General features: G+C 40.8%; 3 protein-coding genes across 6 annotated transcripts; all 3 read right to left on the reverse strand.

Annotated features, from left to right (window-relative positions):
- Positions 1 to 3,765: 3,765 nt before the first annotated feature.
- samd12 (sterile alpha motif domain containing 12) lies at positions 3,766 to 108,575 on the reverse strand. 4 transcript variants are annotated; one of them, XM_034124371.1, is made up of 5 exons: positions 107,720 to 108,391; positions 85,255 to 85,463; positions 76,431 to 76,560; positions 63,221 to 63,361; positions 3,766 to 3,830 (listed from the first exon to the last, which is right to left on the reverse strand). In XM_034124371.1, the coding sequence occupies exons 1-5, from the start codon at positions 107,778 to 107,780 to the stop codon at positions 3,799 to 3,801; spliced, it is 573 nt and encodes a 190-aa protein (XP_033980262.1). In that variant the 5' UTR covers positions 107,781 to 108,391; the 3' UTR covers positions 3,766 to 3,798. The 4 variants fall into 4 exon arrangements, with proteins under 4 accessions (XP_033980262.1, XP_033980261.1, XP_033980260.1 ...); XM_034124370.1 differs by lacking the exons at positions 3,766 to 3,830; positions 107,720 to 108,391 and adding exons at positions 58,843 to 61,755; positions 108,470 to 108,575; XM_034124369.1 differs by lacking the exons at positions 3,766 to 3,830; positions 107,720 to 108,391 and adding exons at positions 58,843 to 61,755; positions 108,406 to 108,480.
- A 1,489-nt stretch (positions 108,576 to 110,064) lies between these two features.
- On the reverse strand, positions 110,065 to 112,557 carry LOC117477653 (zymogen granule membrane protein 16-like). The gene is made up of 5 exons (XM_034124374.1): positions 112,487 to 112,557; positions 112,343 to 112,380; positions 112,214 to 112,266; positions 112,003 to 112,123; positions 110,065 to 111,393 (listed from the first exon to the last, which is right to left on the reverse strand). The coding sequence occupies exons 3-5, from the start codon at positions 112,263 to 112,265 to the stop codon at positions 111,072 to 111,074; spliced, it is 495 nt and encodes a 164-aa protein (XP_033980265.1). The 5' UTR covers position 112,266; positions 112,343 to 112,380; positions 112,487 to 112,557; the 3' UTR covers positions 110,065 to 111,071.
- A 1,637-nt stretch (positions 112,558 to 114,194) lies between these two features.
- LOC117477651 (actin-binding Rho-activating protein-like) lies at positions 114,195 to 117,715 on the reverse strand. Its single transcript, XM_034124372.1, is given in 4 exon segments — positions 114,195 to 114,672; positions 116,183 to 116,313; positions 117,129 to 117,340; positions 117,343 to 117,715. Coding segments are annotated over 4 exon segments (1,194 nt in total).
- Positions 117,716 to 138,163: the final 20,448 nt, after the last annotated feature.

Here is a 138,163-nt window from a genome sequence, read left to right on the forward strand (position 1 = left end):
TGTGAAGATAAATACTAAATATCTTTCGCTGTAGTCAGTAGATTAGCTTAGTTTATAGACTGGATACAACTATACCTGGCTTTGTCTAAAACAGGGGTTTTCAAAGTGTGGGAAGGTGAGCCTCCCCTCAGAGAACATAAGAACAGCCGCGCCCCCCCACCCAGTTATTATTGCTATTATTATTATCATCATTGTTGTTGTTGTTGTTGCTGCTATAATGCAGGGGTATTCAATTGCATTTCAAAGAGGTCCAGTAAGAGAACATTTCATTAAATGCTCTGTTTTCGCTTTCTACCTTTCTCTTTTTGGAGCACGCCATTTGAAATTACTCCGACTGTGGGTGTTTCTCAATCTCGAGTACGCTTGCTTGGTAGCACATGTCTTCCGAGCATCTTGCTTCAGAAGCGAGTCAAGAATACTTCCTGGCATTCGGAAAACAAAGAGTGGAACAGGCTAGCAAGTGTGCAGGTGTGCGTCATATGAGTTACATTTTCCGCCACAGATTTGGGGAAATTGGTCCGTGCGCAAAGCATTGTGGGGATTTTAAGACCGCGGAGTCTACACATGTGCAGCCTCGAAATTTCTCCGAACGAAGTATGCTGGACATTGGAACAGTACTTCGGCGGCACTCGATGACGTAGTATGCTTGAAATAGTGGCTCTGGAGCAGCTTTACTCGAGATTGAGAAACACCCCTGTTTCTCTCTTCTTGTCTCGTCTCTGTGTGTGTGTTTGAATCTATCGTGCTGACTCACTGATTGCACCGATTTGATTGGCTGAGTAGCGTCACCTCCTTTAAACATTAAACAACAACTTTTTAAAACCTTTTTATCTTTATGTTTTAAACGTTTTTTTTTACATTTTCAACATGGTGGATAAATCCTTATATGCTCCCGGCAACACACTGAACGTCAACTTTGCCTCCTTATTACGCTCACCCCTACTTTAGTGGGAACAATGAGTCTGCGTCTTTGATGCGCACAGGCGGATGATGAGGGTTTAAAAAGTTGTATTTTCCTTTTTGCTTGGATTTCGTCAGAGATATTAGAACAAAAGGGCATGATGTTTTGTTAACTGTTCCACATTTTTCCAGTTTTGATGCTAAATTAAGCTAAGCTAATCCAAAGATGTTGGCTTTGGATTCATATACTAAAATGCCAAAGTCTTCTTTTAACACCAATAAAAGGTAATATATAATTTTTTACAATTTCATCGGCAATTACAAATCATCATATTAATGAAAATAACATTAGAGTCAGGGGCTCCTGCTAAAGGTCATTAGCATACATTAAGCCAGGTCATAAACTAACCAACCTTTTACGACTGCAAACCATTTCTTCCAGGTCACAAATTGACAGCTTCCAATCTGAAATCGACGGTTGGAGATATACCAATTTAACAGAATCTTCAGCCCCCCCCCCCCACTCCTTTCTCTTGTGGCCTTGACAGACATGGACATGGCATCTCCAGCCGACCATGAAATAGCCACTTGTGTTTTAGCCTGAACAACTCCATTCCTATGCCACCACACACACACACACACACACACACACACACACACACACACACACACACACACACACACACACACACACACACACACACACACACACACACACACACACACACACACACACACACACACACACACACACACACACACACACACACACACACACACACACACACACACACACACACACACACACACACACACACACACACACACACCCACACACACACACACACACACACAACACACACACACACACCACACACAACACCACACACACACACACCTGGAGGCTCTTGTAATCCTGGAGGACCAAATGTATGTCCGAAGAACTGATCAATACCATTCAATCTGCTCACGGGTCCTTGCTGCATTAGGCTACAGCTGCTATCCACACAATGAATAGCTGGACACAGAGGGACCAGTGTACAAATGGAATACCATTAAAACCCAATGGCTCTTGGGGGCTGTTGCTGACCCCCTTTTTTCCTCCTGGCTCCAACCGCAGCAGCTATTTTTGCTACACTGATTGACAGCTCCCATCCAGGAAGAGAAAATATATTGTAACCATGACAACAACTCATGCTACACCAGCGTGGATGTGAGCTTTTGATGATTATCACATTTCAGCATCAAATATTGAGAGGTCGTTATAACGGCTTCAGGATTATATGTATTTACAGTCATATAAAATAAATTGATGATGGTCCGGGTAACAGCTGTTTTGTATGGCGACAGACACATGTGCTTTTAAGTGCAGTTAAAATACCAATAATATCAACAGTGAGTGGCCATTATTCACATTGACAGCAGAGATTGAGTTTTTCAACAGAGATAAATAGAATACATTGTATTTTTCTAATAGACTGACAGACAACATTTTTATGATGAGCTTTTGCGCACAGCACGTCTCCTTTCTAGACTATTTTCAATACATCTCATCTAAAAATAGTTTCAAGCTGTGAGATGGAAAGCAGACAAAGCAATAAAAGAGTCAGCAAACAGAGGGGAGGATATGAAAAAGCTTCTTCTTTTGTTATCTGTGATGTGTCTTTCTTCTCTTTCTCTCTTCATTAGCAGTACAGAATTTCAAGTCGAAACATCTCGAAGCCCTTCTGCTGTGCCTGTTCCTTTTCTCCTTTTAGCCACTCCCTTTCTCCCGGTTTACCTACTAACACAGTGCTTTTAGGGACACCAAGGGAATTTCCTTCAGTTCATCCCGTTTTTTGCTTCATCTCCTTCAGATTGCTTTTCACAACGATGGCGTTCATTTCTGAGGAGCCAACTTAACCGTACCTAATGTGATGCCAGGTTCAGTGTTTATTCCCCAACTGTTGTTTGTTTTCACAGTGAAGTTTCTCTCAGGGATAATGTCTACCCTAAGTGATCCACAATATATATAGAGGGAAAAAAGTGGGCAGCGATACGGATACTTCACCAGGACATCTTTTACAGAACCTATGCACAGAATGAGAGCACACAAACACACAATGGTTGTGTTAATTGGTCATCCGTTTACAATTGTGGGTCGGCAAGAGATGAAGAGGAAGAATTAGGGACGGAGAGGAGTATTGTTGTGTATAGTCATTATGTTGCAACTACTGAAAGTTCTCAGTAAGGCAGAGGCTCAGCACAAGCACAAATAGTACTCATGGGAGAAAATACACACTTAGGTACAATGAAGGACCTAAGATAACACGAACAGTAGATAGACTAAGTTTGCATGTAGGAGTGGATTAGAAACTTTACTTTTTACTGTAAGGGTAGGGTAGGTTTCCCTTAAAGCCAATAAGCACACACATGAAAATGTCTATTAATCACGTATAATGCAGAGATTATCTCGTGTAACAACGCTTTAAGGAAAGCCAGCCAAGGCAAATGTTAAATCTTGGGTCTGAATTGGTGTTGGAAGGGCTTGGCTGAGTGGAAGGGAGTGATTCTGAGAGGAGTGTGGGAGTAATAGCGTGAGAGGGCTCATGAAGGTCTTTCTGGAAAGGTCAGAAATGAATGGAGACGGGACGCCTGCAATGGAAACTATTGGTCCGATTCCAGGAAGCTGTAAGGAGTATTTGGACTGCGAGTCAGAGCTTGTGGGAGCTTCTCAGGAGTGGCTTGGAAGAAGATTTTTTTCCCCAGATCGGATAAAGATGAAGACCAAAGGTGATAGAGAGCTGAGATTGTTCCTGGAAGAAGTCTGGCGATCACATATTGGGAAGATGTTCTGGGGCCAAGGCGGTGGATGTCCTCGTTCTCTTTTTTTTGACTGGGTAGTCCTCCTCCGTCAGTTTATGGTGAAGATGGAGTGCACTCCAGAGAAGCTGCAGAAGAAGAATACAGAACATTAATGAGAGAAAATAACAGAAAGGATAGTTGGGGGGTTTGAAACGGAGAAACAATGCTCCTGACAGACAGAGAAAGAGGTTGAGAAAAATCAGAAATGGCAAGAAAGAGAAAAATAAGATCGAAACAGGAGCGCAAAAAGAGAAACAATGAAAACCATCACAGAGAGAGCAGGGAGGAAGGGGGGGGAGCAAAACCCCAACCGAGCCGAGTGACGTAGATGAGAGAGGAAATTAAGAAGTTGAGATCAAACAGGAAAAGAAAGAGAAAGGGCCGAGATAACAAGCATGGGCACAGTGAGGCATAAAAATGGATCAGGGGGATGGAATTAGAAAAATAGAAGAGAGAGGGGAGATAAGAGAGACAGGATAAAAGGGAGAAGGAGGGAGGGAGAGGGGTGAGGACGAATAAAAAGAGAGGGGACATAATTATAAAATGTCAGGGAAAAAAAATCAATGCAGGAAGCATCATTGTGCTTGCAAGCGCCGTACAGAGGGACAACGCTGTGTCCATTAAACACACACACACACACACACACACACACACACACACACACACACACACACACACACACACACACACACACACACACACACACACACACACACACACACACACACACACACACACACACACACACACACACACACACACACACACACACACACACACACACACACACACACAGAGAATGAGTCAGGCAGATGAAGCGGAGAGAGACAAGTGACATTTAGAGCTCAGTCGGAGCATGTGATGACAAGGCACAAAGATACATGCCAACCCCGACCATGTGTGTGTGTTGGTGTGTGTGTGGATTCAGTGTTTGATGGCAGAAAACTGATTTTATATATTATTCCTTCAAGACTACACAAGGTGAGAATTAATTTGGAAGTTTTGAAACTTGATTCAGTAAAAGTCCAGAATTTTGAACAGTAGAGCAGAAGAACTATCAGCTGAAATGTACGTATGGTGTCAAAGTAAATATTTCTGAACAAAAATGGCACCTGTGAAGGAAAGGGACAAACTATTTCAGGTCAATGGAGTTTAAAGTTTGGTAAGGATCGTTGTCACCCCTAAAAAAAAGTATAAAAATTGTGATATCTTGAGTTTTTTCCATCCAACCTGACCTGATGATGTTGTGGGGCAAATGCTGAATTATTATTATAAAAAAATAGATAGATAATATAAATAACCATAAAACAGGAATACTTGAAATACCTCAATGTGCATATGGACGATACTTAAACACTGCTTGGCTATTACACACACAAACAATCGGTCATGTAAATTCAACCATGTAATGTTAATCATCAGTATTGACTAACACCGAAATGCAATAAGCTACTTCTGTTCAAGAGCGTGTAAACACCATGTTAGAGCGCGCACGCACGCACGCACGCACGCACGCACGCACACACACACACACACACACACACACACACACACACACACACACACACACACACACACACACACACACACACACACACACACACACACACACACACACACACACACACACACACACACACACACACACACACACACACACACACACACACACACACACACACACACACACACACACACACACACACACACACACACACACACACACACACACACACACACACACACACACACACACACACACACACACACACACACACACACACACACACACACACACACACACACACACACACACACACACACACAGTTAACAGTATTAGTGCCAGGGCTTATCAGTGCAGAGGGACCACACACACCACAAAAGGCTGAAATTCATTACAGACGTAGGTGGGCCTTGACAAGCTGTCAGCGTGTTCGAAAGATTCCTCAAATCCCCCTCCCCTGTCTCCGGAGTACGCTGAGAATACTCAGAGCCCTGCTTTCTGCTTCCTCACACACACACGTTATGCACACACACACACACACACACACGTGCACACAGGAATGTCTCCAGGTCTACATCTTCATTTCAAGGACAGTTTGCATTGTCATTGCACCATCATAGAAACACAGGAAACTGTTCTGAGTCTTAATGTCATGGGTAGTTTACATTCGCCTCTCTGCATCACACACATTATTCAGAGGCACTGCTGAACAGAGAGTGGGGCTAGAGGTGCAGTTCAATGACATACTTTGTGTTTCAAATTTCACTATGCTTCAATTTGCTGCCACACACACAAACTCTGTGTCCCTTACACACACGCAAACACATAAAGACACATCATTACCATGCTCCGCACCTCAATACAAAGGATAGTTTACAGTTATGGGTGTGGTTTGGATAATCAAAGAGATTATTGTTGCCATAAAACAATGCAAAACAATAAAAGTGTTAGTGCTTCCACAACATTTATGCAAACATATTTTCCAAGCTGTAGAACAAATATGAATATGATTATCCTTCAGCTAGCACTGTTTCATTTTTCAAAGACGGAAAAAGGGCAAATTTGCTCTAGAAAACTCTTTTCTTTAACATAATTACTATAATCTGCCAAACCTAAATTAAACAGGCCAGAGTTTGAATGCCTCCCTGACATGAGTGTGGTATCTGTGTGTGTGTGTTCCAGTGTCTGACAGAGAATTACAATTTCAGCATGTTTCTGTGGTGTGTAATTGCATGTGTGTGTTTGAATGAAAGGCACAGAACACTTGTTTTTTCCCCAGTTATTAAACCACACACACACACACACACACACACACACACACACACACACACACACACACACACACACACACACACACACACACACACACACACACACACACACACACACACACACACACACACACACACACACACACACACACACACACACACACACACACACACACACACACACACACACACACACACACACACACACACACACACACACACACACACACACACACACACACACACACACACACACACACACACACACACACACACACACTTCTTGTTTAATCTGAGCACACCTTGGCGTGCAGATGCCTCTTCCACCTTCTGATCTCTGCTGTGTGTGCCACATGTCTTTTAGTAAAAACACGGAGGAAGACGTGTATATGCCCAGATTCTGTCCATGCAGCTTTAAAGGTGTTCAACAGGGTGCATGTACCTGCTGAGGATCCCGGACAAAGTAACTGCTGACAACCTTTACATGTGTTTTAAACGGATAATGTCTGCCATATATATTTGACTTCTAGTCAACAAATGCCAAACCAACATGCTGCTAAGACCTGCTTGTACAGCCAAAGCCGTACTGTGAGAACATATGATTGGTTTTGGTATTAGTATGGGATTTGATGACAATAAGAAATAACGCTTTCATTGGAAACCTTCCTGTATTGGAAAAAAAGAACACAGGACACAATAAAAACCCTGGCCTTTCGAAAATTGGACGATGAAGACGGTCAACACAGACTTATCTTAAAAAGTTATCAACCTAGAATGTGGCTTGACAATATTTACTCTTGTTTGCGAGGCAGAAAGTCCTAATTTGTATATGTGGTGATTCGTCTGTTAGCCCTAGCTGCCAGAAACAGAGTTCACACACAGAAAAACAGACACGCCTCATGACCACTAATCACCACCAACAAGTCAGAAATGTACAAAATAGATTATCAGAAAAAAAACATTACTCAGTCAGCCAACAGCTCCAAGACCTTTTGGTTTGTCGTTTTTTAATAATGAAGAATAAGTATTGTTCCAGGTTATAGCCTGAGTGAGGAAAAGTGTTTTACGCAGTTTAAGAAAGATCGAAGAGGTGAAAGATGCAAAAAAGAAAAAGATTGTTGAATTCATGAATGGTAAATCTTAGGGGAAGATTGTGGTTATGGGAAAAGACCCTATTCTTAAGGTTTTCTTGTACTGAATATTGGCATTGGACATACTTTGTGAGATGTGGAATCACTCAACATGCACAGAGGGTTATTGGGATGGATGTACAGATGCAAAGTCAACCTATTTCAAAAGTATTAAGCATGAGCCTCAACATTTGACAGAGCAATAAAGGCAAAAATGAAAATATAACCCATAAAATGACACCAGGGACCTGGGATACACAATCTTACTGGCAATGATCACCTTGTTTCATGAAGGTTAACTTCACCAAGCTAATCGCCTCATGGAAGAACGCTTGTTATCGATTCATAGATTGATTTATGTATAGTCGACTGTCCGTCTGGTTCAAAAGCGTCCAGCAGAGGTTGTTGAAACTGAGGGGTCATTGAGTACAGATACATCACAAATTAATCTAAATGAAAGGTCGATGACTTATGATGGGACACTGATGCAAAAAGCACACATTATATATGTTGAGTTCTGAGTCTCTGTGGTGTTCAGATAAGGTTCAGAGTGCCTCGTCTCCCAGCGTGTGTTCAAAATAGGTCATCTTATTCTGCGGATCCGAGCGAGCGCGCCTGCTTCTTCTCCTGCCCTGATTTCTACAACATAAACAACTGACGGGAAGTTTTCCCCCCTCTCGCTCTCTCCATCTCTTTAAAGCCTGCGCCTCTCATCAACGTAACCCAGTGAGGTTAAGTAAATAAGTTTATTTTATGCATAGCAAGAGCCTGAGGAATGGGGCTTCTGAAAGTGCTTGAATTTTGCTATTCCAGTTGTGTGTCAAGTTGGGTTTGTTTGCGACTGTGCCTTTTCCAGTGGCACCTGCCAACACATACCCTGACACACACACATACACACTCACACACACACTCAGATCTTGCCTCCATGCCTTAGCTTCGTTTAGTTGCTCAGCAGGGGACCCTCAAACCGAGCTCGGTAACATTTCTTTACTGAGCTGCTCTATCATGCAGGACATTTCTCCAGGCACTGAGCTGTCACGGCCTTCAGGGCTTTGAGATGGCGATGCAAAGGAGAAAAAAGCGGAACAGTAAAAACAAGGCACTCATTTATTGCGGCGCATATATGCTGATGTCAGCATGTTTCTACAGTGTGTTCTTGTTTGCAAGTCTACGTGGGTGAAAGCTCAGTTTGCACAAGTGGACATTTCAGGAGAGAAGCCTTCAGATGGTTCATGGTCTTAAATTACAATGCTGACATTACTGATGCAATTTGCTCAAGGATTTAGCAATATTTGTGGTGGTTAATGGTTTCAAAACATGGCAAGAGTATTTTGTCATGATAAATCATGAGGAAAAGCTACGGAATTTTATATTTCAGCTCTTACTTGCTGTTAACTGAAAAAAGCAACACTGAACAGCTTACTACCTATTGTAGAAATAGTGATGGACATTAGAAAATAAAGGAATTGGTCAAACTTTTAGCAAATATACATATTTGCTTTCTTTTAGAGAGGTTGAATCTGCACCATGGTTTTTGTTTTGTGTTAAAGGTCACCTATTATGCAAAATCCACTTTTTCATGTCTCTTCTACATAAACATGTGTCCCCTCTGTGGAAAGAGATTCTGAAAGTTTCAGGAAAAAAGATTGGCTAACTTTTTGTCCTGATCCATTTATATAAAAACCTGTCTGAAAATGAGCTGATCAGATTTTGGCCACTTTATGATGTCATAACGATTTTTTGGCTTGTGTAACCATTAGCCAATAACCAACCAAGGTAACCCCCCCCTTATCACCTGAATCTCCTCCTAGAGCACCATTGGGTTCTTTTTAACCAAATATCTCTCAGAGGGGCGTGGGGAGGGGCTCCTTATTTTCATCTAAAGTAACAGACAGAGAATTAGCACTTTTGAAACAGCGCTGAAACAGAGGGGTTTATGGGATGCTACAATGATCTGTTTGGTATTTGGAGCCAAACACTTCAGAGACATGTTTTGTATATATCTGAGACCTATAATATATTGATGAAAAACAGTATAATAGGGGACCTTTAATAATGACCTGGTAGGTGGTAATTGTGACCTTTTTACGCCTCTATTTAATGTTTTTGCTCAGCTAAGCTAACAGGATCAATGATTTCATATTAACTGCTAAGATTTGAGAGTGGTTCATCTTGTTTATTTTTAGGCAAGAAAGCGGAATAATGAATTTTCCGAAATTCTGTAATTTATACTTGTAAGAGATTGGTGGGCATTGTTTGTGTATTCTATGCTAGCTTTGGGTGATGATGGTAAAAGACAAAGTCTGAGAATTTAATCTTATTTTAGTCCAAAAAAACGATGAAACTGTTCAGTAAAGACAGCTGACATGAAGATATTTAGTCAATTTTACTCATCAGATTCAATGTCAATCAAGATTAGCCAAAATATCACCTCCTTTCCTTGCTACCAAGCCCTGTTGTTTGTATTGTTCTTTAGTAAGTTACTCTAAGTCCTATTTTTTAAACATTTAATTGTCTAATTTTTTCATCAACAATATTGCATGATGTACATACTGTAGAAACCTTGCTCAATGATGTCTGTAGCGTCTCGTCATCCTCTTGCTGACAAACTGTTTCAGTCATAGGTTTTGCTAACAACATTATTTTAAATGATTTAGATGCAACCCTAGGTATTTCAATATAGCATTTAAATATATCATGTTATATATCCATATTGCCAACTCCTAGGCTACACTTTTTTAAATTCTCAACTGTATAACATTACATTGCATTTAGTTGACGCTTTTATCCAAAGCGACTTACAATAAGTGCATTCAACCAAAAAGATACAAACTTGAAGAAAACAGAATCATATAAGTACATCAGGTTTCATAGAGCCAAAACATTTCAAGTGTTACTCAACTGGCTTTAGATAAGCCAGTCCTTTATTAGTATATAAGTGCTTTGTTAGAAATTGTATTGCTCGAAGTGGAGTCGAAAGAGATGAGTTTTCAGTCTGCGCCGGAAGATGTGTAAGCTTTCTGCTGTCCTGATGTCAATGGGGAGCTCATTCCACCATTTTGGAGCCAGGATAGCAAACCGACGTGTTTTTGCTGATGGCTGTGATAACACATCGAGGAAAAGAGTGAGAGAGGGTGGAGTGACACAGAGCCAAGAGACACAGTAAAAGAAGACAAGGTAAAGACATGTGGACACGCTGAGTGAAAACACTCTGAACTGCCCCAGCTCTGTACTGCTGACACTGATAAATACCTGAGGAGTGGTACACAGTCGAGAGCCTGGCTACTTCCTCATTAACCTTGTGAAACCACAGCCACTTCAGGTGATAAACGACATCTCATTATGTGCTATTAAACACAAAAGGTTCTCCCATAAGAAACCGTGACTTCTTAGAGAAACGTTCCCTCTGCCTGACAACATTCTCCCTTAGGGACCTAGAAAAAATCTTCTATGAAAGATTTGTTTGCAAGTTACAGAATGACCCACTGTAGCCTAATATCCTCTGACTGCTGCTTCTTTGCGTGTCACTTACATGTTTACCCTGCCTGTCTGGTTCAAAGTCTGTTATTGTTTATTACAATAGAACTCAGTGGAGTCCCAGTAGAAGGCTCAGTGATAAGCAAAATACTCTGACACAGAAAGGAGGCTTTTACCATATGAAAGGCAGGGGAGAAAAGAAGGAGAAAAACGAAGAGAGGAAACGGATAAAGCGAGAAAAGATAAAGGTGCTGGGATTGGAGGATGTGTATATGAGAGGAGAGGGAGAGAGGGAGAGAGGGGAGAGAGACAGGGGTGGGCGGGAGGGGGAGATAAAGGCAGAGCTGTATTCCCTGATGTGGCGTCTGTGTGTTGGCTCTTCACAGCTCCTGCTCCAAGGATTACTGCATTTACACTTCAGCTTAAAAATAGCCCCCGTGATAATTTATTTAGCTGGAGCACGCCATCCGGCATTGTGTTCCCAGAGAATTGTTATTTTTCCCTGTCTATGAGATTCTTCCACTCCCTCACTTTCTCTCCCTCAATTTCAGACCATATTCTCTTTATATCTTTTTCTCTTAATCTTTCTCTCCCTAAGAAACTCGCCTCCTCTATAATAATCACAAACATACAAGTGGCTATTTTTACATGCACAAACCTGACTGCTGGGTATATTCCTGTCATAATCATATGACTGCCAAGTTGGTTACCTGACCCTGAATACACCATAACAAAAATATTTTGTTGTGAAACAGGTGATAATTTCTTGGATTTGCGCAGACGTCTGGTCTTAAAGGTGGGGTAGGTAATTTTGGAGAAACCGGCTCGAGATCGCTAGAATTTGAAAATACACAACCGGAAAAAATCTGCCACTTCCTTACAGAGCCCCTCCTCCAACACACACGAACGCGCACATGACCAATGAGGGCACGAGATAAGTTTGTGCACAGATGGAAGGCTGACAGGCAGGTAGGCCATCCAGTTATTTTAGCCGGGCCGGCTAAAATGATTGGTCGTGCTTTTTACAGTACTACGGCTTCCACAGATGACATTTTTTTATGGATTTATTGTCAAAGCATTTAATATATTCATTGCTATCGGGATGTTAAGAGCATTCCATGGAATATAACAAAAAGTGTTTCTGAAATAAATTACATACCCCACCTTTAACTTAGCATCATATAAAAAAATGAAAATAGTAATCTTGTTATTAGAATAAACCAGATTTTCCAATCTAGGGCCAAATATATTGAACTCGGTGTATGTTCACAGCGTAGACCAAAAAAACAAAGATGTGGTCCACTCTTTTTGTTAATATTTATAAGCCTGTTTGTATGTTTAGTTATTTTAAAATGTGAAACTGGGCACAATGCATAAGGCTGATCTCCACTCCCACAGTTAACCACATTTCATGAAGCAATCTTCAAGCCTTTCATTTAAATATAGTATGATAAAGGGCACTTGAACAAACAATCGCTATTTCAAACATTTATCAACATTTAATACTGGGTTTGAGTTGATTTCTTTACTTGGACTCATCACTTATTCTCCAACACATCCATCAGAATAAATATATTCAAGGATATAAAGAGCATAACAGAAAATACTTCTGTCTGTTTATTATACATGACTGGTTATTGTAGCTCATACCCTACATTTATCACCGTGTTATCATCAGTAGCATCTCATCATCGTTGATCTCTAGAATAGCACAAAGCAGAATTCCCAACGAAGGATAAGTTGAAAATAACCATGGCCGGGAAATAAAGAATGTTCTTTCATTGGCATCTTATATGCTGCTGTGTAGTGTGCAATAACAAGATTATATTAATTATATTAGCTAATTACCAAAACAAATGATGTCTCCATTACATTATATAAGACTCAGCTCGCTATGGTATACTTAAAGTGTGACCACTCTCTTTATAAATACCCGTTTGTATGTGTGGGGTAGTGATGTACATTTGGCTCATGGTTACCTAGCATCACAGTATATTTTTATCCTTCTTATTCCAAAGTGTGTTATCAAAGTTAGATGTGTGGTTCCTTGAACATTATCCATGCAATGTAACCATCGCTAACAGACAGATTGAAATGAGCATTCACCACAAAATTCCTGATTCTACTTCACATTCCTAAGCCAATGATGAACCGCTCAAGTGAAGAAAGCAAGTCTTTTACCACAGTGTTATCCAATTTGCCCTTGGGATATGCTCGTGGAGTGTTCATTGAGCGTACTTGAAGAAGACGAGCCCCCTCAAGACGCTCAGCTGATACGGCGGCCTATCAAGAGTGGGACAGGGCATGTTCAAAGTCAACAGCACTTAAACATAAGATACGAGAGGCCTTCAAAGAGCGGAGACAAAAAGGCTTGGTTGCTATTTTGGAACGGAGAGCTTCAGTAGCTGAGGTTAAAGGGGATCATCAGTCTTCGTGGCACAGCGAATCTCATTTTCCGCTGAAATATGATGACTCGACAGCAGCGAGGACTGCAGTGATGTCGCAGGGAAGTGGGGCTCGCAAAAAGGAAGGGGTCTCAATGCATTCCACTCAGCGGTTTCCCTTTTCCAACCCTGAGAGCTGTTGGTGAATAATGAAGACCTCACATGGCTCCATTGGCCCGGAAACACTGACAACTCTTGTTTCCCTTTGTTAGTGTAAAAAGTCGAAGGACATTTATCATTTGTTAGCACTTGAAATTCTTAGATTTTTTTAAACAATTGTGCCCTTGATTCTGAAAAGAGAAGAACAATGGCAGGTTACTAATTTCTAGCAAGCAACATATTAAATATCTGATTATTTCAAGCCGTATAGCTAATCAAGCTAGCCAATCAAGCTAACATTAGATTCTTGGGTTGCTTGAAAACACAGTCGGAGATTAATTGTGTTAGCTGACTTGAATGAGATGAATGATATCATAAAATTGTGTTTTGATTATGCACTTGATGGCTTTGTTGATGGTCTGAATAAGTAACACAAATGTGCTAAGACGGTCAGACATTTTTTGCCAAGTTGGAGTAGGTTAATAGGACTTTAAATAACACTGAAGAACAGGTGTAGGCTATAGGTGGTACGTTTGTTAGCCTGATATGCAAAATGTTGCAGCTTTAGCAGTTAAACACGCATTTAATCCGTTCTTTACACCTTGTTTCTCTTAACAATGTTCTTAATGTTTGGAAAAAACATGACCCTTCATGAACCAACATGTGGACAATTGAAAAGCTTGCAGGCTAATTGGCGTCAGAAAGGCCAGCCGAACAAGTTGTACTAGAAATAGATGAGTAATGTATTATACTGCACTAATTATATTTTTAAAGTGAGAAGAACATGAGAGCTGGGAATGGGGTGGGCATTCCCTTCTTATGTGGGAAAGCTTTGAAATAGACAAAGGGCATGATGCAAAGGTTGCCTGATTTTGAGTGACTCATTCTAAGCCAATTATACTCGTACAGTATGAGAAACAAATGTATCTGGGTTGTTTTAAAGCATGACATATCCCTTACTGCACATTTTGCATGCATATTGTGTTTTAACCATCTTTTATTTAATGTGATCACAAACCTTTACATGGAAAAGAGCCGTCACTTTTACAAAACAATAAAATGAATTGCAAACTGATGAAATAGCAAACCCTAGACATTTTCTTTGTGTTTTCCTCAATTTCCATTTAATCTAAGTCATGCATCTGTTCTGTCCCCGAAGGGCACCATTTGCACTGAGGGCAACATATTCAGTGACAAATTAAAGAAGCAGCTCTCAGAATTGAGAGGCACTTTTGCAAAGGTGCAGTCTTGAAAATATACGTTCTCTCTGTGCAGGGGATGTATTAAAGTAGGAACGAGGCCCTCACATTTCTCTTTGGGGAGACACTGTGTACATTCAGCAAATAAACCTGGGTGGAACGCCTTCCTTTCAGCGACATAAACAATCACCATGAAGAGAACATTTCATTTTCCTCTCTACTGAAAACTTTTGGAAAACACTTTAATTCCCTTTGAGTGGCTCTGGGATTTCAAGTTTAAACTAATTTGCTTGTCTGGTAATTAAATAAGAAATCAATTCTGCAAACAATTAGTTCCGCCGGTGCATGCAAGCTATTAGTACTTGTTCAAGGGTTTGTGAGTGTTGTTTTGTGTGTGTACATTCTCCTTTGTATGCACACGGGTTCAGGCACATTTCTTACTGTGTTTGTTACGTGGGTGTTGTGAGAAGGATTGCTTTTCTTTGAGAATGTTTGCACATTTGTTTTGTATGCGAAGCAGAAAGTGTAGAAACACCCCAACACCTCCTGGTTTTAGTTTGGATTGATTACAAGGCATGTCTTACATAAAGTAAGAATAACACAGAAACATGAGTTGACAATTACATAAATGAGCAGAATTGAGAGTCTGAGGTCCCAAAGACATACATAAAAGCAGTTAAAAAACATTTAGTTTAGACATTCCACATACTTGTACAAACATAATTCTTATAAAACAAGAAAGCTAAGGACCTGCATCTGCAGTGTCATCAAACATGCAGTCTTGATTTGCTTCGTAAGTTGAATATTGTGAAAAATGTGAATTTTGCAGAGAGAAAATTCAATTTATCTTTCTTGGGATGAATAAACATTTGATAACTTAAATCAGATGAAACTTATTTGGTATCTCATGTATGGAAATGTCTTACCTTGGATAAACTCACTGTCTGTAATGTGCAATGCTTTCTGAGAATGATTATGTGCGAGGTACATTTTGCCGTAGCCACTCTCACTCAAACTGCCTTATCTGACTCTGCTTTGGCTTTTCAATAGATTTCCCACAATGCATTTAAACAACCCCCAGACAACAGGAGTGAACTTGTTGCATTCAATTTGTGTGGGAGGAGAGTGCAATACAGATAATGATAGCAACAGCATAGTAACTAAAAAAAGAGGAGCATTATTATTACTCACACAACAGACAGGGTGTTTCGTGGCCGCAGTGCCACAAGATATGTTCTTTATTGACGGTAGTATCTGTTCACCCTGTATGACTGTTGAATGTCAGCACCAAATGCTACAAAAGTGCTTTTGCTCTCAACACTGCAACAATCTATATTTGTTATATAAATGATGAGAAAAGACTGTGTAAAGTAAAAGAGGGCATTTGTAATGACAAAAATCTCATCATATAATCTGAGTCTGATGCGGTTTCCTTCAGCTGGAAGAAACGTCTTCGCATCTTTCAACTTATTGTGTAGTTTTACGGCCCAAGACTTCACTGTTTTGGTTCACTCAGATTCTCATTAGTGCCTTTACAAAGAAAAAGATAGAAAAAACGTCCTCTCTTCACTATCTGCCCAGCACCGAACACCAGACAGGCACAATCAGTGACGAGCAGGTGAACATAGCGAAGCTTTTAACAGCTCATAAGACATATTTGTCTCTCACAAATTGGAAACCAAAAACGGGCTAAAAATAAGAATGAAAATCTGATTTGCATTGGAAAGGTTACTCCAAATTAACATTTAATAGATGTATAAAAAGCCAGACAAATTTGTCATTCAATGAACAATATCATATTATGTCAATGTCGTGCGCCCCAAGGCATATACAGAATTAGATTAAATATATGAATTTGAAGTCAAATGCCAAAAGGCCTACTGACTGGAGTGTGTGAGGCCTCCAAATCAGGTAGGAAAACCATGGGAAACAATGGCAAAACACAGCCTTTAGCTAACTTTTCATCTTTTAATATTATAATTCTGCAATATCTGCCAGAATCTGAAACTTGATACCCTCACTGGAGGTAAGAGTTAGTTTTCATATATGGGTAAGGCCTGGTACAGTCTCCATATGCTGACTCTGAAAATCTTCCTTTCATCCCTCACACCCTCTTCTCTTCAAAGTAAACCACTTGAAGTGATCCTGTATTCTGTGCACACCGCCGGCCCCTGCTGACTCTGTAGCATTAAACGTGTATTTACCAGCTGGGGGTGTGAATACATGACGAGGCTCCTGAATTCCCAGCAGGGCCATACCTGCCACCGCTACACCACATCGCCCTTGAGCTAGACACCTTAACCTTAGCACAGCACACAGTCAAGAATGCATTGCATCAACCCGGCTGTGCGTAAATGGCTATATTGTTAGTGTGGGGGGTGTGTAGGTCCCAGTGGATACAGAGGGGGGCATCTGCAGGCAATGCAGGAGTCATATAATGAATATTAATCAACATATGTGCTGTAGATCTAGGCAAAAGACTCTAGAGAGTGAAGTCAAGTATTACCTTGGGGGGATCTACCATATACATTCATTAGCCATCAACCCCGCCATATCTGCTGATGAAACAAGGCCCCGTGTCCCAGCATGCCCTCCAGTCAGAGCACAGCGGTTCGAGCTTTATGTGTGTGCACGTGTGTTCAATTCATACGCACATTACACCGCTTGCGATAACAGTGTTGCTACAGTGCGACAGGATAGCGATGCTCTCTCTGTGTGTGTCTTTGCCGAGGAACACTCATCTGTAGATAACACGCCCTACCTGTAGGTTTATAATACTACTGGGTCAACAGACATTGGATCTCAGAGGGTGGTTAATGTGGAGCAGAGATTGTGTCTGGCTCTCTGCTGGCAAGCATCAGCATTGTTTGCCACATGCACTAGGCACACTCTAGCTGAAGATGTGCAGAAACATATCCATTTGGAGATTGTGTTCAGACACATGACACACTTCAGATGTGATCTGTTTGGATTGCCACTTGATGAGCTTCAATATTAAGAGGGCCAGCTCTTTTTTTAATCAAAGAGCAGTTGTTTCTGTACTAGCCTGGTTTCAAACCTGTGAATTCTGCCTACATACATAGGCTTGTTTGATGCTAACAGATTATGGATGATGTTTTTAAAGCAATTTGGTTAGGAGGTATTTTGCAATTTATAATTACTCTTATTTTAGTGTTTTATACATAATTTTTCTCCAAAATTGTGAAAATAATGTAAATCACAATTTCGATACGCCCTATTTGGCTTCTTCAACAGTCTGACATTCGAAAATATTCACATTAAACACATGATTGAAACAATTAATCAATTATCAAAGATAGTACATTTCTGTTAATCAACTGAATAATGGTCTCATTATTTCAATGTTAAGATTCCATTAGAGCTCAGCTCACCATCTTTTGCATGAGATAAGATAGAGTTTAGAGAAGTATATCAGTGGAACTAATTACTGGAAAGTCAGTACATGGAAAGAATTGCACATGTTCAAATGTCCTGGATGAACCCATAACCTAAAAAAGCATTGGACCTATTAAATGTAGACAGACTACCTTTAAAATTGGGTTAGTGGGAGGCTGCAGAAGTTGTCGTCTACAGACTAAAGCGGGACTGTAGTAGACAGATGACTGTAGTGAGTACAGTCAGTGTTACATAAGTACACTACACACAGACTGGACTAAAGTGCTCCAGCACAGTTCTTGCTGCTTTTGCATTGAAGAGCAAGGCGTTAGATAGTTGTGATATTCATCTGTTTTCCATGCGACAATAGGCTCTTTTGTCTAAATAGATAACTGCAGTCATTTTGTACGGTGCAGTCTACTGGTGTAGGAGTATAACGGGCCACAGTTGTCAAGGAACTCGAAGGCAATGTGAGGCCTTTTTATTTATTCAAACCAAGACCGGTCTGTTTGGGAAGTGAAAGTGAAGAGAGGGAACATTTGCACAAATGATGACTAATCGTCAAACACCCCCCAAATAAACGTGTCACCTGTTTTCACCGCCTACTTGACACTGAGTAATCACACAGTGAGAGACATCTGCCATGTTACTGGATGGCAGCATTGCCTCCTACACCAACCCCAGCCAATTGGGGAGGGGAAAACTGGCTGCCACAGGAAGTACTCAGGGATTAGTACTGACCCCCTTTATCGCTGCAGGAAGCATCAGATGTTGCAGAAGGCTTTTTGGGCAAACAATTGAACAGTATTTCCAGAGATATCAATCATCCCTTCTTCTCTATTCCACAGTATTACGGGGCATGATAAGGAACTGTTAGTGTTTCTTGTCTTTATTTTGAATGTTATTGTAGAAAAATGTCAAGTATAAGCCCTCGCGGCCATACAGAAACACCTGCTGGGCACATATCATTTACTAACTGTTTGCCAAGAAGAAAAAGGAGGAAAAAGAGAGAGGACTTTGGAAGGAAAAACAACATCAGGACCAAGAAGAAGAAGTGCAAAACACTGATACAGATGGAAACAAGGGAGGCAGGAAGGACTGAGACACATGGGGAGGGATGTGAAAGAAAGTATGGATGGATAAAGAAGCGCTGTATATCATTTCAAAATGAGTTAAGCTAATGTGTGATCCAGATGGTTAGTGTAAAATTAAGCAACAAACGGATCACAAAAAAGGAATCAAAGAAAAGTGTTACAGCATCTATTTAGTGGAAATGTCTCCTCAACAATCTAGTACTCTATGTAGGTTAAAATAAACACTGCATAATTTACAAGTGCTATTTGACCCAGGTTTGCAGGAGAGGAAGCTCTATCAATTAGATCAGATGAAACTCAGGTAGGCTGGATATGAGCCAGTTCTCTAATGAAGGGCTATTATATATCCTTCTGTTAACAACCCTGGCTTCTCCGAGTGGAAGGGGCGAATCTAGGGAAAGCTGACTGAAGTACTGACAGAAATGCAAATCAGTTTTTTTCCTCAAGCACCCACTGTATGATAATCACTCCCTCTACTAGAAATGAGGTGCTATCAGAAAACGTGAGGATGCCTAATTGCTAACCTCAGGGGGAAGATAACCAAATGACAGGGGCCAGGAGCAGAAGAGTGTAAGAAGACAGGAAATAAGCAGATTACAGAAGAAATGGTTATTCTATTTTACTCCTTTGCAATTCCTAAGCATTAACTGGATTTCTTTTGGCACATTGGGGTAACGGAATACGTTTTGAACACAATGTTGAAATAAATCACCTAGAAAGAGTCGCATTTTGTCATGTAGCTAGCCACTTGATACACATTTATCAAATTCTCACTCTTCATTAAGCTTTTCTTTGATCTCCACCAACTCCTGAGAAAGATAAATGGCTCTTAAGATGTTCAGTTTGTCGCTACGTTCACTAACTTTGCATATCGGAGCTTGGTGATTATTGGAAAAAAGGTTAACTATAGTAGTGGAACTGAAGCAAAACCATAAAGTGGCTGGTTGTAAGAAGAAAACAATGAAAAGAAAGTAGATTCTGTAGATTTGTCACAGCGGATTACTAATTCGACCCATTGCTAATACAACTATAATGACAAGTGAAACTTTCATCTGTATTCATTTCACTTTTTGCCATTATGTTGCTATGATAAACAAAACAAATACCGACTTGCAATTGCAGATCTCTGCCAACCAAATCAAGTTGCAGTTTACAACAATGTCTGTCCAAAATCTCAATCATTTATCCTATTAGATATTTGTAGGACATTTTCATAATAGGCATATTGAGTTATGGCCAACAGCCGGTTTAATCAGGTCACAGTGACTAAGTTGACGTTGTGGCCAAATAGAAGACATTTCCTCCATAGATGATAAGACGGACAGATGTACGTGCCAAGGAAAGATAATGAGAACAAAGAACATTGCATTAACTAAAATGATTTCAAAGACAAAATAAGACAAGTTTAAGATATTGCCTCAGTATATTCCGCTAAGGTGTAGAGGGGAAGTGAGTAAACAGACTAAATTACCTTTGAGAATTTTAATCTGTGTGTTGAGGAATTATGATTTAATTAAAAATCTCAAACAAGCAAATCTAATTTGAATGTTATAAGGTGCTTTAGTGCTGCTGTGGTTTACAATTGCACTTTGTATTTTGCATTGGCAATTAGTGAAAACAGAAAAGTTGTTCATTTAGGCAAGGACCCTATATGTATATGCAATCATGCACCTATCCATGGCACAGTGTGTGTGTGAGTATGTGTGTGTGTGTGTGTGTGTGTGTGTGTGTGTGTGTGTGTGTGTGTGAGTATGTGTGTGTGACTGCGAGCCATGAGGCAGTATATGAAAGGCAGCAAGCTAACAACATATGCTTGAATGACTCTTTAAATGAATCATCTGTCTCAGGAAGAGACACAAGGCACAAAATCCACTCGGCCTGCTCTAGGCACAGACAGACGTAAAGACGATTGTGTGCTAAACCCACCGCCGTTAACAAAAAGGATTTCATTCTTCATTACCGGTGGAGGGGAAAATGAGTTTGTCTTCATGGATCAGCAGCCGCAAAGGCAAGCAGGTAGTGCGCCAACTACCTTCGAACCTCACTTTGACAACCAAATACAGCAGAACGGCTACAGAAATCAAACCGAATCAAAGGCCAATCTCACAGAGCACAAGGCCATGGCTGGCGAGCTAACTGTGAATCAGCTCGTTAGTCAGTTAGGGGGAGTTGATGGACAAATAAGGATTACAGCCATCGCCTCTTTATTCTCTTGTTCCGTTTAAGACTGCACTCATGTGATTGATGGCTGAATGCAGGCCTTCATTCGTAGGAGGTGAAAAGATGGGAGTTACAATGCCTGACAAAACGAGAACAAAAGAAGAAGAGATTCAAATAGAAGACGGGAGGAGATGTGTCAATCCATTGTTAGGCCTAGCAAGACATACAGAACATTGACGCTTGGTCGAATACATCAGTATGTATGTGGTGTTGGTGAAGAGTTCAAGAGTATGTCTTGTAGTCAATGTGTTGACTCCAATCTTAAATGTCACCATCCAACAGAATATGGAACAAAACTTATTACACGGCGAGCAATCAATGCTAAATTATATACAATTATTTTTCGGGGACGATACCTTCAAATATCGTTTTTTTAGGCAATTTCGTCACTAGGGGAATTTCAATAACGCCCAACCCTTATCTCTATGTATATGCATAGTCTGCATTTGCAGAAGAATAGAATGGACTAGATAAGGACTAGTTTACATTTGCAAGAGCCTCCCCTAAAGTTTTGTGTACTTTCTATCTCATTAAGGGCTTTTCCCTGCTACAGATGAACATTTGTTATCTCGGTAGTAGATAAAGGTATTATGACTCTAAATGAAGACATTCATTTGTCAAAAGGAGACAAGGTTTGGCTTATAACTCCCCATTTAGCGTTATCAATTGGCATCTCACCTCTCAGGCCTTCATTTTCTCCTAAAATCCTATCGAATTCTGTTTTATTTGTTCTTAGTCTATATATATTCAGTTTGCACTGTTGGATGAGCCTGTGACTTAAGTTTGTCATTGCCCTATCTACACTGTAGCTAATGTGCACAAGACAATAAAGCCTTGAATCTTGTACTGTCTTCCCTCTTTCCCCAACACCTGTTCCTCCTAATTCCCCCAGTTGTTGATTTTCACTAACACTCCGACTATGTCTTCATCATACCTTTCATTTACTTCCCCCCCTCTCCTCCCCCCCCGTTTCCTTTTTTTCCACCTCAAGCTTCCCCCTTCCCTCCCCGGGGTCTCCATTGTGGTTAAGACGAGTAGCTGGCAGGTAATTACTGTCACAGCCATAAGATCTTAATCAAGGTGTAGATGTGATAGAGTCACAAGTCTCTGTGACCGTTTAAGGATAATTTACGGCACACTTCTCACTACACCGCAGCAGAATGAACTGTAAACACTTGTAAGGGGTATGTACAAATGTGTGTGTGTAGAAAAAACATACACACACACACAATCTTGCCACTCTGCTCAAACCTGCAATTACACAAGGAGCCACTTCAGGCAATTTGGAAGCAACGGAGATAAACTAAGGTGCTTACATCATCAATACCGTGCCACACTTGCGGGAAAAAAGACGAAAGGAAATTAGTGTCGTTTGTCACATGTCAAGATTAAGAAGCGCTGACGTGAGTAAACTCCGTCTTTTATGTGATACCCATGGAGTCCTTCTTTGGGTGTATTTATGGCACGTTATCATGTGTAACCAGTGAAGTGGGGGAATACTCAGAGGATGTATGGCGAGCAAAAGAAACCATGGGATTGGGTTTGTTTCACATCACAGCTCAGCAAAGAGAGAATAGAGAGAAAAGCATTTTAGCAACTTCTTCTCTGTGCAGCAGCGTGGAAAACGAGACCAGACAAACTGCGGATTAGTGTACGTTCAGCTGTACTTCACCTGAGAGGCTCTACAAACAACACTGCCACAGACATCACGGATGTGCTATAAAATGTTTTCTGCTTAGCTGCAACGTATGAAGCCATTAAACTGCAGCTGATTGAACAAAGCTTTGAATTCTGTCTTGCTTTCCATCCCTCTCAGCACTGGAAACTCACATTGTTCCTATGTACCGGACTGTCACCCTCCCTGTTTGATATGCACGTGAAGTGATTCATGTGCATTGTGCAACCTACTTTCTTCAAGTTCATTCTTGACCTGGGAAACATCATTTAACAGAACGATTTCACCTGAATGCCTGTTATGGAGCCTTTTGATTATATCACATGAGCTTCATCAGCAGGTGGGTTACAGAATTGTAATCCTTTTTTTCCAAAGCACTTGGAAAGCCAACATGAGTGAGAGTCCTTGAAGTGCTCGGAAAACTAATGGGAAATTGAACATCAATAAATCCAAGATAAATGAGCAACTTCACATCATGTAACCTGATGGAAAGCTCTAAAAATGCTACTAGAAGGCCCTAGAGGTAAGTGTTTTCTGAAATACTTCCTTATTATGGTCTCTTTTCTGTTCATTAGTCTTCATCCATGCCTTATAAAAATATGCGGTGACTGTTTGTTGGCAAATCAACAAGGCCTGTAATTTGGCCTGCAATAGCTGATTATTTAAAGCGGGTTGGAAACAAGCAGCGAAATCAACATTGATGTTATCACAATTTGATTTGAGCAAACAGTTGCAATCACAAGTCCATTCTCTGCACATAGTTTCCTCTACATATTCATTATAGCCCCTTAAATATTATTGAAGATATGCGCCCTTGTACTGTCATTCTTGTATGATGCAAGTCATTTAGCATGCTCTTTTGCTAGTCAGTACAAACAAGGACACAGAAATATGTAAACTATATAAACCCTAAGCTGATGATCACTTTCCCTTTAAAGAAAAACGCTCTATAACGGCGGTTTATTAAGACTTGCAGGGCTGTAAACATTAACATTTAGTTTATGACCTCAGGAGGGAAATAGACTCAGTGCTGCTGCCATGTAAGAGTCATACAGGCTCTCAGCTTAAGTACATTTATCCCCCAGGAGGCAGTGAGCTGATGTTGCACGACAGTGACATTCTGCACACTCTGAGGAATAAGCCAGTCAAAATGAGATGCCACTATGATTAATAACCATACAAATATATGCACACATTGGACTTGAGGTGACAATATGGATGCCGTGAGTCGAACAATGACAACGTTTAGTCATTTCTGTTCCGAAGGTGCGGCCATGCGCATCGCGGGGTAGCCATTTTCCATGAAATGTCATTTTCAGCGTACAGTCTATAGGTATTGCTAGAGTACCAATACATATGCAGACCAAAACAAAACTGCAATCAGAGCAGATTCAGAAATGTGTGCTTGCAAATGTGTGTGTGTGTGCATCTATTTGCAGGCCATTGAGTGTGTCTATGTGTGTGTGTGTGCCTGCCTCCTTCACTATTTTCCATCAGGCTGTGTGCTGTCAGGCGGTATGTTGTATAATGTGGAACTATTCGATCAGTCACTGGGAATAGAGTGTGTGTCTGCAGAATGGCAGACGGCCACCACTCGTCTCCCAGGAGCCAGTTCACTTTAATTGAAGCTCCACTGAAACACAAGCCCGGGCAGTACAGTAGCTCACACAACACTGTTATCTCCAGCATCTCTGTCTCCCATAGAAAAGGAATTAGAGCGACAGCCACTGGCCTGAAGAGCTGCAATGTGACAAACACACACACACACACAAGACATAGACGTACACACATGTTCCTAACAAATAAACACAGACACAAAACGGCACGTACACTCGCTAGCACACACACACAAAACTGATAGAGTGGCTGTGGCTCTCCATCAACCAAGAAATCTCATATTGGTCTGTTTTATATTGACCTGAGCTACAACGAAGAGGAGAACAAGACAGAAAGGGCGTGAGAGAAAGAGACAATTGAAAATGGGAGAATCAATGGAAGGAGAGTGAGAGATGAGAATGGGAGAGAGGGGGTCACTTTTTGGGGAGAAACAAGGCGAGGCACGTTGAGGAAGAGACATGAAGAGAAAAAGGAGAAGAGGGCGGGTTTGTGGACATAAAATTAATAGTTACCCTCTCTGTAGTTTTCACTCTACCTCCGTGTTCTAACCCGGGTTAAGGCAGAAGGTTAAGAGCTAATCATTGTTTAAGGCAGCCATGAAAGCTTGATCATTTCATACACAGCGTAAATGACTGAATAAATAAAGCAGACTCTCAGGAAGAAGGTAGGGAGGCCTTCTATATCTGGGCCAAACATGGGATGTTTAGGTGATCGTGTTTTATTCTGATGGATCATTTGATCTGTTTTAGATAATACGATGCCAAATTGTTCTTGTTGACCCAAACAGCAGTAGGTGGTCATATGCCAAGAAGAAGAAGGCTATATCTCAGCCTTTCTAGCCCTCAGGTGCATAAACTACAGGTCAACTTATTTTTTAAATACACAGGTAATTATCGGATATTGCTATTGGCTGGAGAAAAATCCACATTGTGGAGCCTATAAATTCTCACTTAATGGTCCTGAAAAGAAACCGATCTCCAATCCTCTTACAATGAGTCGTTTGCTCTTCACATGCTTACAGTCACTGTGCAGCAACATATCAGGAGCTCTAATGTGGCAGAGTCAACAGGATATTATTATTGAGACATTGAGTAAATTGAAAGTGGAGAGGAACATTAATCAGCAACAATTTCGATCACTGGCAAGCCATTTTTTATTTACAAGATGCCAACAAGGCTCTTCTTACAGTTTCTCAAATGTGCTGGTATGCTCCTCTCTTTTACATAATTCTCAATTGAATATGTTTTTTTTTTGGGTGTTTGCCAAACAAAACAAGCGATGAGAAGGCAACACGGGGATTCTGGGAATAGTGATGAGCTTTTTAAACACTTTTTTTGAGATTGAAACTACACTAAAGGATTAATTATTTAAACCATAAGCAATACTCCAAAAAAAAAACTTTCCACTGATGACAACAGTATCTTAAAAACATTTCAGAAGGTCAGTGTAGGCAGGTTTTGGCTGTTAGTAGACCAGCTCCAGCTGATTTGCAATGCCTTTTGATCTCACTACCAAATGCAATACAAAGAAGCATGGACTCATTCATTATGAATTAGCCTCCAAACCCTCTGGCATTTCCCTGGTTCCACACCGTGATCTGCGTTTATGCAAGCCAAGGTCACATGATACCAAGCTGTAGTAACATTTCGATGGCTTGCTTCATCGCCTCCCCACCAATTTAAAAATTCACATAGTTCCGCTAATATATTCACACCATTAAGGAATACATAATGAGCAGCAGGACACGGTTTAGCATTCAGTAAACACCTGCTTGGCCCCCAAATCATATTTCATATTTCTCGTTGTCAGCAACTCTTCGCGAGAATGGTGTGGGAGTTGCGGCGTAGAGTGAGGTGGGGGGCACAAGGGGGCTATTTATATTCTGCTAATCCTCCAGTACACTGCTGCAGAGGGTAATGGGGGTTAACAGGACTTTCACTTAAACACACCCTGAGCTCCCCGCTCTCAGGGAGTTTCTCAGAGGCCAGAGGAAGGTGCGCCCCGAGATACAAACCTGTACATCGATCGGCTCACCAGAGAAAGCTTTCACTCTCTGATGGGGTTATGAAGGTGCAGATGGGTGGGTTGGGGTAAGGGGGGGGGGGGGGGGGGGGCGGATTGGGAGGAGTGAAGCTCAGGGTGAGTGAAGTTGCAGTGTTGGCAAAAGTGCATATGTTGAGCTGTATAAGTGAGTGCATGACTAAAGGAAATAGAGGATACAAAACCACTTCCCTAGACACACTCTGTGGCACAATTGCAGTGGGGGGAAATACGAGTTATATTACCTCAGAGCTCAAGTACCAGAAAATGATACCCCAGGTCTAAACTTAAGTGTGACTTTCTTCTCAAGAAAATCAACAGCATCAGGCGTTTCAGGAAATGCCCCCAAACTACATATGTTTACACTCAAGTGAAAAGCCCTCTAGCACAGGGATACTTGCTTTGCCCTCAAGGCTACTTTTGCAAAATGACAGGATGCCAAGGACCAGTTAATAAACATATAAAAGGACATTCGGGGCATTTGGGGGGTGAATTAGGAAATGGTCAAGGGCCACCTTGCACTGTAGTAGTGATACTCAACTTTAATGAGATACAGACAAGTGCCACTGCTCCAGCAGCTTTAAACCTTGTCCGTTTGTAACCATTGCTTTTTCACATCAGAACATTGGTCTCATTTGATTGAAGTAATTCTAGCCTAATTAAAACTACCAAGAAGTAAAAATAATAAAGTAAAGTAGCTGCATTCAGCTCCACCTCCACTAGATACAACCTTCAACTGCTGCTGACATGGATCATTAATAATAATCCAATAATTAATATACATATCTGCATAAAAGACAAAAACGTTGCACTTTCAGGAATAAAGTAGATTAAGTTAACAATAATTTTGGAATGCCTAAATGCAACACACTTTATTGTTAGTATTTCTACATTGTGATATTTGACCTCAGCAAAGGATCTGACCCTTCTCCCACACCCGCTCACTGTGCTCCTAAGGGGGGGAGGTCTACCCTCCTTTTCATGTGTTTACACAGTGAGCGATTCATCAATTAGTCATCCACCTTCCATTTTACAATCCATTTCCGATAGTGTCTATCCTGCCCATAGCTGCAAGCAGGGACCTACTGTTGAACTTTCCCAGCATGCACTGGTCACCAGGCTAAAAAACAATCACACTCTCACACCTACAAGCATGTTAAGATTTGTTTCCAATTGACTGATTATTCACAGCACCACATGCATGTATTTCCATTGCATTCCAAAAAGTGGGGCACTGTTTTCTGTGATATACAGTGATTTGTACACTGAATAAACATTACTTTGCCAGAGACTAAAACCCAAGATATATTCAAATGAAGTGCTGCTTCTGCATTTGGTTTACTAAATGATTGATTCTGAATGTATAGTACGCCCTCGCCCTAAATCATATATTAGTCTTACATTTGCAAATTCCATTTACTGATCATGCAGTAGCCTACCTTTACATTAAGAATTCATCGAGTGGGAAAAGATTTGACCCGAGGCTTTCAGTGGAGCCACAAGGGCCATAAAGAGAATATTATCTAAGAGAGAACATGAAGTACCAGCACTGTCACTAATGCCATCGCCCTAAAATCCTAGATCATTTTTACAGACACTGCATTCACATTTTCAGCGGAGGGGAAATTCTTATCGACTCGTTAAGAGTTACTACACTGTAAAATATCCATGTTAAAGAGCTGCTTGGCTAAAATGTAATTGCACTGGTAAAAGAAAGACAGGAAAGCAATTAAAAATCTCAAGTAAGTATTGTTATTCTTTGAATATCACATTAAATTATTTTTGTTTCCTGATTTTAATTACAGATATTTGTTGCACATTAGTACATATTTTAGAGCTTTTAATGGTTGCTAGATAATCTGTTGACACTTTTATAGATGATATTGTATTTTGATTACAATCTAAAAACAATACTGCTGCATTAGTCATTTTATTAACCTATATACAAAAAAAATTAAGAAGAAGATTAGGGAGAACGGCCTTTAAATCCATGGTGTCTAGCGCATGTGGGAGGGGGGCCCACTGAGCGTGATTAGGCCATCTCCATTCAAAGGAAGAACAAATATTTAGGGCTCCATGTCGGAACATTCACTCTGCTGAAGTGTGCTGGAGCCAAACAGAGAATCCCTGACTGTTAGACGCTATTCTCTTGGAGGCCACACTCAGCTCCCTGTGGAGTGAAAAGAGCATTTTCTGACAAACCATGAACCAATAGGCTGCATCTAAACATCTTTCGCTAGTACATTTATTTCCAGACTGCGCACATTTCTGTCCTTTATTTGCCATTTAATATTTAACCCAGCTGAATATCTGCTATCAACAAGAATGGTATGTATGAATGAACTGGCAGCTTTCAATTATTATATTAACTCTCTTTTTCTGATGGTGATGTTTGGTTTGTTATGCCTTTTTCTTATTTCACTGACACTTGTTTTTCAAGGAAAATACAGCAACCACTTTGAAAACCTAAGAGATATGAATAAAAAAGAAAATACTTCAGCAAATGAGTGTTCACTAATAAGCCTTTGACCCAATATCCCAGAGGCTGATTTATTAACCATAGCTTAGCAACCGTAACTAGGGATGGGATTATTAAGCTTTCTATATGTGCTAAAACATTTAAAGGGTTTGTGGATTTTTGGCTTTCCTAAAACGAAAAACAAGTGTAAAGAAAGAATAAACAATATTTGTATTTCCTCGGTAGGCCAGAATCATTAGCATGTTTGGCTAACTAGCTTGCAGTAACCTAGAGTATTTTTAAATGCCAAAGTTCACATTCACCTATCAACATACTAAGTTTGTTGTTAGTAGTTTATGTCACGATCTGTCTGTGTTGTGTTTTGTCTTGTCTTTTTCTGTCTCTGGTTCCTGTTTTGTTTTGAAATGTTTTCCTCCTTGTGTCTTCTCTCTTCCTTCTTCCTGTGTTTGCCTTCCTGTCGTTAGTTTCCCTGGTGTGTCTGATTGTTTGATTGTGTTCACCTGTTGCCCTTGTGTTTCTGCCTCCCTTACCCCAGCTGTGTCTCGTCTTGTGATTACCCCTCTCTGTATTTAGTCTTGTCTTCCCCTGTGTGCCTTGTCGGTTCATTGTTGGTTTTTCCTGTCTTCCTCCATGTCAGTCATGTTTGTTTCTCCTGTCTCCCACCATGTTGGTCACGGTCAGTTTTCTGTAGAACCTATGTGTTTCATGCCATGCTATTGTTAAGCTTTGAGAATAAAGCTTGTTTTTGTTTCGAGACCGTTTACCTTTTCTGATAGTCTGCATTTGGGTCCTACCCTTCCACGCATTCCTTACAGTTTACATTTAAAATAAACTAGCACATTCACAGTTTAGTATTTACCCACTGTGTGAAAGTCCTTATGCTAATATTAGCTGCTCTGTACCCTAATGGATTACACTCCATTTAGGATTAAGTTTGCCAAACACAAGTGCTAGTCCTTATTGATTTTAAAGTTATCAAACCAGTCAGCAGCTCAAGCCCGCTTACTACCGCTGACATATGTGCTTAAAACAGGTGTCATTTCACTTTTACACAGAAAGCAAACGAGGTGAATTTGCAACTCAACAAAAAAGATCAACCAATCACGTGTGGCGGAACAAGTTTGGTTTCCCTCATATGTATGAGGATTATAAAGCAACAACACAGGATTCCTAGTCCAACACAAACATCAAACTGTAATACTCCTATCAACCTTGACAAAGGCATACTACATTAATGATAAAAGCCTGTAACATAATAAAACAAGCCAGCGAGAATTTCAATTTTTTTAATGTATTTGTCCCCCCTTGATGTGTAAAGGCCTTAAACTTGTGATAAAAAAGATTTACTCTCTTCTGATGTCTGCCGGTGCTCGATTGCTTTGACCGTGGAATGATAAAATAAATAGACTACTCATCCTCTCCTCTAAGAGAAATATGAGAGAAAAGTAAAGCTTTCAAATAGTAAAGGTTTCTTTTAAAGCCTCTACAAAGTTATATATATATACATCTGTATTTATATGGTTATTTTAAAAGGATGAACAAAATGTCTTATCAACAGAAGGTTATTATACTGTATGATAAAACTGGTCTACATGTTAAGTCCAATATTCTATCGTTCTTCTTCCTCTCTGAAAATGAAAAAAACCCAGTATTTCCCTTATGCCCACTGCAAACTAAAGAAACAGGAACGAGCGTCCCAGATGAATGGCATGATATTTCAAAAACACTGAACTCCCTATATGGAGCATTTTATTCTTACTTTCCACCACCAAGAATGCTGACACTACCTTAAATTCAGCAGGTATTCTCCGCGGTGCTTCATGAGCCTGATCTATCTCCTCACTTCCTTCCTCTATCTGTATTCTTGAGAAACTTGCTATTTCCCCAAAGAGTTTGTGAAATCCGCGCCAGATACTTTATCTGCACAATAAAAACTTGATGATAATCTCGCAACAAAGATACCATACTTCATTACTAGGTCTCATTCTTTTTTGTAAGTTATATTTTTTGAAAATGTAACTTCCTCCGTGCTGATATGACTAATCCAGTCCACAGTACTTAACGAAGGCCTTTTAAAGGTGAACTTTGGCTGCATGGATTAGGTTTGACTTTAGTGCCTAATTTTGCTTTGTTTGTTTCAACAAAACAAGACATTTGATTTAGAGTAACAACAAATAGACCTTTTTCTAACAAAAACAATATGGATGGTAGTTATTGCCACATCAATTATAAGAATTGATGTGGCAATAACTGTGTGCATATTACTGTAATGCTCTAACTTTCTGAATATTAGAAAAGTTACTCCAAACAGTATAGGAGTGAAGTTAGTAACTGCCTATTTTACTATAATATTTCTCAGAAAAGATCTCACAATACTCTCAAAATGTGTCTAGTTTTAAATGATGTGAACAACATTTTTTTTAACTCAAGCTGCATATCTTAAAAAAAAAGATTAAAGATTTTCCTTGCATGGCTAAATTGCCCAATTTATATGTGTTTACAGTTTTTCTCTGGCTTAATGTGTGAATAAAAAAACATTCTGCTTTTAGGGAATCGGACTTCAAGGGTCGACCCGACCCACCTCTGAATGTTTCTTATTGCAAAGTCAAGACAGCAGTTTGTCAGTGCCATTTCTTTTTCTCTCCTCATCCACAAAAACTGTTATTTTCTCCTCTCAGACTCCACCTCCATAAGGTTGCCTATGAGCTTTATAAGAAGTACTGTAAAGGTAAAGGTGACTTTTTCAAAGACACACCCTCCACCTGAGACAAGAGCATTTGTGCTTGAGACACATTTTATGTTGTCTCTTCTGCACTCTGGAGACTCAACAGATTCTATCTGTGTTTGCCCGCTCCCTGGCTCCATGGCCTCTCTTTTCAATAAGTCAGTGTTAATGCCATTTTTGGTCTTTTTTTATAAAATCAGGCTCTAGCCGGGTACACGCATCCAGAGAAATAGCAAGGGATCTGCGCTCAATATCTTTGTCAGATAGTATTGTAATTGTGTGGGGCTAAAGTTGCAGGAGCAGAGCGCCTTGGTTTGGATATTGCCTGCTTAGATTTCCCTCGAGCCTGATGCAGTGTAAGTAGTCTCTCTAGGACACACACACACACACACACACACACACACACACACACACACACACACACACCACACACACACACACACCACACACACACACACACACAACCACACACACACACACACACACAACACACACACAACACACACACACACACACACACACAACACACCACACACACACACACACACACACACACACACACACACACACACACACACAACACCACAACACACACACACAACACACACACACACACACACATAACCACACACACAACACACACACACACACCCACACACAACACAACACACACACACCTGTCTATCCCCTCCTTGCTCCTCGCCTGTCTCTCTGTCTTTTTTAGGCTGTCTCACCTTCTGCATCAGAAAAAGAACAGTCCTGCCTCGCTCTCTCACACCTTCGATGGAGAATTTTGAATGGAAGAAAATAAAAAAGGCAGAAACAGGAAACACATTTATAATGCGTTCCCTAACACATAATGCCCTCCAGTTCATCCAAAAAATCAAACTACATTGTTGGCCAGTGTTTTCCAAAAACAGATATGACTATAACAAAAATAAATCTCATGAGGATTTTTCTAAACTATAACTTTTAAACTAGCTGATAGGACTTCTGTACTCTTGTGACTATACATTTATATGTAGAAAGTGCCACTACAGAGATGTTACAGTCATTCCCTATAGCTGCAATACATGTGCAGAGACGCAGAGAGTGCATATGCAAAAGATGTTGCACATGTTTTGAATGTAGGCCAAAAGAGACCAGCGCTTAAACGCCGAGTTTTGGACAGATAAGAACAATTGTGTTTTTTGAGCAATAAAGCATGAAAAACATGTTTAAATAAGAGCCCAAACCAGGGCCGGACTGGGACAATAAGTCAGGCCGGGAATTATACACCCAGCCAGGCCACTACCAGTTTTTTTGTGTGCCATTTTTCTGGATTTATTTGTCAATATTTACAGTGTTGCTGCCCATAGTGATAGCCCTATAGTTTCAATCTACTACCCCAAAATAAACATATGGACAGGGGTCACTATTTAAAAAAATGTGAAAATCTATTTAGGAATCTATTCATGTGAACATATTTTAAGTGGGGGTGGACCTCAAATCCTCTAGGGGGGTCCGGGGGCATGCTCCCCAGGTAAGATTTGTTTTAAATGTTGGAGTTAAATGCATCAATCTGGTGCATTTTGAGGGGAAAATAAAGAGACTAGATCTATGGAAACACCTATATGAAACAGAACTGTATACATTTAAATAATCATAAGAACATGGCCATAACCAATAACATACCATATCCAATATGAAAAACATTGAAACTTGTTTATGTATTTGTTTTTGGTTCATTTATAGTTGTGAGTGTGTCTGGGCTCCTGAATCAGCCTCACCTGTCTCCCTCCTCTCCCTCCTCTCCCTCCTCTCCCCCCTGCTCCCCCCTGCTCCTCTCGCTCCTCTCCCTCCTGCTCCTCTCGCTCCTCTCCCTCCTCTCCCCCCTGCTCCTCTTTGAGGCAGAAGCAAAGACTAGTTTTAGCTCTCAACAAGTTTTAAAAGTATATTACCTATTACCTTTTTTCACCTAGTTAACATTTTGTATTATTCATGCATATTTTACTAATCTCACTCCCCCCTCAAATGGAAATATGTGTTTACATAAATGGTGACCAAACCGTTTGAGACCCACAGAGATAACTAATGGCGCATTTCCACTACAGCGCGGAGCGCGGTTTAAGCGTGCCGTGCTGTGCCCGGCCCGTTTTTGGTTGCGTTTCCACTCGGCGTAGTTCTGGCTAGCGGGTACTTTTTCACAGTTTTTCTGGCTCTCCAAAATCGAGGTTCTTTCCGGGCCGCGTCTATCGTTTTTCCAACCCAGTTTAGATTTAACCACGCCCACTTTCGCATAACGCAAGCATCGACGCGGCGTTACGTAACTGCATCAACGCGTACTGCCTCACGCGGCAAGCCCGCAAAATCTGAATCTGACAAGCGAACCGGCGAAATCTGAATCCGACAAGCAAACCGTCCTTTTAAACGCCGCATCATACAGCATTATTAAAAGTACAATACAATAGTGTTTCTTTGTCAATATGACTGACGACCACACTTATGCAGCGCTGAGGTAATGTTAATTCATCATTTAATATGAATTCCTGATGGATATAAGAGGGATACATTAGCAAACATCTGTATATATAGCCTATGTATAATGTTTCGTTTTTTTGTTTGTCATGTAACATATTAACATTTTGACCTTCTGTTTAGGATGTAAAGGTATATATTTAATATTTAATTTAAAGGTAGACATTTATAATATGTTATAAATGTCTATTTTGTTATACAATACAACATTTGTATATATAACATTTGACATTAACATATTAACGTTTTGAGACCATATCAAAATTAAATGTAAAGGAATATAAAAATATATTCCTTTACATAAAAGTGCTTTCCAGAGGTGTAAGAAGTGATAATATCTTTTACTTGAGTAAAAGTATAAGTAACAGAGTGTAGAAATACTCAAGTATAAGTACTAAAGTATTAGCATCAGAATAGTACCTGAATAACTATAAGCAGTTTTTTTTGCTTTCATTTCAGACCTCGTGTTTTAGTGTGCTCGGGAGGCACACAGAACTGAGTACCCGCAGTTGAAGGTCTCTGATAAGACCTATCTCTCAATACTATGATGAACATCAAATTACATTGTATGTGTTAGCTCATATCAATGCCTCACCTACACATCATCATCTAAACTATACCACTTAATAACAGACGTATTGTCCAGATAAAAGACAATGCATTACAAAGAATATATAACATGCAAACACATGAAGTACATTTAAAGAGAATATAAACATTTTACCTACAAAGGCATAACTATACCAATGTTTTAGGATTTTGAGGGTTGGATTTTATTTTTTTCAGGCTTTTTAAGCCTGCAAGTAAATGTGTATTCTACTCTATTTCTAAGTAAAGTCAGTACATTTTAAACCTCATGGTCCTCTTTAGTTCTTCAGATCATGGCAAAACTCTTACTGGTATTTGACATCTTGTTCCAAACCATAACAAGTAGATTTCCCAAAGTATCCCCATTAGGGTTTATTTTCCCTAATATTGTCATAGTCATTCTTTAGTAAAGTGATTGTGTTGGTATGGTAGTTGTAGTGTTGCAGTATCATTTTTGTAGAACATTATATATCTAGCATACAGGTATTATATTCTGAGCTGACACAGTATTATGTGTGTGGATTTTAATTAATAGTTGTCTGTTTCCTACTTGTAGGGTTGGCTACCAGGTGCATTCAGGTACCACGTGTGCCAGTATGAAGAGGTGGTTTCACTGGGGGACCACACTGGTTTGGAGGCCACTTTGGGGCTGGATGTCCACACTGTGGAACAGGTCAAGGAGTGGGTACAAAAGCTGAAGGGGTCATCAGGGGTGACATGGAGGGTGGATGTTACCCGACCCAGGTTGGGGAAGTAAGTGTTGTCTTGTTGATATTTCTTGAAGTTACCTTTTAATGATCCTTTTTAGTTTGGCCTGTACTATAATACATCTGCTTTATTTTGTTCAGGCAAGTTATAAGTGTCAGCATAGGGTGAACCCGAAAGCAGCCAAAAGCAGCAAGAACACCTGCTGTCAAGCAAAAATGCACACGACACTCAAGAGTACTCGTGGGGAAATGAATTGAGTTTACTGATCCACATACTTATTATTTCATGTTTTTTCTTTTTTTACATAATATTGATATTGATTTATGTTATAGGACCGAAGACCCACACATGCCTGACCTACCATTTAAGGTTATGCTAATAAACAGGCACAACCACAACCTTTTTGTTGCGGACACCATCCGCCACCGAGATGTTGGGGAAAAGGCAATCAATATACTCACAGGGCTCTTTGAAATTGGCCACACTCCAACATCTGCAGTGGCGGTCCTAAAACACGACCTCCAAATGGAGTATGGGCAGGGATATGTGTACGTGTGTACTCAAGACGGCGTTTATTTTCTGGGCGCCCTGTGAAACAGCACAGTTTAAGTTTGGCAGTGGTGTTGAACACCAGCCATTCAAAAAAACATTAATGTATTTATTTGATCCCTCTGTTTAGAGGCAGGACACTATTTGGTGCCCCTCTACACCTTCTGACTCCTCTTCACCCCCATCCCTCTGTTTAGAGGCAGGACACTATTTGGTGCCCATCTACACCTTCTGACTCCTCTTCACCCCCATCCCTCTGTTTAGAGGCAGGACACTATTTGGTGCCCCTCTACACCTTCGGACTCCTCTTCACCCCCATCCCTCTGTTTAGAGGCAGGACACTATTTGGTGCCCATCTACACCTTCTGACTCCTCTTCACCCCCATCCCTCTGTTTAGAGGCAGGACACTATTTGGTGCCCCTCTACACCTTCTGACTCCTCTTCACCCCCATCCCTCTGTTTAGAGGCAGGACACTATTTGGTGCCCATCTACACCCTCTGACTCCTCTTCACCCCCATCCCTCTGTTTAGAGGCAGGACACTATTTGGTGCCCCTCTACACCTTCTGACTCCTCTTCACCCCCATCCCTCTGTTTAGAGGCAGGACACTATTTGGTGCCCCTCTACACCTTCTGACTCCTCTTCACCCCCATCCCTCTGTTTAGAGGCAGGACACTGGTATTCGGTGCCCCTCTACACCCTTTATGTATCGGTTTGTATATGTGTATGCCTTTCTTTCTCATTTGTTTTTCACCTTATGTCTTTATCATGTCTTATCCCATTTATGGCTTGTACCTTGTCGTGGTAAGTGGGCTTTTTACCAAATCAGACCTCAAGGTGTATCTCAAATGCTGAAATATAACCTCCCTGTTAATACAAATCCATTACCCTACATCACAGTATTAAATGACAAAAGGTCCACTGCCCTCTGCACTCATGAAATCTTTCCAGAGACTGGTGTTGATCCAACCTAAATAACATCACATGACCCCTGCTTGACCTCCTGCAGTTGATGCAAATGCATGATCAAGTGGATCATGCAGTCAACTTGTATCCTGGGACTTCAGCTCAGCATTCAGCAGTCCCCTGCTCCTACCTCACCCCTCCCACTGTCCCAGCCTTCACCTGGTGAGACATATACACCAATTAAAAGGCATGATTATTACACAGTCAACCCTTATTCAGAGTGCCTAATAAATGTATTTTTTTTTACAGTGCAGATGTTGGCTTTTTTGGGACCATCCTAAGGCACATGTGTGTAAGTAACAATTAATGCTGTTTAATCTGCAACAACTGTCAGGTGGTGTTATTGATTATCTTTGCAAAAGAGCCCCCACCAATATTGATTTTGACCAATATCTCTTAATTGAAATATGGGAGCAAAAACAAAAGGGTAGAATTGATCATACCATATTATGTTATTATTATTGCAACTGTTTTAATTATATTGTGTTGTTTTGTTTGTGTGTGTGTGTTTATTTATACACACACACACACATACATACATATATATATATATATATACATATATACATATATATACACATATATACATATATATATATATATATATACATATATACATATATACATATATATATATATACACATATATATACATATATACATATATACATATATATATATATATATATATATATACATATATATATACATATACATATATATATATATATATATACACATATATATATACATATATATATATACATATACATATATATATATATATATATACACATATATATATATATATATAGTGTGTGTATAAATGAATTAATACATGTGTGTATAAATGAATAAATAAATCTGTATGTAAAAATGAATAAATAAATGTGTGAGTACATATAAGTGTGTGTTTATGTATATATATATGTTTATAAATGAATAAATGTGTGTATATATATATGGTATATATATATATATACACACACATACACACATATACTGTATATAAAAACAGTATATGTGTGTATATAAATGAATTAATAAAAGTGTATATATATATATAAAATAGTATCATTAAATAATGCTGTCAGATAAATGTAGTACACAGTAGGTTATATTCAATATTCTGCACTTACACCAGCTGATAAGATATTTAAAACATCTTTTGTTATTTAAAACGTCTTTTGTTTGTCCTGAAAACGAAATTTGAGGATACACACAGGCTATTTATAGATGATAAAACACCAGTAATACAATCTCAGGACTCTTCGATATGGCTTTGATTATAAGATCGTTAACTTTCAGTCAACAAATCCTTTGGAAAGACAAAAACCAACTATTCAATATTCTGCTTTACGGCGACTGCTATAACTGCCGAAGATGACGTCTATGACGCTATCGCGTAGAGCTACGTCGAATGCGGAAGTGGGCGTGGTTAAATCTAAACTGGGTTGGAAAAACGATAGACGCTTCCGGGCCAACAACCGGGCTGAGTATGCTAAACTAGTGAGAGAATCGCTGGCAACTACAACAAAATGAACATATTTTTACCATGAATTAATTGTAATACACGTTTCAAAATGATGCCGAAGTAACAACATACTGATACCGGTTAGTAAAAACCATGAATTAATGCTTTGACAAGTCTGCAGACAAAAAACCTTTTAAAATGCGTGTTTTCTAAATGGAGATCGGCTAAGCTAACAGTGTATATGCTTCGACCGTCCACACTCACAACAACGGCCTATATAGACATAAATAAACCAGCGACTGTATTCGCCATGACACAGGCAGTCTGTGGTTTGTACTTGTTTAACTTTTGTCTAGTTTCTGAACAGATGAGGAGCTCTGAGTGCTAACAGCTAACGGCTGATGTTGGTTTTGTGTTTTGCACTGAAGATGACGTCACGGCTCCGCCTACACTGCGTTACTATAGTTACTACCCCAGTTCCTAAACTGTAATGGAAACGCAGCATAAAGTGAGCCTGGCCTACCAAGGCCTAACTATACCGTACTAAGCCGTACGAGGCCCTGCAGTGGAAATGCGCCAAGTTAACTATCTAAACACTCAGAGTCCTTTACCTCACCTGAGCTGTAGTTATCAGTCTTTCAGTCTGACAGGAGAGGACTCTCCTCCACCTTGTTGTTGAAACAGCTCCTTATATCCGTTAGCGCAGCTAGCTAGCACCAGATGCTAACAACAACAATACACGTAACCGGTGCGCGCGCTCTCTCTCTCTCTCGCTCGCTCGCGCCACACATACACACACCCTCCGGAGCTTGAATGACACACATAGACCAATCGAGGGCTTTAGTGTATGATCTAGGGCTGTGCAATTAATCGTATTTTAATCGCAATTACGATTTTGGCCTGCCACAATTACGAAAACAACATAATCGAAAAAAACGATTATTTTGCTTTGCTAGGTTGTGACAGTGCACTGCAACATATTTGATCAAATGTATTTGTATTTATCATATTTATATATGTTTAGTAGCTTGTTGAAGTGCGCTCCAAAATATTTGTTGATCTTGTTTATTGGTATTTATTATTTTGATATTATTTATTTAAATGTAGATATAAATGCATCTATTTTATTTATTTTTGTATTGGTTTTTCAGTTGAATTATACGTTCAGGGAAATCAACAGTTAAAGATACTGTTCAAATTATTATTTGTATTTAAAAGTTCAATATATGGATGTTTTCAAAGTCATGAATAATCGTATTTAATAATCGTGATATCAATTATTGACCAAAATAATCGTGATTATGATTTTTGCCATAATCGCACAGCCCTAGTATGATCTGTATGAAAGTGGCCATGTCGGCAGGCCACATCATGTAGACAGCCAGTCACCCTGACTGTGAGGCAGAGTCAGACCCACATTTGCACTTTTGCGCAGCGTTGCGTTCACAATACATACATAAAAAAAAAAATCCTCAGGCCAGCAGGCCACTTAACAGGCCAGGCCCAAACTACATAGGCTATATGAACCTGAAAATTAGTATATCAGGTCTCCTTTAAGGTTACTTTAAGTTATTGGTTAAGGTAAAGGAAAGACCATGGTCAGTTAAAAAAAAAATCTAACACTATTTCAGCATACCATAGTTAAATGACAACATTGATACTATCATTGTGGTACTATGAATATAAAACTACACACAGCAGATGGTTAGCTTAGCTTAGCAAAGAATGGAAAACGGGGGAAACCACTGGCCTAGCTCTGTATAAAGCGGCAAATAAAATAAACATACCAACACTTCTTAAGCTCGACATAGCACAAACATCAACAGTGATTAAAAGAGAGACATAATTTAGAGGTGCTGGCAGCTAGAAATTGCAAAAGTTCCAGCCAATTATTTAACGTTTAGCATTAAATTAAACAAGTGTATTTCCTAAAAGATGAAAGTCATTGTTGAAACAAACTGTTATGAGAGGATGTGAGCCGCGGTGTCTGCCATCAAAGTCAGACACTGAATGCCGAAACCATTCCACTGAATTCCTCCATCAGAGGACTTGCGGTGCTTTAACAATGTCACACCATGTTTGCCTTTGAGAGGATGCTCATTATTCCCACAGCTATAAGAGGTTGCTTGTCAGAGAAATGTAAACATCTGAACAAATCACCCATGCTAAGGACAGTCTCGATTACACACACCAGACAAATAGCCTCCTTATTAAAAGGCCTGGAAGGACATGTAAGATTGAAGCGGTGAAGGAGACATTACAACATTAAAACTGAAGATAAAAGAAAGCAGTGGCAGATATCACCAACAAATATGGTTATAAGGAGAAAAGGTAGAGGAGTGTGAAGGTTGTGAAGGAGACGGTGTTAATCTGGTCCAGGGATGATAATGTCAGCACTGTAACCACTTAATCAATCCCTTCTCACACCTTCTTATCTCACTTTCTTTGTCTGCTCATGGTTCTCTCCTCTTCCTGCCGCTCTCCTCTCCGTCTGTCCTCCTGTCTGTTCATTTACACTTGGCTGGAAACCGAACGCATCGGCCTTAATTCAGCCGCTACAGCCCGGGCGAGCTGGCTGGAGACGCAGAGCCATTTAAGGAAATAGGATTAAGGGGGAAAAAGTTCAAAAGTACAGGAGAGGAATAAGACAGCGAGTGACAGAGGGGGAGAGCACAGAAGAAGGGATTATGAAAAAGAGATGGAATGTGTGGGAAGGTGAAAAATGTTGAGCGTAGATGGGAGAGTTGGACAGATTGGCTTTAAGTGCCTTTCTTTGTATACGGTCCAGGCTGTAAATATGAAGGTGATGAATAAGTCAGCGTTGTTGGCTGATAGTCAGAATTAAACCATGCAGCTGCATACTTCCATTCCGACAGAAGCCGGATATTTGAAAAGGTCACTTGTTGATGGACCTCTGGTTTCAACTGACAAAGGACTAATTTACAAAGGGCTGCCAGTAAGGAAAATCCAGCTAATGCATCTTTGGGGCATGTATAAAAGGCTGTGTATGATGGTAGGAGTTTGAGGGAGAGTGTGTATGTATACTGTAAATGACGACCCCCTGTCATAAAATGGTCCATTGTGATGAACTTTGAAGCATCTGTCTGACATTTGCCCAGCGCTCCCATGTGATGGTAAACAAGGATGGATAGCATCCATAGCTGAACATAATAACAGCTGATGACTATCATCCTTCTTGGTGATGTGTGAAAGATGTGTTTCCCCTTTGTGTGATTTGTCAAACCGTTGTGCTCCTTTTCCGGTGAAGGGCACTGAAAAGAGTTGCGTCTAACTCATTAACAATGAGAAAACAACTCAAAGATAAATACAAATCTGTAAACTGTCGGCAGCTGACACTTTTGTATCATTTTAAGTGAGGGGATATCATTAAATGCTGAGAGCCTCATTTAAGCTATTCATTCAAGTATAGAAAGAATCAAGATGACAGTTAAAAAGCAATCAAACAATAATTTTGTTATAAAAAACAGCCACTATCTTTGTTGATTATCAGTTACACTTAGCCTTCTGTCTGTCAGTGATCATTAAAAGTCTTGAAATTGATTATTGCAACTGACATGATGGTTTCTTCTTCTACTTTTCGCCATTGCTTTCACTTAAAGTGATGTAAATTAGTCCAGACTTTTCCCACTGCCTCCCTCCTTTCATCTGTCACTTCCTTCCCTCCTCTTTCATCAACTATTCGTTTTTTTAGTCATATATAAGTTTAAGGGAACATTTTTTTTTAACAAGGTCTTTTTAAGTTTAGTTGTTGCTATATGCCCGACTGATTTTGGATTTCTGAAGAATTGGTTTATTTTTCTAGTCAACTAAAAGCAAACTTGGTTAGCCAGCATGTTCAGTAAACTAGGAACGCCACGGTGAGGAAAGATTCCCAAAAGTGAACAGATTGTTGGTTATGTTAACTATTAGCACTAGTTTTCAATCTGAAATACCTCAAACTAAATCCTTTTAACAATGTATTATCGGACAATTCACTTAGAGTAAAATCTGACTTCTCCAACTCTGCCGCTGCAATGTCCTAAATGTAACTAGTATTACTGAACTACAAAGTTACATTTCGATAGAAATAAATAAATAAAAAGCCAAACCATGTTGGGGAAGTTCAGCAAGTGATCGATATTCACGAACAACCTGTAAGATCACTAACACCAACTACCACAACAACCCTAAAGTACTCGGAGACAAACATTTTAAATGATTTATATGAAATGCACGTTTTTCTGAAAGGCTTTAGGGCACCAGTGCTGCTTCCTTTTACATATTGTATGAGATGTATTGCCTAAAGCGTGTCATCCTTAAACATCAACATATCCTTTTCGTATGCAGCTCATTCATCAGTTAGGGTGTCTACAGCAGGTCAATGATAATATTCCATGCAGCTAAGTCATTAGATAAGCAATTGCGCTGACATTTTAATTTTGAATAACAATAAACCTGCATGTAATTTTCACCTTTTAATAACCCAGCAAATTATGACTGAGAGAATCATAACCAGCCCCTCAGTCCAAAACCTTAATTACACAAGCTTTCCTTTTCCATCATCTAGAAACTCCCAGAGGACACACACACACACAGGAGGCAAAATAAAGCCTATGACTAGACAAGCCTTCGAGTTTGAAGTGTCTAAGAATAGCAGCAGTGATGTATAATATGGCTGACTGTAGGTTTACCAGACATGAATGTCATTAAAATTAAAAATATTCACATACATACATTTACAGCCAACTGTCAGGAACATACAAGTCACAAGGAATTCTCAGAAGAGGAAACATCACCATCGCAGAGGAAAACCACGGGCAATTTTGAAACGTCTGCATTAAACAATGTATGAGTCCCACGCATTATATCTGAACTTTCACATGCAAGTTAGTTTTATTTATCATAGACAAAAAAACCAACACAAATCCTTTGAGAATACCCTGGGCAGTGTGCGGTTTTTGTGTTTTCTACAGATTGTGAGAAAGGATGTTCTATGTTGAAAATAGAAAAGCAATAAGCAGTTTAATAGCCATTTGCCTCAGGAGGAGGAGACTAAAACTGAGCTTAAAGGAGCGTCAATAATGTTCATCGCCAGGTAGTCAGAATCTGTATGAGTGCTGAGGTTTCTCCATGGTAACACTTTATTATAAGCACAAGTTAAATGGTATATTGATAGTTATTTAAAATGAACAAACAATGAAGGTATAATACATGTTTGAAAAGTCCCAATAATGCAACAAAGGATGTTACTCTAACAGTTTATTGTTGCACACATTTTAACATTTGATTAACTATATCATTTTTTCAATAATGACCAAAGAATGACCACAACCATTATTTGGATGGCTGGTAAATATGTGCAAATCATGATAATAGTTTGTTGAAGGATTCATAAATAGATTTTTAAAGCATTTATAAACTTAGATAGACGTCTTAACTTAAACTACATTTATCTACAGTATACTGTATAGCATCCATTCAGGCAAAGTGGCAATACAAGGTGCTTAACCTGTTAAGCCCCAAAGCCCCCGTCGGCGGGTCTTTTTTTTTTCACAAAAAAAAAAAAAAAAAAAAGTTTATTTTTTATTTTTTTATTTTTTATTAATTTTTTTTATTTTTATTTTTTTTGTTTGGATGGAATGAATACCTATGGTGATAATTTAATGTAATACATCATTTTTATAGTCTGGTACCTTAAAAACGTCAAATGGCACTGATGGAACCAGATGTACCCAAATGTGCCGAAAGCTTATTCCGCCTGGAACTCTTTTTTGCTAAACCTCTCTAAAAAGGTCAAATGTAACTTATTTTGCCTCAATCTTGATACAGGGTACTTATTATATGTTATAGTTTGGATTCCTAAAGCTTTTAGTCTACCATCCCATCATTCAAGGGTGGTTTTCACTATAAGTAATGTTTTTTCTTTAGGCGGAGGTAAGAATTTACCTTTTTTTACTATGTTCCATCTGAATTTACTCTGACTGAGAAAAATCTATATTGATTCTGACACTTCTACATCCAACTCACAGATGTAACCTTGCTTTGATAAAAGAAATTATTCATATAACCCTTTTAGAAGTGAAGTTGTAGTCATTTGTTTTGGGCATGTCATTTTCGAGCCTGAAACCTGAAAAACAGGCTCGGGGAATACAATACAATTACAACAATAAGCATGGCACGGCAAAAGACAGTCTGTGAAACACAAGTATATAGAGTGGATTAAATTTAAGAGAAGGTGAAAAGATATGTCTTAAGATTTCATTTGAAGGTATCCTCAATAAAAACAAGAAATGATGACATGGTTATCACTCAGAATAACACATGTGAGTCATTCATGTTACCTGTAATAGTATAGTTTGTAAACAATTGAGTAGAACGAGCCTTTGTGGTTAATTCTGGTTGAGAAGAACACAAAATGGGTATTGGAAGCAGAATATAGCCTTCATTTATTTAGTCAAACATACTTAAGGGGCCTATGAACAGAGTCTTAATTTAGACAAAATGTAGATTGTTATTCCCCCTCTGAGAGGCTTGCATTCTGAAAGAAAACAGGCCAGTGATCCAAGATTAACATTGTTATTCTGGGAAAGTGAATGCACGGCCCTGTGGGTCCACAGTCCAAATGAGTATGCACGGATCCACAGTGTGCTCTGCAGAACAAACACTGACTCACTAACACCTACTTGTCAGTTACCTCCGTTCTGACTCGTTCATGTGTGACAGGAAAGCAAGGTACTGTTGCTTCAGAACAACCTTTAACTCCAGAAGTGTTAGTGAGCGGGATGTGGGCGTAAAAACAGAGAATATGCAGCAGGAGGTTTGTGGAGAACATTTAGCAAACAGTGCATCTCATATCGCAATCAATATTAAACCTGCACAGGTCAAGCTGTTCGGAGATATTTATACAGCCCGACCAGCAGAGAAGCACAGTGCTGATAATTCCCATGAAACATGTCTATGGCATCTATTGTGGGAATCAGGAAGATAGTGTTTGATGTGGTAACAGTTACAAATCCATGATATCCTTCTAGATGTTCTTTACTGTGATTATACTTTGTTGAAGCTTTTTTATTGCCCTCCCAGGTATTCCTGCTGTAGTCAAACACAACATCCAGAATGTCCCATAAAAGACCACATAGCCGCTCTATCCTCAAAGGAGCGGTCCATGTTCTCCACTGGGAACTGGTTAAGTAGCAATCTGTGCTGTGTCTGTCAGAGTCAGACAGACAGGGTTAGAGTTAAAGGCACTCAAAAGTGAACTACTTCCAAACCACTGTGGTAATGGGCAAATAAAGCTTTAAAGCAAAAACAGGAGTTTCTGCAAATGTTTTCGGGCTCCAGGGTGGAAATCATGGCGCTCACCTAATATTTCAACTGATGATTTAATGTGTGCATAATGAAAACTAATATATCCCTCATAAATATCTTCTGGGTAGATTTGGTGTCATGTGCCCCAAGAGTGCACTGTATCATGATATTGCCGTGCCAGGGTAGTAAATGGCTGGCATAGCAGAGCATGGCCGGCCTGCTTTATTCTACTTCTTATGGCTTCTCTGCGCCCATTTTATAGTGGCAACACTTAAAACACTGACATGCCATAATTCTACACTTTCTGCAGCCCAAAGCTGTAACAGTGATAGTTTAGAAAAGGTGCAGGTGGAGATGGAATTGAGAAAAGTGCAAGGAGGGGAGGTAAAATGTGTAAAGAATGAGGAAGGGTACAAAAAGGGTGTGTGTACATACACGTGTGTCATACATTTGTTTTACATCCAAATGCCTTTGTTATGAGTCATTGCCAAAGGCGGAACAAATGACTGTAAATGGAACTATTAGTGAAACATGGAGGGTGAAAGAAGGAATTCAAATTAAAGCGTTGCTCGCTAGCCACTTACTCTCTCTCCATCTGCATAATTGCGGTTAGGACACCGAGCACGTGTGTGTGTGTGTGTGTGTGTGTGTGTGTGTGTGTGTGTGTGTGTGTGTGTGTGTGTGTGTGTGTGTGTGTGTGTGTGTGTGTGTGTTCATGAATCTGGGAGTGTGTGTGTGTCTGTCCAAAAGAATATCAGAGGTTACAGAGGTTGCCTTTGATTTGCCAAGGTTATAAACACCAACCCACCATAAACCATAATCAGCACACACACACACCGAGCTGTTGTAATTACAAAGTGCTTGTGTACATGACAGATGAGCAAAGGAGGGTATGTCTACACAGGCGAGTCCATAGCGTTTAGTGCCTTGTTCCTCCACACACACCGGCAGAGCCACAGAACTAAAAGCAGTGACTGTATGGAAGTTAGAAATAATATATGTAATACAACTGTCGCAGGTGCCTGTATCTTTACATGGGGGGCTCGTTAAAGAGTCACTGAATGCATGTGTTTGTGGGGATTTTAATCAAAGTTACTTTATTTTTCAGGTACTTAAATTGACCTCTGATCTTTCCATACCCTCTAACTTGTAGCCAATACACTAGACTGAGACACATTGCTTTGATGATACTCCCACAAAGCGTACATATTCTGTAAGAAAGGCAGCTATAGACTTAGAGATTAAGGCATCTTTTCTATGGGTAGTGAAGAACAATGACAATACATCTGTGTTAAACTGTGAGGCGGTGTTGCACATTGAAAAGGGGTAAAATAAACCTTTTCTGAAAATATATACTGCAGACCAAAACATATAGAGAATGCAGGGCCTGCACACTTGCATGTATACATATTTAGGAGAACTCCCCCCCCAGACACATGATTTAGTCAAAGCTGCAGCTTTAGCTTATGCAGTGAGAGCCAATAACTCAAGACAGGATTATACTGTATATCAATACTACTCTACATTGGTAGGAGCATATATTTTTCCCTGCATCCGCTGCACTGACAACTTTATGGTCCACTGGTTTGACATCTAAAGTCAATCATTCCAATGAGAAATGTTTTTGATTGACAGCTGATGGATTAGTGCATCTAGTGGCCGTTGGCTCTGCTGACTGAGGGATGAAAGATGTTTTTGGTTGGTCAAAACGTTGCTTTTTGGACAGAGCGTCAAAATCATTTATCTAGGGGAAGTGTAAAACAAGCAAATTTGAGTTTTTGCACCCATTGTATCTATTTGCAAATTCAAGATCTTTAGTTAGCAATGGTAGAATATAACAAATAGTCAGATCTCGTATTTAAGTAAATGTAGTTATACGTTCATTAAAGAAGAAGAATTATGCTGAAGATATTTCATCTACAAAACCCACTCAGTGATGGTCCTTGAGCTACAGTAAGAAGGCAGTCAATGTAGCATTATGACTTCCCTCCCAGCCGACTACAGTCCTCTAGAGTGTATGTTTCCATCAGTGCATCTCATCAAGCTTAACTCTGATTTACTGTAATATGTCCGCATTTTCATTTTCAGCATGTACTATATGTCAGGCTTTAATGTCACATCAGAGTTATGCAGCGTGGCGCTGCATGTGAAGCTGTGTTAAAACCAATTTCCATATGAGGGATTACACACCTAACACTACATCACTGCTAGGTACCTGCTGCTATTTAGCACACTTGTCTGCAAAAGTCCACAGGATAGGTACATTAGTCGTAGAGTAAACTTCCTTATTTAATGTTTCCTAATATACAGGAATGCTGCCGCAGGTATGAACTGAGTGAAACAATAAATCAGGGAGTCAGCCAGCAGTGGGAAACACTGGACGACCCTCATTAGCTGCAGCAGTTGTAGCGGCTGGCAGCCGGCTGCTACATCGGGCCAGGGCATCCTGGGGTCAGTCTGGAGGATAATCAAAAGCTGTAATTATATCAGGAATGTCCCTCAAGCGCAGCGACTGGCAGGGGCAAAAGATCGCTGACCAGTATCTGACTCAAAACATGGAAAACTTCCAGAAGGAGACAATGAGAAACAGAAGAAGGAAAGAAATGGAATAAAGCCAAAGGGACATTTTAAAGAAAGCACAGATCCTCATGCTGCTGCCGGAGAGAAGCACGGCTCTTGTAATAATGCAACAGCAATGTGGGAGGATTAGAAGGACAATCGTGGAGAGACAATTAAATACATGAGACATTGACATGTACATAGATAACACAGGCACAAACTAGCTGTGAAAAGAAAATCCAGAGAGAGGAGAGACAAGGAGCTGAGCATTCAAAGCTGGTGAAAGAGGGCTTGGGTAAGGGGGCGGAGGAAGATCAATCATGTGGAATAGCAAAAAGACCTTTCAACAAACTGGCTTTCATCTACTGACAATGCAACAAACTGGTCCTGATGTGAAACCTCTTCCTGAGGAGCAGGGGCCCCTGCCTCTAATAACTCCCCTCTGTGAACAAGCTAAATCTTTAATGGAGGGCAAGTTCAGCCCAAAACTCCTCAGCTGTAGCTTGTACATAGCACGCATGGGTAAGAGGTATGGGAAAGTTAAGTGAAAAGGTAACTGTTTTTAAGAGAGCTGAGCGGGAGAACACCGATTGTGTGCCAGTGTGTGTACAGCATGTACTTAAAATCTATACACGTAAAGTGCATAAATAAAGGTGCAGACACTCACAACAACCATAAACAGAGATAAAATGTGCAAGGAATTATATCATTAGCTATTTACAAAAAAAGCCTCATTTATATTTCATCCCCCTGGCAACCCTTGCCTCTAAATATTTATTAAGTAATTAAAATAAAAGTAAAAAAGCCTCTGAAGCTTGAGGTCCTGTGGTACTGTGGATAAAAAGCTCAGCTCAGTTACAATTAATTCTGTTAAAACCTGAAGCTTAAACCAATGCCATCTTAAATACATTTTGGGAGTGAAGTTCTCTAAAAAAATAAGCTATTAAGGGGGCAGATTAATGCTTTACTTGCTGCTGATGCTGCTACTAGAGGGCACCTAACCCTCATACATAACCAACAATCCTAACTTGTTAAGTCAAAAACAGATGTGCTCACAAGTCTTTATTTATAGATGCCAAACACCTGCCAGTCAGATCCCCTTTGAAAGATAAAACAATGACTACTTTTTTCTTTTTCTGAGTAAGGTCAAACACTAGAATACGTTGTGCATGTAGATGTAGTCAGTGTATATCAAAGAACAAACAAGACTAGCTGACTCTGTTCGGGTGTGATTAGACACAGCAGTGCTTTAAGCTAGCTAAGTTAGCATGCTAACGGTTAGCCATTAATTATTTTTAACTTAATAAAGCATGTTAGCATATTTACAGTTGCTAATTAGCACTAACAAAACATATAGCCGAGTCTGATAGAATTCTTTTTTGGTCATAAATCAAAGTATTGGAAGAATAGAAAGTGGGACCTGATGAGGGCAGTAAATGAAAAGTAGGCTCACAAAAACAATTACAACAATTCTGTGGACCAAATGTTTGCTCAAAAGTGAATGGCAATCTATTGAAGAGCTGTTTAGACATTACAATTATATTACATATATTACAGAACTTAAGTATTGAACAGAACAGACCACTCCGTGCTTAACTGAGAGGCTAATTTCCCACCATGGTCAACACAATACTGAGCATGAGTCATTCAGGACATGGTGTTATTTCTCTGTGTTATTTAATAACTTCCATTGTGACCCAACACAGTGCTGTGCAATGTGCAGGAACGAGTACATGTGCTGAGGGTGTGCTTTTTGATAACAAGCACTGCTTTCGAGAACTTTCACCACTAGTTGAAAACAAACAATGAAAAGTCGCCCACTTGGCTCTGAGACATTCACTTTTAATTACAGACGGTTGAGAAAAAAAAAAGAATAGAAAATGCGACAAGGGGGAAATAGATAAGCTGACATTTTGGCAGGCAATCACGCATAAAAAGACTAATGGCACCAATTATGAGTGATGTGGGCTAGGTTAATCAGTATTTCTCATACAAGGCTCACTTTTGAGTTACATTTTTTCTTGTGTTTTACAGTAAATCACTGTCACGTATGCCTTTTTAGTGATTGTGAGAAGAGTGGGCTATTAGGGTGTCCAATCACATTAATTAGAGTAGAAGTTCACCATGGGTGCAACAGCAATTGGCAATTTTGCTCATACTTCGTCCCCTATAGAAACTACAGTAATTAGGGAAAGAGTATAGCTATTGTCCCTACGACCCAAATAAAAAAAGTACTGTACACTATGTACATTCTTAAAGCAAACACCAAGTGAAGTTTAACATGAATATGTATGAAGACACAAGAGGAAAGCTGAAGTTGCACTTGAGATATAAGTTTGTTAATTGCTTGCATTTTCTTTTCCCATTGTAATATACACAATAAAGTGTCATTAATCTATTTTTTACAGTAATCAGTTGATTAATGACGATGTTCTTTTTAGACAATGTCCAATTTCAAACCCCAGCTTTTTAAATACTTTGTGTCGCATTTGTGGTCAAACCAATTTGAACCCAAAGTCATTAACAGCTCCCCATCAGTCATGTCTGCCCCCAAAGTGAGAGATGTTACAATAATAATGGATGATCAGGTGTGGTGCCGCACTGTTGCTAAGTACACCGCCATAAATCCTCCATACACATACCATGATCCCGGACTAGTGTAATATACATCATTTCCTTTTATGTACCTTCTCGTTGCACCCCATTTCTCTCAAAATGTCCTTGGTATCTCTCTCTTTTCACTCAACACACCTCTTACTCTCTCCTTCAACTTCATCTTTATGCTCCTTTGAAGCTATGCTTTCTGAGGGGATTTAGTGATTCAGTGAATACATATTATTTAGGTTTCAGTCACTCTGGCTCCTTGCTTAGCTTCATATGTCATCTTGATATTCACATAAACATACGTCAATAACTCGCAGGGGAATGACTTTAGTTAAGCACCATAATATTGAACTTTAACTAGAGCGTCTACATTGTGAATAAACCTGTAGAAACATTTTACAGTGTAAATATTATATTTCTGATGTAAAGAAGTGCTCCCTTTCAAGCTTTAGTGACAGCCAGAACTGTATAAAGGAATACTTTAAAGAAGACATATTATGCATATTTGTATTTTGTACCTCTAATGTGACATTGTTTAATCTTTTCTCCCTCTGTCCCAGTCCAGTCTACTCAGATTGGTTACCTGGCTGGCTCTGTTGTGATTGGTCAACTGCTTAGAGATGTCCCTCCCCTATGTACAATGTGTTGGAGCACTAGCCAATAGAAGCGCAACTGTTACATACTGATGCTGTTAAGTTCCAGTAGTACACTAAGTATTCCAATGGAGGCGTTTCAGGCAAGAGTGTGGGAGAGAAACTCCCTCTGGGGGGAACTTTGGGATTTTAGCCTTTGCAGACCATCTACATGCACAAAACAAATATATACTATATACAAACAATACAGAAAAGGAAAATCTCTCCAAAAGCATAATAGGGTCTCTTGAAGATCAGAATATTAATGAAGAACACTGTATGCATTTACACTAAAGACAGACTAACACAGTACTATATGTGTCAGGGACTATGAGACTATATGTTAAGCAGCTAGTTCTCTGAACAGAACACCTCAAAATCAAGTGTTTTCTGTATAGGATGCAGTCAATTTTACATGTTAATATATAGGTTGGCAAAAGACAGTAAACAGGATGCTAATGCATCTTGCTGGTGCCACTGCTTTATGATACAATTTCATTAGCTTGTTATTTTTGTGCAACACATAAATACAGACTAATTAATACATTTAACCTCTGCGGTTCTGCTTCTCAGCAGCATCATTTAAGTGCACTAAGACCATAAATGTGCAACTAAAAGTCCTTCCATAGGAACATATGAATAGTAAAAGAAATGTATAACACTCTAACCTGGTTTGCCATCTCAAATGTTCATAAATAAAAATATAATTGTAATGAAAGTAATTGTGTTCTTTGCACAGTAGGCTAGAAACATTTAACAGCAGAATTATCCTATTAATGTGTTATCTCAGGTTAAGTACCAGGTAGGGATGGGACATGATTTGGGATTTTGTGATTAAATAAAGGAGCATCATTTATTGATGAAAAATCATGATTGGAAACTGGAGTGCTATTAAAAAAAGTGTGGAAGAAGTGTGTGTGAGTTTGTGCTTGTGCAGTATGTCTTTGAATAATGGTCGAATAATTCCCAGTAAATATCGAATAGTATTTCTGCTTGAAATGCCCATCCCTAGTACCAGGAACAGTTGTACTGTATGTGATATAAACACATAATTGCATTTGCTCTAATGCATGAACTAATAAACCTACTTCCACGTTACCTCAAAAACTGCATAATGGTCGCCTTGGCAACGAACAGTGGGCAAAACAACTCCTTGAGTGCCATTTTTCTGTTCTCCATTACACGTACGTAGAGTAGGTCTGGAGCCAGTGCTCAGGCATGTTTATGGGGTAATGGCCAGTCTCAGAGTACAGTAAGTGTCCTCTGGCTATTGATCCAGGTTGGTAAGAACATGAGCGAGTGCTGGGAAGCTGAAGGCGTGCGCTCAGGAGTCTGCACTGTCCACGCCGCCCTGGCTCCTGGATGTCCGGAGGTGGTCAGAGAGGCTGGAGACGGCAGCAGACTGGGTGGAACCAGCCGTGCTGCAGGGCGACCGATACGATGACTTTTTAATGGCTCCTCATATCACTATAAACTAATGAATGTGGCTCTGCCCAGTGAAACCCTACCCGCCGCTTCTGGTTAAAAAGGAATACATGAGCGTTGGGGTTTGATGCATCGGCAGGGTGAATTTTGTTATATAGAGGTCAGGTTGTGATTTCACACAAACATAGCTTACAGTTCAGCTGTGCAAAATGCATGAACTTCATTAAGTTAACATGACTGACGGGATGCCCTGCAGAGACTTGCCCTTTTGTGGCACGAGATCCCGTCTATACAAATGATGCATTGACTGCTAAGCTTTCTTCAAATTCCCCTTTATAATTCTGTATTATAATGCAGAAGCTACAGTAATGCCTGGATATGGGGCCAGCCAAGGACCCTCCAGAGACTCTGGCAAAAGAGCAAAACCTCTCATGTGATGTCAGTGGACCTGTCAAAGCAATCTGTTTCCCTCCGCCAGGGGTCAAAGGCCAGGAGACGGCGCTTTCCCAAGCAACATATCCAATACGACTGGAGTGCCGGTGCTGTGCCTCCAGCTATTCCACCTGTGCACCTTCTATTCCTCTGTCTCTCTGTTTATCTTTCTTCATTATCTCCCTTTATTCCTTCTCTATTCTCTCACGTCTTCCACTCCCTCACATCTTTTGTTGAATTCAGCTTCATTAAGAGATGTGCACATGCTGTTCTGACGGCTGCATCCTGCTCTTCTGTCCTTGAGAGCTAGAGTTGGAGATAAGAGTGGGTTTGTTGTATATTCGTGCATCTCTTTTGCTTGTCCCTGGGTACAACTAGATGAAATGTGCTTCGCCTAACCTTGACGTTGCTCAACTCTCTCTCTCTCTCTGCTTTATTTCACTTTAGAAAAAAAATGAAATGGCGGACTGGCAGTCCAGTGTGAAACGCTTGGAGTGAGAGTCTGTAATTGGAGGCCCTGAGCAGGGAGTCTTCACTGGATGTCAAGGAGAATTATAGCTTGAGAATATAAGAGAAGGGGGGGGACTCTATTCAAGATGCTGCATTAGTTATGCTCATTTTCTTTGTCTTTTCCTTCCTCTCTCCCTCCCTTCTTATTTGAAAGTATAACTGGACTCCATTTACTGATTGAATGAATGCCATGTAAACTATGGGGTGTCTGCTCTACCTTCGTTACCACGGCCAGTTTCAATTCAAGCCTTAATGAAAAGAACCTTTGCTTTCACAACAGGGGACGCAATTACTCTTTGTATTTCATAACATTATTACATTCTGAGGTGTGTAGTGATGTTGTGGATGTCTGCATTTAGGCTTTGAGACCCACAGCATTAATGAGCAAGGTCTGGGCACACCGAGTCGTCGGAGCAGTGAAGCTGTTCTAAATGACATTTCCTTTGTGAGTACGAGCCCAACATTAGCTCCTAATGTAGCGAGTCACCCACAGCATTGGCTTTGCATTCATTTTTAAAGAAGTGTAACACTGTGAGAGAGACTTTATTACATTTTATATTACAGTGCAACTTATATCTATATGGATAAGGGCAAAAATACATAATTCCCTTTTTACAGACACAGGTATTCACTTGGTTTTTACCTTAATCACATCTTCCAGGCACTGGGCCATAGATGGGAGTCTCTGAGGAAGGAATATCGCTGACAGGAAATTATGAAAAAGAATTAATTTGACCTTCGCTTGCAGCAAGAAAAAGAGAGGGAGGGAGAGAAAGAGGGGAGATAGAGGGGAGGGTGGATAGATGGAGTCAAGTAAGGTTTAAGGAGGAAGTGCCTCCACAGAGGAGAGGATCCTTAGGAGAGAGCTTGGATAATAGGCTCTCAGCTTCCAACACACAGGACATGTGACTGAGAGCCCAAAGGAAGGACAGTAGTAACCCCTCAGCTGCTTAAGACTTCAGAGCAAATGGTTTCAATAAAGACTTCAGAGTAAAAATTATCTATTTGCCCATAATGTCCTGGTACGATACACTTTTGCTCATAAAAACTGTTCAGTCAGACTTCAAGAGTAAGATACAGTATGTATTATAAAGGTTTTAAAAAGGTATAAAATATAATATATTTTATTGCATTCTTCTCTTACATTATTCCAAATGTTTCCAACTATTTTCAAACATTGAGAAAAACAGGTTTATTCATCAATTTGCCTGTAATTGTGACCAATTTGCGTTTAGGTAATGTGCCATAAACTGTTAATACATGACTTTTTATCCACTTTAAACCAACTTTTTTCAAATACAGTTGTTAGTTCTGGGTTATTTTTAAAGTACATTTAACCAGATGAAGGGTTTTAGTCATTGGATGATTTTTTTCGGAGAAACAAGCTGAGCCAATGTTTACCTCGTTTGACCTTATTTATTTTTTGTATCCTGGGTCTGTTTGTTTTGGAAGGCAAGACATCCCTGCGGATAATTAGGCTCCTGGTAATACAAAACTGAAACTTTTAACTTATCAGGGAAACAAGCTGAGCAAACATTAACCTTATAATGTAGTTACTTTATCATGTGTGCACTTGACAAAAAAACTGCTCTTTTGAATGTTTAAGTGTTTTCTTTGTTTTTACTGCAGGTACCTTTGTCTAATATACTTTACAGTGTTTCGGTATACCTTGTCATCACTTTGGTGTGTCTGAAGTGCAATGGACTTGAAAACCTTATAAGAAATCTTAAAAGAAAATAGTGTATTTAATTGGACTTATCACGTATAGTTTGGGAGTAAAAAGCTAAAGCAGACATGCCTTGAACATGTTCACCCAGCTCCTTTCTATTGAGGCAGGCTAACAATGACCTCTGTTCAGGCCTGTTGGCATTACAATGTTATCGATTTGGTGTCTTGTTATCAACCAATCAGAAGTCTGTAAAATTAAAGGGGACCTATCATGCAAGATGCACTTTTTGATGTCTTTTATACATAAATATGTGTCCCCGGTGTATCAGGGAACTCACGCAGTGTCAGAAAATAAAACCCTCTCTCTTTTCCTCCGTACCCAAATCTCTAAAAACGGGGGTACAACGGAGCTGATCCAGATTTGCGTCCGATATGACGTAATATCGGCAATGCAGACTATCAGAAACGTTGCTATCAGAAACAATGCCCGACTGTTTTTGGACGTAATATGGTCGGTGTTTACATTAGCATCGCTAACACTCAGAGCTAACCTGTACTGGAGAGAGTATGTGCGTGAAGAAGCAGGAAATAAAAAGGAACTCACCTTGTGGTATAACCGGCAAGAGAGAAAGCCTTTGAGCTCCATACTGTTTCAGAAATAATCCTTGATAATCCATGATATGTCGTTTCATCACGGCAGTATCTGCCGGTAGAATCTCCCGCAAAAACTCTGCCCCTCTTTTTTTTTTATCATTTTTTTTATTTTATTCATTTTTTTAAAGCTTTATACCCAAAATCAGCACTTTTGAAACAGGAAGTGAAATAGAGGGATATGAGGCATGGCTAGAATGGGTGATCTGTTTGGTATTTTGAGCAAAACACTTCATAGACAAGTTTTATATATATTTTTATATAGCTGAGACCTATGCTATTGCCTAAAAATAGCATGATAGGTGACCTTTAAGTGTTAATCTAGTATACTAGTGGGAAACGTACAGCCCCAATGTTTGCCTTTTTTCGGAGTTTAGCTCCGTCAAGTTTCTCTGGATCATCAGGCAGTAAACTTAACATGTTGAACTAGTTATAAACTTAGAAAAGGACATCCTGTTCTGAGAAGCTCTCCGACTGAAGAGATTTCCTTTATAAAGCCATAAAGCGGAGAGAGATAATTCATTAAGGTGCCTGGAGCAAAGGAACCGGGGTCTACTAAAGCACAACAGGAAAGCTTCCTTCATTTACTGCCTCGGGGACGCAGTCCCCTACTAAAAGTGGTTTTGAACTTTTTCACCCTAAGACTTGAATAAGTAATGTAGACTATTGTGTCTGAGAATTATGCTTAAACAACGACTGCAGCGCTATTGTAATCTTGAGGCAGATTTTAAATCACAAATAACGCCGACACTATGTAGAAAAAACTACCTAGACGCTCACAGAAGGGTTCTTTATTATTCATTAGATCTTTAATGTTTGGTTTTACAATTGATCCGATTGATTGGCAGCAGCACTGCCATCATTTACATGAAAGGTACCTGTTTAACAACTCAGAAATACTAGAACAAGTCAAACCTGGATTGGAGCAAACAAACAAACTTCACACAAACTAAGAAAAAAAAACTGTAGAGCATCCATGTCTAATTTATTTCATAGTTTCCTTGGATTCTCCTTTAAATGAAACTTTGTTAGAGTAAATGAAGCATAAACAGAGAGCCTGTGTCTACATTCACAGATTAGCGCGATGTACTCAGAAAACCTCTTTCATAGAGCTCTGTCAGCTGTGTAATTCAAGTTTCTTTAAGAGTGATGATTTCACAAGCCAGTAATAGCATATTTACTGGCATCGGACTGTTAGTGAAAAAACTCTCAAATGGTTATAAGCATGAAATTGAATACAGAAGAAGAGTGAAATGAGATTTTTTTTTATATGAGGAGTGGAGAATTGCGGCGGCTTAACGGCTTCCAATCTTTGTATACAAGTTAATTCAGGGAGATTCAGTGCAGTCACAACAGGCCTGTACACACAACTACTGTATGTGAATGGAGAAATGCCATTATCAGGAAAACAACATAATTAATCATAACATTCTCATTCCCCCTTTCTTGTAGTTTCAAAGCCTACATTTGAAGCTGTCAGAGGGGTTAATATAAAACCATAACTTATTTGCCAGAAAAGAGCAAGATATGTTTGCTTAACACCCTGCCCTCTCCATTTTTGTTTCTATGGATATTAAATACAAATATTAACTGTGCGACTAACATGTTTGTCTCTGACTCAGACATTTACGAGTGAAAATACTGACTTCCACCTGTATCGCACTCGAATGCTCAGTTTTCCTTTATGTGTTGATGTTTTATTAAATGTCCTTCCTTTTCATATTTTACATAAGAAAAGACCATTTCTAAAATACTTTTTCTGATTTGATCTGTTCCTTTCATTTCCTCCCTTTTGTATGAGGGGCCGTACAGGCCGTAATTCATACTGGTCCTCTCACGCACATACATTCTCCTTTTACATACATACATTTTCACTCTCACACGTATATATTTACACTCATATTCAAACATTCTGCTCTCATATTATCATATTTCAATGCATGCACACATTCATACATTGTCACTCACATATTTATACATTTTTCACTCACACATTTTGCTCTCATATTCATATATTTTAATGCTCATATTTATACATTTTGCTCTCATGCACATTCATTCAATGTTTACATTTAATATTATAAATAATATATGCATGTCTGAAGACAATATATGTATGCAAGAGAAGAATGCATGTATGTGTGAGAGAAAGTATAGTGGAAACGGAAGGAGTATGGTTGAAACGGAAGGCAGGTCATTATCGCGAAGTCAGTTAGATTTGTAAAAGCAACACAAATGTCTTTGATTATCATTTCTTAAATAATGTCATTTCATTTAGAAAAACTGTTTTCAGCTGATGACATTGATGCCGTTTCTGTGTGTGTAAGTGTGTATGTGTGTGTGTCTTATCTTTAGGCATACTTTCAATATATTTTCAATAAATAATTGGCTTTCAACCACTTTAATTCGAAAAAACAAAAACAATGACTTCTATCAGACTACTTTGTCACAAAACTCCTTACAAAATGTTGAATGTTATTTTATAATAAAGTTATTAAGAATATGTGGAGCATTTTTCCTTTCAAGAGTATACAAGTTGTTATGCTAATGAGAAAAAGCGAGCAAAGTTTTCCGATGTGTTTGCTTTGTTCATTTATGAAGCTTGTTCACTATTTGCCATTATTATGTCAAGATACTAGGCGCAAACAATGTTAACAGCAATACTGATGTCACGTGCAATTAGTGTCCAAAGCTGTACTTGATTTATATAATCACGTATATTGTCGAACTAAGTGGGTCAGCGTGCTTCAGATTGCTTTTTAGATTGTCGAACGACGTCTGAAACCATCTCCACCCAGCCTTTTTGAAACTGACGAGCATGTTTGCAGTGATTGGGCAAAGATGAGAAGGTAAGCAATATTTCAACTTCTTTATCACGCTCTTTTTTTGTCACTCTCCCTACAGCTAGAGTACTCATGTCATCATTAAGAAGAGGTTTAAGGGAACGGTGGATCTAAGCACCCTGACTCCAAAGGGCCCCCATCAGGTGGACACTCAGAGGCCGCTGTTGTTTGGGTATCACTTTCTATTTGGAGCCCCTCTGTCCACCTCTGTTGACTGTAAGCAATAAGCGATGAGCATCCACTCTCAGCTGTCCCCGTGGCACAGGGAGACAGAGAGAGAGAAAGAGACAGGGGAAATCTAATTATTTCCCTCCCATGGCCCAGCAAGCCTTAAAGGTTAATCACTGTCCGTCTAGCTAATTCTGTCTGGGTACACTGCAGTAATTACAACACCTCGCTCCCTCTCCTGCTCTCACATTTCTCTCCATTGTGCACCTTTCTCGCTCCAGCGCTCTGTTCTGCACCTCTCTCTTTATACATCTATAGACGCTTCCCTCGCTCTTTCTGTCTGCTCCATCATGTTTGTCTTCCTATATAGATGGTGCCCCTCTGATCGCTCTCATATAGACATATTTCCTGTCAATGCCTGGGGACTTTACTTTGCCAGATAATGTGTACCTGCTCTCTTGATAAACTTAGTATAATTCCACTACTTCCATCAACACTCCCTATACAGTACCATCACCACTTGCAATGTTTTAGGAGAAATGCTTCTTTAATTCTCGTCGGTTAAACTTAAGCCATTTTTTTGTCCTTATTTAGACACTTAACGGAACACCTCCTGCCAAGAAAAAAAGATTTCCTAACGACATGTTTCACATTCAAGCCTGGGGGCTCATCCATGGCAAAAAGGCATGGGAGCCTTTTAATGTGAAACATGTACAGGAAGTGTTAAACTATGGCAAGTGAACAAAGGTAACTCAAGGTGGAATAATCAATACAAACTGTTATTGAATTCTGGCTTTTATATGAGTGCTTGCAGTATATTTATAGACTATTTAATACATAAATATTTCGTAAATACAGAAATACATTTGTGTTCCATCAGGCGTCAGAGGGAGGGTAGAGTAATATACTGTAAGGGTTTCCTTTTCTCACCTCGTCTCTTTCTCACTTTCCATTCTCTCCATCTTCTCACCGCCTCTATCTCCTTTACTCCCTCATCATACCTTTTTGTCACTTACTGTCTCTCTCTTCCCCAACTCTTCTCACTTTACCTCCTCTTCCTTTCTTTCTCTTCATCATCTCATCGCCGCTACTCCTACCTTCCACTTCACTTCTTTCTCTTTCTGGCTCAGCTTCCTGCCGGTTACAGCTGTATTTCCCTCTAGCAAGAGTTGAGAAAGTGCGCCTTGGGCCTGGAAATACTCCACCATTTCTTCTCCTTCCAATTTCTCGCTACCTGCCAAAAGCAACTCTGGAAGCAACAGCTCAGGATACTTGAAATACCTCTGGTTTAATTGCTCTTCCTTTTCTCACTGCTCCACATGTGTTACTTTCAGTTAAACAATGGTGATGATAAAAAAAACAACAAAAAAAAACAACCCAATATCAAATAAAAGTTGTTTATATCTGAGTGAATGTGTTCAATTCCAAGACCATTTCCTCCCTTATAATGAATTATTACTTCCTGTGAGGATTCTTAGGCGTTTATACATAATTAATCACATGCAAAACAGCATGTACATCCAATTTCCTGAACTCAAAACATATACATCCCTCTTCATCCACATCCTTTTGTTTACATTTCCATATTCCCTTCATCAACCACTTTTCTTTCCCCGAGGCACAAGTAGCCTCCACTAACAGGCTGCTTCCTTCTGAGGCCAGCCGCCTAAAGCTGCTGAGGCAAGGTGAGCCGTCGCTTCCCATATCATCAATACAGAGGTGAGGAGAGGAGAAAAAGAGCGGCAAAGAAACCACGAGAAGGCTGAGAGTAGCCCTCAGCAAAGTGTCATCACTCAGCTAAACTCTCAATTGCACTCTCTTTCTCTTTCTATTTCCCACTTGCTATAGGGGACCAAAACAGCAGCGGGGGATAGGAGCTGCTTTATTACACTCCAAATGTTTTCCAAGAATTTCGCAGAGTGACAAAGATCCCTACAATTTGTTTCTCAGCCCCTGCGGCAGAGCCCTGCTTGAGAGTCTGTGGGCAGACGGGCTGCTGCTGGAAGAGGTGATGGAGGAGGGCGGCTGCTGGAAGTGCTGAGGAAGAGAATACGAGAGCTGAGAATCACGGGGTGAGACGGAGAGAGCGAGGAGAGGATGCGGCCGCTGTTGTTAGGAAACAAGCTACAGAGGATGCATTGAGCAAAGTGAGAAGTGTTGACAGTAAAGATATAAGGCCAAAGGGGAAAACCGCAGATGTGCCATATATAGGAACATATGATGGTGGTCCCTTGTGTAACAGAAAACAAACGTGTTATAATGAAATGCAAATTCTGTCAATTAAATACAGAAAAGTTAATAGAGGGGAGCTGGATAGTGCCGGAGCCAATTACATGTGTCTTTGTTTAAAGGTCAAATTCAATACACGCTACATTTAAATCACTTTGATGAGTATATTTTTATCTTGTGTGAATAGACAACATGTTCAAATTATGATTATAATGGTTTGTTGGAAAGTTATTATCTTTATTCCAGTACTGCAGCGCTAAAGCTTCACACAACAGCATTCTCTTCTGAACAACAGCTACTGTAGGTGATAGGCAAATGTAATCACTACTTTGTTGGGTTTAAAAGAATTAAAAAACCCTCCACAGTCTACTTTTAAAGCAGCAGTCACATTTAACTACACAAAAGGATAGTTGATGAACTCCTGTAGCCGGCAAGCTAAGTGGGTTGACTTGCCTCGCAGCCCAAAAGCTCCTGTAGCTTATTTGAACTGTTCTGTTTAATTTCCCCTGGTAATGTTTACAATTGTAAAACATTTAATTGAATAAAACAGCCGGAAAATAAAGCCCTCTGAGCTAACAAGTAAGATTAGCTCCTTTGCCAACGGGACTCCTCTCTCATAGCCATCTGTAAACCACTGTTCTTTTGTGGAGATGTTTTTTATCCAGAATTAAATAAGCCAAAATAGCTTTTTGTTTGTTCCCCTTTGGCAATCAGAGACCAACATGTAAGTGTTCATCAAAGTTGAACTCTACAGAAACCATTCGTGCAGACAAATGTTTTGAGATTCCATTGAAATGAATTGACTTCACTGCAAGATTTCAGCGTTTTAAATCACAGCAGGATAGCTGCGGATACCATTGAGACGTTTGCATATATAATGACCGTTCTGTGATCACTTTACATAAAGATACCCAAAGAAGGCAAATCTGTCCATGACTCTTGGAGTTGCATAATCATTTCTGATTCACCACTTCCTGTGAGCTTTAAAACATGCAGTGATTGCCATGACTACAGATGGCATGCACATAAATGCTTCACAGTAAATGGTTTGAATATTTATCAGAATGTGAGATGTCTGTGTCCTTGTGAATAATATTTACCCGCGAGAGAACCAGATACAGTACGTGCTCTTATAACCCTGTGTTGTTTTGAAGCTGGTGTAATCAAATGATTATGCAAAATTAGACAAATATTATGATGGTGAAATGTATACATTGTTTTTTATGTATTTAATGATGGACTGAGATTCACAGGGGGGGAACGGGTGCTGTACCTTGTGTGAGGAGTTGAAGGGTCCGGACTTCCTCGCGGACGCGGAGCTGCAGGACCTGCTGCAGGATGTGCTGCCTCTGGGCTTCCTGCATGATGCCCATTCTTTCCAGCTTTCTGTCTGTCAATCTCATCAGAGCTCGCCCTGAGCAGGAAGAAAAAAAGTCTGAAGGTTAAGAGACAGAAGGAGTGGGATTAAATATGCACAGCTAGAGACACTCTAAAAGGGTAAGGATAAAGCATTTATAGCAGAGTAGGAACAGAGAGCACACAAACAAACTCGAGAAATTACAGCAGCACTAACTTTGCAGTGTAAGTTGATAGCTTACCTTTTCAAGGCTGCAACATGTTTTTGACATAAAAGCTAAGGGTTTATAAAAAACCTTTGCCCATTATGTGTATGTGAATTAGTGTTACGCACAGCATAACTCAATGTGAAGCACAGTCTCCCGAACCGCAACACGGGTTCCCATAAATATCTGTAATGTATGTCCCTTGAGCAATAATCCCTTACAGCTCCTTCCTTACACACAGCCTTGTATAAAATCCATAATTTAAATCATCCAATCAGTGTCGATGAGGGGGATTTTGGTCGAGTATGGCGTAATTATTAACGCTTGTTACGAGTGCCTTTGTAGCATGTGGGATGGTAAGCAGATAGGAAGATATTCAGGCTAATTACTAGGCGTTAGGTTGGACTCCGGGAGCTCCCTTAACTCTTTTGTCCTGATGACACCCTTGGCAAGAAACTGGCTCTGATTGGGTTCAAGCCTAGGGCAAAGATCCGTCCTGATTGGCTCGTTGAGTCAGCAAGCACTACTATTTAGACATACTTATGGCTATTTTACTAATATGTATTTAGACTGTAAGTGTAAACATTATCTCGTTGCACTATCATCGCTACTACCTCTGCTTTTACCACTCTTATTTATTTATTGTGTCTATTTTTTACTGCAGTGAGAGTTGCCAAAGAAATGTCGTTGTACTTTGTATGATGACAATAAAGATATATTATATTCTATTCTATCACAGTGTTCTCTAACATTTTCTCTCTTGTTTTTTTGTTTTCTCAACAACACTACCATGTTGCTATCATAGCACAAAAGGGAGCAGTTTGGAAAGCTAAGTACCCTGTGAGTGTTGGTGGTATAATCTTGACTGTGTTGGGCCAATTTTCCCGATTTAACAAAAGCAACTCCTTGCTAGGTGTACGGCGTGATGGGTGCTAAAATGTGAAGCACAGTTGAGATGCTTCAACGCAAAATGCCGCTCGATGTACCCATTACATTCAAACTGGGGAGCAAAGTAGAGTCATAAAAGTTTAGTAGAGAAAATACCATATTTAAATGGCAAGATGGGAAGAATGAGATTAGTGAGTTGGAAAGAAATAGAGGACTGATGAATCGAATGTGGGGCGGAGGGTGGAAAAGTTGGGGGGAAAAGGAAGACGTACAAATTGACTGAAGAATACCGTGGTATGCATGCTGTTATGAGTCTATAAATATTGACCAACCATCACTTGGCACCTCATTCTGTAACCAAAGATAGATCGGCATGGCAACAGAGGTTCACTTTTGCTCTGCTTCAGTAATGTCTATCTTAAATAACGGGAGTATAGGAGATACAACACAGCTCTCAAAGGGTTCAAACAGCATATTTTCTTAGCAATGTATCATGGCATACTTTCTGTAGAGACGTTTGAGCAGAATCAATCTTCTTCATCTTATATTTGGCAAGAAGCCAACTAAGAGTGTACACCAAAATGTTGAACTTTTCGTTTATCAACTTTTAGCTGGAATATGTATCATTTGCAGCTGTGGACTTTAGAAACGTGTCACCAGTTTAGAAATCTACTTTTTATTTTTTATTAAAGGGACCCAGGCTTCCAGGACACCAAAACAGAAAATCAGAATGAATGAAACCTGTCAGTTAGAATTGGTCATTAATGTTTTATTCAATAAAAAAGTTTTCCTGTAGATTACCTTAGGCCTTATCCCCTAACAGCTTTTAACAAGAAGTGTATTAATGTGGGCAGGTGGATGACTCGAATAAAAGGAGCTGGTCGGTGACAGCGAACAAACTGCCAGTTCTGGGCGGTGGATGCCAAGGTGCCGTATCAGCGGTGTGGAACAGCTTCTGTAAGGAGTCCAAGCTTTCACTGCCTCGCCCTGCAGTTCTGAGTCATTGGCTTGGACAATCCCACCAAGCCTCAGCCGGGGATCCTTCAAACCACAATTAATACACTGAGCAGTGTAGCATGGCCATGAGGAGAGGACGGAGGAGGAAATTGGTCAAGAGGAAATAAATGAGGAAAGAGAGGGAGAGATACTCGAAGAAAAGTTGAACGAAATTATAGAAAAATATTGAATCAGCTGTAAAAGGCATCTCGAATGACAAAAAGACCATGACAAGGCTGTGTGGTCGTACAACAATATTATGTCAGCTTACTGCATGGGTAATTCCACGAGTTTACAGCACTATGACGGCATGGTGGCCTCATTTCATGTGGCAGGTAGACACAAAAAAGACAATGGCAAAAGAAGACATGTCAGAAAATCCTTAACTCTTGACCCTAAACATGTATTTTACACGCTCACTCTGTCCACCCCTCCTTTTACAGCAGAGAAGTTAAAGTAGGCCTCTTGATCTGTGCACATTTTTGTTTTGTATTCCATCCACTTACTCTGTGGTCCTGTCACTACAACTCCTTGTATGTCAGAGTATTGATTGGATTCAGATTTCTCTCATCTCCATGACAGCTGACAGAATCTCTTCTCTTGTCTTCTCGGCAAAGCTCCGCTTTCACAAAATGTCCTTTGAAATGCTAGGCTTATTGAATTTCGGCACACGTTGGATATTTTACCAGTAGAAAGACCACATTACAAGTAGTACAGAACCACACCATTTAATTATAACCAGACATTCTAAAAACAGAATTGATGGCAAGGATTTTTGATTTCAAATGGCACTTGACACTCAAGAATTATTACCAAATCTAGGCTAAACATTTTGATATTTCTTCAAAATAGTTGTATTCCAAATATTTCATTGTGTGCTCCTCAGAGCAAGGGGAAGCCATGAATAACTCCGCTGAGACCCACAGTCTAGTGCAATTAACTTAGTGAAACTTCAGCTGAACTGCAGGCTGTTTACTCAGAGAGAGCAGAGAGGACAAGCCAAGCATGTGAAGCCCTCAGTTTTTTCCAATATTGGCAATACTTTTGGGCATTTTCCAATTTTAGCTAAATAAATCATCAAAGAAGTTCAACTGCACAAAATACATTTTCGAGTTCTCTTTACTTCTAGTCATGAATGTGCCGTTCAAATGAGTTGCAAAATTGGACCAGAATGGTATTATTCATAAAAAACAAAAACAACATTTCTCTGTTTGACAAGACTCAGTTGAAAGTGTGTCCACCATGTTTACTGGGTCAGCTCAATCATTTGCTATGATCCTGATTTACTTTTTGGTATTTCATTGCTGCCATCAGGTGGAGCTTTTGATCAAAGTATACTCTGAAGTGCTTTTAATCAGGTAATGGAGTGTCATAGAGGGAAAACTCTGCCCTTATGATTCTGTATTTTGGTGGCTTTCTGGTTAGCTGCAGGGATTCTTGAGTGGCAGAATGAGCCATTTTTTTCTACAGTAGAAGAAGCCTGTACCGCAATGTCAGGGTGTGTTAAAAAAAAAACGGGTTTCAATCTTCTCCTGAATTGAAAATGTGGATATAAATAGGTGGGTTGGGAAAATACTGTCCTACAAACTAACCCACATTCCAGTCTAGCTATGTTATGAAAATACAGCAATAAAATACTGTACCTCGACACCCTTCATCCTTTTTGTCATGCCTCCCAAGCTACCCCCTTCCTCACTGTCACTTTCCTATTCAGGTAGCATCTTGACTACCATGCTTTTCTGCTCGCCCTGGAATGAGGTAAATAATGTCTTCCACTCTTTCTATAAGATGGTTTGTAGATCAAAGAAGAAGAGCTGGTGCTTTCCCTGAATTCTAAAAACGGTCTCTCCTCCACCAAATTCATTGATTCACATCCAAGCATTTGTATTTTATGGAGTGCTATACTTAAAAAAACATGCATTTTACACATTGTTCTGAATGGATTTTCATACCCAAGTCAAATATGAGTCACACATGTATACACACATACTTTACAGAATCACACACAAACACATTGTCCCGGGGATTTAGATTAATGAGTGGTGGGTGAGCAGCAGTGTTGGGCTGAAGCAGATTAATCTACAGCTATAGCCTGGCACCGGCTGTGATGAATGGGAGCTTAAAGTGCATCTGTACAAACACACACACACACACACAACGCATAAATTGTAAAGAATCATCAGATATAAAAGCATGTGCCAAGAGGTAAAAATGTGCCCACTATAGTCACATATACAAAAACAGTTCTTTTTTGCACAAGAAGCTAAAATGGCACGCTAATTATGGCTGTGTGTGGGGCGGCCACGGGTAAAGACAGGAGCACAAAGGAAGCAAATTGACCCTCTTCTCCCTCCGACTACAGAAATCACACCCTTCAGCCCTGACAAGTTTTGGCAGCGTTGCTTGAAGCCGGTTATATGGTTAGCGAATGTATTCTAGGACTACTTCTCCTAAGGTAAATCTTCCACATTGGTCACAATTCTCAAATCTTGCCTGCAGATGCGTTCCCATATGCGTGTCCTCTAGGGACAAATGTCACCGAGCTGCATCTGGCAAACCTGCAAACTCTGAACATGCACTGGGCTTTTGTCAAGCACAGAACACCATGTGATTGCCTGCTAGTAGTACGTTTACCCCTTGCTGCCATATGTGATCGCATCTCCCTCGTGAATAAAAGTAGGATAACACAGATTTAGATTCAACAAGCCGTTGATGACAAAACATAGACTGAGGCAGCACCGGGCACACACTTCACTTGGTTTTCACTGTGATATGGAGCGGCTTGCAGTCCATAAAGTAAATGGTGACTGATTGTCTCAGTGACATAGTTGCTTGTAGCCCTGCAGCTAAAAGGGTGCTGCCGCTGAGCACCTGTGATCCGATGCTAATGCTATTTCTGACTGTAGCAGAGGATGATCCTAGAGAGAGCAGGGTTCAGTAGAAGTAATGAAACAAGTCCAGCCAGAGAGAGAGACACACACAAACGCACACCCACACACCGATAATAAGGAGCCTCAGTCCTGCACTTGTCACAGCAGCAGTACCCTCATGCTGGTTTCCCCAGTACTGATCTATTTCAGTGTGCCGATCATTATGCTGCACCTCTGTTGGTTAGCCACAGCTAACAACCTGTAGACAGCTCTCTGGAATTTCAGCGCTGTGGAGTCGGTATGGATTACTGAAATCACTGTTAGGTTTACTGTGGAGCTAACTAGCTGGTGTGAGTTTCCGTGGTCATTATGGAAGGACTGCTGGCTGTGATTTCAGAGACATAACATCCTGTCATAGGTGAAGGGAATTACAAAGACTTAATGTGAACCTTTTTAGACTTTCTGACGATCTGGGTTGTGAAAGGATAATCCTGCCGTGCTTGTGAGACTTCAATTGTGTTCACTGACAGCCGACACATCACACAGAAGGCCTGGACCTCACTACTGAAAATAAGTGTGGCTGGGAAAGATTCAATATCCTCTTTGTCATCTTCTCAGCTTTCAGCAGTATTATTAGGAGAGCGATGATCATATGGTCATTCATTACCACATGGCGTTGTATTCCTCCGCCAACCAGTCAACTTGCTGTTAAAAATGCCATCACTTCATTATTTTATGTTATTAGAAATATGTGTGTAATAGTAATTTTTCTTGAGTGGCTTTACGACCGTAACGTAGAAATGATTTCATCCTTGAGTCCATGTGAGCTTTAGTGACTGCACAGTAAAAACATTTCTGGTCTTTTATACCTTATTTTTATTCTATTTTAATTGACTTCATTTGATTTTATTCTGTTTCAAAGCAGTTACTTTGAGGTTTGAAAGGTGCTATACAGTTGCCTTGCCTTGTGTATTTCCATGCAAGTTTGAATGAATAGGTTTTTGATTGTACTGTACATAGTAACAGTGTTGAGGAAGCTACTTACTTCCTACCAAGTAGTTTACACTGTAAGAATTACAGCGAAACTACTAAGTTTTGTTTGTAAACAAACCAAAAAGTAATGCACCAAATCAAATTCACAATTTATGTGATATGAAATTACAAAATATACAAATATATACAAAAAATGACCAACTTGAGCATGGAAAGCTTGCAAAGGACAGCAGTGTTTAAACTTCATGCTAAAGATTTCCTGGCTTTGAGTCCCTATTATGTGTAAAGCTCCAAAAAACAGGAATTTTGTTGAAAATATGTTGTTTCCAAGCTCAAGCCGACATTATTTAAGTGACATAAAAAAAACATATATTTCTGTGAACATTAAATGAATCATGAAATCATTTAATATTTCCTATAAACTAGAAACACATACAGCTCAAACTCTTGATGTAATTGTGACTGAATAATGTTCATGCTGGGGTTGCACAATGATTTGAAATGTTGGCAATATTGACTGATGCAATATCCTAATCTCAATGATCGTAATATTTGATAAATGCAACATTTGTGAAAATGTCACTCTAAAGGAAGTTATGTGTTGCTGCAAGTAGTCCCGGACTTACGGTTCTCTAAAGACTCAATCAAGGTAATGCCTAAAATAAAATCTCCCCACGATCAATTTAATACATTTTTCAAAGGTAATGTGAATAATGTTTCAAAGATGGTAATACTCTCTAATATCTCATATCATATCGCAATTGCGAGTCTGCGACATTGGTTAAAGTAATCACAATTAGTAGTTTGTTCCTAATCATGCAGCCCTGGGGCCTCATTTATAAAGCCTTGTGTAGGGTTCACGTGGGAAGGTTGCTTACGTAGGACAAAGCAAATAAATACGCACAGACATTTTCCGATTTATAAAACACTGCGCACGCACGTCCTACGCCGGTTTCCCTTTATAAATCAAAATCAACTCGAAATGCGGCGCAGCTTTTGCGGGCTTCACGTAACGCCCATATTTGCCTATAAATAGTCAAAGTAATGCCCCGTATTAATATTCATTTTGACTGACTGCATGAAGAAGATCGCAGGAAATGACGACAGAACAGCTAAAAAAGACATTTCACACCGTGTCAGATTTTGTTTTTTTTGGGGAGGTGGAGACAAATCACAATTTGTTTGGTGGATGCAGTTTGAACCAGAGTAGCAGCATGAAGGTCGGATCGTCACCAAAATAAATAAATAAGTGGTCCGAAAAAAGTTAATGACAAAATACACATAACCTTCCTCAGGCAGTGTGTCAGTGTGTTTGTGCCGGGGACAGGGGACAGGGGACAGGGGACAGGGGACAGGGGACAGGGGACCCCCCCCCCCATGATGAGAAACTGTAAGAAAGTATCGGGGGATCCCTGCGGAATGGAGTCAATACATTTTAATTTTTTTATTTGGTGGTTTGTGTTCCAGCTGTCAATCAGCTGTGCGCAGCATCTCCACTGCAGCCTGTGCCAGCCTATATCCACCAGTTAAATGAAATAAAACACATGTGTTATATCAGCTGCCAAATCTACCAAATATATGGTGTTCTTAGTTTCCATACCTCCTGTGTTTTATGAGCGACTTATCAAGTCTTAGCAAACGGCATAAAACATGATAGTATAAACCATGCTCGTATCTATACAACCTATAGAAAAGCAAAACGGCCTCAGTTTAGACGTGATTCTGTCCTTCTGCTTACCGCATCATTTATGAGAAGAATACATGTCATAACATTAAGACAACATATTCGAGGTGGTTTTAAATAACATATCCGTATTTATTTATTTCTCCAAGTTATGTTTTTGTGTGCACTGAGGAGTCTCAAACAGGCGTTCGTTTAATCATTTTAAGATTAGCTTTAATCAATTTTTGCAAATTAATTCTTCATATGATACACAAGGTAACATTTATTTATGGTATTATTTCCACATATTTCTCTCCATTCTTCCTTCTGCCAACGGTGTCGCAGTTTCTCGTCTCTCCCGTTTTTGTGCGTACCGCGTACGGATGGGTCAGAGTTTGCGTGGAGGACCGCACATTTTCCCGTCAAGTTTGTTTGTTATAAATCGAAAACATTGCTTAGAATCTGGCGTACGCCATCTTTTGAGCGTACGCACCGTTTATAAATGAGGCCCCTGGTCTTGAAGAAAGCAATACTCAATGTTCTAAAGCTTCCTGTGGAGCAAAAAGCAGCCTCATTTACAGTCTAAAACACAACATGAACACCACACACACATTCAGGCTTCATGTGGCACTGCCTGGTATTAGCTTTTGTAAGCTGGAGAGCAAACTGAGAGCGGTACTCCGTGAGAAGATTACTCTGATTGGGACTGTAATCACATGGCCTCAGAGTCCTTGTGTCTTTCTCCAAATCTCTCATTTTCTTGCTATGATCATTACTAAAGGCTCACTAGGGGCGTGAGCTGAAATGAATTGAATGTCATGAGTCTTTTTTCCCCCCTTTGTGCCAGGTCAAGGCTTTTCTCCTTTCTGTATGCTATTGCAAATATGGACTGAAGTTGGAAAACATTGAATAATGTATAATAGAGGAATACAGTTTTATGGTCTGTGTTTGTTCATCATCAACAGCATCAGTAGTGAAACTAAGAGTGTGTGTATAATGAGCCAAACCACACTATTTATGTAACTGCTCCACTGCACGTCATTCAGTCTCGGAAGATTCATTTCCAAACCCTCCATATGGAAAAGCAAGGACGACATTTACAAAACATGCAATTTGGCAGAGCAGTAATTAATTTTATATTACATATTACATATAATCACCTTGCCAATGGCATCATTAACCGCGATTCCTTCTGTCTGCGGATCAAATTGTCCCCCAAACAGCTCATCAGCCGCGAGCTGTTCAAATTTCCCTTTTGGAAATTACACAAAACAATGGGCACCAGAGGAGTCGTTTTGTGGCTCTTGAGTTGATTTCGTTATTATTATGCCGCAGCCATGTTAAGTCCCTTTCACTCGTTTATGCCAGTTCTCTCTATTAGACAGCAGCACTTTTATTACAGCAGTCTGTGGCGCCTTCAGGATCCATTGTCTCATCCCTCAAGTGCTGTTAAGGCCTGTTTCAGAGCGTCTTTGTCCTTCTTTAAAAACAGTGTTTATCACTTTTCATGCTTTTCTTCAGCTCATCAAATATACATTTTGTACCCAGCGTGAGACCTTTTACTGGACGGGAGATCACGGCCAGAGTAAGGCAGGCAACTGGGTTTTTTTTCAAAGTGGAGGGATGATGGATAAACCAGAAGGGGGTCGAACACAGACCTTCAGAAGAACTGAAGTGGTATAGTGTGAGCTGCTGAACACAGGCCGCCCTTCATTAAACCACTAATATTACAGGCTATTAATTATTCAGAGTAAGGTCTTATGACAGCATACATCAAGGGCTATCAGGAGGCTGGTTATTAACTGACCTGGGTGTTCCTGTGTGAGGAAAAACAGTCAAACAGATGCATGGTCGGAGAAGTATTCCCAATTCACACTGCACTCAATTCTCAATTTTTATCAAGGCTAAAGAATTTTCCTAAATGTTGTTTTGTTTCTCTTTTGGCCTGGGTGTTTAGCTCCTATGTTGGAAGGGGTGGGAGCCTTTCATATGTGTCCAAGAACCATAATCAATCCAGAGCTATTTCAAGTTGCCTTTAGCAGCAATTCATTCTTACAATTTCACATTAGAGTACTTGAAGTTTGTAATTGGGCAATCACTGACACTGACTAATGGATAAACAATGCACTTATTATAAATGTACAGTTTCTTAATGTAAGCCCCAACACATTTTTACTCATTTACAAATGTAACCCCCGCCCCTGCAGCCAGCCTTTACAGCTGCATATCATTCTTAGTATGCATTTAGAGGCACTCTGACTTTCCACAATGTGATGTAATGGACTCCTTGGACAGAAAATATAACTTAACAGTAACTCACCCCTTTTTCCCCCTCTGCCATCCCCTTACTTTCATTACCTATGTCATCACACCTTTTGCACTGATTACATCTAAGGTATCGGAAATTGTGTGTTTAACAAATGTTTCATGCCAGGCAACTCTCCCAGCAAAAGAGCTTTGTCCTTCTAATTACAAGGGATTAGGGACTAATATCTCATTATGCCTTAATATGCTTTAATGCATTTTTAATGACAGCTGGGTGTTAAAGTCAAATTCGCCGCCGTCTCCGATGGGGGCGGGAGGTGAAGATTGAGGGAGGGAAAGGGTTTCTTGGCAGCTATAGGCTGCAGGGAGGATGGGAAACATTGATTTCTTTGGCTGAGGTTACAGGAGCCTAGCAGGGAGGCAGCTGCTGCATACTGAAGGCATTCTGCGTTACAAATGGTGCACCGGCACTGATACGCAGTAAAATGCATTTCCCTCGCCGCTGTTTTATGTAAAAGGAGGGGTGGACACAAATGTCTGTTTGAATTATGATCTGGAATTGAGACTGTATATTGATTTTGTAGTTTATGAAGGGGATGACTATGTTGCCAAGACAAGTGAGATTTGAGTACCGCTGGCAGCTGTAAAGAGCATTGAGTATTCTGTTGGATGGATTGGACATAAAATACAGCCAAAATCTACTATCTGGGTCGGCAAATAATAAATCCGGCCTACAGTATGCATGTTCTGTAGATACACACATTTTCAGTTTTCAAGGGTTACAGCTATTGCACGAGAAGCCCACTGAAGCAATAGATATCCACAGATACACGACTGCATGCCCTTATAAATGTATTCATACTCACTGTTTGTTTGTCTACGCATGATTGTTTTCCACAACAGTATTCCACTCGTCATTTGTTTCCCCCCTTGTTTATTCTAATAGAGTGTAGGAGCAGAAAAAGAAATATCTGCATAATATTGCAAAGATTGATTGGGATGCAAATTGCCTTGTGAGCCCAATTGGTGTGGCTTGGCCTGTTTTAATTGGGTTCCGTTAATTAATGCTCGACGTGAAGACAAACTGAATTACTTGCAGGTTTTGCGCATGTCATTATCTCTTAATTGTGCCAGTAGGAAAGCATGTGTGTGTGAGTACTGTATGTGCATGAATATGTTGTTAACTCTCTCCTCTCTTATATTATCTTGTCAAAATCATTACAAACACAGATCATTAAGTTAATACACCATTCGAATGTTTTAATCACTGAAAGAGTAATATGAGCAAATATAATTTATTTACAGATTATAACTGAAAGCATTGGGCTTGTCAGGAACACTGAGGCATTTAATCTTAAAGTTAGATTAATATGCCATAATTAGATATGGACCCCTTGAGAAATGTTCTACTAACTGAAGGACTGGATGACTTGACACAATTTCTCTTTTATGCAACAAACACTGCAAGGATGTGATCAGTAGTCTTTTCAGTGGCAGACTCTTTAAGTCCTTTTCATGTACATATGTGCATTTATCTATTCTGAATTATTACTCTGAATAATTAATATTGCATAAGACCCAAATTATTAAATATTAAAAAACTTAAAGTACTAAGTCATGACAGCAATTGTTCATGAATAGAGAAAGAGAGAAAAGTTTTCCAAAATGATCCCACTTGAAGATAGATTGAAAATGTAGCAGCGGTTCACTAAGTGTGCAATGAACTGTGGGTTATCTCCTGGACCTGATGAGATATATCTGCAAGTTCAACTGAAAAGCAGTAAGATCCATATTTTCAGACCATTTAACAGGGGATGCTAAATCTCAAAACCCTCCATGCAACCGTATAAAAGTCCAAATGCATCACCAAGGAAAATGAGAGCAGAAGTCATTACGCTGCTCATCGTGACCGCCGAGCGATTCATCCTGCCAGCCAGCCAGTGAGTCGAGGAGGTCCTCCAAACCGACAAATAAACATATTAATGTGATCGGTCGTGCTCCGAGTGCGAGGCAATTAACGTTCGTCTGTTACCATGCAGACCGGAGTGTCGTTAGCGCCGGGGTGACCTTGAGGAGCCTCGTTAGGGAAATGATTGACGTGGCAAACGGTTGTCGGGGGTGACGCCGACAGTGAGCGGGCGGGGACGGACAGACTGGAGGCCGGGTGGCACGGCTGCAGGCGGCAGACAGTGGGAGCCGAGCGCACCTGGATGTTATGGATGAAATCTGGCTTCATCAAGATGACAAATGAAAAGTTAAGATCTAAGGCAGAGATGAGTCTCCACGGCAACTTAAAGGGGACCTATCATGCAAAATGCACTTTTTGAAGTCTTTTATACATAAATATGTGTCCCCGGTGTGTCAGGGAACTCATAAATTGTCAGAAAACAAAACCCTCTCTCTTTTTCCTCCGTAACCAAATCTTTAAAAACGGGGGTACAACGGAGCTGATCCAGATTTGCGTCCGATATGACGTAATATCGGATATGTGGACCTACGGCCCTATCAGAAACGTTGCCATCAGAAACAATGCCCGACTGTTTTGGACGTCATATGGTCTTTGTTTACATTAGCATCGCTAACACTCAGAGCTAACCTGTACTGGAGAGAGTATGTGTCAAAAAGCAGGAAATAAAAAAAGGAACTCACCTTGTGGTAAACCAGCAAGAGAAAAAGCATTTGAGCTCCATATTGTTTCAGTAATAATCCTTGATGTGGTTTTGAACATGATGGCGTTTAATCATGGGAGCATTTAGCTGAATCTCCGGTAGAATTCTGAGCAGGCATTAAGTCCCCCTCCTCTTTTTTTTCACGCTAAGGACCCCGAACCTGCAGTTCTCTAACAGGCCTGAAATAGAGGAATATTAGGGACGTCTAAAATGCATGATCTGTTTGGTATTTTGAGCAAAACACATCATAGACATGTTTTTTATATAATAATATATGCCCATAATATATATGCCTAAAAATAGCATAATAGGAGACCTTTAAATGCTTCAGTTTTGCACTAAAAGGAGCTAATAACTGCATATGACAAAATAGAGGTTCAACCTTCATCATAAATGGTTGTTGATTTGTTTGTCATATATTTTCCAACAATATAAGTATAATCATTTAACACTAATCACCTAGCAACAGCTAGAACAAACCCTGCATTGATGGCTACAGTTAAACTGCAGAATAAATTATTTTTGGACGACCTCCATAAGAGACGCCGTACAGGTCAGTGAAAGTGTGAAACAGTACCTGTGATATCGTGCTGTTTGAAGGAGTCGCTGTAGATCTGGTGCTGATTGGGACAGTGTTTCTTCAGCCATTTGCACACATCCTGCTGGGTCCACAGGGCCACCGGCTTAGACAGCTTCACATATCCTGGCTGAGAAACACACAAAAATAACATTTAGAAACCTTCCACCATCTGTTATACTGCTTATATTTTGGTTTTGAATCAGCTTTGTGCAGCAGTCGTACAGTATGAGTGCCCTTTATCTTTTAGCTAGCTGTCTCTCCGTTGTTATATTTTAGATATCCTTATGTATGAACATGTATTATTAAAGCCTGGGGGTAATTGTTGGTGGAATACCACTTCCACATATTGGTCAGACGATGAGATGTCAGGACTGCAGTGCACTGCATTGTCTAATAAAATACTGCTCACCCTCGTTGTTTCACTCATGGGTCGTAGTGCAGTCATGTGACACCTTCCACCTGACTGATTTCGTCGGCTGCTGTGTGACATTTTCCAGAAAGGATCAATAAAGTATTCATCTTTTAAAGTAAAAAGAAGATGCATATGTCAATCTCAAGCTGAGCAGAAACTCTGTTATTAATCTGGTATGTTGTGTTAAGCCACACCACACCATGTATTCACCTTGTCCTTTAAAAACCTGTTAGACCCCAAGCCTGTTTTTCAGGTTTCAGGCTCGAAAATGACATGCCCAGAACAAATGACTATAACTTCACTTCTAAAAGGGTTAAATTAATCATCTTTTTTCTCAAAGCAAGGTTACATCTGTGAAATGGATGTAGAAGTGTCAGAATCAATATAGATGTTTCTGTGTCAGAGTGAATTCAGATGGAACATAGTAAAAAAGTGTAAATTCTTACCTCCGCCTAACAAAAAACCATTACTTATAGTGAAAACCACCCTTGAATGATGGGTTAGTAGCCTAAAAGCTTTAGGAATCAAAATTATAACATATAATAAGTACCCTGTATCAAGATTGAGGCAAAACAAGTGAAAATTGACCTTTTTAGAGATATTTAGGGAAAAAAATTCCAGGCGGAATAAGCTTTGGGCACATTTGGGCACATCTGGTTCCATCAGTGCCATTTCACCTTTTTCAGGTACCAGACTGTAAAAATCATTTTATAACATTGACTCATCACTATAGTTATTCATTCCATAAAAAAAAAGAAAAAAAAAAGAAAAGAAATTATTGTAAAATTTAACCTGCTAATTATTGTCATGGATTTGACAACTGATGTTGTTTATTTGCTATGTTCTGGTTGCTAGCTCAGTGAGTTCTGGCCGTGCAGTGATGAGACCTATGCCAATGGAATCTGTGGAATCTCAGCTTTCAGATGATGTGTTGTTTGTGCAGAAAGTATAATTATAAATGATAATTTTTGTGAGTTATGAGCAGAAATAGCATTAGTCCGTATTTGCTAAGGGCTCATTGAAAGGCTTCTTGTGGGAATTATTATTATTATTTTTTTATTTTTTTTCGTATAGTCAGTTAGCTGAGTTTCTTCCCGTCAGCTGGGTGTGGAACATTAATAGTTTCATAAATGACACTTCAGAGATCACACTGGTGCTAGCAGATGTAGCATTTTCGGACCCTTCGGCGGGTCCTTGGGGTTTAACAGGTTAAAAATGTTGACAACAAGAGTAAGGCAGTGTTACTTCACATAACGAGAAAAAAGGAACTTTTGATGTCTGGGAAGATTTTGTATTTATTTATTTAATTCTCCATTAAGCAGTCATCCAAATTTAAATAAGATCTGTTTTATTTGTATGTCTATTCTGCTAGATTATTGGTGTTTACAGTGTCTGCCACAGAGATTGGGATGCTTTAATTTTAAGTATAGGTTTTGGTATACATAAAAAAGAAATTCCCCAAATTGCATTGTACCCGGCCTATCAAGCATGTTGAATAATGTTTCCTTCTCTGAAACAGTATGAATATTTTGAAAGATACATTATGTATAGCAGCTTTTAATGATATAGTGCTACCTTTAACAGCACATAGCCACTACACATATGCATTTTTTCGTTAAAATTGTGGAAATTAACTAAGCAAAAACACCATACAAATAAGACAATACAATAGCTTTGCCTAAAACAGAGGAGGCCACATCCAGTAGACTGCTAGCTTAACAAATAATGTGTGATTTGTTTTCTTGATATATCCAACACGATTTCCTAGAAACTGAGGTGACTCTTTAAATAGTTTTGAACAGCAGTCCAATAAAAAAAAAAGGTCAGGTTAAAGTTGAACAAATCAGAGAAAGGCACCAAGTGCTCAAATTCAAGTAGCTAGAATGTAGAGCGGGAATAAAACACCACCAACTTTCTGCCATTATGAATCACTACCATTTCAAGTTGACATAAAGGTTTTAAATCAACATTGGAGCTGTCAATCCAGGCTTGATAAATGCTTTGGGAGAGTTCAAAATCGAAACCATCCAAGCTAATTCAAGTATTGCTCTACAGTCTACAGCACCCCTATTAGCACACACGCCAGTAATGTCGTTGTAACCACTTTGTGCAAAATGAAGGTTTAATCTGCAAAAAAATTGGTCACTTTATATATTGTATTAAACATTTATGTAATATAATGTTCACATACGCACATTAGGGCTGGGGGGTATGAATTATATACAATTTGTTTTAATCAAATAAATCAATATAAATATAGTAGTATTGTAGTGTTCACTATTTGTGGTTTTGATGAATAATCATTAGTATATTGGGCAAATGTGGGTAAAGATTAATAATTCAAAAGTACTTCACTCTCCTGTTACAATACAATATCAAAAATCTAAGGAGATATCTAGTCTCATATCATGGTATCGATATACTATCAATATATTGCCCAGCCCTAATTGACATGCACATATCTATATTGCACTGTACTCTGGTTGTGAGATAGTTTAAATACTTCAACAGCGGGCAGAGCAGTAACCTGCCAAATGGACCGCTCTTGAAAGTGCTGGCTGTGCTTTTGATTCTGATTGAGGGGCTCCTGAAATTACAAACGGAGAGAGGTGATTACAATTTCACATACACTCCCCTCTACTCCAGCATGCTCTCTGGCTGCCATGTGGTGTGGCATAGCAATGGAAAGCCTTCTCTTCTCCACCCAGAAGAGAGCAGAATAACAGGTACTGGCAGCATTTCCTCTCCTTCAAGCTCTCCCCCCACCCATCCCTCATCTCTTCCACTGTATTCAATCTCGCCCAGTCCCTGTCAGATCTATCACATTGTCTTTATCACTTCCTCTGCTCACATACTGCATCTCACATCTCCCATCTCCCATCTCCCCCATCTCCCCCATCTCCGTCTATCTCACCCGTTTCTTATTATATGATACTACCTCAGCCTCTCCTCCTCTGTGACTTTCCACAGCTCCTTCCCACTCACTCTATATCTAGCACCCCAGAGAGAAAGAGAAATTGGGGGAGATGTACATGCTGGTTTTGGCATGCGCTCTACATCCCCTGCAGGTAGGCGAAGTGACAGACAGTCAAGGCGAGCAGGTAGGTGAAGCCGCAGTTCTTAATGTGTGGATAGATGAATCTGCGGGGAGGGGAGGGAATGGTGTTGCAGGTAGAAGCCACATTAACCATTAAACACATCTCAACTTAATGCTAATTGAGCCTAACTAAGAGCCTGGGGCGACAGGAGGAGGCCTGGATGGAGAGAAAGTACAAGAGGAGTGTGTGTGTTTAAAGCATGCGAGGAAAAGGGGAGTTTGGGAGAGTTGAAGTAGCAGGAGAGAAAGCAGAGGATGCTGGGAGTGTTGAGGGTGGCTTGACTAAGAAATGAAGCAAAGGGGAAAAGGAAGGAGAGCAGAAAGAAAAAAAAACTCCAGAATGGACTGGACAGAATTTGACACAGGAGACTCTCTCATTTTCCATGAACACATTTGTGAGTCAATGGCCATCTGTGTTTTACATTCTGCACTGATTTAGCCCATAGCTGTGTTCCCGGGGCCGGGTACAATAGGTAAGCCGGAGCCTTCCTGCCTGCCAGGCAGCAAACAGAGCCAAAGGGCGGAGAGAAAACAGCAGAGAGGAGAAAACAGGAATCATGCTCAAAGAGCAGTGTTCAAGAGACGGGAGGGCCAATTAGAGATTTGAGTGACAGCACAGGGGTGAGAGGAGAAGCCTGCTTTATTTCTAAGTGGGATACGCCTGGGAACGGGCACACACATATATAAATATATATCCACATGTGCAGCCCAGTCGACCATCTGGAAAATAAAAAGTAATGTACACACACCAACCATCCGATTGCCAACTTTCAGTGTATTCAGCGAGTTGCTGTCTTTGACTTTTAATTGATAACTGAAAGCCCAGTACAGCTCCCAGTATTCTTCACGTTACCTTAGCAACAGAGCAAGGACAACCTCAGAAATTAAAAGGCGATGAATAAAGCCTTTGGGGGGGGAAACCGTGCGGCCCAAACATGAACCAAGAATGTGGAATGAATATCCAGACATTAGGGACCACAGTGGAAAACCATTACTTACATAATGAAGCATGTAATCGTGCTAAACTGATAAGCATTTAAAGATCCAATATGAATGTACTCGGCTAAATTAATCAAGAGGCAATCACATGGCCTTCTTTGTGGAGACACTGTTGGAATACAAAAGGAGCTGGGGATTATGAGCGCTGAAAGGCACTCTAGCGACAAACACTGTGCGATAGAGGGAATTTGGCAGTTGTGTTGAATACAGCGGTATTTGTTTCTTAGGAGAGCTTCACCGCCCCCACCCCCCCACATCCCTTCATTCCGGCTCCAATATTGTTGGGCTGATTGCAGGGTCAAATGGCTTTACACTCAATTAAAAATGTTAACTACAGTACAGCAGAAATGTCCCCCATAATGACATTGTTCTGTCAACAATTAACTGTGTTTTGTATTACACTCGCCACAGAGACCTTATAATGTCACGTAGATTTCAGTTTTTTTTTTTTTTACTTGCACAAAAACAACAACTGAACCTCAGCCCTGGTTATTTCCCCAGACAAAAGAAGCGGGCAGTGTTTATTTATTGAGCAAATGCGTACAAGGGCAAAACAAATATTCAATCGCTCTTTGACAGTGCAGGAGCTGTTACTGTTGTTCAGAACCATTACAGCTGTCTGGCAGCGTTCATTAGGAGGAATATTGTTTGTTGGATGAAACGGGGCTTTGTACAAAACAATGCAATCCAGATTCATTGTCTAATCATGTTTTGAAAAACAAAACCCGAGATGTCAGACTTTAAAAGAATATCAGAAAAAGGCGACAAGCTCAGTTTCTACTTACATGATGTAATATAATCTTCAGATCCAGGGGAAAGGTCTTTTATGAGGCAATTATTAGTCAACTTGATGTTGTTAACATTACATATGAATATAAGGGAAATAAGCATAATGCCTCTGCACAGGCTGGCCCCAAAGTGCCTGTTTATAAATCCCATTTTAAAGTCTATATTCTCTATAGTTTTACTCACTATGAGGTGCATACATTACATTACATTTCATTTAGCTGACGCTTTTATCCAAAGCGACTTACAATTACCAATTACAGGGACATTCTCCCTGGAGTAACTAAGGACTAAGTGCCTTACTCAAGGGCACACTAGTGGTGGTGTTCCTGGCGTGATTTGAACTCACAACCTTCCGATCTTCAGCCCACCTCACTATCCATTAGACCACCACTATCCCTATATTACATCATTTTATGTTTCTTTGGTATGTTATGATTGTACGACATATCTGCTTATTAATACATTTGGATGGATTTGATGATGTCTATTATTTAAATCAAAATGCAGCAGCCCTTGTGTATAGGTTGTGTGTTAACTTCATCAGGAACTGGGGATAATTCCACGCAATTTCAACTTTTATACAGCTAGACTTTGGAGCAGTCATAAACCCAATACCCCCAATAAAAAATTGGACTAAAGCAACATTTTGATGTTCTTAGATAATCAGCTAATAACAAGTTTTCTTTGATAGAAGCTGTAAAAGGGAGAGTGTTCCCAGAGCAGTAAATTGCTGTAAAAACAGCATCAAAACATAGTCATAATCCAGTTATGGATAGAGCAATAAAGTTAAACGTGTTAAGGACTACAATGACAAACACATCAAACATTACATTACTGTGCTTTATGTATATTTAATGTTTATATCCTGCTTAGAAATATGGAGGTTATCCTCTTGCATAAACCTTCCTCTCACTTGTCAGTCCATGAATTCATTGCACATCAAATCTGCACGCTTTTCTGTTTATTTGAAGCATTTTTTAAAACACCAGCAATAAACAGCAAAGGTTGCATTAGACTGGGGTCCTTCCCCTGCCTGCATATTGAACTTGCTCACTTAACATCTGCAGGATCCACTGTCACATGCTACCCTCTAGTGTCCGAACTGAACACTGCAACAACTTCGTTTTTAAAGTGTGACTGGACAGAAGAGCGCTGAGGACGAGGAGGAGGGCTGATGCCATTAGTGCCATGTTGACTGAGTGAATGGCTGTGTGAGACACGGAGCCCAGTGTCATCAGCCCTATCTTAACCGCACAGCTAATTAACAGCTCTGGCATGCTCTCTCTCTCACTTTCCCTTTCCTTTCTCCCTGCCTCGCTCCATTTCTCTCAGCCAGGGCTGGCAGGAGATGAAAATTCCCTGTATTAATTAATGTGTTACATACAGGAATAGGGATGAAAATGAGATACATCTCTGTGTATGTGTCCAGAGAGCTGATGATGGCTGTAGGAGAATAACACGCTATGCTGGGTAAATTAATAATCCCCCTCGTAAGGAGCCTCAACTTCACCCAGGCACATCAAAGAAAGTGCACAAGACCCCTTCACAGTCCTGACCTTGGGATTTGCCAGGGTCCATAAAGCATTTCAGAGTGTGTTAACACCAAACAAGATATATTCACCTTGGGTTTGATATTGATTAGTACTGAGATGAGATGATTTGCTATGGATGTTACAGCCATCCAGCGAGTCTAAAAGGCTGATTTATGCCTCGTGTTGAAGCTATGGCTGAGCCTTGGCTCCATTACAAACCCAGCCGGGCACAGATAATCAAATGTTGTTTTAGAAATGATCACTGCAGATGTGATTTACCTGAAATGACCTAAAGTATGATTTTCTTCGTACATACTCAGGTCTGGGTTTATTATATATACATATTTGTTCAGTGCTAAATATACCATAATAGGTTCTTACTGTATGCTCTTCATGAACCCATACTAAAAAAGTAATCAATCTATCAGTAAACTGTGAAAATAGTTTCAAGGAATCATATAAATCACAGGTGGTGTGTGTTAGTATTTTAGTTTACACAGAGCCCACATATTCCTTTAAAACTTGGAAATATGTGAGATAAGTAAAGCTGTAGACACTCTCACAGTTACACATGGACTTTAGTTGTTAACTATAAAGTTCTAAAAAGCTGCAAACCTCCTATATAACTTAAGTATTTATAAATAATATGTGGCCCCTGGCTGTTAAAAATATATTGCCATTCTACTGTATGTACCAATAGTCTTTATGCACTTGATCTATTGGATTTCCCCCAAAGAGAAACACTTATTCTTAAGTGGAATCAAGAGACACCAAAATGAGAAAAAGAGCTTAGTCAGGTAAATTATAACAATGCAGTACCTCCTCCAGGTTTATAATGCAACTCAGCTATAATAGGAACGATGCCATGATATAAAATGACATGATACCTGCAAAGACTACGAAGCATGGATAAATGTTACAGCTCCTCGGAAACTCTGAGATAATTTACAGTCAAAGCACAATACAAAGCGTGTGTGTGTGTGTGTGTGCACCAATTGAACCGAGGCCTTGCTGTCTGTCTGGTATTTCCAAAAGTCCATGCGGGGATTACACAGAGGACTATGTCTGACTGCTTTGATTGACAGCTGATTATCACAGATTCCACACAGAGAAAAGAGAACACAAATATGCGTGTGTGTGTGTGTGTTTGTGTGTGTGTGCATGCATGCATGCGGAAGCAGCGATTCCTCACATATCCTCCTACAGTCCTAACCACACGGCCTATTTCTGGAGAGGAAGTAAGACATTTATTCTGCATTGCTGATGATGGATGCTCTGATCTATTATCAGAAACACAGAGGAAGAGTCTTTCCTGTTTTATTCTCTGTTAAAATATGTGTTTGTACTGAAGGGGTAGATGTGTGGAACATGGGGGAATATTATTAAGAGGGTGGTTGATTTGTTTTGTGTAGCAAGCAGGATGTTTGACTGTTATTTGATCACACATACAATCAATTTGGTACCAAGGAAAGGAAATTAACAGCACTGCGCAAGCAGAACCCTCAAAATATCGAAATATTTTGTGAATTTTCTGATATGGAAAGTGTCAACAGCCATACAGTATAGACGGCTATTTCCAGGGTACGAGGTAAACGCTAAGCTGTGTTTTGAACTAAATGCCAACATCAGCACTACTGGAACATACAATGACAATGCTAACTGCATCATATTTCAAGTCTGTCTGTTCACAGATCACAGTTCGGTTGGGTTCTGGCCTTACAACGTTTAGGTGCCAAAAGTGCTGTGTTATGGGAGAAAAAGGGTTGTTAACAAAATAAAGGAAGAACGGAAAAGAAGTTAACTTTTTATTGCATGAATGATTTGTTTTGCATCTGGTGGGACTAACTACTTTATACTGCTGGGTTGCTCAATCCCTAATAACATCCCTCTTAATGTTCTACAAACATACAGTGAAACCAAAATAGAGACTATAGTAAAATTAGGTATACACCAGGGATTTCCACGGAAGCTATCTTTCGTAACGCCACTTACCCGTGACAGCTCAGACTCGGAGACGGAGCGCTGTGGCGGCGCGCGGCGCTGGTACATGAGGGGGCTGACGTCCTGGTAGCTCGGGCTGTCGTCGTCAAGCAGCAGAGACCCTGCGTCCACAGACTCCTCCTCCTCCTCCGGCTGTGACGTCATGTCCTCCGGGCACATCTGGTGGTCAATGCCATTCTGGCTCAGGTTGCAGTGAACAGCTGTGTGGGCAAGAGGGGGAAAAAAGGAATGAGCTACGACTAAGGTTATATTTACTGTCATGGATTACAGTTGTATTTCATTGTGGACCTGCTTAATATAAATACGTTTTAGTACTTTTGGCGACCACTTCATCACTATATGACCTGCTTAATAGTATCCAAAATACACTGCAATAGGATGTATTATTTAAGGTGACTTCCAGCTGCTATATTACATAATGTCCAAACTCTACTGATTATATTACCATCTGAGAGGATGTTAAATCACAACAGGTCCTCCCACATTGAGTGCTGTACTGTTAAAAGTCCACTAGATGGTGGCAGATAGTGATACATGAAGTAGAGTTTCAATCTATAAATACAGTCTATGGTTTCAATGCACGATTATATACTTAGACCATACAGACAAAGAGACTGTAAAATAGTATACCGTCTTTGCAGCTAATACACAAGAATACAATGTACTTGACCATCAAATCACACCAACAAAATAAAGATAAGTCCTGTTCTAATAGATACTCATTTAAAGTGTGAAGCCTTCTGCCAAATTCAAATATTGAAACTTTAGGCAAATGTTTTTGTTTTCAAAATTCTTCTGGTAACATAAAGCGTTGACTTAATGAGACAAAACAACTATTAGTTTATGAAATACACTCAGGAGTTGTACTGCTTTAGTCTTACTTTGGTGTTTCCAGTAGCTACTGGTTGTTCATGTTAGCTATTGCTCGCAGACCTAAGATAGTAGTATCTATGTCAGTTTGCTGTTTTTTTTACTTTCCTCTGCTCTGCTACTGTAAAGCCACATTTATCATTCATCCTCATCCTTTCTTTCCTTTGAGGCTGCTCTTCAGCACAAGCTATGTGGTCTTGCTTTTAACAAAGAGAAAGCTAAGCTGTTTTCCAAAAGTGTGCTTTTATTGATATTTATGGAGCTGTCTCACTACTCTAGAATTCCAGATGTGAGGAGTCACTCTATTCCTGTTGTGCAGTTTGTCAATAACATGGCACCTTCAAAAATCAAGTGAATTTAGTTTGCATACCGTTTTAAACATTAGGTTTATTCCAAACCCAGAATTATGGAATTGGGATGGATTTTACAGAACAATGGCTTTACAAAGCATCAACAATTAAATGCACTATGTTTGTAGATATTTTGTGGATGTTAAACTTAACCATTGACAACCCAAGAGACAGAACTGTTTCAGTCATTGAAACAAATGATTGATAATTAAGCATGTACAATAGACAGTGAAATTGATCACTGCTGTGTTTTGCTGGAATAAAAACACAATTGCAGATAAAAAGCTGGGCCTTGGTGAGAGATCAACCATTTTACAGCTCTAAATAAATATTAGCCTAGCTTTTTTCTGACATATTTTCAGTCAAGTTCAGATCTCTGGCAGATGAATTGAACATAGATACATCCTCTAAAACCACCAAATCAGTTCTCAAGGTGAGGATGACTGTGCTTCAGTGAAGGCTGTGTGTTAAACTGGAGATTTTAGAAGATGAAGGACTAAAGTCACATATCGGCAGGGCAGACATTTCTCCTTGTAAAGTTGTATGTCATTACTTTGCCATTTCCGCCATCAAGTGTTGTTTTCGAAGGAGGCGTCAGGCTCAGGCTCTATTTTAGTCTCATCAGGATTGTGGGCGCAGAAGTGACAGCTAGCAGTGACAAAAACAGGAAAAAATAAGTGATAGAAATAGGCTGTTTGACATCATACAATCTGCTTACTTGTTCCAAAAACATACCGGTCCATCACTCATTTATGAGGAATGAGAGCCAAAGACATTTCTTATCACACCTGAAGGCTGCTGCTGATTAAAGCTTGAGTAGTAGATTTTTGTAATTATTAAACCAAAAAAACCCAGGCAAGGGTTGCCAGATCTTTTCAACTGACAGCAGCAAGCAGCACTGGCTCCAAATTGCTTAATCTAGTGAGGAAGATGGCAAAGTTGGCAAAGAAAAGTTCAACACATATTACTGTTAAATGTTTCTAAAATACATTTCCCATCCTAGCTGTCGAGATCGATTCCAAATATGCTTTTCTGAATGCTCTAAAGAGAGTGAGAACAAATTGAAAGACATAAATGGTCTGTAAGGAGAAACAAAAGTGAAGTTCGACGCATTCGCTAAAGCCAATAAATGGGATAACTGCCAAAGATAAACAAATGTTTCAACCAGACAAATTGCTGTTGGCTGAATAAGAAAAGATGACAGCCAAACAAACCCTGGAAAACCACAAATTACTTCTTTCAGGCCGCTGTCATCAAGCAATTAGAAAAACTCTCAATGATTGGGACAAGACAACAACAACAACATCTGTGCCGATATCTATTTGACAGGAGTGAAGGTGCTCCTGCCCTCCTCCATGACATGCCATTTCAGAATCAAAAGCAGTATATGATTCAGTGACCTAATGCACTGCAAGCCGCATTTATTGAAAGCAAAAAACTCTCCGGGAAACGTCCTCCCCCACGACCCTAAATCACACCTTGCTGTCAGGATGGTATTGAAAATGTTTCTCTTCTCTACACTTCCACTGATTATTCTGAGGACACTGGAGTGTTTGTTATGGACGGTGTCAGAGAGCACTGAACCCTGCACAGCTTTCTGGTGGATCACCCATAGGAGATGATGGGATGAATGCCTCTCAAGCAACACACTGTCAGAATGCCAACAAATAGAAAAACAACAGTGGACATTTGCTCAAGGACTGGACCTAAGTACAATTCTAAGGTACTTTTACTTATCAAGTGTACTCTATACTTCCACTTCAATTATTATTACTCCAATATTGCACTTTTTACTACACTGCATTCATTATATAATTAATTAAATGAACGACAAAATGTACTGAATATTTCTTCTCATTTAATGATGAACATAAGTGCTGAGGAAAAATCTAGAGAATAAAAGCTAACCTGTTTCAATATATTAAGAGAGAACATATAGTGCGATGTAAAAACAAAAGTACAATTTTACATCAGAGTTTCTGACAGATTTGAGTCGGTATGTATCCTGAAATCTCTATTAAGATTTATTCACAACACTATTTCATTAAATGATGACACATTGTCCTACCTATACCTTTTTTATACATAATGAATACTTTCACTTAGAAACCATAAGTACATTTTTATAATGCTATACTGTACTGAAGGTGTGAATGTACTTTTACTTAGCAGGGTGTTTCCATAGTGTTCCACTGGTACTTTTATTCCAGGATAAGGTCTGAATACTGAGCCAGAGTCTTATTACTTGTGTTTTTTCTCAGTGAGCTGGAAAGGATATAATTAATTAATGAGCACACCATGAGAGATTGTTTTCAATGACACTATAACTATGCCAAGAAACTGACTAAAAGGTTGAATTGTGATTAACATTATAAAGCCACATCACAAACACAGCAGAGATGACCTGGTCTGTTCTGATCTCTGATAAGAAAACAAGGTCCCGAGACGCCCCCAGTAAAACGGAGATAATAAACATGAGCTGGCTGCGTTTAAAACAAAGCCAACTTGAGATGCGCAGCACGAAGCGTTGCTCCTTCTCCCTGCCTCTTTATTCATTCCCCCTCTCCTTCCCTTCACCCTGACTCAATTCATGACTGGTGCGCAACAACTCCGGAGGAGAAATGAATTATACATCCTCTGCCGATAGCAACTAAACAATGGCGCCAGCAGAGGGAGAGGAAGATGGATGGGTGAGAAGAAGATGATAGGGGTAAAGTAAGTGGAGGCACACAGAGGAAGGACAGAACGGGTGGGTGGGATACTGAAATGCTTTTACTTTTTAAACGGAAACAGTTACTATAAATAGCACCATTACATTCTTCCCTCTCTCCTCCCTGACATGCAAGCATGGCGAGGGAAGAGAGATAGATGAGGAAGGGGTTTATTCTCTCAATGAGATCAGTAAAACAGAGGGCGAATGAGGGGAGAAAATGAATGGAGATGTTAAGAATAGCGGCATCCGTGTCCAGCCAAATTAATTCCCATTACTGAGGGGAGGATTAATAAAGAATTGGATTAATCTTACATGACTCCGTCTCTTAATTACTGTACAGGGTTTGGAACAAGGAGCAATTACAAAACCAGTCACAAGAACATTGTGTACGTTTGTGAGAGAGGAGCATGTAATCAGGATATACTGCTTAATCATTTTGCTCTTGCAACACTTTGTGTGCTCCCAAAGAATATTGAATATGGAGGTTTTAATAAACTTTCATTTGGCCACTGCTGAGATGTTAAAAGGGTAAATGGAGGCCTAAAAATAAAACTCTACATCGTTGTTGGTGGAAGCTTTTCAAATACACGCCTGATTTTTTATTTGTAGTTTGTATGAAAAGATTAAGTCAAAACTTTTTTAAATTGCAAACGTGGAAATGCATATCCAACTGATCTGATAGCATAAAAGCTTAGGAGGTGTATATTTTATATTGTTTTAAATTATTTACTTGCCATTTTTCCGAACACCCAGCCAAATGATGCTAACTACTGTATAGTAGTAGTAGCTGGCAGCAGTAATTCATCAAATACAATGAAAAAGTTCCTTAATAACATTAACCGGCCAAGCAGTGCTGAAAAAACAGTAACTTTTGAACACTTACCACAATATAACAAACAAATTAAAATCATTGACTGAAAATATAACTGAATACATGTCAATATTCCAATAACATAGATTCAGATTTAAGTCATTAAAGGTTAATGATTACATTGAGGACAAAACATTTCTGAAGGACCTGTGTACTTCCTAATCACTGCATCAGTTGCAGCCTGACATGGATACTTACAAAATGTAGCTGAGGGTTCAGCAAGTCAGATGACTCAATGTCAAAATGATTTATTCTCACTGAACACTTACTATATTTAATAGAGTGTAAAGGGGGGAATAATATGTAATTATTTTGGCTATTTTTTCTCCTTACTTCCCCATGAATGTGCAGAAACTCAGCTGAAACAAATGCACGTTTGGAACCAAGGTAATGGAAAAAGCCAAACTATGTTTTCATGTGCTAACTGTGTGCTAACCCCAGAGCCTGTGGTACACAGCCAAGGCTGGTTCAAAGTGAAACCAGTAGTGGGTCCATAATCAAAAGTGAAGTTTGCTCTGTGTGGGCGCTCAGGCTCATAGTGATCTCTTTCTCTTTGGCTGACTCTCAAAGCGCAGCAGAATGAATTGTCTGTGAATAGAATCAACTGTGTGACCCAGAAACAAAGCCTTGAGATGGCAGGCAGGGCCAGATGACGGTGGAGTTTATACCAACTCTGCACTGCAGCCATGACCTTTTACCTGCTTCAATGTTTAGCAAAAAAGGTCATACCATTCAAAATCCTCTAAAAAGGCATGCACACGGGACAGAAAGAACATGGGCTCTTTCTTCCCCTAACCAAACTGAGCCAAACAGACGCTCTTTTTGGATTTGAAGATGTGGCTGGCACCAAATCTGGCAGAATGTGAGCAAAGTGACATTTCAGTCATCCATTCAGCTGTTAACAGTTGCTTGGAGCTGAATCAAAAAATCACCCCAACACTGAAAATAATGACGCAGTTCAGGGAATGAATGGCACATATTTCTCAGCTGGTCAGCTTCCTCCATCTGTCATCTCCCTCCAATCAGCTCGCACACACTCGTGCATGCTCCATAGTGATTAACATGCACTTGAACACATTCCTGCCTGTAGAAATGCCGTTCTGACACGGCCTGATTCTCACACAAGCTGATTTCAAAAAGTGAGCAAACCTACCAAATCTACATGGGGTGTTAAAAGAGTCCATCCCCTGCTCTCTAAAGGAGGAGAGAAATGTGCTGAGAGTGTGTGAATGGGTGAGGAGAGGGTGTTACCCTGAGGAAAGAGTGTCTCCATCAGTTGAGGACAGAAGACATTGTCAGATCCTTGTTACACGCTTACTAAAGTAATAATTAGAATATCTTTGAAGGGTAGAGAGACAGAGAGAAGGACGTCGCCTGCAGTATGGGATGTTAGGAAGGGTTTGAGATTAAATTCAGGAGGAAGATGTATAGAGGATCTCTTCTCTCATGCTGATTCTTTTTCCAAGCCCTAGTCTTGTGATTAATTCACTCAAGAGCACACACTTTGGAGAGGACCCCACTCGTATGATTAACGCTGGGTATGAAACTCAATATGTTTTTATATGTGAATATCAATGAGTTTTATAAAGTGTGTGCCAAAAGCTGGCATTTATAATCTTGCTAAATTAAACCTCAATGACATCATTCCTGTCAGAATATTGCTTGTGTTACAGCTTATTATGGCTAAAGCTGATTTAAAGCTGCTTTGGTTAAGAAGATTTAACATTGGAGAAATGGTTACATTTGCTTGAATGAAAAAAAACGATTTTGTAAAACAACATCTTCGATTCTTAAAAGCTATAAAGATTTACCATATACAAAGGCCTAAAAATCATTAAAAAATAAATGTTTTGTGACGGGAATTCTATTATATAAGCTCTACAGGGGCACATTTTGTATTTTTACTTCATTAAAGCTTTTTATTAACACCTAAATCTGCCATTAACCGCCTTCTTGTTATGCACGGCTTCATTGGAGCAATAAAGATTTAATTGTGCTGCTCAATGGCACCTTCACCGACAGTCTTTGTCGGAAAAAAGTGTAAAAGCAGAGCTACAGAATTAAACTGGTTAACAATACGTTGTGCTCGGAGAGAAAGGCTCTGTAAAATGCAAGTGCTTCTTTGTTTAGGCATGCTTCAACATCATCAAATCAAATCAAATCAAGTTTTATTTATAAAGCACATTCAAAAGCGATTTTTGGTCGAGCCAAAGTGCTGTACATGTAATAAAAACACATTACTACAATCACAATAAAAGACAATAAATTACAACAGATATATATATAAAAAAAACACAAGGACAAGTCAGGAGTCGTGCTCCGCTCTAACTAGAAGGCCAGAGAGAAGAAGTGTGTTTTTAGTGTAGATTTAAAAAACCCTAGGGTCTGGGCCGACCTCACATGGAGGGGCAGAGAGTTCCAGAGCCTAGGGCCAGCTGCTGCGAAGGCTCGGTGCCCTCGGGTTTTAAGCCTGGTCTTGGGCACTACCAGCAGCAGCTGGTCAGCAGACCTTAAAGCTCTGGCTGGGGTGTAGCGCTGGAGCAGTTCAGCTATATAGGCCGGAGCCAGCCCATTTACTGCTTTAAAAACAAATAAAAGGATTTTAAAATCAATTCTGAACCGAACTGGAAGCCAGTGTAGTGAGGCCAGAATTGGGGTGATGTGGTCACGCTTTTTGTGGCCAGTCAGCAAACGTGCAGCTGCGTTTTGGACTAGCTGCAGGCGTTTAATTGAGGCCTGGTCCATACCCACATACAGAGCGTTGCAATAGTCCAGTCTTGAGGTAACAAAGGCGTTAATAACCCTTTCTAAGTCATTAAAAGATAAATACGACTTGGTTTTGGCCAATAGTCTTATTTTAAAAAAAAGCAGGATTTGACTACGGTGCTGACCTGCTTGTCGAATTTAAAAGTGCTAGTGAAGGTCACTCCAAGGTTCATGACAGAGGGGAGGATGTTTTTATTGAGAGAGCCCAGAATATCAACCGGAGAGGCTGGAGGTTGGGGTCCAAAAAAGATGACCTCAGTCTTGCTCTCATTGAGGTTGAGAAAGTTTTTGCTCAGCCAGGATTTTATCTCTGTTAAGCAGTCCATCAACTGCTGTAGTGAGTGTTTGACATTTGCTTTGAGAGGCAGATATATCTGTACATCGTCGGCGTAGCAGTGGAAGGGAATATTGTGTTTAGTTAGAATTGACCCTAGGGGCAGTATGTACAGTAAAAAGAGGATGGGGCCCAGAATAGAGCTTTGGGGAACCCCACAGGTAAGACCAAAGGTTGCAGCAACCTGCAGTTGAGGTGTCAGATACAGTAGAATGGGTGTTTCTGCCTTTAGAGGAATGAGAGTGTGTGGTGATGTAAGTGAACTAGGTATTCCTCGTCTAGCCTCACAGGGTTTAGGTGTCTCCGTTTCAAACACTGAGATAAGTAGGGCATCAGTGTGTTACCCTGAAGGAACCAGGCATCCTTAATAGAGTTATGGCTTTTAAAATTCACAAGGCTCTGCGGTTTGATTCATGAGGCCCAGGTGATCTCAGGTAACACTCACAGCAGTGAATCAGTGGGTCAGCTCTGTGGTTGCTAAAAGCACAGAATTTGTTAACTTTTTTTGACACTAAATGTTCCATTAGTGGGCCAAAAGTACATAATAGTCCGAGGACAAAAATGGTGTCTGTCAGCAGGTTGACAAGACTTGTGTAGCCAGTATACTGTATATAAGGGTCTAGCATGGGCATAGTGGACCGATCAAATATTGCAATAGAGTGGCGAAGTCCCTCCCCTTCCGGTGGACCTCCATGGGACCTTATTTCGGAAAGATTATGTATTGAAGTCAATGGAGAGAGAAAGATTATCTTTCGATCCCGTTTGAATTGTGCCACGAATTACACATATGATGTTTGTCAATTTAAAAGATAATTTTGCAAGTAAAAAAAATAAAAATGTGTCGTAAAACTGTGAAGTAACACATTTGTTTGTGTGAAACGCTCAATGAACTACATCTCTGGTCAACAACACACGTCACCAAGATGGCCGTCACTACTGTCTTGTCAACAAAACGATTGACTACCCTCACTATCACCACAATGAAACACGTCCTGAAGAATGTCATGCAAAGCTGCCTGCCTGCCTTCCTTTGATTCTCTCTGAACTGCCTGGTCGTTTTAATGTTTAATGTCAACCATTTGTGCAGATAGCATGAAGTAGAGAAGATCGCCGATGCTAACGTTAGCGTTAGCATTTCTCCCCCGGGCTTAAATGGTGTATTATAGAATGATCACACCGGTGACAGTACTATTCAAAGGGTTCACGAAATATGACTACTACTCTTACTGTTTAACATTTTGGGTTACTTAATGTTACTTCATGTTAAGGCTAATAAAAATGACAAGGCTGTAATGCTAACTAACGTGCTAGCTACTAGCTAGGTAGCTAACTTGATCAAGCCACTCCTGGTCCTTTCATCAGACGGGAAGCAAAAGAACGAGCAAGACCCATTGCTGGTATAATAACAACCTGGTACTAAGCACACAGGCATCTTGTTAAAGTTATCTTATCTTAGCTAGCGCCATATAGATAGATTATATCTATATGGCGCTGATCTTAGCTATCTCTTAGTGGAGGAAAACAATTGTGACATCACTTACGCGACTCTGGGATTTGTAGTCTTTCTAGTTACGTATTTTTCATAGTCTTATATTTCAACAGTTTTATGACAAACTGTGACTTTTTTGACATGGAAATTATTTTTTAAGATTGACAAACATCATATGTGTACTTCATGGCACAATTCAAACGGGATCGAAAGATAAGTTTTCTCTCTCCATTGACTTCAATACATTATTTTTCCGAAATAAGGTCCCATGGGGCGGAAGTCGATGGGCGTGACTTCGCCACTCTATGAATCACACAAATTATTCTCCTGTTTTGTCAACATTGCCAAAGGACATTTGGCCTTTCAACTTATGCATTTGATATATTAATCGATTAACCGTTTAGTCAAAAAAGGGTAATCACAAAATAGATAAATCCCTAATTTAATTAATTGATGCCAAATTGATGTCTTTATTTTCCTCTCCTTTACCAACCGTCAAAATTGTACATTTTCACGTTTTAGAGACTGGAATGAAAACGATTTAGTTTTATATTACTCTAAAATGATTGTAAAACATCTAGTATTCTAGTAAATCAAAAGGAGAAGTTTATGTATTTTTTCCAAATACACGTATTCTTTTTCTTGCCGAGTTTTACTGTAAATCAAAGGATTAATTTACGAGTCATGTCGGTACAATAAATACTGAGGCTAAGTCGGGAAAGGCTTAGCTTTTAGTCTGGGCCAATAAGGGTTGAATACTGGAGTTGCATAATAGTAGCCTGGTAATATACATGTAATGAACCCTTACTAACAAGACATGACATCTGGATGAATTCATGTCAAGTTCCTTTCAGTATTACTGGCTTAAGTGCACTCATTATTGCATACATAGCCTACAGAAGAATCTCACCAGGCTGAACTGACTGAGAAAGGACACTTAGAAAAAAACTGCACAATTAGGGGATGACTCCGCGGTAAAAAATATGCTTACCTAAAACCCTAAATCGAGACCTTCTGACATTGTTATATACGCAATTATTCGTATTATAGGCTTATTAGGATAGCTCATTTGTCTACTGTAGGGACGCAGAGGACTGACTTCATTGCTAACTTACAAAGTGAAGTCATGTAACAAGTTATCCAGCCAGAGAGACTCCTCGTGGGGCTCTTAATTCACCCTGACATCCTATCAGAAGTTAACTGTGCTCAAACTTCACAGACTGCTCTCTGAAACCCCGAGGCTCGATCAGCCGTGATTGGTTGGTCCCGTGTCAAGCAGGCGCAAATGTGCTCAGCTTTGAACATTTCTCAGCTGCAGAGAGCGAGGGAGGATTTTAAAAAAGAGGATGAAGAGAAAAAAAGTGGTAGGGAGGTATGGAAAGTGAGAATGAGAAAGGGTGGGGAAAAAAGAGTTTGTGAGATGGAGCCAGAAAGAAGAAGACGGAGAGGAATGACCCACTTTACAGCAAAAACGCATACGAGCTAAATATAACTGTATATTCACTGTGAAGCATGTTTCCCCGGAATAAAGCTTTTAACACGCCTGGCTTCAAAGGCACACAGTAAAAGCACAACAAAAATAGTCTTCTTTTAGTGCCGAGTAACATTTACAGACCTCTGATAAGAGACACAAGCCTTAATTCTGCCCAACAACAGGGAATATTGTAGATTAAGTAGAATGTTGAGGATAATGTTACTTTGAACCTGATACAAGGTTTGCATTATTAACTTTAACTGCAACAACAACAACAACTACAGACTTACTGTCACAATTGAATGTTCTTTATTTGATGTCACATGCATGTTTTTACAGTGCAGGTACAACACAGTAAATACAGTAAAAAAATATGCCTATGTTCTTCTATTTAACTAGCTTAAAGTAACCCTTATCACTAAAACAAAATTCTACCTCACAGAGACTACAAGTGTTTGGTCCATCTGCATCTTCCTAGAAGTACATTTTCACATGGTTCATAATAATGTTGTATTTATAGTGGCAATTTGTATCGAACAAAATAGATATTTCTCTTTCTTCTAAAGGCAGCTAATGCTAGCCACACTTGTATTGAACAATTCATGTAAGTGAATAAAACCTTTCTTATTTGACATTTTAACCGTGTAGATGCATTTTGTATGTGCACTTTTAAACCATCACGTCTATAAAATTAAAAATAAAATTGAAAGAACCTTGTTTTCATAATATGTATCTTATTAAGTCAATTAGTCTGCAGGTGAGAAATCTGGATTCAACCTTTGTTTACCTGCCAGATTGTCTGTGTCTCAGCTTTTACATTCTAGCCTTCTGCATCACTTGTTATTCGTGACCTTTTGCTCGTCTTTGCCCTTTTCATTCTGGGTGCCTCTCTGCTGCTGAATCATGTTTTTGGTTTTGACCATCAACACAGTAAACTCTACTTTTGTTGTAACTTTTCGACCTCCAAGTTGGGCATTTGAATCCCAGTATCTCAAAAACGGCAGATGAAACACTCAATATATGAATTTTATAAAGACTACTATACTGTATATAGTCACTATAGTGATTACTACAGGACACCTACCTTGACTTGTCAATAATGCTTTTATGTTAAAATTAACCCTGACCTTTTTGTAGTTTACAGAAAAACTAAACCGAAGAGATGTTGCTGTTTTGTTGCCGTTTTATTGCCGTTTTATGCTTATTGGACCTTTCTAGGTTGTTTTTTCTTTAAGTGCTGATATAACTAGTGGTGTTGTAATAAGCTCTGCTGAAGCCATCCCTCCAAACATATGCAATGGAACAATTACAAATTATTCGTTTTGGTCTACAAGTTATTTCCTTTTCAGACAGTGTAAAGCACTGCGATTGTGGTGCACAAGACTTTTTATGAGATTTGACATCCCGACTTGACATGCCTTACATTTAAACAGCACACCTAACACAGCATTTGCGCACATTTCCTCAAGCATCATTGTCTGAAACAACATACAGCCTAAAAGAAGCTATAAGAATAAACTCTGCAGTCCTGCTGCCACGCCATGCCTCGTAACAACTGTCTTCACCTGACAATGACTTTCTCCATCTGAGCCCACGCGCTGACACAACCTGCCTCAGATCTGCAGCTTCAATCAGTCAGCAAGATCAGAGCCCTGAGAACCTCACGGTCATCAGGGACCGGAGCTGACGCACCGCCAAGTTTCTGCACTCCACACAACGGGGTGCCAAATGATGCAGAATATTTCACAAAAGGCTCAAAGGTCGTCGTTTGTGACAGAGAAGAGAGGCGAACAAAAGGCTGAGAAGTGATCGATGAATGGCTGGAAAATTCACAGATCTTTATATCTTCCCCTGGGTCTAATTTCCCTTATGCTCATACGTCATGAAGGTCGATGAAAATACCGTGTACAGAATATTTTGTTGTGCCCTGTTTGGTAACACCGACCAAGGACCGATGCCGTCAGCCAGGTTACATTGCTTTTAAAATAAAGCAGTGCTGTATAAATAAATACATAAATAGAGATTGGATGCTGCAGAGGATTTTGATGGAAAAATAAAGACAAAACAAAGCAACACTCCTCTCGTTGTTTTGCCTCAGCTAATCTGCATATTCATCAGATCTAAATGTGGAAAATCCACACCTTTTCTCTCTTTGAGCACTGTGAATCTGCTTCAATTTGTGCAAGTGTGTCAAGTTCAAAATTGGTTTACAATTCTAATTAATTGGGCCATATCAGTAATCATTTCAAAGTGACACAGATATCCAATCATTTTACGAGTCAGAAAATGCTATCTGTTCTTTGCAGTTATTGTTTATTGAATTAGATTACCATGAGCTCAACATAATTATGTAGAGTGCAAGTCCACAGCCAAGAAAATGTTATTTGCATGTCATTTTATTTATGAGCATGGAATTATAACACTGGAGTTTGTTATTATTTACTATAACTTGATCATTCTATTTCAGTTTGTGGGCTACAGCCAGTTTATGGTAGCAGCACGTTAACAGCTTCATCCTCTGAACGCGTGTACTGTCTGTTCAAAAAACTGCAGGAACCCAGAACACAGACAAAAAAACATAACCCCCTTCACATCTCAACTATTGTAAATGTTACGGGTCCCCGATATGACCACAGTAGCAGTGATGATACCTGTATTAAGCAGCTGAAACAGGAGCATGAGGACACAGTGTTTCCTTGCAGATCGCTTCTCTGGTTGTTTTATTGCACAACAAAATCATGTAACATATTATGTAAATAACCCAATTTGTGTTCTGTGAAACTGAAAAGGATATTACATTTTGTCTTTCGTTGCAGTTGTATATACGTCTTAAATGTAATTTAGGTTAACTTCTTGTTTTATTTAGATGCTTTTATTTTGAAGGCGAGTTTACGCTGTTGACAGGAAGTTGTTGCTATGGAAACAACATGACGGTATCTGATATCTTCTACATATAAAGACGGAGAAAGTAAAGAATAAAGTTTATGTTTAAATGTTAGCAGCCCCCGAAGAGGCACAAGCTCTTACGTTGAGTCTGGAGTTTCAATAAATTCTAAATCATCAGTAAAGTCTACGACCATATGTCAGAGGGATATGCTACATATTAACTTTCAATTGTATGCATTTCAGTTCTTCATTAACATTACTTAATTAACACTTCACTTTCCTGACAGTTCCACTAACATACATTCACTGTCGATTGTTATTTTCCTATATTCTTTGCGGAATTTGGCCATGTAAAATGTCGTCTTGGTTTGCCGTACAGCCAATGCGTGACGTCATTAGTAAGCGTAACGGACCCCGTGCTGATCTGGTAGGCCGTGCACATCTGGTACCTACACCGGTAGATTAGTAAGCCTGGTGTTTACGTAATCAGTCAGGCTGATCTTGATGAGCCTGAAGGGTGTTCTTTTCCCCATAATGACCAAGTCGCTGCACATTATCCCGCTTATTACATGGCCAGATACTAAACAAACTAAGGAATCGACTCCCAATATTAATTGAAATGATTTACAACTTCACGGGAGCACTGTCCAACTCTGTTCACAGTTTCTGATCCACTAACAAGTCCTTAAACACTGCAGAGCCCATACCGTGTTCCTGTTAGGGTTTACTTCTTGTCTGTCTTCTTCTGTTCATTTATCTGACGTCCAGCCAGTGGTTGCGTTAGACATTTTCGTTGTCCGTCATTTTGACGGACAGGATCGTAACATTTCCGTCATAATCCATTATTACCCGTCACTATATTTTCATGTTTTAATGATGAGACATATTTAATATTTATGTCTGGGTACTAAGCAGCAAATGTTCATTCATTCCTTTTTTTTTATGATTCATACAGAACTTTTAAGGGCATGGAGAAAAAAAAAGATGAACAGAGACACCGACCGTGCGGTCACTTTTCATGTCAAAACGAATATGAATGATTTATTTTTCCTTGCTACTTGCTTGTCCCTCTGCTGCTGGCTGAACGTTGTCAGTTTTAGTCTTACTGGCTTGTCCTTCATCCTCCACTGCATCAATCCCTCTTTTTTCACCTCGTTTATCCACACCATCACAATTACAGGGCTTATTAAAAAAAGCTTCGGACACTCGGCTGCCGTGACATTTTGCGATTGCTAAAGCCGGTTAAACAACGAGGTAATCAACGAGATCAAATACAAGACTAGACAATAGCTACTTAATATGCACACACTCGCCACCAACTGGACAGGGGTGTGAATTACTAAATAATAGTTACAGTAGAGTACAGTAGATCGCCCTCAGTCGACCTGGCCACTGAGGATGTAATATAATGTGGGCATTTTGGCGCTGTTCCGAGTTGTGTTCTAATCTGTCAAAATGACGGACTGCTTTCAGAGTTTTCCGTCATTCTTGGAAAAATTACGTCTTAGACGGAAAATATTCGGTTAACGCGACCTCTGCGTCCAGCGCTCCGTCTTTTACCCTCTTTTACTTTATCTTTCTTGATCCTCCTTAGCAACGGAATTGACCAATCAGCATCGAGTATTCAACTAAGCCTTGTAATAAAAGTTGTTAGTAGCCTTAAGGGCCTACACAGTTGCTGCACTAAACTACATTTTAGCATTTAAAATACCTAGCCATTATTTTGCGGTTATTTTGGTGAAAGTAACTCAAAAGTAATATAAAAGTAGTGTAACTCATTACATTTCAGAGACAGTAATATTGCAATGTAACTTATTACTTAAAAAAGACAGTAATAAGTCATATGTAATTTATTACATTTTGGAAGTAACTTGCCCAACACTGCATAGAAGACATGGAAACCCAGCAGAAATGCAGATATTGAAATATGAATAATCTATATATATTTTGTATTATAACAGGCCAACTTTGGTACTTCATGGTAAACATATAAAACAGTGACAAAAGTTTACTTGTTGTAATCTCAACAATAGATGAAATGCACCTTTTGCACGAGGGCTAAGATTTGTAACCTTGGTGTCAGCTTTTTGGGTATTTTACTGGCATCCATTCCCGCTAAATCTGGTTAAACTAAGAGAAAATAGAGTTGCTCAAAAACAAAGACCCTGTTGAGCTTATCCATTACAGCACCAGACTCTATTTGCTTAACCTTCTCTTGTTTTCTCTCCAGCTGACTGTCACAGAGACGGTGATACAACCTGAGCCAGCTAAAGCATTCAGGCCTGAGACAGATCCCATAGAACTGTAATGAGTTAGTTTCAGACTTGCAGACAGAGCTTCACCAGGTATAGGGTGGGGGTGCAGGTCTCTCTAAGTCTGTTGATTAAATCTTATATGGGCATGCTGACATTGCTACAGGACAAGTGTGTGTCCTATACCACTTTTTCTATCAATATTTTCTATTTTTATTCTCTGCTTAGCACTCATTCAGAATTCCACTCAGCAGCACTTTAGTATGGTGCATCAAAGACGGCTGTAGGTCCACCCAAGGGATGATTACACAACACGGCTCTCCCATGACATTTGCTACATCTTCTGTCATCCTAATCCCCCTCCTGCTGAGTAAGGTCGGGAAGATGCTCCCTCAGCGTAGCAACACCTGATTAGCGTGACTAAAATGTAATCCTGTTCCACCGAGTCAAATAAACATGTTTACTTCACTAATTCTATTTCTTGGCTAGATCCCCTGGATGGATTTAGGATGAGTATTCTGAATGGGTGCATGGGCAGGCAGAGCGGGGCAGGACATATCAAGGAGCTTTGACGCACAGAGGCACAGAGGACTGAAATGAACAACTTGTGCCAAGGGGGTAAACAGTGTCTGCTGAGGCTGGACAAGGGGTCCAGTCTTTCTTACGTATGCATGTATCTAATTCTAAACGCATAGACACAAGCTTTCGTCACATGTTCATATGCCCCTACTGTATATCAAACTCTTTATTACTGCCCTAAGGTCATGTAGCCTTTTATAACTAGCCTTATGTAATAGTATAATGACATAAGCATTCATTCAAACAAAAAATAAGACTGTGTGCTGGTGACCAAGTGGTTACGATGTATACCATATAACCACATGATTACTTTTACCAGAGGCCTTTCATGTCCTGTTTGTCTCCATACGGCTAACTGTAGCAAGTACAATTGGGTTATACAAATTGGGCTGTGTAAGTGCGAGTAGGTGGGTACAGTACAGATAGAAAAAGTATGCTCCTTTGAAGCAACTATGGACTTTCAACATCACAGCAGCAATATTTTGCTCTTCTGTCCTGATGTTCTTGAAGAAAAGAGTGGAACTAACATTATGCTACACTTTTCATGCCAATTGCATTGTTTGTTTAACACCGATTGCAATTCCAGATGGCTTTGGATTGTGCAGTGGAAAGAAATGTCATGGTTTGACTTGCCTTTGGTACCCCTTCTATGTCAACATGGTTGTTTGACCGATGAGGACTTCTTTGACACAATGCTATTGCTCAACGCAGCTTTGTGACAAAAGGGCCGTATTCGTTACTTCGCAAAAACAGATAATCTGACATTACTAACCACTTAATGCCGTCATTAGCAAGGAGGTTTGCACAATCGTCTATGTACATAGCCAATTTGCGTTGGTTCAGAGAGTATTAGGAGAGGTATGATGCAGCATTAGCCAGCTGTGTGGGGAATATAAAATGTGGACAATGTTTTTAGACAGCTATTGCTGTCACTCTTCATATTAGGGCTGTACCCGAATATCCGAATATTCGTTCGTTGGAGTACTATTCGAGTTTCAATTTCGTTATTCGGATATTCGTGCACTGCGGCTGCCAAATTTAACTTATTGAAAACTCCTATATCAACGTAAGAGCTTGTGCCTATTCGGGGGGTGCTAACACTTAACCATAAAGGTTATCGTTTACTTTCTCCGTCTTTATATGTAGATATGACTTTTCTCCATTAATCTCCGTCATGTTGTTTCCATAGCAACAACAACTTCCTGTCAACAGCGCTAACTCTCGTTCAAAATAAAAGCATTGGCTTCCAAATAGGAAGCCAAGCCAAATTACACTTAAGACATATACAACTGCAATGAAAGTAACAAACACAATGCAATATCCTTTTCAATTTCAAAGAACACAAATTGGGTTATATACATTAACAAATAACTATAAAACAACAATACTGTAGAATAACAAAATGAATGCCGTGAATAAAACCGAAATACACGTTTATACGCACCCCCCGCGCGCGGGCGGAATATTCGCTGCTGATTACTACCGAATATCCGGAGCCCGAAAAATGGTATTCGGGACAGCCCTACTTCATATGGGTATGCAGTCCAGAAGAGAATCCATGAGAATAAGCCAATGACTTTGCCCTCCAGTTTTGTCGTTCAGAACAGCTATTAAAACATTTTTACTTAGTGAAAAACTGTTATAATCTAGTAAAACCAGGGCATCAGTCAATATGGTTAGAGCTAAATATAGAACCAGTAATGAAGTCATTCATATTGGTTGTTATGAGGCAACAGTACTTGAGAGTTTGAATGTCTCCAACTGTGTTTGTACTTGAGGCAGGATGATAATAAGCCTCGTCACTGGGAGTCAAGTATGTAGTGCAACTGCTGTGCCTGATTAGAACAATTAAAAGGGATATGAAGCTGTTTGTTTGCATCTGTAATGAGTTTGGTTTCAAAACACAAGCATAGATGCATGTGATAGAAGAGTGTGAGAACAAGCCATCCTCCTTCACTAAATAATTATGTCAACCATCTCAAAGATGGCATCAGATTCACTGTCCAACACGGTGTAACAATCCCCAAGACTCATGTCTCACACCTCCTGCAGTTGAAAGAAATGTGTCAGGGAGAGCAGCACAGTTTCTGACACACCAGCACAACACACTCTCCAAGCCTTTCATTTCCAGGCCAGACTTTAAAAGAAGAGGCAATTTTTACAATCACGAAATAAGATGCTCACACGAAGAAGCAATAACAGTGTTGGTGTGTGAACTAAAGCAGCTACAATTAATTGTGTACACTATATAGAGGCTGATTAATTATCTCTCTAGAGTGTAAGTAGAACTATTTGTTGTGGAGCTTTGCAGATATGTGTGGTATTGTGTGGTCTTGCACAAACTGAATTCGCCAAAAACGGCTAAGTGCGGAAATTGCGGGACGCACTCTCCAAAGTGCTAGTTTCTCAAAGAGCTTATTGTCTTCTCATGTGTTGTGAATTATTAAATGGGTGACCCATAGTCTCTTGTCTTAGAGGGGTTGGTAGAGCAGTGGAACAGAAAACAGTGACACTGCAAAGTTGTTGCGGTTTCTCTTGAACGCCACATCTTAAATTAAAAGGGATGGAGCTGCAGGGAGCTTTGTCCGATCCACGGAGAGAGCTTTGCTTACAGAAGACAAATAAACATACCCAGATTTAATTAGAGCTGAACAAAAAAGAATATGGGATTTTAGAAATGGAGATCAAACGGAGTGTTATCTTCGAGGGAAGTGGAAAGAAACAAAACCAAAATTGGATTATACATGACATGCTTACACATTCCAATTCAATAGAGCTGCATATAACGTGCTTGTAATAAATCAATTAATCATGTAATCTATCAAATGTAAAAGCATAAGGCAAATTAAGTAGAAGTTACCATTAGAACAAAATGGACACCAAGTATAAAAATTTAAAATACTGTTTTTTAGGGCTGAACGATTAATCGATTTTAAATCGAAATCGCGATTTGAAATGATGCGATTATCAAATCGCAAAGCCTACGATTTTTTTGTAAACTTTTTTTTAAACTTTTTTTTTCTTCTTGTGTGTCAGTCATCCACACCAATTAGAAGTGCTGTGCTCCACATGTACCAGCCATTGTTAACCAATCAGAAGTGGCCCATGATAGAAGGTGATAGACACCTGCCAAGTATTTTTGAAAGTGCCTGCCCTTTCCAAATGGCTTCCAATGGAGCTTTCCTAGATGGTTTGGTGAAACAAACCATCTGAGTCAGGTTAGTAATGCTCCATCACATGTTTTACATCTATTACAGGGTGAGTCTTAAACTGAAGCTTGACTTTAAAGCAACCCAACAGAAGTTTCATGTAAGTTTAGTTATTTCACTCGAAATATCAAATGCAAATCGAATCGCAATCGCAATATCTGTCAGAAAAATCGCAATTAGATTATTTTCCTAAATCGTGCAGCCCTACTGGTTTTACTGAAAAGTGTTTGATTAAATATTAGAGATATATATATATATATATATATATATATATATATATATATATATATATATATATATATATATATATATATATATATATATATATATATATATATATATATATATATATATATATATATATACATATATACATATATATATATATACTGATGAATTCATGGGTAAGCAGTATTTTGCTGTTGGAAGTGGACATCGTTTAAACAGCTGTATACAGTTACAGCAAATAGTGTAGCCAAGTGGTACCTGAACTATAGGGCCACCGTAAAGGGTCAGCCATTAAATCTAAGGGGTCATTTTTTTTACTTTGGAGTGAATCTTAATTTTTTTATGAAATATTGGATATTTTTTCACCTTAATGTGTGTGGAATAGTCATTTAGATGACACAATGTCAAATTAGAGGGAATGGTTTCTTTGGTGAAGCTGCTAACAGCCTAAAGACATCTGAAACACATCAAGGGGCCACGACAATGTTTCGGTGAAGGGTTACAAGCCAAAAACATGCTGTTGAATTGTTTTTTAGAATAATTTTTTTTCCTTTCTAGAAAATTATCTGAAATGTAGTGGCTTAAAAGTAAAACGTAGCAGACAATGGAAACACTCAAGTAGAGTTGAAGTACCTGAAGATACATACTTCAGTCAATGCGCTTAGTAACTTTCCACACTGAATGATTTCTGACCTAATTCTACATTTCTCTGAGAGGCAGATCAACGTCTTCAAAGAGACAGTATTTCAAAGTATTGTATTTCAGTCACAGTAGGGCTGTGCAGAATGTTTTGGCTGCTCTAGCAAAATCTGATGCGACCTTGTGTGTTTAGAAGTGCAGCTTTTACAGACACATTAGTTTTAGCGGCTTCAGGGGATAGAGACATGGCTCATTATTCATCTCTCTCCATGACACGAGTCAGTGAATTACGATTGAAGACACCGAGTTGTCCTATAGCTACTTGAACTGCTCAAGTCACAAATTGCATTGATGCTGTATTTCACGCTTTGCGTTTGCATTTCTGCAGCAATGACAGAAGACAAAGAGCTTTCAATAATTTTACTGCTGCTAATCTTAAAGGTCCCATGTCATGGCCATTTCTACTGATCATAATTCCATTGTTGAGGTATACTAAAATAGATTTATATTGTGCAATTTTCCAAACAGCTTGTTGGAGCTCCTGCCCCGCCCTCCCTATGAGCCCAGTGGCCGTCTGCGAGACAGCGAGACACAGCGAAACCCAGCCCGAAACCAGCCCGAACACACACACACACACACACCCGCAGCCTGGCTGGGAGTTTGTGTGTGTGCTCACACACCGACTCACAGCCTCGAAAAAAAAAAATGTTATCGAAAAATGTCGGAACACATCGATTTCAGCTTCTCAAATAAGAAATGTCCTGCTTTTCTCCATCATAAGAGTCAAAATGCTTGGTCTTTTGACAAAAAAAAAAACGTGGGGTAGACATTTTTAACAATTTTCTGACCAAGCAATTAATAGAGAAAAATACCCGTCAAATTAATGGTTAATCAAGATAATCGTTAGTTGTAGGCCTATGTTACAGCAATGGCTGTGAATTTATCTAAAATAGTGAGATAAAGACAATCGTGTGTTCATTAACAGTTATTATGTCCAAAACAAATACTGTTAAAATACTAAGCCACTGTGTCTATTCAACGGTGTTAGCCTCGGTATAAAGACGAGAAAGGGACGAAGAAATGTCTATTCAGCTCTGGAACAAAATGTGCATCTGCAGGCAGCCTCAGCACCTGCCTTCCTCTTTACTGCTTTGAAAGAAGACTCTCAAGAGACGCATTAATGAAACTATACAGAGGGAAATGCTGCTGAAGGATGGCAGTTATATAGCTGCTGCTGTTGTGCTCGCTGTATTTCATTATAGACCACTTCCAGCTTTGAAACAGGTGGCAATCTCTTCTACACCTGTAAATCAGGACTACAAACAAGCTAAAAACATCAGACCTCCAGGGGAGCTTGTGAGGCTTTCAGGTGGTTCTCAGGTAAAATATTGATCATGAGGGAGGGACCCTGGAATACAAATAAGCAAACCGGAGTTAAGCACTTTCACAAGTCTATTTGTGGGTCCTCAAAGGGGGAAAACACAAGTGATGCAAATATTGTTCTGCTTACTGCTTTAATCTCCAGAACATAAATAGCTCCTGGCAAACACAACATGACAGCTCACTATTCTACATCTCAGGACCAGGTTCAGGTCAAACAGCATCCAACAATGTGTGAAATGTGTATTAAAAAGTCCTGTCATGGCAGTCAGAGATGAATAACCTGCTTTAGGGTAGGTATGCAGGAGTGCCACAGTGGCATACCAATCATACCTGCATGGGCAAACACACTGGACTGGAAAACCTTTTGAGAGCTAAAGTCCCCCTCCATGCATTTGACACCCCTTCCAACATACCTCTCATTGGATTCTGGATCCACAAGATGCCCCCGATAAGGTGAGGAGATTGACCGAGCATCCCGAGTCACTTTTCCCACCTCTACTGTCTGGAGCGAGCACCTTAGAGCCGTTTACTGACCATCACGGGCAGAAGAGGATGACTTCCCCGGTGCACATGTCACACCACCTGCTGCCAGAGGAGCAGCCTCAACCGGACTGGTCTTGTGGTGGAACAAGCTGAGCGCACGATTATTATCTATAAGACAAATGCTCATAAAGAGGCTCCAGGGGCTTCAGTATCTTCCAGAGAACAGTGTGCACGCTCCTCGGTCACAGACCTGTTAACCATTGGTGTTTGTCTCCAACACTTACGACCAGCGCGCACACACTCAGTAACAATATAAATACAGAAAGAGGCTGCGCGTTAACACTAGGTTTTATGGTGCACCATTAGAGTGAATACCAGCGGTGTATCATTTTAATTATACAGTGTAATAAAAGGAGAAGACAGTGTTCGTAATGCGGCTGCAACATCACCTAAACACAGGCGTGCACAGCACAGGTGAACCTACTGTGTCTGTGTTGAGCCGTGTTACACCGTAAAACAGCTGCTAATTATCACGGTAACTACACCTGTTTGTCTGTTTCAAACGAACACAAAACGGAAGTGGTGTCGTAGGCAGGACACGGTGAAGCAGTCTTACCTTCGACAGCCATAGCGCTGCTACTCCACAGAGAAATGTAAAAGTGAACGCTCTCGCATTGTACCTTGTTTGGCGTGTTATCATCACTTTGCTGCGGGCAAGCCGGAGCACACACAGCTGCTGCCGCCGCGCCTCAAAGCATCCTGGGAAGTGGAGGCACAGCGCTTTCTAGGATTTGAGGGAAAGCAAGCTTCATCAGTTTTGAAGGCAGAGCAGTTTGGAAGCACATCTTTCTGTATCCCTCACACAAAGACACACTAATGGAAAATCCTCACAATAAAGTACACAAAATGTCTCTATTTGTGAGCTAAAGGCAAGCAAATAGCATGAACATGAACGCCGGTTTGATACACCTAGTACTATTTAAGCAGGTTATTTGAGAAACCAGCCGAAATTAACCAGAATATCACCAGATCTGGATCATATTCTAGCCAGACAGTGTAAGAAAACTACCACTTAATGTTCAACATCTTGGAAAATAAGAGCTGTAATAGAAGACCAATGCAACTGTGTTTGTGCAGTATGAAGCTGGAGTCAACAGCTGATTAGCATAGCTTAGCACGAAGACTGGGAACAGGTGGGAAAAATAGGAAACAGCTATGCTGGCTATGTTGAAGGAAACATTAAATCACCTCCCAGAAACTCTAAAGCTTGCTTATCAAAGGGTTGTTATCTTGCTTCAAGTATTTATCTACAGGGCATAGTGTAACATCATGAAACCTGTCTGCCATTATCTGGAAGTTCCCGAATGCATATTAAGATTTGTTGATGAACATGTTGTTTGCAACCCGCTTGCTGCAAGCAATACAATTGCTTCTTTTTTACAATGACTACATCTTAATGTGCATACAATAAATATGAGGTCATAAAACTGACAGCTGCAGTAGAGCTTGTAAATCTTCTTTAGTATGTGTATTGAACTGAGCAACATGACACACCTATAAGAAAGGAAACAAACTTTAATTAAACATGCACCTTCCTGTCAGTTGATTTTATTATTGTGTGTGTTATCTGTCTATGTGCGATGTTGCTGACACTGAAGGTCAGCACAAATATGAGCTTTACCAAAAACAAACTAAATGCATTTAGGTCAGATTACATTGAAGTGAAAGTGTGAGTGAGCACGAAGAAGAACCTTTTGCAGGTTAGCAATCGATAAAATATTCCCTAAGACTTGCATCACAGGTGTTGCAGGGAAAACACAACTGTTATACAGCAGTTGTGATTGCATGTATTTTATCTGATAAACAGATAATGAAGGTATGCAGGAGTCTGTTGTGTTGCCACATTTCTTGTGTACTTAAGCTTACCGGCAGGTGTGTCTGTCGGTAATACATCTATGTTCTTCCTGGTTTCTGTTTTTTTTTTTTTAAAGCTTTGCTCAGCCTGTCTGAGGGGTTTTCTGACTTTGATTGATTACATCACATAGAAAGTATATGTGTGTGTGTGTGTGTGTGTGTGTGTGTGTGTGTGTGTGTGTGTGTGTGTGTGTGTGTGTGTGTGTGTGTGTGTGTGTGTGTGTGTGTGTGTGTGTGTGTGTGTGTGTGTGTGTGTGTGTGTGTGTGCGTGCGTGTGTGTGTGTGTGTGTGTGTGTGTGTGTGTGTGTGTGTGTGTGTGAAATAGTTTTTTAAAGAGAAAAAGGTAGAAGAAAAAGAAATATATATTTATACGTTTTTTATTGCAGACAGTGAGCACAGTGACCATCCAAATGGCAAATTCTTATAATATACCATTATGTCACAATGTAATTCTGTCAAATTTATAATAATAATAATGATGATCAATTGTCTTTAAGAGGTTTTATATTTTGAAGGGTTGGTGGCAGTGTTGGAAGTCTTGATTGATGAAGAGATAGCATGCCATCATCAAGTTGAAGTCATGCAACTATTTTATAACTATAGCAAGTATATTTATCTTAGCCATTCCAAAAAGTCTTAACAGGCAATGAGCAGAAACCCAAGGGAGTCACTACACCCAGCTAAGAAATATCTAATGCATGACTTATACAAACTCCTCCTTATAACTTCTAAAAATGTGTTTGCATGCTATCTCGTTCCCTCTGCCTTTAGTCTTTATGCTAAGCTAATCATCAGATCAACTCAACTCTATATGCATGGGCAGACATAGAGTTGTAGTATCAATCTTCTAATTTAATCCTCTGGATGAAGAAATAGGATGAATGCATGTTTTAAAATGTCCCACTGTTCCTTCAAGCGGAATAGACAATTCCTGTTAAAAACGTTTAGAGATAAGTTGTGTATTTCCTGATCTGAAGCCACTTTAACCGCATTTATCCTAAATAAGTATTATGAGTATTGAAAAACACAATATGTCAGCAGCTTTCATGTACAGAGATCATTTTGTATAAACTAATACATATTTCCAACAATGACAAGAGCATGATGTGTACAAATGCTATGCCGAAAATAAATCAAAGTTACATTTCATCAAGCCTCAACCCATACATTCATCAGAACAAAGAGTTAACAATAAAAGATGTTTCTAGCTAAATAAAGAACAGCACAAGTAAAAGTGCAAATGTGCAGATTTGCAGAAATGTTGCACCGCAGAACAGACTAATTACATTTGGAAATAAACCATAATTTCCATAGGTTTGGCCAAGTTGTTGGTTAAATGGTAGCATCTCCTCAGGCAAGCTCTACTTCTCAGTGCTCAGTGTGAGTAGCAGATGTATCAACTCGACCCCAGTGTGCTGCGATGGAGGTAATTGCTCCTAGGTTAGTGCCACTGATGAAGACCAGCTCGGCATCCTTGTGGCTGGGATACATGTTGAAAGAAGTGCCTGAGGGCTGGCCTGCTTCAAGAAGGCGGCCCTTGCTAGTTACGAACACCACTGACTGCACGTATTGACTGGCCTTCCCAGAAATCTGGATGATGGCTTCACCGCCAGACAACTTCATCTCCTGTAGCTGGCCGGACCTGTAACCCACAACGGAAGACCAGGTGGAGCCGTAGCAGAACTGGATGCTGATGAATGAAGTGTAACAATGCTCAGTTTAAAGTCCTGCATTCAAAGCCATACTCAGGTAAAAGTGCAAAAGCATCGTCATCAAAACATAGTTAAAGTAGCACAGGTAAAAAAATACTCATTATGCAGCATGTTCCATTTCAGAATCATATTCATTGATCGTTTTTAAGTTATTGATGCATCAATGTGATGATTACTTCAATATGGCACTTGGTAAAAGTGTGATTCATTTGATTTACTTTACATTCTACTGGGTTGCCAAACCTTTAATAAAATGGTTTTATTTTCTGTCACATTTAACTAAATCTGCAAAGGTTGCTAGTTATTAATGCAGTAAAATATATGCAACATAAATGGGAAAATACTCAATTGTAAAATTACAAAAGTACAAGTACCTTAAGTTATCAGGTTTGATCAGGTACTAAATTAAACAGGAACAAAATCATAAGGGAACTTCAAATGTTTAGTGTATATTATTGCAATAAATACCTGCCACCAGTGGATCAATACTATAGCATATCTGATGGTGTTTTTTACTCAGTGTTACATTATTTTTAATTAAAAAAATGCTCTTCAGTCCTTCCAAAATAATGATCTATAACATTTACCCTCGTATGTTGGACAACGACCACACTCGTACAGCTGTGATTCTTCCCTCCCCAATTATACTGAACGGAGAGCCACTCCCTGACCTCGCAGGAGGGGAGTAGGAGTAGCTCTGAGTCTCAGCTGAGACAAGGAGACAGACAAACATATTATGAATATGAATTCACCTTGTAAACTTGATTCATAAAGGATAATGCATTCATGGAAACTTACGGTCAGCTATAGCAGAGGCTGCAATAACAGCAAAGATAGCAAGAAAAAGCATTCTGAAAAGAAAGAGAAGAGTTATTTACCCTGCATCTTGTTGTTAATAATTATTATTGACTATAGACGGAGTCTCACCTGTCTGATTGGTTGTTTCTTCTTTTATCAAAAGATACCTGTAGCGGATAATACAGAAATATAAATACATATGTTCAGTCATTCTTCTTTACTTACATAATACATTTGGTTAGTGATGAGTGGAATTCAAAAAATAATACTTGCCGTTCAAGTGTGCATTACAGCAAATGAAGCCTCAGCATGTGTGCAGCTACACTCTCCTAATATCTACATTTGGAGTGGATACGATCATTTATAGTGCAACTGCATTCAGAAACAAAGCCTGAACAGTTTATTGGTCCTTGCCGAGTTATGACGTATCAGACAGGGAGGGAGGTGGGTGGGTATTTCTGTTGGCGGTTCGTCAGGTAATTCCTTACATTCAACATCTTCATAAGTGTAAATAGGATATGTGCCAAGTATGCTCTTGTTTTGGATCATGAATAAAAAAGGAAAATCAGCGTCACCCATGTTAAAGGTGGCTCTTTCAATGGACGTTGCATGCACAATAAAAACTAAATGCGAACAATACATAGTGTGTATACTTGGGGCGTAACAATAGAGTAAAAACCAAATGCATGGCCTTTCTCATATTCTATATGAAAACCTTAAAATAAATGATTTTAAATTGCATACACTTTTGGCTTGTGGACTATTTACGTCCTCCTTTTTCCCAGCCTTATAAACTAACATGTGAAACTAACAATATGAAGATGTTTCATTTGTTTACTTATTTTTCCTAAATTGGACAACTTTTGTCAATAAAAGAAAGCTCATACTGCAACCCCACAGGTGTCCCATTCCTGCAGAAAATGAGATGTAATCTGTCCCCTAACGTGAACAAACGCCTCGTCAATTCCGATAAATGTTCTCAGTGATCTTATAGGAAATGTTCTGAGTTACCTGAGATTACGTGTGACAACACCACCTAATGGAATTCTGTTTTGTTATCCACATACCTGTCTTCACTCACGAATGATCTTGAGTAACCTCATAACCTTTCAAGCTATGATTCACCATTCAATGATCCAGAGACATTCAATGAATGTATTATTGCAGAATACTGTCAATGTATTTAGAAATATATATATAATAAAGTATTTAAAGTAATGTGAAATCTGACAAAATGTACAATGTGATGCTCTGATAAGATGTGGTTAAATATTTCAAATTCATATGAGCAGTTATAAATATATAAAAATATAAATGTCCTGTATGTTAATTCTTATATTATACCAACCTTAATAACCAGATGAGAAAGTATTCCTGTTTTCCTCAGACAGTCACAGTCACACTTTGCATTAGTCATTACAGGCTCAGTCTAACAGGGCAGGATGTTTAAAAGTGCTGTGGTCTGCTCTGTTTCACTGCATTGTGCCCGGTACAGTTTAATGGCTGCTGAGCTCCAGGTATTAAGGCAATGAAACCCAATCCGTGTTTGGATTACTGTCCTGCACTGTACTGCAAAGCTGCTGGATATTTGGTACATTAATCCATATGCATATCAAGTATCTCTTCAACATAAGCAATAAAGAAAGTGCAATAGAGACCCAAATGAAAATCAATGGAAACTTAAGCAGCCAACAGCTAGAACTTCAAAAATTGCATGTATCTCAAACATATCCATGACAGCAGTAACTCAAAAAAAAGTCTTTAAAAATATCAGAAAGATATTCTTGATTATCTGACTCATCCGCCAAGCTTTGAGGTCTCCATCATTCCTTTGATACTGTTTTGCCAGGGTCCACTGAATAGACCTAGGTCAAATTGTCTTATAAATCCTCCTCTCAGCCCTGCTTAATAAGGACTGATGTTATTATACAAGTAACTGTAAGAGGATTTCCAGGACTATATTTTGACCCAGGTGTTGACCTCACACCATCAGAGAAATTATAACTCTCTCATCCTGGCCTTGCCACAGCCTCTCCCCTTCAAACGCCACCTTCCCGTGCTTCCTGGCTCTCATTAGAATCCCCACCACCTTATCAGAGATCCGAACATATCTGTCAAACAGCTGTCCAAACGTGACATGGGTCTTTCCGTCTGGATCCGGATCAGCCATAGTCCTGATCACATAACACATATCAGATATTTCACCGTGGATGTGTTGCTCGGCACGTTTGGCTCTCTCTGCGGTTTTGGTACCCTCCTTGGAGCGTCCATAACCTTCCTCGCCTTTTTGGAGGCGGAGGGACATGGAGTAATCATGATCGAAATATTCACTGAAGGGGTTCAGTTTCTGGTTAACGGTGTGCTCTGAAGCCCAGTTCTGCCAGCGGCTCTTGAGGTTTCCCACAGCCCTATATTTCTTGGAGAGGGCGTTGATCTTGTTGGGATCTTCCTTCTTGTACCTGTGTCGGATGTCAGATTATATTAAACACAACACAGTATATTTTGGACCAACTAAAGGCAAAGGGAGTTGAAATAGCCAATAGGAGAAAAAAAAGGTCTTAAAGGTCAATACGAATACAATATGGAAACTCTTCGGCTTTTGGTCCCGGTGTTACGATGGATAATCAGGGACAAGAATTCCTGTAATGCGCAATAGCCAATGGGTTCCGAGATTCAATTTCCGCAAATGCGCATTTGCTCTCCATACAACCAAAGAGTTCTCAAAAGTGATTGGTCAATACTAGGGTTGCAAAATTCCGGGAATTTTCAAAGATGGAAACTTTCCATGGGAATTAATGGGAATAAACGGGAATTAACGGGAATAAACGGGAATTTATGGGAATAAACTGGGAATTTTCTAAATTGAAGGTTGGCTCTTCATAGGGAACTTAAATATAGTTGGGGAAAGTATATTTTAGCATAATCTTGACTAAAACAAACAGATGCCATTCAAGTACACTTGAATATCCATGCCATAGCACACTGCTTACTGCATGGCTATTGAGACCACACCCCTACAGGCACTGTGCATTCCTCCATCACATGCACAGATGAGTAATATTTAACTCAACATTCCTGTTTTCGTTCTTCAATGAAACAAATAATTGTTCAATAAAATAATTCAAACTTGTTCTGTTCTACTTTAAAAAAAAAAAAATAATTTAAATTTAAAAAATCTGTTGAAATGTCATGTTTTTTGTTTAATTTTGCATCGAATATTTCCAAAATTCCCCAGCTTAACTTCCCATGGAAACTTTCCAGAAACTTTCCGCCCCTTTGCAACCCTAGTCAATACTGCTCACACTTCAAACAGAAACCACACTTTGGATACTAAAATCTTGTCCTGTTCCCTACTTTATAGAGTTATAATGTTGACCTAATTGACATGTTTTCAAATGACTTGATCATGAGATGCATTCAGGGTAGAGTACAAACCAGAATGATGACTGTACATATCCCAAAAAATTGTTCCTTCAAGAATTTCTCCATGAGTTCCCATTCTCAAGACCATGTTGCCTGCCTTTCCAAATAAACTGCAGTTTGAAACGAAAAAACTAATATATATTCATTTAAATCTTTATTTGACTTATTGTCATGGAAGAGGAACTGGATTTTTGAGAAAACGGCTACTTCCTGGAATACTTTCAGTCTAATCTGTGACCTTATGGTGCACAAATGGTAAAGTGAAGTCAACACAAATATTTCCACAGTCCTGGCTTTCTCCCCATCCTACCAATCAAGCCATGTTTCTATTTATGGTTTACACTTTAAATTGACACTTGACCTTCTCATGTCAATATTCAGTTTCTTAAGGAAAGATAGCATCAGGGATGTAAATACCATTTAATCTGACCTTTAAGAATTGAGAGTAAATGTAGGGCAGTATTTTTCAACATTTTAAATCTATTCTGTTCACAAAGAACTTCTTATTACTGGAAAAACGACATGAAACTCAGTGATCGTACTCACGTTGGGACTGAGGGTCTTTTAATCCTTATTGCTGACTCAGAGGCTCCTTCAGAGGGTTTTTGCTCTTCTTCTTTCAAAGGGTTCATCTTGTGTGAATGAGCATCCACTGTGTCCAGTGTCTCTTTCTCTGCCTCAGTATCAAATCAAATCAAATCAGGTTTTATTTATATAGCACATTTAAAAGCGATTTTTGGTCGAGCCAAAGTGCTGTACATGTAATAAAAACACATTACTACAATCACAATAATCGACAATAATTTTTTTTTAGTGTTTTTAGTTTAGATTTAAAAACCCCTAGGGTCTGGGCCGACCTCACATGGAGGGGCAGAGTGTTCCAGAGCCTAGGGCCAGCTGCTGCGAAGGCTCGGTGCCCTCGGGTTTTTAGCCTGGTCTTGGGCACTACCAGCAGCAGCTGGTCAGCAGACCTTAAAGCTCTGGCTGGGGTGTAGCGCTGGAGCAGTTCAGCTATATAGGCCGGAGCCAGCCCATTTACTGCTTTAAAAACAAATAAAAGGATTTTAAAATCAATTCTGAACCGAACTGGAAGCCAGTGTAGTGAGGCCAGAATAGGGGTGATGTGGTCACGCTTTTTGTGGCCAGTCAGCAAACTTGCAGCAGCGTTTTGGACTAGCTGTAGGCGTTTAATTGAGGCCTGGTCCATACCCACATACAGAGCGTTACAATAGTCCAGTCTCGAGGTTACAAAGGCGTTAATAACCCTTTCTAAGTCATTAAAAGATAAATACGACTTGGTTTTGGCCAATAGTCTTATTTAAAAAAAGCAGGATTTTACTACGGTGCTGACCTGCTTGTCGAATTTAAAAGTGCTAGTGAAGGTCACTCCAAGGTTCATGACCGAGGGGAGGATGTTTTTTTTTGATAGAGCCCAGAATATCAACCGGAGAGGCTGGAGGTTGCGGTCCAAAAAAGATGACCTCAGTCTTGCTCTCGTTGAGGTTGAGAACGTTTTTGCTCCATCACCAGCACAGGTGCGTCCTTCACCTGGCCCCCCTCCCTCTTTTCCAAGCTTCTGCTCACTCTCCACCTACTTCCAGCTCTTGGTCAGAGATGATACCACGTTGGAGCATTTCCTGCGGCGAGTAGGTGAGCTTTTCTTCTTCAGAAGCCTGTCGATCTCCTCTTCTGATGGCAGGGACTCTCTGTCAAAAGTCCAATGCCAGCACTTTTCTCCTGAATCCCGCTGGTCACTGTTTTCACCACTGGCTTCACCTTGATGCGAGATAGCGCCTCAGCTGTGGTGTTCACCTCCTCTGTTTTGGATGAATATTTGGCATCCTTGTGAGTAGTCTTTTGAGCTTCTCCAGAAGTAGTTTCATACTGTTGCAAAGCTTCTGTTGGCTGGATGACGGGATGAGGTTTCTTTGAGACACATTCTCTGGCCTGCTTGTTCTCGTTCTCCGTCACCCACTGCTGCCAGCTTCCTGTCAGGCTGCACACAACGCTAATGGTGCGCAGCTTCTTGATCTTCTTGTTGGTGGATAGATTTATTTGGCCGGTCTTTTTGTCCGACATAGCTATCAGAAGTAATTAAGTGATATTCGTCTCTGCTCAGATCTTTGTTTTCTGTAACTCCTCTTCCTCTTCTGCTTCCTACCCAAATGTTTGCACCCACAGCTCTAAAAAGGGGAGAGAGAACCCTAACATGATGGTGGAAAGTATTCGAGTCATCCGGGGCTACTGTCCTGATTATCTTTCCCTGACACCGGTCACCCCTAATGACTCATGTTTCATCACAGATTACAGAGCTTGTAACTAGAGGTAAACAAGGCAGTGGCCTGGGGAGTGCTAATCTTTAATAGGCAAGTGATAATTCTTCTGTTACTCCGCACATGTTAAAAACACCCTAACACATTTAGATTATGAATACAGTGGGAGATAATGAACTGATCTCGTAACCACATACTCTGCATAGGGCTTTATTTCCCACAATTCAAGAAGGTACCCTCACTTTTCATATGAAGTTTGAACTCAAAGCAATAAAACACACTCTCTCTCTATTCAATACTCATCTAGGATTTGGCTGCTATAACTTTACTTGATCTGGTATGTCCACAAGATGATGGTGGCAAATGTTAGCTAATGTTTGAAAACTCTAGTTGGAGGTAGATGCATTTTCTGTGATTAGACTTACATTTGATATCCTTTTGTGCAGTTTTAGCTTTAAAAAATCCTTGCATCTTTTCACCCGTCATATGATTTGTAGGAAAAGTATTCACTGGCATGAAATATTTAAGAACATTTTCTAATAATTAACTCAGGTGTTATTTCTCAAGCAGTGTGGTCAAATATAGCTTTTACAATCTTTTCACTGTTTAAGAGTTTACCGATACACAGAACAGCATCATAATCGGAGGCGGCCAAAACGGGGGGTTACGTATTGTAACCCTAGTTATATAAACACAGGCGGAGCCCTCTACTGGACTCTATGGGTACTACCTTATCCCACGTGCATTCTCCCACTGAGACTTCTATAGACGTAGCCGGCCCAGGGCGGGCCTACCTGAATGCGCGCGCATCACACCGTATAAAAGGAGGCCTCGCCTCCTGACTATCATCCGATACCTCTTTTCAGCGAGCGGAATAGAACAGACAGTGCCCTGAGTAGAGGGCTCCGTCTGTGTTTATATAACTAGGGTTACAATACGTAACCCCCCGTTATATCTCTCACAGGCTCCGCCCTCTACTGGACTCTATGGGTACAGTGGGTGGAGCCCTGATGTATACGCGCACTGTCGTCCAACACCATTCCACCCTACTGCCCCTGACCGGCTTTTCTGGTCAGCAGCTGCTGCCCCACACTCTCCCTTAACCCGGTTGGGACCGAGGAGAAATCTGGGCTGCGGCTGACAGAGCACACCCTGCTGCGCTTACCTCGCAGAAAGTGTGCTCGAACTAGTAAACAACTCGGGTGCACCGACAGAGCAGTTAACTCGGACACTCTTTTGGCTGACGTTAAGGCAAGAAGCAAAGCTGTTTTCCACGACAATGCTTTCAGAGGGGAGAGCTCCAGAGGCTCAATGGTCCCGAGGCCAGAGCCTCGAGCACTAGGGGCAGGTCCCACTGCAGGGTGGAGACGTGCACTACAGGGCGCAGTCTCCTAACCCCCTGTAAAAACCGCGACATCAGTGGTTGATTAAAGACCTGCCACCAAAACCCCTCATGACAGGACGAGATGGCTGCTGCATACACTTTCACCGTGGAATGCGCCAGCCCTCTGTCCACCAGTAAGTGTAAGAAGGATCAAATAGAGCCCAACTCAGAAGATAGGGGCTCTATTCCCCGCTCCTCACACCAATGCTGGAATCTCAGCCACTTCGGCCTGTAACAGGCTGTGGTGGATTTTGCTCTAGCTGAATGAGACGCAGCGGTGGAAAGGCGTATAGCAGCTTCCTTGGCCATGGCTCGTGTGCAAACGCGTCCACCCCCAAGGGCGGGTCGTCGCTCAGGGCCATGGAGAACTGTGGCTGTTGCGCCGGCTGGCGAACAGGTCCACTTCTGCTCTCCCGAACTGGGCCCAGATCTGCTTCACCACCTCCGGGTGAAGCACTCGCCTGGCAGGGGGCCGCCCCTCGACCTGAGGTCGGCCCCTCTGTTCTCCAGTCCCGAGACATGGAGGGCTCTCAGAGATAACACCACCTCTGAGGCCCATCACCACAGCTCCTCCGCTGTGGTCAACAAGGAGGCGGAGCGGACTCCGCCCTGCCTGTTGATATAAGCCACTGTGGTGCTGCTGTCGCACCTGACCATTACATGTCTCCCCTGAATTAGGGGCATGAAATGCCGGAGGACTAACACTACTGCCCGTAGCTCTAGGAGGTTGCTGTGTCGAAACTCTGTCAGAGCCCAGCGCCCACCTATAGCTCTCTTCAGGCAGGTCCCTCCCCATCCTGTTCCGGACGCGTCCGTGAACACTGTGATGTAGGAGGTCACCCGTCCCAGTGGAGACCCCCTCCGGAGGTGGTCCGGAGACCCCCAAAACCGGAGGTTGCCCCCACTGAGGGGGGGAGGGATGGTCACCAGCCGTCGTTTGTGCCTCGAAACGCAGGCTGGGGAACCACCTCTGCAGGCGGCGCATATGTAGTAACCGGCGGGACCACCATGTGAGCAGCCGCCATGAGACCCAGAGTCTGCATGACAGTTAAAGCTGTCACTGTTGCCCCCTGTCGCAGCCTGTACACCACCCTGAGACGGGGCGCACGTCTGCTCTCTGACAGGGTGGCACGCAGCGCGTCTGCATCGAGCACCACACCCAAATACAACGCCTGTTGGCGAGGTATGGGGGTGCTCTTTCTTTCCCATCGATCGCAAAACCTAATTTGGTTAGGTGTGTGATCAATTGTGCTGTGCAAAACATTGCCTGTTCCCGGGACCCAGCAATGACTATGAGGTCGTCTATGTAAAAGAAAACTCTCATGCCGTGTGCGCGCAGTGGTTGAGGCGCTGTGGCCACACATTTGCTGAATGTGCGTGGGGATAGGGAATAACCGAACGGCAGCCTGTTGTATTCGTAGGCTGTCCCCTGGAAGGCAAAACGCAGATACTTTCTGTGCTCTGGAACCAGGGGCGGACTGGCCATCGGGACGTTCGGGACGAATCCCGATGGGCCGGTACTGAAGTGGGCCGGTCGGACGATGTGGGCCGGTCGGATAAGTCACTAGCACCCCCCCCCCCCCCCCTCCCCCCGGTCGACAAGTTCCTCGCGGTACTTACTTGCGGCACCGAGGTGGGCCGCTCGGATAACTCACTAGCACCCCCCCCCCCCACCCGTTGATAATGATAATTTGCCGAGGTGGGCCGGCGGTACCGAAGTGGGCCGGTGAGCCCGAGAGTCCCGGGCTGATTTGTAGTCCCAGTCCGCCCCTGTCTGGAACAATGCGTCTTTCAGGTCGATGGTGGTGAACCAATCGCCTGGCTGCACAAGCCCTACAGTAGTAACTGTTTCACAGTTAACATGCGGAATTTCCTGCTGGAAATATAACGATTCAGGCCCCGGAGATCTAGAATAGGTCTGAATTCCCCTGTTTTCTTGAGAACCAGGAAATACATGGAATAAAGACCCTTCTCTCTGTGCTGAGGATGCACAACAGACACAGCCTGTTTCTGCACCAGAGCCTGAATCTCTGCTGAGAGGAAACCCATCTCCTCCTGGGAAGACAGATTTACCTCTCGCATGCCCATAAAAGGAGGTGGGATGCTGCAAAACTGGAGTGAATAGCCCCGTTTCAGCGTCCTGTCCATCCACCTTGTCAGTACACAGCTGAGTTTCCATTCCCCATAACATTGTGTTAATGGGCAAGCCCTCAGCTGTGGGGCCGCAGCTATGAAGCTGTGGTACTCTCTGGTGGCCCACTCCGCCGTCAAACCCTCCATAAAAGGAAGTTTGACCCATGGGGGGCTGACACAGAAAGGGCCGTTTTTCTATAATGCAGTTTCCACTCAGAGAAAAAAACGGCAGATTTTCCACTGAGGTCCCTGAACGCACCACGGCACTTGTTGATTGTTCAGCAGCTTATTACGACCTATAGTCACGTTTGAAAGTTTAGCACCTCTAGTTAGTGGCGACTAACATATTAAAATATATTTAAAATATTAAAATATATTTTAAGATCATGTTTAATCATCTGATTCTTCTGTACACTGCTGTTTTAGTCTGTGTTCTTCTAATTAGTGTCTACAGTGTGCCTATTGAGCCATTTTGAGCGACGTGGGTCAAGCCCCGATCTAGCCCCTCTCTCTCACTGTCTAATGGCACGTTTCCACTACACGGCCTCGCTCGGCCCCGCTCGGTATGGCTGGGCCTCGTTAGGACTGGCTCACTTTATGGCGCATTTCCATTACAGTTTAGGAACTGGGGCAGTATCTATAGTAACGCAGTGTAGGCGGAGCCGTGACGTGATCTTCAGAGGACCCCAGAAAAACAACACAGCCGTTAGCTGTTAGCACTCAGAGCTCACAGCTCCTCATATATGTTCAGAAACTAGACAAAAGTTAAACAAGTACAAACCACAGACTGCCTGTGTCATGGTGAATACAGTCGCTGCTTTATTTATGTCTGTATAGGCCGTTGTTGTGAGTGTGGACGGTCGGAGCATATACTGCGTTAGCTTAGCCAATCTCCATTTAGAAAACAAGCATTTTAAAAGGTTTTTCCCCTGCCGTCTGTCTGCAGACTTGACAAAGCATTAATTCATGGTTTTTACTAACCGGTATCAGTATGTTGTTACTTCGGCATCATTTTGAAACGTGTATTACAATTAAATCACGGTCAAATATGTCCATCTTGTTGTAGTTGTAACCCCCTTGCCAGCGACGCTCTCTCTAGTTTAGCATACTCAGCCCGACTCAGCCTCGTTGTCTCTGGCCCTGGACCCACGATTTTATGAGGCCAGAAAAACTGTGAATTAGGACCCGCCGGCCGGTACTAGGCCAAGTGGAAACGCAACCAAAGACGGGCCGCTGACGTCACAGCCCTCTTAAACCGGGCTGCGCGCTGTAGTGGAAACGCGCCATTAGTCAGGGGTCTCAAACTCAAGGCCCGGGGGCCAAATCCGGCCCACGACTTCATTTTATGTGGCCCCGCAAGAGCTTGCAAAGAATATAATAAGTTTATTATACGGTTACATGCCACTTTACAGAAGCAGGTTGCCCATAAATTACATGTCCCACAATGCATCTCGTTTTGTGACATGCGCACAGAAGAGACTTGCAATTATTTGCCCTGGACTTCTGCTTTCAGACGTAGTTAATTACTAAGTTATTATCCTATCCGATAATAATCCAATTCTGTCACGGTTTTGGATTGTTTTCATTTTCCACCTTTTATTTTGAAATGTTTTCCTCCTTGTGTCTTGTCTGATCCTTCTTCCTGTGTTTGCCTTCCTGTCGTTAGTTTCCCTGGTGTGTCTGATTGTCTGATTGTGTTCACCTGTTGCCCTTGTGTTTCTGCCTCCCTTACCCCAGCTGTGTCTTGTCTTGTGATTACCCCTCTCTGTATTTAGTCTTGTCTTCCCCTGTGTGCCTTGTCGGTTCATTGTCTCTCCTGTCTCCCTCCATGTTGGTCACGGTCAGTTTTTGTGCTACCTATGTGTTTCATGCCATGTTTTTGTTCAGCTTTTAAAATAAAGCTCGCTTTTGTTTCTAGACCTTTTTACCTTTTTTTTTGTAGTCTGCATTTGGGTCCTACCCTTTCCACGCATCCTAACAGAATGAACCGACCAAATATGGACCCAGCGGATATTGAAGATTTTGAGTTAGATCTGTTCGATCTAGACTTTTCCCTTCAATGTTATTATGCCGAGTGGAGTGGAACCTCGTCAAGAAGGGACAAAGAGGCTATCCTCAAGAAGGCACAAATGGAGGTGTCTAACATGCCATGGCTGAGGAGCTCGTTGCCTGAATGGCTCAGAGTTTTTTCACGTAGCCCCGAGTGCCAGTCTCCATTCTCTGACCCTTTTTTGGGATCCCGTCTGGCGTTTGGAGGTCCACAGAGCCTCCAAAAGACCTCAAAGAAACGCAAGGTCAGGAAGCCAGCTCGTAATCCAGTACCGGCCCACACAGCCATGCTTCCGTGCTCCATTACCTGGCTCACACAGCCAGGGTCCAGGCTTCTGTTCCGTGCCCAGCAGCCATGGTCACTGCTCCAGAACCGGACCTTACAGTCATGTTTCCGTGTTCCAGTGCCGGCCCACACAGTCATGGTACCGTGCTCCAGTACCATCCCACACAGCCATGGTTCCGTGTTCCGGTTCCGTGCCCAGCAGCCATGGTGCCTGCTCCAGTACCGGCCCACACAGTCATGGTTCCGGCTCCAGAACCGGCCCACACAGCCATGGTTCCAGCCCCAGTTCTGGCCCCCGCAGCCATGGTTCCGGCCCCAGTTCTGGCCCCCGCAGCCATGGTTCCGGCCCCAGTTCTGGCCCCAGCAGCCATGGTTCCGGCCCCAGTTCTGTCCCCAGCAGCCATGGTTCCGGCCCCAGTTCTGTCCCCAGCAGCCATGGTTCCAGCCCCAGTTCCGGCCCCAGCAGCCATGGTTCCGGCTTCAGTTTCGGCTCCAGTACTGGCTCCCCGGCCGACGCCAGCCCCCCGTGTTTTGTCTGGTTCGGCCCACTCCAGCCCCTCGTGTCCTGTCGGTGGTCCGGCCGACTCCAGCACCTCGTCTCCTGTTGGCTCTCCGGCCGACGCCAGCCCCCCGTGTCCTGTTGGCTCTACGGCCGACGCCTACCCCATGTCCTGTACCGTTGGAGGTCCCGCCGACTACTCTTCTGCCGGTGGTCCTGCCAACCCTATGTCCTGTGCCGTTGGAGGTCCCGCCGACTACTCTTCTGCCGGGGGTCTTGCTAACCCTATGTCCTGTCCCGTTGGAGGTCCCGCCGACTACTCTTCTGCCGGGGGTCCTGCCAACCCTATGTCCTGTGCCGTTGGAGGTCCCGCTGACTACTCTCCTGCCGGGGGTCTTGCCAACTCCATGTCCTGTCCCATTGGGGGTCCCGCCGACTACTCTGCTGCCGGGGGTCCTGCCAACCCTATGTCCTGTGCCGTTGGAGGTCCCGCCGACTACTCTTCTGCCGGGGGTCCTGCCAACCCTATGTCCTGTGCTGTTGGAGGTCCCGCCGACTACTCTCCTGCCGGGGGTCTTGCCAACTCCATGTCCTGTCCCATTGGGGGTCCCGCCGACTACTCTTCTGCCGGGGGTCTTGCCAATCCTATGTCCTGTCCCGTTGGGGGTCCCGCCGACTACTCTTCTGCCGGGGGTCCTGCCAACCCTATGTCCTGTGCTGTTGGAGGTCCCGCCGACTACTCTCCTGCCGGGGGTCTTGCCAACTCCATGTCCTGTCCCATTGGGGGTCCCGCCGACTACTCTTCTGCCGGGGGTCTTGCCAACCCTATGTCCTGTGCCGTTGGGGGTTCCGCTGAGGGTCCTGCCAACTCCACGTCCAGTGTCGTTGGGGGTCCTGCCGACACCTTTTCCGCTGTGGGTCCTGCCAACCCCATGTCCTGTCCCGTTGGGGGTCCCGCCGACTACTGCTCCGCCGGGTTTCCTGCCAACACCAGATCCTGTCCTGTTGGGGGTCCCGCCGACACCTGCTACGCCAGATTTCCTGCCTACACCATATCCTGTCCTGTTGTGGGTCCCGCCGACACCTGTCCCGCCGGGGGTCCTGCCAGCTCCATGTCCTGTCCTGTTGGAGGTCCCGCCGACACCTGTTCCACCGGGGGTCCTGCCAACTCTGTGTCCTGTTCCGTTGGGGGTCCAGTCGACACCAGCCCTTGCTCCATCCGGGGTCCCATTGACACCAGCCCATGTCATGTTCAGGACCCCGTCTACGCCTGTCCCGTCGGCTCCGGTTCCTGTCCGGCCGATACTGGGTCCTGCTCGTCCTCCGGAGCTGTCCCGTCAGCGCCTTCCTGCCCGTCCTCCGGAGCTGTCCCATCAGCGCCTTCCTGCCCGTCCTCCGGAGCTGTCCCGTCAGCGCCTTCCTGCCCGTCCTCCGGAGCTGTCCCGTCAGCTCCTTCCTGCCCGTCCTCCGGAGCTGTCCCGTCGGCGCCTTCCTGCCCGTCCTCCGGAGCTGTCCCGTCGGCGCCTTCCTGCCCGTCCTCCGGAGCTGTCCCGTCGGCGCCTTCCTGCCCGGCCTCCGGAGCTGTCCCGTCGGCGACTTCCTGCCCGTCCTCCGGAGCTGTCTCGTCGCCACCTTCTTGTTCGCCCTCGAGCCCGGCCCCCTGAGTGCCGCAGTCTTCGCCCTCGAGCCCGGCCTCCTGAGTTCCCCAGCCGCGGTCTTCGCCCTCGAGCCCGGCCCCCTGACTCTTCCAGCCGCTGCCTTCGCCCTCAAGCCCGGCCCCTTGAGTTCCCCAGCCGTGGTCTTCGCCCTCGAGCCCGACCTCCTGACTCTTCCAGCCACTGCCTTCGCTCTCATGCCTGGGTCCCTGCTGAGTTCGCCCGCTGTGGCCTTCGCCCCTTTTTGGACTCTGCCTTGCCCCCGGGCCGTCCGCCCGGGACCCCTTCCGGGCCCGTCCTCCGGACCCCCTCCACCCACCCTTTTGGAAATGTTGGACTCTGTTTTTTGGGACGTCTGGAATCCGTCCCTTGAGGGGGGGGGTTCTGTCACGGTTTTGGATTGTTTTCATTTTCCACCTTTTATTTTGAAATGTTTTCCTCCTTGTGTCTTGTCTGATCCTTCTTCCTGTGTTTGCCTTCCTGTCGTTAGTTTCCCTGGTGTGTCTGATTGTGTTCACCTGTTGCCCTTGTGTTTCTGCCTCCCTTACCCCAGCTGTGTCTTGTCTTGTGATTACCCCTCTCTGTATTTAGTCTTGTCTTCCCCTGTGTGCCTTGTCGGTTCATTGTCTCTCCTGTCTCCCTCCATGTTGGTCACGGTCAGTTTTTGTGCTACCTATGTGTTTCATGCCATGTTTTTGTTCAGCTTTTAAAATAAAGCTCGCTTTTGTTTCTAGACCTTTTTACCTTTTTTTTTTGTAGTCTGCATTTGGGTCCTACCCTTTCCACGCATCCTAACAAATTCAGAGGCAATAATGTAATATAATACATTATTTTATATATATATTTATATAGTTACAACCGGCCCTTTGAATGCAACCTTTATGAGAATGTGGCCCACGTTGAAATTGAGTTTGACACCCCTGGTCTAAGTGAATGGGTGCTGTAAAAACTACACTGCGCATGCTCAGAGTATTTTTCTATTCAATGTGTACTGCAAAAAGATAATCACATAGGGGCACTGTGCTGACATACCTACCAAACGTCATCTCATAATTCAGAGAGCTGATTGGCTGTTAGTACTTGTGCCGCGAAAATAGTAGTTGTTTGAAGAGGAGACGAGAGAGAGCAGCGTATAGCGATTCAAATCAGTAAAATGGAAAGAAAATGAATGAAGTTGACCATCTACTTCAGCTTTGGTAAGTTCATTTAATGTCATATCTTTTGTTGATCTTCTGTGTTTTGCCTATAGGCTATTGCTCTGCTGGATCGATTGATATTGGGACCTCGGTGATGAGTGTCTGTGTTTTCCTTATACCCCCCCCCCGACGTTTTCGTATTTCCCATAATTAGAAGTTGCCAGTATTAAACTGGGTACATCCCTGGAGGTTTAGGGGATGGGAAACACATTGGTGTTATCAAACTTAAAACATATAATTAATACATGGGTGAAAATGGCTTGTGTCCATAATGGGCAGCATTAATATATACCCACATGACAGCTAAGGTCAGAATAGCTTTATTTAATAGCTGGTCTTATGTCTGTGACCCCTCCTGTTAATTGATAAGCCTGAAACATGCACTTGTCAAGGTTCAGAGGCAAATTTAGCAAATATGGCAGTAGCCATCGATCATCTTAAGATAAGATATACTTTATTGATCCCAAGTTGGGAAATGTTTTTGTTACAGCAGCATGTACAACATGCAATTTATTGTTACTTTGTAATTCTACTCCACTACAATTCAGAGGTTAACCTGGTATTTTTTACTCCACTACATTTATTTTAGTATTTTAGATTCTGATTAATGATGTGAAATATATACAACCCAGCAGACTTTAGTTACACCTGAGTAGGGATGGGTATCGTTAGGATTTTATCGATACCGATACTGCTTATCGATACCGGTATTTTTCGATACTCTTATCGATAGACATGATTACAAGATGTGAAGATTAAACAAGTCATTTTATTGTAATTTATTGTAATTTATTATTTAAAGGTGGGGTAGGTAAGATTGAGAAACCGGCTCGAGATACACTTTTTGTTATATTCCATGGAATGCTCTTAACATCCCGATAGCAATGAATATCTTAAGTGCTTTGACAAAAAATCCATAACAAAATTTCATCTGTAAAAAGCACGACCAATCATTTTAGCCGGCCCGGCTAAAATAACTGGATGCTCAGCTTTCCATCTGTGCACAAACTTATCTCATGCCATCATTGGTCATGTGCCCGTTCGTGTGTGTTGGAGGAGGGGCTCTGTAAGGAAGTGGCAGATTTGTTCCGGCTGTGTATTTTCAAATTCTAGCGCACTCGAGCTGGTTTCTCCAAAATGACCTACCCCACCTTTTAATGTAACTTTTTCAATGTCATACCAAGCAGGTATGAGTGTGTTTGACAGTGTGTCTCTGGAAGGGGGGCGGTAATTAGGGCAGTTCATAAATCCATGTAAACATGACCATTATTCAGTTAAAATGAGACACTGCGTGCGCACCTCCTAAACCGGAAGCTCCGGTCGGCTAACCATTATAATCCGTTTATTGCGTTTATTATTTATAATTGTAATGATGGATTATCAGTAATCATTTTAAAGTTACACGGAGACATTGGATTAACCATTTGTATGCCCACGAGGATAGGAGTCGAGGAGGGGAGTCGAGGAGGGGAAATTTAAGAATTGAGAAGCCTCTTAGTACTTACGTGTGTGCCATTGTGACAGACAAGAATAGTAAATTCTGAGAGATACAGTAGATGTATCCTGCTGTATGGGTTGATTGTGCGTTAATCTGTTGGTAATGCCTTGGGGTTCCAGTGGGATGGATCACTGCGCTCTAGTGATGGGAATTATGGCTGTTTGAAGGGAGCCGGATCTTATGGCTCCGTTCCTTTCAAAGAGCCGTTCAAAAGAGCCGTTTTTTTAAAAGGGGGGGGGGGGTTACTAGGTTTATTTGCGAAATAATCACCAGGATAATGATTGACTGTATTGCCAGACCTAATGTCAATAATCTGCATTGTAAACGTGACACAAGGTGGCGCCATATCCATGTCATTCATGTCAGTGAATGTACTACTTTGAATTTACCCTCTGTATGTGTAAATAAAGTTGCCTTGCCTTGAATGAAATTCATGCAACTCTTAATATTAGATACTGTGTTTTTAAGTGGCGATGGAGATTATTTGTTGACCCTGCTTTAAAGGATATTTTGCCTTTACAAATGGTGCGCTTTATCACTGCCTGGGTTTTGGTTGAAGTGCATCCAAATGCTGCTGCGTTTTCCCGTTTGGCTCATTTTCCATCCGAAAAACACGTCGTCTACCTGTCCTGTACCGCTTGTTATGACTTCTCTCTCGCGCGTATTCCGTTAAGACCCACCCCACTAGAGATGGGCGAGTCCTGATTCATCCGGATCATTAACCCGGATCCTAGAAATGAGCTGGTCATGACGAGTCTCCCCTCTCCATTAACCCGAGTCCTTGAGTCCCACACTTGGTGTGACGTACAAATTAAAACTATAAATTGCGTCACTCGCTACTCTCTTTATAACATGTAAAATCACATTACAACGTACCCCAAGTCCATCTACCTACCCTTTAGCAAGTATACAGTCACAGGATAGCTGCCAGAAGTGATCGTTTGGCTCAGGGGAGGGGACGCGGATCAGTGAAACTTCCTGCAGACTCGTGGGGACTCAGAGGAGCCGACGGCTCCAACAGCAGACTCGCAGATTCGCAGATTCGCAAATCCTGACTCGCTGCAACACACAGCGGATCAGACTCGTGCGGACTCGGAGCCGTAACCGTATAGCAGCAGATCCAGAGATCCAGCAGACTCGTCGTCATGCACGAGTCCACACAGCAGACTCAGATTCGCAGATTCGCAAATCCTGACTCGCTGCAACACACAGCGGATCAGACTCGTGCGAACTCGGAGCCGTAACCATATAGCAGCAGATCCAGAGATCCAGCAGACTCGTCCGTCATGCACGAGTCCACAGCAGACTCGGATTCGCAAATCCTGACTCACTGTGTGCGCAACACACAGCAGAGCAGACTCGTGCGGACTCGGAGCCGTATATAGCAGCAGATCCAGAGATCCAGCAGACTCGTCCTCATGCACGAGTCAACAGCAGACTCAGATTTGCCAAATCGCAAAATAACCCTTTTTTTTGTGATCAACATTTTTTATTAAAGCAAAATACACTGTGTAGCGGAGGTTAATATAACGTCAGTTTAATAGATAGATAGATAGTACTTTATTGATCCCAAATTGGGAAATTGTTGTTGTTACAGCAGCATAAGGCATTTTACAATAAAACAAAACTACAAAATATACAAGAATAGAAATAAAAATAAAATATAAAATATAAAATATACATGTCGAAATAGAAAATATACATGCAGATATTATATATATATATATATATATATATATATATATATATATATATATATATATATATTCAAAATATATGGAATAATAATTTGCTCGTGAAATGCAACAACTTTTCGGTTTCACCAATAGGATTTCTACGGTCTTGGTCATGCTGACTCATATGACTCAAATGACTCGTATGATCCGGATCTCTTCAATGACTGACTCAGAAGACCCTGAGTCCGTAAAATGATCCGGATTTGCCATCTCTACACCCCACCTCACTCCTCGTGCTGAAACCTACCAATCAGAGTAGGGGCGGGTCTTCACAGAATACGTTTGGGGAACAAAATCAAGCTTTTTTAAAGGCGAGTGGATTTTGGCAGGCAGTGAGTGCGGACCAACGATTGAACGATAACAAGAACGGCTCTCACCAAGTATGACTCGGTTCCCCTCGTTCGTACCAAAGAGCCGTTCAAAAGAATCGGCTTGTTCGCGACCGACACATCACTAATGCGCTCTTCCTCGCTCGATTCAGACGAGTGAAGGCGGGAGCTGAGTGATTGTATATCTTCACTTCTCTCACTCACTATTTCCCTTTTTAAGGTAATTACAGTATACAAAGCACTATAAATCTATCAACCCATGTTATATATATATAATCTGTATTACATCACCGTGGTTCGTTGTGAGAGGAAAGTGTGTATTTTGCACTTTGTTGTATTGTTTGAAGGTTCTTGCTAATTCTGGCTAACTTTGTGGTCATTGAAGCTGCTTATTGTTATTTACTTTAAGATGTTTATTCTTAACCAATAATTGAATTTAAAAACTCTTATTTAAATGATGTGTGTGTGTCTCTGTATTCCTGATGATACACTGAGAGAATGAGCTCATAGGGCTGCTGATCACAATAAGCTAAACAGTCTGTATTTTGCACTACATTTGTAGGAATAAGAAAAGAATTGTTAGATATACTGAATATTATTTGATCTATTCCACCACTAGCTTAATCCCAAATAATGTACATGTAGAGGTGTGTTGTAGGTGCCTTAAAGGGGACCTATCATGCAAAATGCACTTTTGTACGTCTTTTATACATGAATATGTGTCCCCGGTGTTCCAGGGAACTCACCAAGTGTCAGAAAACACAACCCTCTCTATTTTCCTCCATACCCAAATCTCTAAAAAAGGGGCTGCAGCGGATCTGATAAAAACTGATCCAGATTTGAACACTGTCCTGACGTCAGGACGGTGGCGCTACGGCTATTGGGCCAACTCTCCACCTATCAGGGGAATGTGGGGTTGGGCCACGGCCGGCCATTGCTGCTCGAAAGCGCTGGAGACGCTGTAGTACATATGCCAGGCCTGTAAGTGGCGCTGTAGTCTGCCACAAAAGCAGCGAAGAAGACTTCCCGTGCATGGTTACCATGGTTACCCTTCTGTTTATTCTCCGCTGTGGCTCTTTTTCTCCCTCCCCGAGGCAAGCGTTTGCTCCCGCTGCTGTAATTCAATGCAATCCCTCCCCGTCGAGGCAAGCACTGTAATTCTCTCCGGTTAGTCCACTAGCAGATGACAAACACCCACCTCTCCGCCTCTTCCAAGGAACGAGGGGACCGTGCGGCAGAGTTTCAGTTTTCGGTTTTCTTTCGCCGGTCAAGATGTCCGTTAAAGTTTAAATCTTCCGGGCAAAATTAGCAAAGTGCCGGTCAAAGGTCTTCTTTGTTATTTATTGAGCTTTAAAACAAATGAATAACGACACTATAGGCCTATAATAAAACACGGAGGACGGAGATCTATTTTTCTCCCCCTCTTCTGACTTGATCAGAGCACGGCTCCCCTCTCCTGCAGGGGGGCGTGGTCAGTTGCAGCTCACAGAATCAGCCCCGTGCAAAAACAGGGCTGGAGAACAGCAAATAGAGCAAAATGAGGCATGGCTAAAATGCATGATCTGTTTGGTATTTTGAAAACAGAAACGTATAAATATACCTTATATAGGTATGGCCCTACAATATATCATTTAAATATAGCATGATAGGTCCACTTTAAATAACCCCTTATTTTATAGTGAGATGTATTTTTATGTTCATATAATAGTGATTTCAATGACACCCCAAAATGATCACTGGTTCCATCCTGGCCACCCCACTGAAAATGTCCTGGCTCCGCCACTGTCTCTTGGCGAGACCTCAAATAATCTTCGTAATATCTATCACACTATAGATCCTACACATCCACTGGACGTAGATTCTAAAAGTACAATATACACTTCTCGCTAGAAATCTAATCAAAAAGCATTTTAATGGCCAAACTATCCTACAATTTAGGATTTTCCAGAGATGGTTATTTGTGAATATACGACCCACCGGAGCGTTTGCAGTCAACGGGAGCACTAGAGGTAGAAAACTTTAAAACGTGATTATACTGTAGGTCGTAATAAGCCCTTGAACAATCGACCTATTAGGTCGTAATAAGCGATTGAACAATCGACCTATTTGGTCGTATGAGTTGGAGGACTTGTTGGGACAAACAGGCTCATTGCAGTTTTAGGGTAGGAAATACACCAGGATGGATGCAGCTTTCTGCTAATGATCTAGTGCACTGGTTTCCGACCTCAGGTAATCAAAGGCTTTCACGGTGTGTTGAGAGGCTTCTTCTACAAACACAATTGGCTTATAATCCATCCCTTCATTGATTATCTTTGATACTAAATAATACATGTTTTTTTTAAAAGTTTGTATTATTATTTAGGATATATATAGGTACATTTTAATCTCACAGGATAATAGCATCCCATTCTGCAAAAAAACATTGTCCCGCATTAGAACAGTTTTCTGTTAAAACAACCAAAGAACTTAAAATAAAAGTGTCAGGGAGAAGAAAACACTGTTTGTGTCACATAAGCCTCCTATTGAATATGTATGATTGTTAAATTAAATTGAAAACATGAAATTAATTATAAAACAATGGTTAAGTGTCTATTTCATTCAAATTAATTTCTTTAATTTATATATAAATAAACACAATCATGCTTTAGGATAAAAAAACAAAACAAGTAAGAAACATCCAGCTTCATTGAAGGTTTTGTGAAGAAAGATAAAGACGTTTTATTATAAATATACCTCCTGTGTCAGAGTTTTGGATACTATAATAGATTTAGTAACACAAGTCACATTAGGACACTGAAACCATCTGGCAGCCCTCAAAGCCTGTTTCCTTTGTAGAGCACCACCTGGAACTTTCCTAAATATACCTTTCAAAGCATAGCTGGATATTACCCCCGAGGCTGCTTGTATTTATATGACAGCAGGTCTGCAGGGACCTGGAACAATTTGGATGCCAGTGGACGCAAACAGTCTGTGAGGGCGCGAGTCTACCAGCAGAGGCTGCTGTGATTTCATTGATGAGGCACTGTAAAACTCCAAAAGGACACAAAAAGGTCTCTTCCACTCACTATTTTAAGTTTTTACTTGATATAAACTTAGTAGAAAAAATATACATCAGCAACAGTCACACAGTATATTGAATTAAATCACAATGATGTGCACTGTCTAACGCGGTTTATCATGCTAAAGAAAGCATTATGGCTAACGATCTCACCCTGTTAGACTAATTTCCCTGCCTTAGTATTTGCACTTTAGTCAATTATGGTATGCAAAACACCAAACAGTGGATCCTTGGGTGCTAAAAGTGATGATAATGTTAATTAAAGAATGAACCATCTGCTGATTTCTAGTAAATGTACAATGTCTACAGATAGTTTTCCTTCCATCTCAGCCTCTTCAAATGTATGAATTTTGCAGGTGGGAATCCAGTGCATTTCCTGAATTAAAGTCCACTCTTAAGTTTTGGGCCAAATATACCAGGTGGTCGACCCCATTTAACCTCTTAAGCGCGAGGCCTATTTTTTAGGCCTCAGGCTCGAAAATGACATGCCCAGAATGAATGAGCAGTGGCGAGCCGTGAGCTTTATACCTAGGCCCTCTGACCCCCACCCCTTCCCTCGAAAAAAAGAAAAAAAAAGAGTTATTACGTCACAGCGTATACTTCAGCGGAATATCAAAACAACGGCCCAGGGTGCAAAACGCATCAATGACAGCGACCCTCTACCACACAAAACAACACCTGTGAACCCAATTTGTGTTATTTGACATTGAACATGATATTGCATTGTGTTTGTTACTTTCGTTACAGTTGTATGTCTTAAGTGTAATTTGGCATGCTTTTATTTTGAAGGCGAGTTCACGCTGTTGACAGGAAGTTGTTGTTGCTATGGAAACAAGAAAAGTTTCACAGCGGGCGGAACTTGTCATCTAGTCCGCGATAATAAAACCCGCCCATTTAGAGGGAAGATATGATTGGTCAATTGTACTGTCATTTGACATTACTCTCTCGTTCAGTTACTATAGCGGGCCCTCTGTGAATCGCAGAGAGGGCCAGACCAGCATCTTTCATGTAACCCTTCACATTCAACAGAGACTGAACAGGCAGATTCGAAGGATTTATTTATTTGGAAATGTTATTTTATTAAATCAAGTTTTTTTTCGGTAAAACTAATGAAAGATATAACAAAAATAATATTAAAAAAATATATATTTTAAAAAAATATATTTTTTTTAATGTTTTTAAATATTATTTTTTGGAATATCTTAGGCCCTCACAGAGGGCCTAGAGGGCCCTGACGGCTCGCCACTGTGAATGAGTATTATCTTCACAACTAAAAGGAGTATATGAATAATCTTGTTATCAGAGCAATGATACACCTGTGAGTTGGCTAAGTGTCAGAATCAAAATAGATGTTGCTGAGTAAATTCAGATTGAACATAGTAATCTCTGTCTAAAAAAACCACATTATTTAGAGTGAAAACCACCCTTGAATGATGGAATAGTAGCCCAGAACCTTTAGGAATCTAAACCATAATATATCATACAGTAAGTACCCTGTGAGAGGTTTAGCACAGGTAGGTCCAGGTGGACTCACCAAGCCATTTGGGTACGTTTGGTTACCATCAGTGCCATTTGACCTTTCTCAGGTACCAGACTGTAAAATTAATTTAATTTAATTGTAAGATCACTATAGGTATTCATTCCATCCAAATACAACTGTTTTTGACTTTTTTATTTTTTATTCACCCAGACCTCTTTACCTTTTTTCGCCACAAAGCTCTATGAGGCGCGAGCTGCCAGTCAGACCTTATACATTACGCGGAGCCCTATCTCTGTAACCCATTGGTCAAACTTAGAGCCAATAGAATTGAGGGGCATAAATCCATGTAAACATTACCATTGGTGAGTTAAAATGTATGGAAGGAAATAAATAAATGAGGCAATAAATATATATACATTTAAATTTAAATACACATTTGTTTATTTCATGGTACTTTATTTCATAATGCCACATTTATTTATTTCCAGAGACTTTTATTTCATAATGCAAAGAAGTTGGTACAAGCACAGGTGCGGGAAGCCCGCTGTCATGGTTTTGGATTTATGTTGCAATTTTCCACCTTTTATTTTGAAATGTTTTCCTCCTTGTGTCTTGTCTGGTCCTACTTCCTGTGTTTGCCTTCCTGTCTTTAGTTTCCCTCCTGTGTCTGATTGTGTCATTGTGTTCACCTGTTGCCCTTGTGTTTCTGCCTCCCCTGCCCAGTTGTGTCTTGTCCTGTGATTACCCTTCTGTGTATTTAGTCTTGTCTTCCCCTTTGCTCCATGTTCGGTCGTCGTCTTTTCTTGTCCATGTTACCTGCCCGTCTTTCAAGTCCATGTTACCTGCTCGTCTTTTGTCCTTGTTACCTCCATGCTCGTAAGTTTTTCCTGTCTGTCGTGCAACCCAGTTTTCTTAATGTTTAGTTGTTGTTTTTCTAGTCATCTGCTTTTGTTTGAATCAAGCTCGCTTTTTGTTACCTGACCTTTTTGTCCTTTTACTGCCTTTGGGTCCTATTTTCTCCCATTCCTGACACCCGCCTCTGGATATTCCAGGCGATATGCTCGCTATCTATGTGTTGTCCGGTCTATCAACCCGAGAAATCGTAGATCTGTTTGGTTTGTCATCCCGCACGATTCAGAGGAGATCGGTCGAAGAAGGCCTAAGGTGAATTACTTGAGCGAATGTAAAATCGAATTATTGCTCTATCTAGCTAATGTCATACAAATAACGAGCCCATAAAAATAGAATTAGATTATTAGATTAGATAGTAAGATTTTCTACTTGTAACACCTATGCTGTAATTGTTTCTGTGTTTGTACTCGTAGACAATATTTGTATACTGCCTTCCTCTGTCCTTTACTCCTGCCTATGTCAGGCTGATCAGGGGCCTCATTTATAACGCCTTGCGTAGGATTGACGTGAGAAGGTTGCTTACGTAGTACAAAGCAAAAAAATAGGTGCAGAAATGTTCCGACATTTTCCGATTCACAAAACATTGCGTACCTGCGAGGGAAGTGCGTACCGGCACTTCCTACGCCTGTTTCCCTTTATAAATCACAATCGACTCGAAATGCGACACAGCTTTTGCAGGCTTCACGTAACGCCCATATTTGCCTATAAATAGTCAAAGAAACGCCCATTCATTCATTCATTTTGACTGACTGCATGAAGAAGATCGCAGGAAATTACGACCGAACAGCTAAAAAAGACATCTCACACCGTGTCAGATTTTGGTTATTTTGGGGAGGTCGAGATAAATCATATTGTTTGGTGGATGCAGTTTGAACCAGAGTAGCAGCATGGAGGTCGGATCGTCACCAAAATAAATAAATAAGTGGTCCGAAAAAAGTTAATGACAAAAAAAATACACATAACCTTCCTCAGGCAGTGTGTTTGTACCGGGGACAGGAGGCACCCCCTTGATGAGAAACTGTAAGAAATGATCGGGGAATCCCTCCGGAGTGGAGTCATGACGACTGGATCTGAATTATTTGTTTGTATTTGGTGGTTTGTGTTCCAGCTGTCGATCAGCAACTATATATCCATAATCCACCAGTTAAAGGAAATGCAACTAATGTGTTGTGTTATATTAGCTGTACAATTTACCACATATGGTGTTCTTAGTTTCCATACCTCCTGTGTTTTACGAGCGACTTATCAAGTCTTGGCAAACGGCATAAAACCCGATTAAACGTGATAGTATATAAAACCATGCTCGTATCTACAACCTATAGAAATGCAAAACGGCGTCAGTTTAGACGTTATTCTGTCCTCCTGCTTACCGCATCATTTATGAGAAAACATTTCATAACATTAACACAACATATTCGAGGTGGTTTTAAATAACATATCCGTATTTATTTATTTCTCCAAGTTTTGTGAGCACTGAGGAGTCTCAAACAGGCGTTTGTTTAATCGTTTTAAGATTGTCTTTAATCAATGTTTGAAAATGAATTCTTCATATGATAAATGAGAGGTAACATTTTATTTATTTCCACATATTTCTCTCCATTCTTCCTTCTGCCAACGGTGTCGCAGTTTCTCGTCTCTCCCGTTTGTGTGCTTAGTGCGTACGCATGGGTTAGAGTTTGCGTGGAGGACCGCACATTTTCCCGTCAAGTTAGTATTTTATAAATCGCAAACATTGCGTAGAAACTGGCGTACGCAATTTTTTGAGCGTATATCCCTTTATAAATGAGGCCCCAGATGAGGCGCCCTCCGCAAGATGAGGCCCCCTCCGTTAGATGAGGCCCCCTCCACGTGGTGAGGCCCCACGCAGTCTGCGTAATCTGCGTGTAGGGAGGGGCGGGTTTGTTACCCGCCTTCGTGGACACTAGCAAAACATCATCCGACTCGCCGCTCCCGCCCCTGAAGCAGCAGTCCTCGTCGCACCAACACCACCACCCCTCATTGGAGCACAAGTGCCAGGGGACCTCTGCAAAACAGAGCCA

This window comes from Trematomus bernacchii, unplaced genomic scaffold, assembly GCF_902827165.1.
Source record: "Trematomus bernacchii unplaced genomic scaffold, fTreBer1.1, whole genome shotgun sequence".
Lineage (NCBI taxonomy): Eukaryota > Metazoa > Chordata > Actinopteri > Perciformes > Nototheniidae > Trematomus > Trematomus bernacchii.

Excerpts from the sequence above, each read along its gene's own strand:
- samd12 (XM_034124368.1), bottom strand. The coding sequence starts at position 107,780 with ATGCTCGGTCAATCTCCTCACCTTATCGGGGGCATCTTGTGGATCCAG. Across the intron at positions 63,362-76,430 it reads CAAACAGCACGATATCACAG|GGCGAGCTCTGATGAGATTG; the intron begins GTACTGTTTCAC and ends CTTCCTGCTCAG. Across the intron at positions 61,756-63,220 it reads CCTTCAACTCCTCACACAAG|CACTTCCAGCAGCCGCCCTC; the intron begins GTACAGCACCCG and ends TCTCTTCCTCAG.
- LOC117477653 (XM_034124374.1), bottom strand. The coding sequence starts at position 112,265 with ATGCTTTTTCTTGCTATCTTTGCTGTTATTGCAGCCTCTGCTATAGCT. Across the intron at positions 112,124-112,213 it reads AGCCTCTGCTATAGCTGACC|CTGAGACTCAGAGCTACTCC; the intron begins GTAAGTTTCCAT and ends TCCTTGTCTCAG. Across the intron at positions 111,394-112,002 it reads TCGTTGTCCAACATACGAGG|CATCCAGTTCTGCTACGGCT; the intron begins GTAAATGTTATA and ends TTCATTCATCAG.